Source organism: Microtus pennsylvanicus, chromosome 12 (genome assembly GCF_037038515.1).
Source record: "Microtus pennsylvanicus isolate mMicPen1 chromosome 12, mMicPen1.hap1, whole genome shotgun sequence".
Lineage (NCBI taxonomy): Eukaryota > Metazoa > Chordata > Mammalia > Rodentia > Cricetidae > Microtus > Microtus pennsylvanicus.
In genome coordinates, this window is record NC_134590.1 from 75105306 (window position 1) to 75249484 (window position 144179).

Consider the following 144179-nt stretch of genomic DNA (forward strand, 5'->3'; position numbering starts at 1 on the left):
AGATGAATACCAGGTTGATTTCTTCATATTCTTGGATTTCAGAGTGTGATAGCTTTAATTCTAGTGTCTTAATAGCCAGACTCTGGAAAGTAACCAAGAATATAGACAATAGCTTATAATTATTGGGGATCTACTGGAACATATTGGTCAAAATGTCTAACAGAGGTGATCTATCCCTGATGCTGGGACTTTTATTAGCAAGCTTGTGTTGTTTAGTTTATTTACCCCTGTTCTAGGGTAGTTCCACTAAATTATGTGAATAAACATTTATGCATGATTTTCATGAAACTTCTATACTAAGTGTTTAGAAAGCTTTTTAAAATATGGTTTTAGCGTTAATTATCCCTTGACCTATTCTCTCTTTCACCTTCAGACTCATATTTCCAACCCCATTTAATTCTTCTGGTCCCATTATTTCTTTTATCCCATTAACATCAACATATGCATGTCTACTTTTTAGAAAAACCTCCTCTCACCCATGTATCCTTACTAGTTTCCTTGCCTATATGGGCCTTTCAAATGGTACACACATATCTAAATATTCAAAACTAATATCTTAATGTGTGATAAAGCACTTGACTTCCCGGGTCGTGGGTACCTCAGTTAGTATGATTGTTTTGAGTTTCTTCATCTATTTAGCATTAAATTTTATAATTTAATTTTTTTAACACCTGGACAATATTTCATTGTATAAATGCCTCTCATTTTTAATATCTATTCATTAGTTGATGAACATCTAAGCTATTTCTATTTTATTAATATTGTGAATGAATCAGAAGAGATAATACCACTACAATAGGATATAGATTCCTTTTTATATATGTCCTAGAGTGGTATAGTTGGTCATGTGGCAGACCTTGGTCCAAATTTTTGATAAACGTCACTCATTTCATCATAACTTCGCCACCAGGCATTCAAACTAGAAGGTAATAAGTGAGCTATGAGCATTTAAAACCAGCTTGGAGATACAGAGTTGGTTTCCCTTGATAGTGTAATAGCCGAAAGATTGATCAGATTCCAGGACAAGTCCTCCCCACAAGAATAGTTAGATAACACAAATTAAACTTGATGGATTTACTTAAAACAAAACAAAACAGCAACAGCAGAAAAAGAAGGAGGTGAATGTAATCAAAGTACAATGAGAAAAATCTCAAATAATTACTAAACACACTTTCTCTGCAATGGGGAGGATCTGAATTCCTTTCCTCCGGACTCAGATAACAGCCATGTGAGTGTGCTAGACCACCTGTAGTCCCAAGATACTGAAAGTGCAGAAAGGCCACCCACAAATAAAATTTGTGGGCCAGACTAGATCAAATAGCAAGTTTCAGGTTCAAGAGAAAACTTGCCTCAATATAAAAGTAGTTTATTGAGAAAAGTCACTGATATCTACCTCTGTTCCCATGTGCACTCTTATATGGCTTCACATTCATCCAAATGCACGTTTTCATACACATACAAATACGCATGCACAATTTCAAATATCAAAGAAATTATCATTTTTGTAACATGTGTCATCAAAATTTGAAACTAGGTAAATTAATTCGATGAAGAATACAATGTCCCTGTCCCAAAAACCAAAAAATGCAAATGTCATAGCAAAAATAGAAAAGAAAGTACCTAGATTATATAATATACTATATGCTTATTTGATTTTCCCTAACCCTAGATGCACTATATTTTAATATATGTATGTCTAAACTGCAACATAACGCAATAGTAATATAAATGTTCATAGGTCAAATACACTAAGTACTGATATCTCCAGCCTTTATTTTCATTGATGATTTATACATATATTCTGAATGTAGGGCACCGTCTCCACAAAAATCTTTTCTGTAGTGTCTTTGAAACAACTGCAAGCTTGCATCTAATACTGAATCAGAGAATTATACAAAAATACATTTATAACATTTATAAGTTTATACATAAGCATTACATATATAATTGAATATAAATATAACTTTACTACATTTAAACGGAACAGGAAATTTGAGGCAAATTAAAACAAACACAGCCAGTGAAGCCTGCAAGGGAATAATGAAGTGTTGTAATAGTACAAATTAAAATACAAATATGGGTGATGTTGGCATCGTCTTAAAGAACAAACAGATTTAATGTAATGATATTTCACTTGTATTTTAATAAATAAAGCTTACCTGAAGTTAAGAGTGTAAACAGCCCCACTGGTCAGCCTTACAGTCCAGACAGTGTTGACACACAACTTTAAACCTGGTAGCCACACTAGTTTCCCATAGAAACCAGACAGTAGTGTTGCACACCTTTAATCCCAGCCTTAGAGAAGAATATAAAATGGTAGGAGACATGTCTAGATACAGTCTCATTCTGAGGTTTCCTGGAGGCAGGATCACCATTTTAAGACTGAGGTAGAGGTAAGCGCCAATGGCTGGCTGTTTGCTTTGCTGGTTTTCAGGTTGAGCTCTTATATGTGTCTTTGAGTTTTTAATAATCATGCTACACCCAAATACAGGACATGCACTCAGAGGAGAGCCTAGTTCATCATAGCACTGCTTTGCTCTTGTCACTTTGGGATGGCATACATACAGGAAGTGACTGCAATCCAAAGATCTAAACACAAACAGAAAAACACGGACAGATAATTTCAGCACCTGCCCCTCATTCAAAGGTTAGTTGTAACAGGAAGAGCACACTGCTTGTTGTTCCTGCTGCCCGGCTAGCTTACACACAAAATAGTCACACAGAAATTTTGTATTAATTAAATTATTTAATTAATTAATTAAATAAATTATTGCTTGGCAAATTATCTATAGCCTCTTATTGGATAACTCTCACATCTTGATTTAACCTATTTCTATTAATCTGTATCACCACGTGGCAGTTGCCTACAGGGAAAGATTTGGCATGGCTGTCTCTGGCAGCTCTCTGGTGTCTCCCTGACTGTGCTTTCTTCCTCCCAGAATTTAGCTTTCTCCTCCGCCTACCTAAGTTCTGCCCTCTCAGGCCAAGCAGTTTCTTTATTGATTAACCAATGAAAGCAACACATAAACTGATGCACCTCCTACAGGTCAGTTAGTGTTTTAGCCAGGTCTCACCCATTATTTCTCATTTTGTCTAATTCTTCTCCTTTCACTCATTTTTCAGAGTTAGAAACCAAAGACATGTTCAAAGAAATAGCATGTGCAATAGAAGTGTGCCTGGGAGAGATTTCAGGAAAAATCAACCTTTGGCAAGAGATATGATTTGTAATAAAAGACATTATTTTTTTTAAAACACTGTGCACTTTCAAAGTTGGAAAAATAACCTTGAGCCCTGTAGAAGATGCCAAATTTGTCAAACCATCATTAGAGTATTATGCATCATAAAAATGAGTGAGATAAAGAAGACTATAAACAGATGAAGAAAAATTATCAAGATTGAAACTTTTCCAAAACACGAAAGAAAGAGCACTGAAGGAAGATTCTGAGAAACTGAGGGAGTGTGAAACTCCAAGACAGAGAGTGAGTAACGTTTCATGTAGTCTTTCAGCAGCCAAGTGGAACAACATCTAGGGTTTGTTATTTTCTGAACTCATAAGAAGAGTTAAATCCCCAAACTACAGTAGTTCTTACAATATGTTAGTAATCTTTTCACAATCTAGACTAGCAGGAAGGACATGGTAAAGTGAATTGAAACAAGAAAAACATTCTTTTAACGCCTTTAAGGAGATATAAATGAAACAAATAAAAGTAATATTTTATTTTGCTCTTTGAGAATTACACACACACACACACACACACACACACACACACACATATATTGGATTTTTATCTTATCCAAACCCACTACTCCATCTTCTTCCTCATCGGAACCACTTACACTTCTCCATCTCCAATATAATTCATTATTACTATTGTTACTGTATTTATTCTTAATATTATTAATTATTATACATATGAGTACAATCAATTTTGAACATGTGTATATTTTTTTGAGCCACCAAAGGGGAATGGTCAACTTACCAGCAGCCACATCACTGTAGAATTTGTGAGTCCTTCCACTTTCCATTCTGGATTTTGACAGGATGACCTTGTATGGGCTCATGTGGGTCAGCCACAGTTCTGTGTGTTAATATATATATCAGCCACGCTATATCTAGAGAGCAGCTTTTTACAGTTCATCTTATCATTATTTTGCTCATATATTCTTTGTGTCCACTCTCTTCTACGGAGTTCCAGGACCCTTGTATGACAGAGATAGATATAATGACACATTTGTGGCTGAATTCTCACAGTCACTGACTCTCCTCAGTTTTGGACAATTCTCTGCATTAAGCCCTACCTATAGCAAAGGGAAGATATTCTGAAAAAGGTTGAGATAACTACTAATCTATGGGTCAAGACAGAAGTATTAAAGGGCATATTAGTTAGGGTTCTATAGAGTAACTGAACTAATTATATATACACATGTAATATGTTATATATTAAGTATATCATTAAGGTGGCTTATAGGCAGTAGTCCAACTAGTCTAAGAATGACTTCTGATAGAATGTATAAAATCAAAAAAAAATTCTAGTCCACAAGACTGATTATCTCAGTTACTCTTCAATATATGTAAGAATATTGAAGAAGAAGGTTCTAATACCAGTGAAAGAGTGCTACAAAAGCAGGATACATAAAACTTGTTGTTGAGAATGAGTTCAAGGAGGCAAAAAGCAAAAGCCTTTCTTCCATGTCCTTAATGTTGCCCAGATTTAGGGTGAATCATTTCACCTAAAATGTTCTGGACTTCTGATGGTTTTTCCTAGCTTCTATAACTCCATTAACTAAAAGTCCTTCACAGATGTGTCCGGCTGTTTGTGTCTTCAGTTAATTTCAGAATGTAGTCAAATTGGCAACCATGAACAGCCACTAAAAGTATATTGACAAAATTATTATTTAACAAAAAAATACACATATGTTCTCCTGAAATACCTATTATCTCCTCATCTGTGGGCTGTGAGGAGAATTAGAGCATCATCCATGAAATCCCTCCAATGGAGCAGATCGCAAATTCAATCAGAAGATGGTTGGTTACCTCCATAATCATCATGCCATTTATCTATAAGTATATAAAACTTATCTGAAAAATCGGTATTGGGCTTGTACCATGAAGAATTCAGAGCCTTGTAAGAATATTGATGTTACTCTACTACACCCTTTATAGTACCTTTGAAAATTATGAAAACTATTCAGAAAAGGGTTTAGTGTGTTATTGATTTCCTACATCCAATGCTCGTCGTGCCTCTGGAAATAGGGTCTTATCATTTAGTAACTGTGGGTATACTAGAATGCAATAACCTGTACAGTTTTGTGTGCCTCAGGGAACTCTTTGACAAATAACTCCTTGGAAGTGTTCTGTTCTGCCAATTATATTTTTGTTAAACAACCCATGTGTTCTTAGAGTAGCCTTGCCAAATAGTACAGGATATTCCTGAAAAAAAAAAAATCTCAATTTTATTATTTTACATTTTAATCATCCTAACAACCAGTCCATTGTCATAAGGCTTAGTTTTATATCCTTAATTTTGGTTAACCAAGCCTTTATCCACTGTTCTTCCTTCTGTATATATAAATATTTTACATTTTTACTCAATAATATTTCATTCCTTATATTTTCCTGAAACCTCTATTCTATTATTTCTTCTAATTCACTTTGGTTGCAAGACCATAGATTTCCATACAACCTGTTAAAAATACAGTGTTCATTTTGGATCAACTGTCCTAAATAAGTTTTGATATGGAAAGCTTTTGTATAGGATTGAAACGCATCTCAATGGTAGAAATTACAGTATAACAGAAATTCACAGACAGGCATATGGAAGAGGGCATTACAAAATAAGAGAGGTATGTTGTGGGAGTATGAAAGGGTAAAGGAGGTAATTTAGGGAAAATGGGCACGATAATTTTAACATAGTTTCCATTGCTGGTCTGAGATGTAATGTTTTTCTTTGGTGAACTTCAGCTTATCCCAAACCATTAGGCTAATATTATTCCTGAGAACTATTTTACAGAATTGCCTAGGAAGTCATGAAATTGAAAGTTAAGAGGATAGAAAGCAAGATAGGTCTCGTAGTAATGATTATTTGAATTTTAAAATTGAAGACATTAAAATAAAGTGCCAATATTCTAATGGTAAATTTGGGATATTTCATTTTTTCTCAAATCATTGGCTATTAGAATGTGTCCTAATAGTTTAACCAATGTCAAATGAGAAGAGACAAAATTTTGCTTAATGGGGATCCATTCCATGCTACCAAGCAAAGCATGCAATGTGCATTTGTCTTCTATTGCCATGCTAATTTTAGCACCACAAAGATATTTAGCTCTAAGCTCAAAATAAATTTGATAAGTTCCCCACAGTATTTTAAAATTATATATTTGAGTGAAATCATAAAGCATTTGTCAAAAAGATACTTCTAATGCTTTTTTTAACCTTCCATTTGCTCATTGTGCATGATGAACATAATATGTCTTCTCGACATGGATGATTGATGTTTATAATTCTATTCATAAGGTGTCACTTATTCCAAACATATAAGTTAATATTATAGAAAGTACCTGTTAATAAAATTTATTTTCAGAGTCAGTTCTTAAGGCATAATTCATTAAAGGGGAATATAAGATTTGGATAACAGCCCAAGCTCAATATAACTGAAGATTCAATAACTTTTCACAGTATGTTTCAAAAGTCATTATGATAATTACACCCAAGGGTCATCAGATCACTACCCACTGTTTTCACAAACAATGCCTTGTACTGTATTTGGAAAATAACACAATATAGCCATCACAGCTAATCAATTCCATAATCTAAATATAGTTTGGCATTTTCATATCTTTGTGACTTTGGCTATGTATGGACTTTGTGAACTATTTTTAATCTTACATATCTTTTCCATATTTAATGCAATTTTATTGTTAGAAAATTAATATGTAAAATGTATTTTATTCTTATCTGTTATCAGTTCTTATTTCAAAATTATTGCTTTATTTTAAAAGAAATCCAAAGGTGGCACTTCTGAATACTTGTCTAAAGCATACAGGTTGTTTTTAAAGTAAATGACCAGATTTAGATTCAGATCAGATTTGTAGCTACACTATCCAACCTAATAACTGAAAATATTTCATTGCCACATATGTACTTAAGATCCCAAATTTGTCCAACACTATGTTTGTGGAGAATTTAACACATGCTTGGAACTAAGAATGTTGAAAATATAGTTGAAAGAGTTTTCTCTGGATATAACTGATGGCTATGAGAAGAGGAAGGTAACTTGGGATATTAAATACAGTTTAATAAACTCATTTTTTAAAACTTCAAGGAATAAAGTATTTCTGAACACAATGAAAGAAAAGTTTAAGGTAACTGGGCTATAACTATATGTATTCGTGGCTGAACCAGAATGAAATTGTTTCAAATTACAATTCAATAAAAATGAACAAAAATTGAAACTTTATTCTCATATTTTTGATGATAAAATTAATTTGTTGGTCTCATCTGTGTAATGTGTATCTTCTTAGAATCTACATCACAGCAGTCGAATGTTTATATATATGCATATATATGCATGAGAATCAAATTTTAAAAAACGCTAAATTGATCCTTTATCTGAGGCATTAAGGTATTGTGGGAACATTAAAGAGCTCCCTATGGGTGATTATTCATATACTATGCCATTTGGAGAATAGCAGTGAAGCCTGCTAGTGAGGGAAAGAGTCATCAGTGGTCAGTATCTTAACCACAATCCAAAATTGTAGCTCAGCTACTTGGGAATGGAGCTCAATTAGTGGAGTGATTGACTAGCATGTACCCAGCACAGATTTCTGTCACCAGCATAAAATGCACTTGGGGTGTATTACTCATGTCTGCATTGCCAACACTATGATGTTAGAGACAAGAGGATAAAAGGCTCAAGGTCATCCTTGGAACATAAGGAATTCAAGACATTCATGGGATCCATGAGGCAATGTCCTGAACAACAACACCCTAGCCCATGCCCACTCCCTCTCTATGTTTCAGCAGCTTCAGTGTCCCTTCATTATGTCAGTCAGGAGAAACAGCAATATAGCATAACCATATATATATATATATATATATATATATATATATATATATATATATATATATATGATCTATAAGGTCCCATCTATCCACACCTCTCTCACAGCAGGTGCCTTCCCTTATGTCTACTCCCATTGTTTGCACATATCACTCTTTCTTTGATGATCTCCTTAGAACTAGTATGATAATTCTCACATCAAGATTATAGCCCATTATTTTTTTAAGTAAATTACTTCCAATTTTCTGTACTACCTTATATTTCATTATTCTAGACATGTCTTCACCTTTCTGGATATCACCCAAGCTGTTGTAATGCACTAGATTCCTTAACAATACTCTATTTCTATCATTCTCACAGATAGGGCATCCTGTGCTGATTTGCTTGATGATTTAAATAACATCTGTTTCCCAATTTTACAATAATCTTCATGCCTGCCTGAAAGAGATATCATTTTTGAGAATAAATTAGTACCAGTAAATCAGAAACTGAAGTGAAGGAGATTGAGAGGATAAAGAAAATAAGTTTCATGGATTTTTTCTTTCTTTAAATCTTTAAGAGACAGACAACAAATATTTTCATTAGTATAACATGAATTAAGATGTCATTTAAAAATTTCTATTGCCATTGTTTTATTCAATTTCTTCTTGATCTTCAAATAAATATCAATTTAAAGCAAAAATGACAACCTTTGTGCTGGGTTTCCTTTATTCATTACAATAATCAAAGATATACAATTTAATTTTCTTTTTTTTCTAGATAAACTAAAACATCAGTTTAATTGACCTCATAGTAAATAATTATTTATTTATTATGTATACAATATTCTGTCTGTGTGTATGCCTGCAGGCCAGAAGAGAGCACCAGACCCCATTACAGATGGTTGTGAGCCACCATGTGGATGCTGGGAATTGAACTCAGGATCTTTGGAAGAGCAGGCAATGTTCTTAACCTCTAAGCCATCTCTCCAGCCTCCGACCTCATAGTAAATAATATAAAGCTTATTTAAGGTCCAAGTAGTTAAATATTTTTAAATATTATATTCATTTTAGCTATCTAATTGTCTTTTTTAAAAAATACAGTGATTAGTAAATTTAACTAGTCCACAAACCAAGGTTTGACTCAGTCCATTAGCGCTGCCTATTCATTTGTGGGATTGGGGCTATCTACCGGAGTATGTGCAATGTACCTGTGGCCACACTTCCAAAGAAATTGGCTTTCTTTTTAGGGAAGTGTTGGTTCATGGATGTGAAATGTTTCAACATCATCCCATACTTTAAGTTCTTATTGTTACTTATTTTCAAAAAATAAAGGAAACATTCTATTTGGAAATGCTCATTGTTTTGTATACACTTTTCCACCCATATAAATTATTAATGTTCCAGTAAAAACCAGACAAGGTTTAAGACAATTGAGATATTCACATCAGTTGTCATTTTAATTCTCTTTATGTAAAGAATATATATTACAATATTTTAGTCCTTTGAATTCTGATGGTTGCCTATGTGACATTGCATTCCTATAATTATATTACTTTGTAATCAGAGGCAGAAAGATCATCAGCTTCTATCCATCCAGGATCACCTTGTCCTATCTACTCTCAAGAAGAATTAAACACAAAAGATAACGAAGTTGGGAAGAGAAAAAATGACAAGGGAATAGAGGAGTAAAAGAGGGAGAGAGAGAGAGAAATAAACTGACTTGTTTTTGACTGAAACTAATACTAATTGATTAAATGAGTTAAGCCATTATATAAATGTCAGTTTTTAAATCAGACTTTTGCATCCCTATTAAAACTTGTTTATGTGGCCTATCAGTCATTGATTTTAATTATCTTTTATAGTTAAAGTTTTGTGCACTTTTCTATTTATAAGATGTCATTTCTTTCTTAAATTACTTTTTAGCTATGCAACTTGTCACAATAATGAAGCAAATCTTTTGGGAACATGTGGCCTTGGGGCTCCCATTCCAACTGCTCCATGTACAACACAACTCTTCAGTTGATGCTCAAGGGCCATTGAGGAAGAGGGGGGTGGTAAGAGCCAGAAGAACAGTAAGGTTCCTGTGAGACTGTGCCTCCTACGTGTCAGAAAAGCTTCATCTGTAAAGTCTATGCAACCCTGCCTCTTAAACTAGTCCTGAACAAGGATGATGCAAATAGACATGCTAATATCAACAAAAAAGAAACCTCTCAAGGGTTCAACCCTAGAAAAAAAACATTAGGAAAATGAGGAACACCAAAGAAACACTCTTCCTTGAGGAAGAGTCTCCCAATTAGATATCCAATACAGTGTGATAAACACTAAAATTATGTACATTCAGTAACATTATAAGTACTGAGCAGATTGTGTGTGTGTGTCTGTGTTTGTGTGTGTGTGCAAAAAAGAACATTAATTTGAAAGAGAGCAAGGGAGACTTTATAAGAGGATTTAAACACACAAAAGAAATGGCTTGTATATTAATTTCAAAGACACATAGTTGTTCATATTTATAGCTGTCAACATAGTTTACTGTTTCTTATATTAATATAACCATACAACATTTCTTACTCTTGCAAATTTTAATGCATATTTTGGTAACTATCCTTGAATTATTAGATTTAATAATATTCTTTCATTGTCCCAATATGACTGTCTGCTAATTCACAGAATATCTCAAGAAACTTTGGTTTTTCAAGGATAACATATAGTTGTTAAGTTACAGGTATTTATCTGAAGGTATGAATTTGGCATCTTCATATGCACTTGGTGTAAACAGAGGTGTCCTATGGGGTGGATAGAGGAAGACTTCGATTTGGGGACTCTGCCATCTTAGTAGCTGAGACTGGATTAATATTGCCATGAGCCAGGAATGATTCCAAAAACATGTGACTAGAAACAAATTCTTGAGATTCTGCGCAAAGCGAGTGATTATAAGCTCGCTCTGTGACATGGAGAAAGACAATAGTCACAATGAAAAATTAGAAAAGACTTTATTCCTATAATAGAAATAGCTGAAGAAAAATACGTAAAATCTAAGTGTGAACTCATTAAAGCAACAGAAAATGGGTATCAGTTGTCATTGGTACCATCTTCCACTTACACTGGCAAATGCAGGTTTTAGCTGTTAAGAGTGTTCTCTATACTTGAACATGGATTAAAACTGGAACAATAAATTTGAAGGAGGCTGATTTTGTAGCAGAGATGCCTCCAGGGAACTAGACAAACTATGAATAGAGAGCAGTGGAACAGTGAAATTTGTGGTTATGAAGGCAGAAGTATGAAATGGGAGATTGAACAATGGTGTTCTCAAGTAAATAGTTCAACGAAAATGGTGTTCTCAAGTAAATTGTTCAACAAGAAATACCTTTGCACTCCTTTCGCAAAGAATCAATTATGAGTGTGAAATGTAGGCCGATAAACTTGACGCAGACGAACTGATGAGGTGATCAAAGGAGAGACTATAAATTAATAAATGTAAACACAGCACAGATACTTTTTATGACCTCTCAGATCCAAAGTCACAGAAAGGTCTGAGGATGGGAAGAACAATCTTTAAACTCCAGAGACAAAGCTTGTGCTGAAAGTCTGAGGGGGAGATCCACGTGACCACAGACAATCAAAAAGGATGATGAAAACAAGCTCACCAGATGCCAAGAAAGTATACAACATTTTACTTTATTACTGTTTATTCATACTTACACTTTCGCCCTTTAATTGATTGATAATTTTGCTTTAGCTTCTTCTTGCCTGAATAAACTTTTATGACTATATTTTTAATCTTTAATTACTATATGATATGGTCTATATTGATATTTGTGCCTCATAGAAGCAGAGAAGAGACTAACATGGCTACAGTTAAGTAGTGCCACAGCCTACTGAAACTGAAGGAATTAAGAAATGTATTCCCGGGATTTACGGTTAAGAGGGGGCATTAGAAGCTGCTTCTATAAATTTTCCATAGCATTCATACATTATTGCCTCTTTTTCATTTAATTCTCATCTTTAATTTAGTGATTATTAACACAAATAATTCCAAAATACTAATAATTACATTTTTCCCAGCAAGTACATAGTACCAGCTTATCTGAACACTTTCAGGTGTTCAGCTAGGAATGAAAGCAGTGTTTATGATAAGTTGGAATTAATGTCAAATCACTGCTTCTCTCACTGAACTCGGCTTCTTCCCTGAGTAGCAATGAGGAACATTAGTTCAAGTGAAGACAGCTCCCTAAGAAGATTCATGTAAAATAAACAAAAAGTAATAGAAAAAAAATGGAAAATTGAAGACTGAAGAACACATCAATCCTGACACATGAGGAAACACAAACAAGATGTACCCAAACAGAAATGATGAAACAAGCATTGTACCCTTACAAGTTCTCACCTCATTCCTAGAATCCAGTGCTGAGGAGATGAGAGAAATTCTAGAAGCAGTTACAGAATCCTACTTTTAAAATGGAACCAAGACATCACAGAGAACTTAGTGAAGCTTGAACAAAGTAAACAAATGGATTCATAACCTAGTCAAGAAATTCTGGCAGAGAAAGGAACGCTTGAGATTTGGAGAGAAAATTTAAAAACATGGAGAAAAGTTTAAAAAGAAAATTGACATCCTAAAAAGGAACCAAACAGAAGTATAAGAAATTACAGATTCATTCAGTCAAAAAGATTATAAACTGTAGAAACCATCATCACAGTTAAAACAAAAAGAAAAAGTGAACATCAAAGATAGAAGATAAATTTGAGACAATAGTAAATACATTCAGGGTTGTAGAAAGAAAAGAAGATAGCAAACATTGTAAAAAATTTCCAAGAATATGAAAATCTACAGAGAAGTTGAAACTGAGATAAAGTCACCTACATGATATATTCAGTTATACAAGAAAATTGAGCAAATACTTCTCAATAATAACTTTCCATGCAATTAGGCAAAAGGAAAACAAAAAATAACTATGTAAATAAAAATATTAAAAACTAAAAATTAATCATAGCAGTAGCTGGGAGAAAACAATCATCATGGGCAAAAACAACAAAACCTTGACAGGAGAAATATAGTAGTCCTGTGCATATTATTAAATGGAAATATTATATCAAGAAGATAGAATACATTTTAACATTTATGTACCAAGCTGGAAGCTCACAATTTTTAAAATGAATACTCAAAAGCAAAAAATTCCTGATGTGTCAGGAAACAAAATAGTGGGTGATGTGACTATTATACCCTGATCAGAAAAATATATTTAAAATATCAGATGGTTTTCATGTCAAAAAATAAAAATAAAAACATGACAAAGCACCTCAGATTTCTAGAGGAGTAGAAGATAAGCTCAAATTCAATATATGACAATAAGCAAGCCAAAATAGGGTGAAATTTTATGAAGGAATAGTGACAAAAGAAAAAAATATATATAAATAATCAAAAGATGTTCTATTTGTTCTTTGAACAAATAAGGATTATTGAAAAAACCTCTAATCAAGCTAACAAAAATTCAAAGACAAAAACCACACATTAATAAAATTATAGACGAAAGGGGATTGCTACAACAAATGTCAATGAAATTCAACATAACATTAAGGAATAATTTGAAAATGTTTTTCAAGAGGCTGGAAAGTCCACTAAAAATAAAGAAAGAAAATATAAACTTTCTTAATGAGGCTCATTGCCAGGAATAAGACTGAAGAAGCAATTTAAAAAACTCTCCACAAAGGAAAGTTCTGGATCAGAGGCTATATTGCTTAATTTTATCAAATCTTTAAAGGAGAGGTAATACCAATACTCTTCAAAACTTTTCCACAAAGTAGAAAGGGAAGAGACACTGTTAAACTCATTGCACAATGTCAATATTTCACTAACGCTAAAAGAGTGTATGGATAAAACAAAGACATAATACTTCATGCAAATTTCACTGATAAACATAGATGTAAACTTTCTCAACAAAATACTTACAAACCTAATCCAAGAACACATTAAGAAGATCATGAACCATGAATAATTTCATTCTGTCTCTGGCTCAATAGTTTGACACAACAGACATGAATTAAACAATGCATAAACCTCATAAAGAGGCATATGATTGGAAAATTTCCAATCATTTCAGCTGATGCAGAAAAACACATTGACAATGTTCAACAATGCTTCAGGATAAAAAAAAAAGATCTTAAAGAAACCATGTATGTAAGAAATACAACTCAATAGGATGATAATGATTGTAAGGCAATGTATATCCAGCATTAAATTATGTGAGCAAATAGTTTTCATTAAATTCTGAAAGGAGATTAGAGTGCCCACACTCTCAGTATCATATATTGTTAAATGTAGTACTAAACTCAGCAGAATCAATGAGACAGAACAAAGAAATGAACAGGATAAAACAGGACAGAGAGTAGTAAAATTACCTAGCTTGCAGGCCCTATGAATTATGCTTCTAAACAGAAAAAAACAGATACTTCACTAGATGAGGTATTAGAACTGATAACCACTTTCAGAACAGTCACAAGACATGGTCACATATAAACATAGCTTTTCTGTATATTGATGACTAACCTGTCCAGACAGAAATTAGGAACTATATCCCATTCTCAGTAGTTTTAAGGGTTAGGAAAAACCTAACCAAGCAAGTGACTGAAAAGACTTCTATAATGAAAGCTCTAAAACGTTGAAGAAGAACCCAGAATATGGAAAGATATTCAATATACCTTGATTTTCATAACAAATATAAAATGGTTATGTCAGCAAAAGTAGTCTATGAGATCAATGCAATCCCCACCATAATTGTAACCTTTCTCATATAACCATAAACAAGAAATAAATTATATATAGAAACCCAAAATTGGATTGCCCCTGTAATCCTAAACAGAAAGAGCAATGCTAGTGATATTACAATACCTCACCTTAAATTTTAATACACCACAAAAATGGCAGCTACAACAAGGAGTGGACCATGGTATAGCTTAGAGGATTCAGAAGACAACCCACACCAACTGGTTTTCACATTTTCACAAATAGGCCACAAAGAGACATTTTTGTCTTCAAGTAAACTTAGACTTATATGTCAAGGCCCCTGTTTCAAAGACTCAATATAGTAGCTCAAACTTTGTAATTACTAAAGGAAAATTTTAAAAAAGCAATTCAGAAAATAAGTTATGAAATTACAAATATGATGGCATGAAACTGAAAATCATCTAAATAATAATCAGTCATTACCAGAGAAGAGACAAAACACACACCTTTAGAAAATCATTGCCAACTTTACATACTATATCAGGGCAACATCTAAACTAAAGACAGAACAGCAAAATCTTAACACCAGGCAACAAGTCTTCAACCAATAGTCGATGAGATAATAAGCAGAATAACTAATCCAAACCAGAGAATAAGTGGCCAATGCACTCTTTAAAATTGTTTTCAGTATCCTTAGCCATCAGAAAGAGGCAACTGAAAACTAATTTCAGAGGCTAAGTTATTTCCTAAGAAAGGATGTTACCAACAAAACAAAGTACACTGAATGCTAGGAGAATGTGGGCAAAAAAAAAATGGACCACTAGTGAGAATGTAAGCAGGCACAACCACTACAGAAATTTGAAAGGAAAGACAACTTGAAGACTTAGCTCTACACTTCTTGGGTATGAGCCTAAAGAAATCCTACCACAGAGATACATGCATGTCCATCCTCATTTCTCTAATAACTACAAGGTCTTCAAGAAAGTGTCAGCCTAGATGCTTATCCTCTGATGAATGGATAATGAAAAGTATGAATGATACTTCTACAGAGTGGAATCTTATTCGACTATAAAAAGAAATGAATGTGCAGTATTTATAGCAACATAGGCATAGGAAATGAATACATTAAGCAAATATGTCCCACTTAGATAATAAAAATTGTGTTCCTTAATATAATTAAATACAGTTCCTAAATTTTAACTTGTGTACATTTATACTAGACTTTATTTTGAATTAATTATTTTGTGGTTAGATACTCCAATTTAATTCATATTTTGGTGATAATTTATTATTTTTATGTTGCACAAAAAATTAGAGAAGGTTTACTTCAACTTAATATTGCATTACTTCATATAAAAAAAACAAAATTTCACAAAGGGGTCCCCTTCAGTGTATGATAGTACTAAAATACTTTAATATTTACATATTACATATTTACAGTGTTGTCATTTCAAATAATTTCATATACTCATACCAATTTTGGTCAGAGATCATGTTTCTTCTGACTAACAAACAAGCAAATGGCATTTTATTTGTCAATTTATGGATTCTCAGAGGCACCTTTATGACTGTACCTTAATTACCAGTCTGATGTTTCTCTAAATTAACTGCTTTATGGACCTAGTTAATGATGGGGAAAGTGATGATCAGATAGAAAATACAAAGTTCCATTCATAAAATTCATCTTTGCTTCATGGCAAAGTCATATAGGACAGATGATTCATGCATTAGATAGGCCTTAAAATAAGGTTAAATAAAAAATATAAAGTGAAAAAAGAAAGCCACACATTTGGAATAGAAATACAGCCTATTATTTGCCTTGTCTTTAAGGGTTAGGTTTCACAGTTCAATGCTTGCCTTCGTAACAATAATATTTTTCTTTGGGTATCTTGTGCTATTCTCATAGTGGTCTATATATGGGCATATTTTCAAGTACTTAGTGGAGAAACTAGAGTTGAAGTAACAGTCTAAATAGGAATAACAGCAGATGTTGATTCTTATTGTAGTGTTCTCTAGTGGACCTATCGCTATATATAATAAATATATATTTCAAGACTTTCTGCCAATTGCCTTCCTTCACATTAGATGTCAGATTTCAGTCACTCAAACTACTGAACAGATAGACAGTCACTACAGTCTGGAACACTGTATGCGGATACTTACTTCTATTTACTTGTTATTCAATAAGACAATAATAATGTATACACACTACTCACCACTCTGCTCATTGAGAGTATTTCCCTTCACTCTCGATCATTAATTTGTTTGGTACTTATATATTTGATATATTTCTGAATAAAATCTAAGTTTATTTCGTCTCAGGTTCCCAAAGTCCCAAAGCTGTATGTGTAATCTCTGTACAACAATGGAACAGTGGTAGAAGATGAGAGGAGTCATATGCCTACACTACTCAATGGTGCCTACACAAATTGACTCTAAGAGTTACACATATGAATGAAAGGAGAGGGAGTATTTATTTAAAAGTAATTTACACAGCAGTCTTACTTCTTCTTTTCAGACTGCTTATACATGGGCTGGATATTTATTTTTTTCATGTATTTTTTTTTTACTTTTTATCTTTTAATTTTTTAAAACATTCTTTTATATTGTATACAACAATTTCAGTTCCCCCTCCACTCCCTCTTCCTGCTTCCCCTACTTTCTCCCCTTCCCACTTTCTCTTCACTACTCAGAGAAGGTAAGGCCTTCCATGGGGAGTCAACAAAGTCTGTCACACAATATAGAGGCAAGACCAAGGCCCTCCTCCCTGTATTTAGGTTGAACAAGTTGTTCCTCCATAGGGAATGCACTAAGGATAAATCCTGATCCCAGTCGCCCCACAAACAGCTTAAGCCACAAAACTGTCATTCACATTCAGAGTGCCTATATTGTTCCTATGCAGGTTCCCCAGCTCTCAGTCCCAAGTCAGTGAGCTCTTACTAGCTCAGGTCAACTATTTCTGTGGGTTTCTTCATCATGGTCTTAATCCCTTTGCTCATATTATTGCTTGCCTCTCTCTTTGACTGGACTCTAGGAGTTCAGCTCAGTGTTTAGCAGTAGGCAGAGTGAGAGAAAGGTCTTGTAGCCACCCACAGGAAGACAGACACCTCAGTCGGATCTCCCTGAAACTTTGCTGGTAGGCCAAGACCTTGTGGTGTGCACAAATTAATGGAGATGGATTAATTTAAGATATAGCAGATAGCTAAAAATATGCTTAAGCTATTGGCCAAACAGTATTGCAAATAATATAGTTTCTGAGTGATTATTTTGTGATCTGGAAAGGTAGAAATGAACAAGTGGCATCCAACACAGATTGGTAAACATGGTCTAAATCATTTGGGGTGACCCCTGCCATCCACTTTTCATCTTGATGCTTTTGTACCATTTCGGGGTCAGGAGGGAAGTAGCTGAGACCATGCCCATGGCTCAGGGCTCCCTTCATAGGCGGGCATCACAATCAGGTCTGCTAGGAATATACAGGCAGGAGAGCGTGACAGATTCCCATGGCCATATACAGAGATATTTTCAGGCTTTGCAGTGTGCTATATGGAAGATGTAGCTTTGACTCAGATAGACAGGGTTTATATGCTGCTACCCAGAGTTTAGGTTGTGATGATGGCAGCTCCCACCAGGTTGTCTCAGAGGCAATGAAGAGACCTCTGCTATGTTGGACTTGGTGGAGACAAAAGGCAAAGCAGCCTTGGTGCTAGCCATGCTGCTTAGTATTTTACGAAGCAGTCCTGGTCAGAAAAGGATTACAGATTTACAATAAAGACAGATTCATATTTTTTTAAAAAAAAAGACCTCTAAATGGATCACAGTGTTGGATAAATGTATGTAGGCTTGGGAGAAAGGAATAAAAGACTATAGACACTTGTAAATTCTTTGAATTTTTTGACTCAAAGTAGCTAAGTACACAGAGAGATTTCATTATACAGACTGCTAAGCTAAATCAACAAATATATTTTAAAGGTAGCTTGCTCAAAATTTGGGTCTAAGGATGTGTTGCTTTGGAAAAGAGGTTCTTTTGTCTACAAGGAGCATGAGTATCTGTGGATTCCTTCCAGAATAATGTGGTTTGATGGAACAAAAGACTAACCAAAAAGTTTCCATAAAAACCATCAAGAATATTTCACCCAACCAAAAGCAGAAAACAGTTTGGAGATAACTATGCCTAAATTCCCAAATACTGTTTATAAACGTTTGTGTACATTTAAAGTGGGATATTCTATAGATATGCATACTTTTCATTTGTATAGATCTTGGTCTATTGATTCAAATTTTAAGTCAGTTTTGTTATATGTATATTTATGCTCTTTATTAAGGTATTGTGTTTGTGCAGCTCATTTTAAAATGTAAAGTATAATTTAAAAAATACAGGTTAATAGATAGTCATCTATAATAGTCAAGCTTGTCATCATGTTAGTTAGGTTTTATAGATATAGAGATATATTTCAGATAGCAGTCTTCAAACCATTCAAAGACCTACATAAAATGGCATTTAAAATGTTTTAAGAACTTAGGAATTTTCATGACAATGAGACACATCTGCTCTTGGTAGCACCAATTACTTTAAAAGGATGATAGGGATCAAAGAGACTCCTTTTGAAAGTTTCTTACAATGTACTTCATGTTTACTTATTATTATTTCATTCTGAGGTCTTTGATAGAGTTGAAGAATAGAGAGTTAAAATTATAGTTTTTCTTAGTTATGATAAAAGATAAAGTATATATAAATATTGCAACTGTAAATTCTTGCTTGATACCTGTTTTGTTATATGTAATTTTACTATGTTAAAGTTAAACCTTTCTTTTTATTGAACAGAAAAGGGGATATGGTGTGAGAAGTCCTTCTGTCTCTGTGCTGCTTTTAACGGTTAATGAATAAAACTGTTTCAGCCAGTGGCTTAGCAGAATAGGGCAACGTGGGAGTTCCAAGCAGATAGAGGAGGAGAGAGTCAGTGGAGTGAGAGAGAAGCCTTGTAGCCCCACAAGAGACAGAAGCCTCTGCTGCAGCCTGCCAAAATTTTGCTGGTATGCCACGACCTTGTGGTGATGCAAAGATTAAGGGAGATAGGTTTAGCATGTAAGAGCTGGCTAAAAATTGGCCAAATAGTATTGCAAATAATAATCTGAGTGGTTATTTTTCATGGTCTAAGAAACCTGGAACAAATAAGTGGCTTATTTGATATTAATCTCATTACAGGGGAAGGTAAGTTCAGGCACCTTCTCCACTATTGCTTAGAGTCTTAGCTGGGGTCATCCATGTGGATTCTTAGGAATTTCCCTAGTGACAGGTTTTTGGCTAACCCCATAATGGCTTCCTCTATCAAGAAATCTCTTTCCTTATTCTCCCTGTCTGTCCTTCCCCCACCTTGACCATCAGGTTCCCTCATACTCCCCTCCCCACACCATTCTAGCCTTCACCCCTCCTTACCATTTCCCCAATTTACTCAGGAGATCTTGTTATTTCCCCTTTCCAGGGGAATACATACATACATACATACATACATACATACATACATATATATACTGTCTTAGGGTCCTTTGTGTTACCCATTTTCTCTGGGGTTGTGGATTGTAGTATGGCCTTCCTATGCTTTATGTCTAACATCCACTTATGAGTGAGTAAATGCTGTGTTTGTCTTTCTGTGTCTTTGCTGCCTAATTTAGAATTTTTTTTTCTAGTTTTATCCATTCATGGCAAATTTCAAGGTGTCATTGCTTTTTACAACTGAGTATTACTCCATTGCATAAATGTACCACATTTATTTATTTACTTATTTTACCCATTATTCAGTCGGGTGCATCTAGGTTGTTTTTAGGTTCTGGCTATTATGAATAATGCTGCTTTGCCCAACATAGCTGAATAAATCCCCTTGTGGTATGAGTGTGCATCTACTGGGCATATGTCCAACAGTAGTTTTGCTGGGTCTTGAGGGAGAATGATTCTCAATTTTCTGAGAAACCACCATGCTATTTCTAACAAAAGAAACTTAGCAAAGAAATCATGATTGCAAAATCTACCTACAGCTGAGGTAGAATTCAGCTAGGAGAATTGAAACAGAATCCAAAATTCATGACAATATTTACTAATCTTTCCTCTTGAAACATCTATTTAAGGGTCACCTGAGTCATTAGAAAAGATATTTAAGAATTTAGAAATATACAGACAGTTTCAGGAAGAGATGTGTCAAGAATTGAGATGTAATAAATATTTGGACCAGTGTGCAGGAAGATGCATAGCTGGCTGTTGGAAAGCAGAAACTGAGAATTCTATCTGCTTTTAAAAGACATCCAAAAAAAGGATCTGGAAAAAGGAAAAGACTCATCAGAAAGCTGAATTGGCAATCCCTCTTTCGAAGGGCAGCCAAGTTCATCTGAGTACTGAAAACAAAGAAATACTAATCATAATTATTTAGCTGTGTTGTGGTAGACAGTCTGGCTTTGAGGTAAGAAGTCAATAACAAGTTTTCATACAAGCTTCTTACTTGGGTACTTGTATGGGAGCTCTTTAGTTTCTTCCTGGAATTGTCTTTTTTTAAGAGTTATTCATATTTCTGAATATATCTTTTGTACTTGCCTCAGCTATTCCTAAATAAGAATTATTTTAGTATTGCTTTTCCAATTAGGCGTCACCAGAGCTCTACAACTTGAGGTTTGTGGAAATGAAATTTTATGACAGACATTTACCTGGATTGAACTGTGCAGAGCCCTCGGGCCCAAATGATGCCTTTGGATTCAGCTGTGTTTTTTGCATGTCGTGACAAATATCTCAGAGCATCAAGCATTTTCTGCCTACACCTAACTCTGTGCTAAAGTTCCTAGAGGGGACTTGTTGTTGGTTTCTGAATCAATTAGAGTTGGAATCAGATTGCTAGAATATAAGGGGAGACTATGATTGAAAGCTGAGTAGCAAATTTGGGGAAAAAAATTGCCCGGAGCCATATACTTGACTTTGATATATTAGTAAATGTATTTTTAATTTCCATGAATTAGTTCCAAGAGGTAATAAACCCAAAATCTGTTTGAGAACTAGACATCCAGTCAGGTAGCTGTTCAGTTTACCAGACTACATCTTATTAAATAAATTTTGACAAATTTGAATACACACACACACACACACTATTCAAAAGGTTTTAGGCCTCATATTGCTATAGATGATCTATCTCATGAAAGGAGTTTGCACTTATCTGAGTTAAAAGTTATTTTTTTGTATTTTACTTTGTTTATTAAAATGTGGAAATATTTGGGAATTAAATTTTACTTGTGTTAGTAGGTCCATGTGTAATTATCACTTATTTTTTTATTGAGAAAAGGAAAATAAACAGGTTTCCGCCTCCTCCCAGCCTCCCATTTCCTTCCCCCTCTGCCCCACTCTCCCCCTCCCCCTACTCCTCTCCCTGTTCTTCTACAGTCCAAAGAGCAGTCAGGATTCCCTGCCCTGTGGAAAGTCCAAGGTCTGCCCCCCTCCGTCCATATCTAGGAAGGTGAACATCCAAATTGGCTAGGCTCCCACAAAGCCAGAACATGAAGTAGGATCAAAACCCCTTGTTATTGTCCTTGGCTTCTCCTCAGCCCTCATTGTTCGCCATGTTCAGAGAGTCCGGTTTTATCCCCTGCTTTTTCAGTCACAGTCCAGCTGGCCTTGGTGAGCTCCCAATAGATCAGCCCCACTGTCTCAGTGGGTGGGTGCACCCCTCGTGGTCTCGACTTCCTTGCTCATGTTCTCCCTCCTTCTGCTCCTCATTGGGACCTTGGGAGCTCAGTCCAGTGCTCCAGTGTGGGTCTCTGTCTCTATCTCCCTCCATCACCAGATGAAGGTTCTATGGTGATATGCAAGATATTCGTCAGTATTGCTATAGGATAGGGTCATTTCAGGTTCCCTATCCTCAGCTGCACAAGGAACTAACTGGGGACATCGCCTTGGGATCCTGGGAGCCACTCTAGGTTCAAGTCTCTTGCCAACCCTAAGGTGGCTCCCTTAACTAAGAATTGTGGTTTCGTGCTCCCCTATCCAACCTTCCTTTATCCCAATCATTCTCTTTCCCCAAGTTCCCCCATCCTCCCCTTCTCCCTTTTCTCTCCCCTTCTCCCCTCACCCCCATCTCACCCCACCCCCAAGATCCCAATTTTCTCCCCAGCACTTTTGTCTACTTCCCATAGCCAAGAGGATAACTATATGTTTTTCCTTGGGTTCACCTTCTTACTTAGCTTCTTTAGGTTCACCAATTGTAGAGTCCGTGACTTTAAAAGTTATTTTTTAATAATGCTTTTTGAAATATATTCTAAAACCCATACTTTACCCTACGAGTCATGATGTATGGAAGACAAATACAGGTCTTTACATACCTTGAGAGTGTTCTATGTGTTTGACTATGTATTGCTATAGTCATAGTTTATTCTCTACATTGTGCTATTGAGTGCCAGAACAATAAGAATCCCTGCAATCCAGAGACAAATACCATAGAACCACAGTATAAGAGTACCATACTTCTCAGTCATATTAGGTTAAAACAGAATAGAAGGACTAGGGTGATAGCCCATCAGTTAAGAGCATTGGCTGATTTTCTAAAGGACTTGGATTGACCCCCAGCACACACGTGGCAGCTCTCAACCACCTCTAACTCCAGGTCCAGTTTGTCTGCTACAAATTTTTGGCCTCCACAGGAACAGTGATATATGCTATAAAGATATACATGCAAGCAAAGCATACACACACAAACACATATGATTACTTAATTGATAAAAAGGAAAAAAACCTTTATTTTAAACATAAGCATGAAGATATTTCTCATTTGTGAATGTTTCTTTTGTTTCTTACAGAATCTAGCAGTTGATTGTCTATAACTGATCCTCTGCAGCTCTAAGCTCATTCAGACATACATAACATTTGTATATATAATCACATTTGCATATCTCATTACCCTGTTAGTCTTTTAAAAATAAGGTATTTTACAAGTGAGTATACAGCTGACATCTATACTGTGCTGTTGACATAATTTGGGAGATAAAATCCAAAACTCACAGGAACTTCCCTGCAAATGGCAATCATGATGATTTTAGTACCTGAAATGTGGGTGGAAAAGAAGATGCAGTAGGGCTTTCCACCCAATGTTCCTTGGCAATGTCCGTCTAAGATGGAATGGCCACTTCCCTGATCAACCCAGCAATGCTCAGAAGGAAGGACACTACATTGCAGCTAAGTGTTCCTCTGCCATTGGCCCTAAGAATGCTCTACATTGGAAGATTCTAAATGGTAGAAGGCAACAACAGGACAAGGAAGCTTGATAAGCTTTCTGATCAGATACTGAACCATTGGAGTAAGGAGGATGCAGAAAACTGAGGCCCCAAGCCCCTTATTTGTGAGCTATAGTTTTAACAGATTAAAACTTCAAAACACCAATTCACACATAAAATTTGTCATGAGTTCAAAGTAGTTATCTCTGAGTGTCAATTCTTCAGCACAGAACCCTGTGTGACAGTGCCCAAGAAAGAGACTTAGATTTAAACTCTTCATTATGATGGAAACACTCAAATACCTTGAAAACTATCCCAAGATCATAAAAATCACAAGGCAATTGCAATCATATCTGATGGGATTCAGAATAAGCTTTAGCCCACACTTTTACTGATTCCCATGGAAGCCATCAAACAGGTTTGGATTTAGGGAACATTATTTATGCAGACTATATCACACTATTATCTCCAGTAGAAGAGAATGTAAGTTTTGAAACATATACCTAGTTTACAACATTTTTAACTACCCCCACATAATTCGGAATACTACAGAATTTTATGAAATACTAATAAAGTTGACAATTAAATAAAGTGCTTCTATCTACTGGCATTGTGTATCATTCATTTTAAAAATACCATTCTATTTTTTAAAGTTTATTTTCCAGCACCATGAGTGTAAATGGTTTCTTATTTCCATTGTCCAATTTTGATGTTATTTTAAAAAATTAGGTGTTCATAGGTGTATAAATTAATGTCGGGGACTTTGATTTGATTCCATTTATCCACATGTCTGTTTTTATGCCAATACCAAGCTGCTTTCATTACTATAGCTCTATAGTATAGCTTGAAGTCAGAGATGCCTCCAGAGTTTCCTTTATCATACAGGATTATTTTGGCTATCCCAAGAATTCAAGCTCAAAGTCACAGAAAATATAGCCAATGTATGTATGTATGTATGTATATATATATATATATATATATATATATATATATATATATGATTTCATAGAAAAAAAACTTTACCAACATAAAGAATGGAAAATGTATGTTCTTGGTGCACACTTTTAATCTCAGCTCTTAGGAGGAAGAGGTAGGTGGATCTTTAGTGAGTTTGAGACCAGCATGGTTTACAAAGTGAATTTCAGGATAGTCAGCACTGTTACACAGTGAAACTCTGTCTTGGAAAATCGAAAAGAAAGAAAGAAAGAAAGAAAGAAAGAAAGAAAGAAAGAAAGAAAGAAAGAAAGAAAGAAGGAAGGAAGGAAGGAAGGAAGGAAGGAAGGAAGGAAGGAAGGAAGGAGAAAGGAGTAAAAGAAGGCAAGGAAGGAATAAAAGAGAGGAAGGAAGGAAGGAAGGAAGGAAGGAAAGAAAGAAAGAAAGAAAGAAAGAAAGAAAGAAAGAAAGAAAGAAATAGTGAGGAAGGGAAGAAGAAAGGAAGAAAAAAATACATGTTCTTCTAAAGTGAAACATTCTTTTAGACTATTTTGTTTTTGCTTTTGTTGCTGGGAAAGATTCAGTATATTTGCTTTGCATTCTTTTATTTTCTTTAGAGCTATTGTTTTGTAATTCTCATTCCAAACTTCAGAAACATAAACTACATTTTTCTTGTAATATCATTAAAATTTCATTGTATAGATTAATTTATTAGTTATATACTATGGAAAAGAAATGAATTCATTCATTTCATTAACTCCTTACCAATGTCCACATTATCATTTTGTAGAAATAAAGAAGATATGTTAAAACACTTTTTCTATATCTCTCATAGAGATTTGGATATCATTGGTTTATATGTCTTCAAGCAATACAATTAAGAGATGTAGGATGAGGTGGGCTATAGGCACTAGGAAATTGAAAATGCACGTCTAACACATGTTTATTTGAATCTCATCTAGACAAAACTATCTTATCTTGAGCAAGACTTGCTAAGAAAGTTCAGAAGTATAGTAACAGTATTTGCGGGAGACTAAAATGTGTATAAGTAGTTCAAAAATGAATACATGCATTTTAGGCCTAATAACTAATCTACTGCAGTAGTTTAATGGGGAAATCTATACAAAATCATACAATGCCTAGCAACAACTGAATGTGATCTTTTAAACCATTATAAATCATTTCAACATTTGAATAGTTTTGAATGTCACAGAGAATCTAGTTTTGAAAATGATCTGTTTATTTCTGTTGAAGAAGGTCGCTTGTTGATTTTCCAGGAGCTCAGACTCCCCCAAAACCACACAGAATCTGTATTAATTAAATCACTTTTTGGCCCATTAGCTCTAGCTTCTCATTAGGTAAGTCTAACATATTAATTTAACACATTTATATTAATCTGTGTATTGCCACATGATTGTAGCTTACTGGCAAGTTTCAGCATCTGTCTTGGTGGTCCCTCCATGGCTTCTCGCTGACTCTGCCTCCTTTCTTCTGATATTCCATTTAGTTTTCCTTGCCTAGATCTACTCTACCCTATCACAGGCCTAAGACAATTTCTTTATTAACCAATGGTATTCACAGCATACAGAGGGGAAACCCACATTATCTTCCCTTTTCTGTTTAAATAAAAAGTAAGGTTTTAACTTTTACATAGAAAAATTACATAAAACAAAACAGGTATCAAACAAGAATTACAGCTACAATATTTATATCTACTTTATTTTTTAACATAACTAAAGAAAACTATAACTAAATTCTTCAACTCCATCATAGACTACAGAAGTATATAATATTACCTAAGTAAACAGGAAATGCATTGTAAACAACTTTCAAAACTCTAGAAATGACAGAGACATCTTGCTACCTGAACAGTCACCAAAGTTCTTCTGTACTGTTGGGGCATCCATCTTCAGCCTATGGGCCAATATTATCCAGCAGACTTTTCCAAGAAGCAGGAAATTTCAAAGACAGTTCTGCCTATATTGGCAGTTTGCCAGTCATCACTTGCTGGAGAGAGAGAGAGAGAGAGAGAGAGAGAGAGAGAGAGAGAGAGAGAGAAAGAGAAGATCATATTAATCTAGAAGTTTAGTTTTACTATACCTTGAAGACATGAATGAATCTGGAAATGGTGAGAAAATATCACATTGTTTAGGAGTAGGTGATAGAAACAAATGTAGAATACTGTAATAAATACGAATATATATATATTTTTTTATTTTTAGGTCAGAAGTAGGAAAGATCTTATACCAAGATGTGGCATGTCTCCACAGCAGCAAACAATTTGAATGGATTCCACAAAGTCACTGTTAATGAGAATTCAAGCGATCAAGGGAAAATTGATTATCATAGCACAAACCCAAATCTCTTGTAGTCCTTCACCAATGATGGGATATTGCATCCTGGCCTGCTGCACTTGTTTACAGGGTCCTTCTGACTGCTGTTTTTAAAAAGCAAATAGAAAAAGAAACCTTCCAGATGAGAGTCCAGTTTCATTCGAAGTGAGAAATACTCAACTGAAATAAGAGCAAAGCCAACCAGCATCAAAGACAACAGTTTCAGAATAAAGTAATTAGTGAGATTTTTCTGTTGTTTTAGGTCAGAGGAAACAGTGCTGTGGGTTAAGGCCAAGATGTGAAGTATTAGAGATGAATTGAAGAGGGAATCAAATGGCAAAGACTGTGAAAGACTTAGTTAAGCGATCATGGATTTTAAAATTAATCCATAGGGTTGGAAAGATGGCACAATGGGTAAATTACTTGGCATGCAAACGTGAAAATCTGAGTGTAGATAACCAGAACTGACTTAAAAGCCAAACATTGTGCCATGTATCATTAACGCCAACATACCAGGGTGGATAGAAGCAGATCCTGGAGATCTAGCTGAGAGAAAATAGTCCATGTTCCCAACAAATCCTGTCTCAAAGGGATTAGGTAAAAAGTAATAATAATGATCAATAAGGAAAAGTAAGTAAGTAATTTCCCATAATTTTTACTGATGGCTTTTATGTATGCACACACAGATGAGTGTATACACACACACACACACACACGAGAGAGAAATAAATGAATTAAAAATTATACCTTTAGCATTGTTAGATATTTTCGCTATTTACATTAATTATCCCTATTTTATTAAAATCAGAGGTGTCAAAAATAAGAATTTGTCTTATTTAAGGAGAAAACAGAGTTGGTTGTGAATACGAGGAATGAAAAAATTATCAATGGATTAATTGTGGTATAAAAACAAAATTAGATGTTGTTTAGTGAATGGAAATTAAATAATGTGTGGGAACTTACTAGGAGTTCAGTATTTGGTGGAGTTGCAGTATGTGAAGGTGTGCTACAAAACAAAGAAATTTAATAGAATAGTGTAGTTTCCAAAAGAGTATTCTGGAGGACTGGAATCATTAATGATTAATTCACAAGACACTACCAATAGACTGAGCGATTAAAGCCAGAGTTTGGAGAACAAGAACATCACAGAAAATAAGATGTGGGATTGTGGCATTTGATTTCAGAAAGCCAGTATTCATGAATAGAGCATCAAAGAACTAAGGAAGGTGAGCTCAGCGCTTTGGAGAATGAAGGCAGAGGAACATATGCAGCTTCTACCATCAGACCAGTATACTTCTACAACCAGAGGCATGCCAAGAGTTTCTAAAACAGTTCTGAACCGATATTCCTTTATTGAATGAGCTGATTTGGTTAATATATCTTAAACTCACGCAGTTCCAGAGCTAGGATCAGTTCACATTTCCTGGGAAATCTCAGTGTGAATGCTGTGCAGTCCCTTGTGTGTGACGATAATCAGTTGTGACTAGCTATTGACTGAGTTACTGCTAAGCAGGGGAATATAGGATTGCATAGCCTGGCCCTTGTATCACCCTGAGTTTCCTTTTGCATAAAGTACCATAAATTAATTATGGATGATTAACTAGGCAATCTATTACATGTAATATTAGCAACTCAGTCAAGTTTCCATTTGACTTCAGCTTTAATTTAATATCAAGACCCTGCATTCATTTCATTTCTTCGTGAAACACAAATACATGGAAAGAAATAACTCTAAGCCAAGCTGATGAAGGCATGGAAATTTCTATGAAAGTGTCCTCTACTAAGTATTGATATTGACAGTGTTTGTTTATTCTAATTTTTAATGGTTATGCTACTGAGTACTTTTACTTTATATTTTTATATTATTTGTAAATTGTTTTTTATTTTCTTAAATTGATGATATTGGAAATTTTTATATTAGCTTTGTATGGTAGACCATGTTTTTAATTCCATCACTCAGGAATCAAAGGCAGGCAGATCTTGGTGCATTCTAGGCCTGTCTGGTCTACATAACAAGTTCCAGGACAGCCAGGACTATAGGGAAAGAATCAGTCTCACCACCACTTCCCAACTCCCAAAAGTAGAAAAGAAATTAAATATATTCTTCCATTTAAATAGAAACTTCTAGTCTTTTATTTAATTATTTACTGAATATTTTCTAAATTTTGCTTGCCTTTTGAACTTACTTTTAATACCCATAAATTTCTTAATAGAATGAAAGTTCTCATTTTATGAGCCATTTTCCAATTTTTATTCTTATCTTCCTCTACAGTAACCACCTTTGGCATAACAGAAACTGACAATGTATTCCTGACTTTATAATTTCAGAAGTGCACTGATCATCTGACGTTGCAGATTTGCTTTCTGAAGATGAATGATCTTGCCTGACTTGAAACAGTCTATAAGGAGCTGTGTTTCTAGGAAATAAAATTTTGTTTATATTTGTTAGAAACAAGAGCAATGGGTCAGATCGGTTCATACTAAAATTGTCAGACAACTCCATTTACAGATACACCTTGATATACTCTGTATAAAAAGAACCAAATATCATTCCCAACATCACATGACTGATGATAAGTGTGACAAAATAAGAGAGTTTCAGGAGCAGAAAAGCCATGTTAATGTTTATGGTCTTCACTGTCACTGGAGGTCATGCAGAAGTCCGTGGTGTTACTGATGGCTGTAAAGACCAAGGGATTTTGTAGTGGTATAGATGGCTACAGACTCATAGGTGAGAATGAGAGACATAGAAAACTTCCATCATAACCTCTTTTTCTCACCCTCAGCCCCCAAAAGAAACAGTCTAGACATGAAGCCATTGAAGTGAACCCTTAAAAACTGTGATAGGGATGATGAAATGTAGCTCTTCACAGTTGATGGTTTCTGGCAGGGATGGGGGTGGCGAAGGTCTCAGTTTTCACTAAGGAGCTGGCCACTGGGATTTCTATAATACTTGGACTTGATATATACATCCATATATATGTGCACACACACACACACACACACACACACACACACACACACACACACACACATATATATATATATATATATATATATATACACTTTTTCCTTTTTTCTTTATTTTATGTTGAGGACACAAGAGTAAGGTGGACCTGGGAGGGCTGGGAAATGAGTATAATCAGAGTATATTAGGTAAAATTCTCAAATAATCAGTACAAGTAATATGTTGGGGAATAAAGAAGAAAAGGAAGAAGCACTGGAAGGCAATAGCACAGAATTTGTTGGAGCAGCTTTGGGTTTTAGTTCTCAGATTTTCTTTTCGCAAGGTTACAACCCTGCTGTGGTCACCTTAGCAGAGCACCTGGGCTCAGCAGTTCTAACAACACAAATGGCTGAACATCAGAGATGGCAGTGCCAGTGGTGCTGGCTTCTGAGGCCTCTCTTTTATTTGCAGGACATGATGTCACAGTGTCTTCACTTGCCCTTCCTGTTCAACGTGCCTATGTCCCACTTTCATTTTATAAGAATATTGGCCATATTATGTCAGAGTCCATTCAAAAACTCTCCATTACCTCAATGATCTCCATATTCCTCCTTCCAAAATTCACTCACATTCTGAGAACTGTTAGTTAGGATGGCAACAGAGCGAGCAAGGAGGACTTTGTATAGTAATACCACACTCCAGCCTCAAACACATTAAATAGTGCATCCAAGGTCAAAATAGACTCAATAAATCAGGGCAGCTGTGATTCATGCTGAGCTGTCCTCATCAGCAGAATCCAGTTTTATGATCGAAACTGCCCACCAGTAGAACCTGAATATTCATTAGTAGTATGCTCTGGTAGGATGGCATTATTAAAACATGTTTTCAGCCAAATTTCTATTTCTTTACACATTTTGCACTCTAAAGCAAAACTATGTCCCATTTATTCAAACAGCATGATAAAGCTCGCTAAAAGAACTATAAAACATAGTTAAAAAACTTCCCTAGTACTCATTTTGTGGAAAGGGTTTTTGTGTTGCAATTTCATTTCCATGTATGAAGTACAGGTTTATACATATTTATGGAGCCAGACAGTGATAAATTTCTTTCGAGAAACTAAATTTATATGAAATCAAAATGGTTTACATTTATAGGCATAGTTTATCACTACTAAGCATTGCTTTGATGTTTACTTATCTCTACTGATCAGAGATACATACATTTACTTCCCATGTTTCAGTAGATTGATACAGCCATTTTTCATGGTCCAACCTACCTAAAATTAAGCTTATTGCTGAGGCAGTTCCAAATATACTGGCTTGCCTGAATGTTCCTGTCAACCCTTCCATCAGAGATGAGGCCTGGGTTTTGGTTCCCCTTTCCTTCTGTTCCTTCTGACTTGCTCTTCGTGAAGTCTCATGAAAACTACAATATATTTTTGAATATATTTATCCTGATTTTTTTATTACCGAGATCATTAAACCTTTAAAAACATTAATGAGTATGCTGATTACTTGGGCTACTCTTAATGATAAAAATCAACAATTAAGAATAATTTTTATAGTAACTCATATTCAGAACAGGCCAATATTCAAATATTCAAAATTATATACCAAACCACTTCTGTCTTGAGAAGTATAAAGTAAGGGTTCCTTAAGAGTTACAAGTGCTGGCAAAGAGATAAAGTAAGAAGGAAGATAGTATAAAAAGTGGAGACTACAGTTGAAGTGGAAAGATAAAATGGCTTCTCAACTGCCTTATTCTTTGTGTGGAATGTCTGGATACATGCATTACATTGTATATTTGTGCAAATATAGAAGACAGAGATTGATGTCCGGTGTCCTCAATTGCTCTATTTTTGAGGTGACTCTCTTACTGAATGTGGAACTCATAATTTTTGCTTGATGGATAGTCAGCAAGTTTCTAAGATCTTCCTGTCTCTACATTCCATAGCCCTGAGAATATAGATGTTCATATGTTCTGTCCCACTCAACTTTTAGGGGTACCCCACCCTAGTTCTTAAGGCAACTTACCCATGGATTCATCTTAATACCCCATCAATTTCTTTGATTCTTATTGCTAGTCATTCTGTTTGTTCCCAAAGACTGCATGAACACATGCTGTTTTCCTTTCAGTCTTGAAAGGACGATTAAGAAATTGTGAGCATACACAATTTGTCTCCTGGATCAATTTATTGACTTTCTAGGTTCTAATGGGTGAAATACAATACCATGCATACTTCATAAACATGAGCTTCATAAAGCTGATTTGAGCGGGACCAAATTCTGACCAGAGCATAATTTACAGATTTGGAGGTTTTACCAATAATAGGTACTTCTCCATTTCAAAAAGCTGCATTATTACAATTATGTTCCTGTTGGCTAAATGTAATTCTAATATATACCATAGCAGTTAATGTAGAATGTGATTGGTGTGCAAATAACAGCTCCAAATGATTGTTGTATCACAGAATGTACTATATCCATACCATGATCATTGTCAACAGATTTCGTCCATAGGACATAATAAGACTTTTTACTTTAGTCATCATTAAAAATTATTTATATTTTTATGAAAGTAAAAATGTATATCAATGAACAATCAACAGAAAATTTCTCTGAGTGGTATTAGCATATTCAAAAATCTATTAATTTTTTTTTTAAAAAATGTGTTTAACTATTGTAAATTTTTCTTTGAAACTCAAGTTTTCCTCATTCATACTGTATGTTTTATGAACTTTGGTTGGCTCTTAGCATTTATTTTAAAGTATACATATTCTCACAGTTGGTAAAGGTTACTCTTTTAATTGTTATGGCCTGACCTGACAGGACAGCCCAGAATTGATGGCAAAGATGATTATTTTCACTCACAGTTTAAGGAATATCGCCATTTATGGAAAGAATGTTTGGTAGTAGGACAATTCATGGTGCACACATGTTTAGCTGAACTTTTCATTTTCTTATTTCTGGAGAAAATAGGAAGCAGAGAACAGGCATAAAATAAGTATGGCTAGAAAACCTCAAATTCAAACTCTACCAACCCTCATCATTCAGAAAGACGAGTTCCTAATTGTTCTACCACTGTACAACACAGTGCCACCAGGCGGGACCAAGTGTTCAAACACATAAGCTTTAAGGGAGGCAATTCACATTCAAACCACAACAGAATTGCCATTATTACAATTGTGCATTTTAATACATATTTGGAAAGAAACACTGTAAATATTTACTGATTTGGTAATTCTTAAAGAAATACATAAAACTAATATTTGAAAACACATTCAGTAAAACCAAGTGTAAACTGACAGATTTTAAATTATGTGTTTTGATTATCTTCATAGTCTTTCAGAAAGGAGAACAGAGAAGCATATTTAACTAGAATGGCATGCATATATTAATATGTTTATGTCCATAATTCGACAATATTTCCATCAACGATCTGTTGAGAAAGGTAACAGAGAATGCCTTACTAGCTTAAAAGATACAGATTGCTTTTAAATGGCTCTCAGAGTTCCCCACCTTCTGGTAGTCATGCCCACTTACTTTTTTTCTACTGGTTTGACCTGGTGATTTGTTTCCATTATATAAAACAGAAATTATAAAATGTTAATTCTAAGATTTAGATGATTGTATGTTTTGCCTAAAGGCAAAAAGTATATCCAATTTTGTGGTTTCACAGCATACAATGAAGTAAAATGAACGGCAAAATAGCTCAAGCATAGAGATAGGAGAAATTGGAACATACATACTGCATCGGGCTTCTTATAGTGTTACCAGGGAACTCAGGGTCTTCCTCCTGGGGTTCTCAGCCTCCTTAATAAAATAATTTAAACAGACTGAGGCAAAAGCTCTATGAAAATTTTATTAGAATTTTAAAACAAAACACAAGCTCGAGCAAATGGTAAATCTTGACCAATACAAAGAGTAAGGTGCTGAAGAAGAGGAAAACCATACCTCTTGTAAGCAACAGCATGGCAGAAAAATAGCCATGTGGTGTGGCAGAGAGCTTCAGAGATACAGGAGATGCATATTTAGGCTCCGGGCAGCATCCAGAAGAAATGGCGAGCAAAGAGTGTGTCCTAACAACCTAGAAAAGCATGGTGACTATATGCTAATTGCACAGAGAGCAGGGATTCTGGGAAGGAAAAGCATGCTCTCTCATTGAAGGTATGCTTCCATCTCTTTAGCATACCTTAAGGCAAATTAGGCTTTTTTAGGTGTGGCTACTTTGCCATAAACCTGACTGACCCAACCAAATGAACTCTTATGGGGGTGACATTTTTATACCTCCACTCTCAACAGATTTTAGTTTTTGGAGCAGAAGGAAACAACTTTCCTTAATGGGTTTCCAAATCTACTGTAACAATAACATAAATAAAGTGGCATTATATAATATGGGTTAAATTTAATTAAAACTTTATACAGAAAGTTCCAAAGTGATAACTGAGAACTATATGCCTTGGCAGAGAAGAGTACTTGCTGAGCAGTGTTCAGGTCCCTACACTTCCATACCAAGCCAGGCTTTTGTGCACACCTGTAACCCTAGTAATAAAGACAAACATTCCCTTGGGGTTTGCTGATCTCCAGCCTTGTTGTCAAAAGATTGCAAGCTCCAGGTTCAGGCAGCAAACCCCACTTCAAAAAATGTGCAAAAAAAGATATTGTAGGATATCTGATACTTCCCCTTTCCTCTGTGCATATGTATAACCAAATACACACCTACACTCTCTCTATATCACACACCCAATTATTCTGGAGACCAGCCCAAGAGAGGGAGGAGCAATAATATAAACACAGGGCTCATCACCATAGTGGGAATTCCCACAGAAACAGATGACCTGAGCTAGTGAGGGTTCACTGACTCTGGACTGATAGTGGACAGGCAGAGGGACTGCATAGGACCAAACTAGATCTATTGAATGTGGGGGACAGTTGTGAGGATTGGGCAGTTTATGGGGTCACTGGTTGTGGGACCAGGATTTATCCCTAGTGCTTGAGCTGGTGTCTAGAAGCACATTGTTTTTGGAGGGATACCTTGCTCAGTCTAAATAGAGGGGGTAGGGCCTTGGTTTTGCCTTCAAGTGAAGTGTCAGTTTGTTGACTCCCCATTGGAAGTCTTACCCTTTCTGAGGACTGAATTGGGGTGGAGTGGAGGAAGTGAAGCAGGAGCGGGGGTGGGGGGAGTGGGAATGGAGATTGCTATGTAAAATAAGAAAAAAATGTATTAAATCTTTTTATTAAGTTCTTAATGATTTATTAAATTCTTAATTCTACATTAAAAAAGAGAAAAAAACAAAAAATATTTTCTTTTAAAAAGGAAAGAAATAGTGCTATTAAATTAACTTTACAAAGTCAATATTACCCTGATATCAAAATTGAGTAAGGACTCAACAAAAAATAAAAGCTGAGAGTACTTTCTTAATGTTGAAAATGAAAATATGTCTGCCTTTTATACTCCTACTCAACTTAGTGCTTGTCTAGTGATGCAAAGAGATCAGATAAACAGGAAAAGCTATACAAATATAAAATAGGTCAAAGTATACTGACAGGTGACATGATCTTGTATTAAGAGATCTTAATGAATCCACCAGAAAAGCTGAAACTGGTAATCATCTTGAGTAAAGTAGAAGGAAACAAAATAATCCTACAAAAATCAGAAGCATTCCATTATCTTAACAACAATCTTGTTGAAAAAGAAATCAGTATTAAGTCCCACAACAATACTTTGAAAATAATAAGAAAACACCCACCTAAGAATGAACTTAAGCAAGAAAGTATACATTTTCCATATTTAAGAACTGAAGTAATGAAAATATTGAAGGATACATTAGAAGATAATAGAATTAAAATCAGGAAAATGATCACATTGTCTCAAGTGATATGTGGATCTAATATAACCTTCATCAGATTCTGAAGATATTACAATAAAAGTAAAAAAATTTCTGAAAGTTTTATGGAACCCCCCCAAACCCAGAAGATCAAAATCAATCTTTAACAGAGAGCAGAACTTTGGTCGTGATACGTGACAAATCAAACTGAGTGAAGAGACATCCACAGAATAACAATGGGTAAAACTTTAATTTCAAAGTGACATTTCAAAGAGATATTTTAAAGTGATAGATAAATCAAACAGTAAGTATATTAAAGAAATAATAACTATTTTTTAAAACATGATGTCAAAGTGGCAGTGAAGATATTGACAAAAGGTTTCACGTCCTTAGCCAATAGGAAAATGCAAAAAAATAAAAATAAACTAGTTTGATACTTCATCCCACACAAGACTCAATATCATTAGGCAAAAAAAAAAAAAAAAAATAATATTAAGTGCTCTGAGGATGCAGAGAAACAGGGACCATGGTGGAACTAGGGACACAGAGAGACAAACAGAAATTTACTGGAATAGAAATGAGGAGAGGGCATGGAAATGTACAACATCAACGTGTATATATATATATATATATATATATATATATATATATATATATATATATATATGAATTGTTTCTTGCAAACTCTGTTTTATTTGCAAAAAGTATATTCCAAAACATGATTGAAAATGCCATTCAAACAGAAGGTATGTTTCAAAAAGTTTTGGAAATAGACATGAATTAATAGTCAACAGAAAAAGACTACTTCAACTCAATTAGAAGATATTATTATAGCTACTCAGTTGGCTCATGACTGTTAATGACAGACATTAGGGAGCAATTTGTAATAGCATACATCTTGAAAACTGTGCTAGTGGCATGCATGAATGATTTCACTGAGACGCATTTATTTTCCTTTGTAAGAACTGTAATATAAAATATTTAACTTTGAAAAGTGTAAACAAACAAAACATCTAAAATTTTTGACAGGTTTAAAACAGGAGAAACACTACCTTTTAGCAAACAATTTTTTTCCTCTCCTTACTTTTCTTCCATATAATTTTCTTTCTTGTTGAAAATGTCTTTTCATCAAGAAAATTATATAAGATATTAAGCCATATAAACTAAAGTCTTGCTAATATTTTCATCCATGTTACTTTTCTTTACTGATCAATCTCTCTGTTAAAGAAATCCATAGCAAATAGTAATCTTAAAAATGCAATGGACTCCTGGAAATATTATGAAGTAATTAATATTCTCTGTTTGTATATACCATTCCTAGCAAAAAGACTAATTGGCTAGCAGAAATAGGGGTTTTCAGTGAAGTATATGAAATATTAAATTATGTAGACATAAATCTCATACTTTGAGAAACAAATTCACATCCTGACTCTGAAAGAATACATTGCTATTTACAATATAATTTATGAAATTTTCTTCCTATCAATCATTGGACATGGATTATAGCTGCTCTTTCCCATTTGAGACAGAGTTGAGCCCCACTCTCTTTAACTCCACTGAGTCTCTACTCCCCTGCCAGCCTATTTTCCTCAAAAATGGGTAAATTGACTTAGAAGCAAAGAAAAGATTTGGGTTATTTTCTGCCCATGTTATTTAGTAAGTAATAATCTCTCTGAAACTCATACATTTGAAATTAGGGTAATACTTACAAACTCTGTGGAAGCTAAATGAAACAATGCTTGGGAAAATAGACTTTAAAATACAAAGTGCTCTTTGATGATTTGTAATTACTATTTTAATCAAAGCTACATTGATGTTACTTTAATCAATAACACAGTTTTGTGGCTGCTGCTGTGAATTTTAGCCAGCATTTTATGCACGCTTAACAATCAGTTTACCCCCACCTCAAATGGCATAAAAAATAGAACCTCACCAAAGGAACTTTTAAAATCCACTTTTAAAATTTAAGCTATTTTAGATAACTTAATGATAAAAATATAGATACTATCAAGTAGCATAAAAATATAGACTATCCTGATAATTAGCCAAGAAATATATCATAGCAAATATTTAATGTCACTTACATTTCAATGTGCTCCAGTTAACAGTAATTTAAATATTGTTAATTGCTATGAATTTCTTGCATGTTTAAAAAGGCAAAACAAATATGTGTTTATTAAAAATTATTGTATTTTCCCCAATATCTTCATTTAATAAAATTTTGGCTTTATATTTTTACTTGTTCAACTAACAACAACAACAACAACAAAAAGAAAATATTACTTTTCTTGAAAAAAATCAAAAATAGACCCAAAATTCATGCCAATGGGGGCCGTTAACCTAATAATATGATCATTAAAGATTTGATTTACTTGAGAAATGAAAAATATGTCAGGCACTAAGCAACTTAGGAAGGCACTGCACAAACCGGAAGTAAGCAAAAGGAAAGAGTAAAACAAATTTTCTTTTTCAGTGATTAATGAGTTTATGGGTGTATTATTCTCAATTACCTTTAGTGGAGCTAGAAAATTCACTCAAAACTCTCAAAAACATTTTACCATTATTCAATGAGCACATCAAGATCACAACACATTAGATCAATACATAGAGATATCGATGGCTTACAATAAATTGATTTTTGACAGAAGAACCATGATGGCTATGTGTGTCTCAATACTTAAAAAAATGATGTTTATGATACATTATTGACTATTATGTGGACAATTAAATTTACCTAAAACATAGCACATACATTAGGAAGTCTTGTTTGTTTAAAAATTAGTGAGTCCCTGGCAAACTGTAATGTTTTCAAGCAGAAGGGTCTTGCCTCACTGAAGCAAACAGTGGACAGATTAAGTTGCTGAACACTGAACAATGGGACAACTCTGACAATTTATGATAGTAAAACAGAAATGAATTTGCCTCTTTCATTTACTACTTCCCCATACAAGTTCTATCTGTGGAAAGCAATGCTCTTTGGGAGCCTCTTAGCCATAGCAGATTCTTGGACTCAATCTTGTCAAATTCTTCTGCTGCCCCATTAACTGTGTATGTGTACTCCAAACCCTTCAATATTATTTAAGCAATAATCATGGCATATCCACCTGAAGAAATCATACTCTCTATATCTGTGGGAAAGAATTCTATATTGACTAAGGTTGTACCACAAAAATAAAGATTTTAGTGGCGATCTCAATGTCCAATCAAAATTCCAATTTCTATTTCTCTTCTACTTGTAATTTCTTCTTTCACAGGAATCTTGGTCCATTTGAAGTCATTGGTGAGGGTAGGAATCAACTCCTAAGCAAGAATTACCATTCATATTTGGCCTTTTTCCCACAATTGTATTTTTTCAAAGACACCACAATTGATGAACTTCTCAAGATTTTCAAGCTATTAACTCATATATTCATTGAGATAGCTATGTGTATAATTTCTACAGCCCTAAAAATGCTTCTCAAAATAAGGATTTTGCAGGCAGAATGAAACATTGACTCATGAGAAACAGAATTGAATGCTTGATCCAGGACAAAGCATTATTCTCGCTGCACTCCCCAGTCAGAGCAACTGGATGACCAGGTATATTTTTAATGAGCAATATTTAGAAGGAAAACATTTTACTTTTTTTCTGATCAATGAGACTCAAGAATATTCTATAAACCATGTTGTAATGGAGGAATGAATGTGCAGACACAATTGTTCCTTTGAATAGGATGGACAATGTAGACTCGTTATAATTTGAAAAGCTTACCTTTTTAGTAAAGTAAATGCACACCACCTTAAATTAAGATTACCTTGGGCATTAGCTGTAAAGAGAGAATCAGTTAGTTTTTACTTTTTTTGCTGCAGGGAGTGTTTGTTTGTTGTTTTCTTAGCTCTGAAGATAGGCATTGTCTTCTTTCCAACCATGGAAGACTAGAGTGCATCTTATTGCACTAGCAACCCATTTTGTCTATGTAGAAAGTAAGTATCTCATTGTATCCTTCATCAATTTATCTAACTAGGTGTTACAGTTAACATGCTTTAGCTTCTACGTTAACACTTGGGGTCTCAGCTTATGCTTCTGTATGACGGCGATATGCCCTTCTTTAAATTTCATGGACTTATAGCCTCTGCTGATTCACAATTTCTTCTACACCTGCTCTTAAGCACCGTCATGGCATTGAAGGCAGTTTTGGGCTCTAATGTTGTAAAAGTAAGTTTTAGAGAAACATTATTTCAACTGTTGTGATCTTCTCCCTAGAACACTCATATCTTATTCATAGCAACATCAGGCTGCCTTTGGAGGCAATGGGTGTTTATTGGAATAACTGTTCTAACCTCCTCTGAGAATGTTCCTTTTGTATTCACAACTTGTCTAACTCTTTGGTTAAGGAGTAAAACACTTAATCTAGCTTTTTATATATGTTCTTACTTAGTGCACTCCCAACCACCATAGAGATATTGACTTAATTTCAACATTATTTGTATCAGGGACTGAGAAATCCATAATGAAGGAGAGGGAAAGTGGCCAGTTAAATAAAAAGGAAAAACAACCATTTATCAAGTTTATCTGTTTATCAGTATATTCCCCAGTGCCTCCCTATAGTTATAATAATATCTTCAAAAAATCACTGACCACAAACAAGCAAGAAATATTTGATAGTAATGAAAATGTTTGAAATACTTTTAGAACTACTGAAGTGTGGCAGAGACAAAAAGAGAATAGATGCTACTCAAGAGTGACGGAAGAAGATATGACCTGGGCAGAGTTGTCAAAGATTTCAATTCCTAAAAGACAAAAGAAGACAGAAAATAAACAAAAAGAAAATTTTGTAATGCCCATAAGGTGAAGCATAGCACACTTGTATACAGAGTTATCAATGTGATACCAGTCAAGAGTTCTCACTCCATCCCAGCTCACTCTGAGAATTGGGGTAGATCCACTAAGTGTTACAGGACTCTTGGTTATACAGAGAAGGGAGTATGGAGGCCTGAAAAAACAGGTTGCAGAAATGAATGGTCTTGGAGTCTAGAAGTAACTGCAGAGATGATTTTTCTTCTGCAGTGCAGCACAGTTTTGAAAAGAGAAGAAACAGGTTTTCTATCTGAACTTGATGTTTGAGTTTAGAAGCTGTCTAAAGTGAGATTCCTGTTTGGGGCAGAATCCTCAGACCAGGGAACCACTGACAAGTACATCCCCAGTGAGCCTTGAATGCATTCATCCATTTCTTCCTTTTCTATTAGGAGCTACAGTACTCTTGTTCCACAGACCCACAAGTTTGAATTTATGGGAAGCCAAATGTAAACTAATTTGCTGAATGTGGACATGTAAATATGATTAAAAATAGGATTCTGTCATGTTTGTTCTAGCTTTATGTCTTTTTATAAGCCTAATTATATCTTAAGGACTTGTGACTAGATATTATATTCATATTTCATAATCAGGCTTTTCATATTTCATAATAAAGATAAAATTTAAATACATTGATCCTTTAGGAGATATGAAAATAATGTGTAAATAATAACAGTTTTCATGGACTCAGTTAGCTCAGCAATTAGGTTTGTACTCAAGATAACTGAAAACACAATTTAAACTAGTAAAATGTAGTTTATTCATTCCAGAAATAGCATTGGACTGTTACAAAAAAAAAGATGACTGTTCCTGTACTCCTTGCTTGAAAATACTGTAGTGAGTGTACAGATCTGACTCTTACCTACATTCTTGCCATGTTTTTAGTTACATGAAACAAATTAATGGGAAAAAGTACATTAGGAGATATGAGAGATTATATAGAAGAAAGGGGTCTGTATCTGCATAATGGTGAAATATTTTGCAGTCTTGAGAGTGTATTAGAGCACAGTCCATTGTTATCTGCAAAAAGTGAATACTAACTTATATAATTTAAAAACTATTTAAGAAAACTTGGTAACTCTAAACTCTTTCTGTCTTGGTTTCAGAGGTGTGTTAGGATGCGCTTAAAAATACTAAAAATTCCCAGCAAATAAAAATGCCCATCAGTTCTCACTTAAATGTAGCTAAAATGACTGTTGTTAAAGACACTAAAATCACTGTAACATTTTTAGACATAAAAATTTTTGAGAACATAAAATACTTGTAAGGCAATTGAATCATATTATAAGGTAAATAAATAAGTGGTTATCTTGGGTGTTATAGCCACAAAGATATTATGTAGATGCTAATTACTTTGATCTAGATTTTATGCATTATGTAAATAGATTGAAAAATAACATAATAAATAAAAAATAATATTGTCCCTATTAAATATGAGCTACTATAAGTAGAAAAAATATGGTTCTGAGTTAAAGGTTTTCAATTTGTCTAGCCATTTCAGTATAATTTCTAAAGTTCTTTTTGTGCATTTGGTAATATCATGATGAGAAATAAACATAAAAAATTGGAGCATAGAAGTAAAGAGGGGAGGGAGGAATGCAGACAGTTAGGCAAGGAGGTAGAAGGAAAGGGAAAAAGGAAAGGTAGCTCCCTATGTCCTTCTTTAGAGATGTTAGCCTGTTAAGTTCATATCTTACACTCTCTGCTGATTTAAGTGTTGGGGCTCTGAAACATACACAATTGTCAGAAGGTTTGTACATTGATGATGTATTAAAACTGGTGGCCTTGTTATAGGACTAGTATCTCCTAAAAGATGAGGAAATACTAGAATCCATCTTCTTACTAAGATATGTAAGAACAGAATCATCTGAAAAGTGGAATGCAGCAGTCACAGTGAAAAAAATCAGATGAATATTCTCAAGACACCAACAAAGGTAGTGATGTTCCTAACATCCTCTGCCTTCCCTCTCTTCCCTTCACCCCACCTTCTTTTATATACACATGTAGACTCACACGCACACACGTATCTTGGTCACTAAGAGTGTTGAGTTTAGAGTAAACCATATTATATAAGTTACAAAAGCTTATGTCCTAAATTGTAATCATGGAAGTAAAGCATCCAGGAGGCTTTTATATTATTTTATATTATTTTTTAAAAGATAATCATAGATGTTTGTACAATATACTTATGATTTACTCACTTTCCAAAGAAAACAACTCTGCAATACTAATTAAAGTACACATATATTATAAAGTGGTAAAGGCATGAGGAAGTGAGACAATCAAAATGTGCTCGTACTGTTCAATTCTTCCAAATCTGTGGTGCTAGAACTTAGGTCTTCTCAAGCTGAAAGTTCATGATCTTGAATTTATCATTTCTTCCTGGATACATGATATACTAGAAATATTAGCTCTTAAACTACAACTTAAAGTTCTATATATAGAAACCAGACTGCAGATACTCATTCTGTAAAACTGAAGCAAAAAGAAGCAATGAGGTGAAAAACTAATATATATTATATAAAATATATGCAATATAATTTACATAAACAACTTAAAAACAATTACACACACACATATATATTATATATTTAATTCATGTGTTAATATTTGAATTAGGCTAGGATTGTGTCTTGAGGTATATCAGTATGAATAACAATTGCAATTGTGAAAATGAACAACAGTCTGACTTAGGATGTTTTGTAAAATCTCATGTCTCATCTGGAAATAAAATATTTGTGAAGTGTGGTCAAATAAATTGTTCTCATAAGAATGAAGTACGGTGCTTTTCTGTCACCGGTTACAAGGTCAATGCCAGCTACAACAAAACAAAGTGACATGTTTACAAGCACATTGAAATATATTTCTTGATTTTGGTAAGTCACAAAGAAGCATGGGTACATAGAAACAATTTAGATAATGATGATAACAATCTGAGACAGGAATAAAGGCCTGTCCAGTCATCTTTGTTCTCTAAGTTTCATCTAGACATTTATTTTTAGAAGTCTCGAGGGAAGATCTTTGAAAGAATGATTTTTACCAGTTTAGTGGAACAGGCGAATATGAGAGAATAACCCATTACCTTCATCTCGGTGGTTATAGGCCACATTCAGTGACAATGTGTTGTGTTACTTTCTTGCATTTCTGTGAACAAGTTTCTATTTACCCTACATAATGCATGCACTACAGACCAGAGGATGATTCTATGTACGTCTAGTTTGCTAAGAGTTTATTAAAGCTATTAAATAAAGTGGATAGAGAATTACTTACAGGTTCATGGGTAAATCAAAGGCAAATATATCACTGTGAAGTCAACACCAGCATGGCCAGTAACTTATGAGGGAAGAATCCCTGATGTTCCCTGAAAAATTTACATCAAGTTCCAAGTATAGTATCTTCTCCCCCAGCAATGGTTTGCTGCTTTGTTTTGTTTTGTATTTTTACAGTCTTAAAGAGTACCTTTAGGAATATTGTGACTTTCTCAGCCCTAGTTCTTGTAAGTTTCACCAGTTTGCAAGGATTATGATCATCCCTCTAGGGAATAATGTTTCCATTTGGACAAATATCTATGTAACACTACTCCTCTGCCTTAGTTTCCATCTTCTTTCCATGTCCTTTTCAATGCTGTATCTTGTATTTTGGAGGAGGTGACAAAATATCCAATTATTTGTTTTCCATGTATAGCTGAGCACTGGACTATAACAAAACTCTCCACATCCTAGTTCATAAAGTGCTACTCATTACCGTGAGGAAAATTCTCTTGGATAGCAGTTTGAATGAGAAATGCCACTCAAAGGATAGAGAATTTATTTTTTGTTGTTGTTGTTGAAATTGGAGACAGTCTTTAAGGAAATAAAGAAAGTTTCGAAGATAGAGTTTTAGAGGAAGGAAATCTCTGTGTACGTGCTTGAACAGTCTACAGCACCACCACACTTCCAATGTTCTCTCTCTACATTCTGTGTGTAGTTGGAGATGTGACTGCTTTTTGGAGGTTTAGAAATTGTACTTGCTTATGAACCAGGTTCAGATTTGTTCCAGTTAGATATTAAAGTTCTGCCTCACAATAATAGTATAAAAATGATATAGCTCAATAGTTAGATGCTGACCTATCTTGTGCAGGAACACAGATTCGATCCTTCCTTCCTTCCTTCCTTCCTTCCTTCCTTCCTTCCTTCCTTCCTTCCTTCCTTCCTTCCTTCCTTCCTTCCTTCCTTCCTTCCTCTCTCTCTCTCTCTCTCTCTCTCTCTCTCTCTCTCTCTCTCTCTCTCTCTCCTAAATGACTGATTGATCTCTGGGTTAAAACAGCAGCTGCCTGTTTTCTGGGTCCTAGCTCAGTGCCATCTTGTCTAACATATTTAACTAACATGCTGGGTTATGAGTAAAATCAGTAATTTGCCACAAATATAAATATTTCTTCAGTTCTCTTTTTGAGTTTTGCAAAATTAAAATTTAACATTGCTTTCAGGTTTTGCTTAACATTCAGAATAATTGTATGATTAATTATCTGATCTTTCTATGTGGTTTTGCAATCTTTGGCTTCTTTTTCCCACTGTTAATGTTGTCCCAAGACATTACCTTGATAAGAGGCAGGTTTACGGACTAATTCAACTTTTATTATAATATATTGCTATAACTAATTTATTGTTTGCTTCCTCTTAATTTCTTAATATATATATATATTCTAAATTAAACTTTACTAAAGATATACATAAAGGAATAACAATATTTGATATCTGCTTGTGTATCATCCAAGATTTCAGTCAACTACTGTGGTGCATTGGACAAATTATCTGTAGACAAAGTGAGAGTCCTTACCATGTCTTTAATTACATGAATGAAACTTGGTTAGAGAATATATTCTTGAATCTACAATATTCACCTATCAATGTAATTTATTTATTTTCTGGTCACTTCCTTTTATTTTCCTTCTATTTTCCATTTCATAATATCACAGAGATTTTTTCTTATTATTAAGCAGTTAGATATCAAAAAGTTCTTATTGATTGAGAAAAATAATTTGTGGTTATGTGAAATTTAAAAATTTTAAAATATTCATAATCTGTTTGATGTAAATGAGTCAGAGAAAAATCTAATGCCTACCTTATTACTAAATTATACATGGCAAGTACACAGTGTTAAAGAAAAATACATTTAGAATACTCAAGGAAAGGAAAGGTTGGTAGTGTTAGCAGGTCAGTTGAACCAGGACAAAGTTGAACTGCAAATGGCAGGGAAGCCACTAAAAGCAAACAAGGAGGACCCTGTGTTTGTGTTTATTCCCAAGCATGAAAAAGATTACAACTTGTGGAAGTACCAACCCCAGGTCCAGTGTCAGGTGTGTTTGTAGAGATGTGAGGGTCATCTCACTGTGGAGAGAAGCCACAATCAAAATGTTCTTGTGGAATCCGGTTCTTGGAGAAGGACCACTGATGGGAGAGGACTGGCTGTAGAAAGAACACAGTATGAAGTAGAGCAATCTCATGGATGACCTGAAGCAAACCTCTGCCTGAGACCTCAGCTAGTAAGAGCCATTACAAAAGTAAATGTCACAAAGAATATGACCTGTCAGGGGCACAGGGCCAGGGATGCACCAATGCTCACAGAGAAACAGAATAGGAAAAGACACTTTCCTAAAAAGCCTGTTCAGTGTTTGGAAATAGCCCAGGGATTCTCAGAGCAACAACAAGGAAACTCAAAGTCAGGAGTCCCAGGGCTAATCAGACAGCTTTCCAAGTCTTTTACATGACTTGCTAAGGTGATTTGAATAAGATCCCACATTGTTCCTTGTATTTTTTATTATGAAGTCTTAGGATTTCTTTCTCTGCAATTATGTATACTAAGCCAAGGAAATTTATATGGTTACTCCTCAAACCTAGGTAGATTTTAAATGCTTTCCAAGTTTATTAATGGGAAAGAGTTCAGACAAATTTAGCAGCTTGGCTTCATATAGATAAAGGAAAATCAATACAGTTGTAAATATTATCATCTTAAATCCAAAAGAAATAGAAATTGTATATCATAGGTGGACACTAATAGCTTTATGTCAGACTTGTGATTATAATTAATATGAATTTTATGAAAATGAATTCTTCCCATAAGTAATAATGGATAATAAAATAATATGAAGAATTTTATGTCAGCTACCTTTTTATTGCTATGAAATATACAATTTCCCAAAGTAACTTCAAAAAGAAAAGGTGTATTTTGCTATTGTGGTTCCCTAGGGCAATCCATAATGGCAGAGAGGCATGTCAGCAGGTGCCAGATCAGGAAGCAGAGAGAACACATCTCATCCACACCTAAGTTGTAGAAACAGTGAGAAATGGACATGGGGCAAAGCTCTAAATCCTTAAACAAGACCCCAGTAGTGGACTCCCTTTAGCAAGGCTGCACCTCATGAAGGTTCCCATAACTTCTTCAAAATGCCATAAACTAGGAACCAAGAATATAATATGTGACTCTATGGGGACGGGACATTGCTTACTCAAATCACATCTGAAAGCAAAGGGGATACTTGAAGTTAGAGTAAATAAAATCCCACTTGAGAGTTCTCTAACATGTGCCTGCAGCCACTATCACTTTGTTTGCTACACCATTGGTTTCATTCAAGTGGTGTTGTAGCCATATGTCAAGGGGTTTATCTCTTATAAGTAGATTTTCCAAATGGTTTCATATGTGTTATTTTAGGATGGGGCAGAAAGGGGCAAATTCATAATTCAATCAAATAATGTACTTAGAAAATGAGTAAAGAATGGGGTTTCCAATACAATAAAAACAATCATGTCAAGAAAGCAATCAAAAGGTGAGACTATATTACTAGAGAGTGTGTAAAAATTCTACATAGGAAAATATAATTTATGAGCCCAAAGTTTTATGGAGTTTTGAAAGGCTCTTGAACCTGGGAGAAAATATTGATAAAGTCTTCAGTAGATTATTACTATTATAGCAAATAAGAACCAAAAATCAAGACACAAGGGAACCTGGAAGCCTGATTATAAACTTGCATATGCCAATAACCCATTATTCTTCTAAAAAGCAACTATTTTTTAAAAGTTGAACTACACAAAAAAAATCAAGAGAGTATGTAGTTTATAATGACAATACATAGACATTTGTTTTTATTTGAGAACCAAAAAGAACTAGAATAAATAGATATTAATGCAAGTTTTATTCTTCCTATGTATAGGTGCATGGGAAGCTGCCCTCTCAGATTTGTTTTGATTGTCCAAATCTCTGTGAGTTTGTTTTCCATCTCCAACATGTGGTGGAACTTAAGCTGGCAGATAGACAGTGCTTTATCTGGGGTTGCAGAAAGACAAGAATCATATTCAAGTCTATCTGATTTGTAAGTGACTCCATCTGTGAGTATTAACAGATAATGCAGATGAGTCATGGTAAAAATCTGATAACTCTCAAAGCTTGGAAAATAATATGGAAAAAATGAAGAAGAGTCATGATAAAATCTGATAACTTCTGAAGCTTGGAAAATAATATGGGAAAGAAATAAAGTAAATATGAAGATAATTTAAGGAAACCGGTTCTCACATATGATAAAGAATAAACTGACATGATCAACATAGTTAAGAGGGACTTGTGACTACAGGACAGAATAGTGCTTCCACATAAGTATGTGTTTCATTGAGTACCACATTTCCTTTCAATTGACCCATTCTTTAATAGCCATTTTGACGTTAATTAAAATTCACAACTTTCACATTTGCCTTAAAAGTTTACTGAGAGTAGACGAATGGTTATACTAGATTAAATTGCAAAGAACACTTAAATATCTTAGTTTAATATTTGGATTTTGTAAAATTAGTTTCTTCCCTGTAAAGATATTCACAAACACACACACTATCACCATATGCAAAGGGATGATTGTGGTGTTCCTGATAATTAATGAATCGAGCAATTGCTTCTCATACACATTACATAATCATGTACACTTGAGCACCAATTAGATCTGGATGAAAATAAAACATATAAACCACATAATATAAAATTATATCAATTTTCTTTGCAATAACCTTTTTAATTCTTTATATTATGTCACATACTACAACGAATCTTTCAAAGGTTTCAAGATGCCTTGAAGGCAGATGCTATTATATTTTCACATAGGAGAAAACAGTGGTTTAAAGAGATGAATTGATATGTCCAAGTTCATGCAATCACTGAAATGGGAAATGTGACAACTATTCTGGAAACTCTGAGACAAATATAATATATAGAGACAAATAATTTCAAATCATTCTTTAAGAAGTTTATAAAATAAGAGTGCCATATTCTTTTGAACACATTGGAGAAAAATATCTATTCTATGGTCTAGTGCTACTAAGAATTTCCTTTGAGTCTAATGAGGAGTATTTAATTTTTGTAAAGCTGACTTTTATACATATAACACAAGTGTGTGTTCTGCTGGTAAGGCATTGTGGCTAGAAAGGAAAAAAGGAAGCTTCCAGCTTCCAATACTAGTTGGTTGAATTCAGTTCCACGAAATCTGGGCAAACCTATCTCTAAAACATTAAAGTCTATATTAATGCAAATCAATTATGACTGTCAAATACTCAACCATAAATTGAACATGAATACTAAAACCCCTCCTTGCAAGTTTTAAATTTGTTTGCAGAAGAGGAGAGAAAGAGTCTAAGACAGGTAGTAGATATAGATGCCTACAAGGATATAGTGTCTTCTGTTAACAATAGGGAAATCTTGAATATCAATACATGAAGAGTGTAACATCACAGGAAAGACCTGCATAAACCCAAGCCAGACAAAATACTATCTTGCAGATGGGAGTCTCCCTAAGCAAGGAGCTATTGGCTTCTAGAAAGAGATCAAGTTTTCTCTAAGTGTTACACCAAGTAAGTCAAAACAAATTGTATTTGGAGAGTACAAATTGGTCTTGTTAAGGTTTTTAGAAGGACAAAATTTGGATGGACAGGAAAGAGGGGTGCAGATGGAACCAGCTGGTGCTGAGGGGAGTGATCGTGACCAAATGCATTGTAGGAAAGTCTCAAAGAATTATCAACAGACTTTTAAAGATGTGATAAAACACTACAAATAAGCATTCATTACTATCATTTTAAGATGACAGTTCCGAGAGCTTTTTTGAATAACCAGTTAACTTCCTGAGAGGAAGATCCAGCAAATTTTACACACGTTGTACACAGAAATATGCAAAAATTTAATATTTTTAAATATATTTGTGTGTATACACACACACATATAGTTTAATTTTTACAAATTCATAATTCATTTATTTGAGTTTAAACTTTAAGGACCCTAACATTCTAATTTTTAAAATATTTTCACTAGATGGTATAACTAACATGTCATTAACTTATTTAAATTATATTTATTTATTTATTTTGTTGAAAAATTTCTGCCTCCTCCCCGCTTTCCATTTCCCTCCCCCTCCTCCTACTCCTCTCCCCCTCCCCCCACTAAGTATTATAATCTTTAATTAGATGTGACTGGTAGAAGTTGTAAGTTCAAAATGCTAATGTTGAGCACCACAAGGAAGAGTAGCCAGCTATGTCTGAGGGCTAGGGACTTTGCCATTATGGTGACATCTGCGTTTCTCTCTGATTTTCTGTAGAGTGCTATCCAGAGCGCCAGTTATCTAACTGCATGCCTGATAACTAACTATACTTGAAGAATTGTCACAAAAAATATTTCTCCAGAATTTTTAGTCTGGTTATATAGCTCAACAAAGATAGTTGTTTCTCCAGCCCAGCCCTGGAATTTTAGCAGAGAAGGCAGCTTCCATCTAGGTTTCAGTCCTGGGCATTGAACAGCATTTTCTCCTTGCTTCCCACTGCTCCCATTGCAAAAGCCTTTATACTCTGCTGCTCCTCTTCTGCTTTCTTATGTCTAAATTATTCACATTTTCATTACTTCAACATTCTAGATTCTTATTTTCATGTACAAAATTATTCCTGTAAGAGTTTTCTTTCCATACAAAGTGAGCATGCTCTCATCTTTCATAATTCAAGAAGTGGTCCCTTAGGGAGAAATGCTTGGCCTACACAATGAAGGTTAATTACCTTCTTCCTACAGAACCATTATTCTGTCTCATAACATCCTGAATGTCCTCTACAGCAATTATTAGCTTGGTTAAATTATAAAATAATCTGTTTAGTTGACAGTTGGCCAATGTGTGCAAAAATGCAAGAACAGGCTCCTCAAATAATAGATTCCTACATATACTTACATTTATCTTAGATATATGCTGCATATACACATTTATGTTATAGCTATTTTTGAATATATTTTGGCTAGCCAAACTGCACACTTATGTTTATATTCACATATAACTGTATAGTTCTGATTTTCTGAAGAATTCAGACTAATACTATTGCCATGTTAAAAATTTGGCTGATATTTGAGATTTAAGTAAGGCAAACAGATTTGGCTCAGAACATGAAAGCTTGTGGAGCTGGTACTCTTTTACACAAAGAAGAAAATAAAAAGTAAATATGTATTTTCTTTGTCTCAATATAAAGTAGAAAAGTTTGGGCATCTTTAGAAATTTCATACACTGTGTCGTTCCCATTCTATAAGCAAACTGGGACGGCTGATATTTGAGATTTAAGTAAGGCAAACAGATTTGGCTCAGAACATGAAAGCTTGTGGAGCTGGTACTCTTTTACACAAAGAAGAAAATAAAAAGTAAATATGTATTTTCTTTGTCTCAATATAAAGTAGAAAAGTTTGGGCATCTTTAGAAATTTCATACGCTGTGTCGTTCCCATTCTATAAGCAAACTGGGACGGCAACAAAAGTTGCCTGTGAATCCCCAGTCCTCAGAAACAGCACTGTCAACATTGTATATACTCATACTCAAACAGAAAATGATCTGGCCTCAAACACTGGTTTCCATGGCAAACAGCTTTATTTAATTAGCTTACAAACCCAAAGCACAAACTAATTTACCACAGGAGTAGCAGCTGTCTATCAAGTAAAAATTTAATATAATCTATGAACTGATTTTTAAAGTAATGGAATATTTATTAAATTTATAAAATGAATAGAGGCAGAGCAATGCATATATATTGTATTATTTAAGGAGTGCTAATAATTCTATAATCATTTTAAAGTACTTAAAATACATTTTTAGATGTAAGATAAGGTGACAATGAATTTATAGCAGGGAATTTATCTAGACTCATAGGAAAATATTAAAGTACCAATACTAAACTTTCATTTATCTGTCATCCCTTGTATAGAAGAAGAGAACGATAAACGATTTCAATGTATAAATAAGGATTTAGTTGAAGTTTCTTATGTAATGTGACATGACTGTCAATGCAGAAGCAGAGGACAAAGGATGATTTTCTCCCCAAAAGCTGGAGATGGCACCCAGCTGTTGAGAACCAGTCTTAAGAATCTGCAGCAATGACAGTGGCATCCTAATGGAAGTGTAAGACCAACCTTCAGAGTGAATGTTGGCATCGTATCAGAGTAATTTTTCAGTCGTGTCATTTTTACTCATGTTTTTAAATTAGCTAGTGAACTGTTCACATAGCCTGGCATCTTGTGTGCCACATCAGTTTTTTACTTACTGCGGTGAATTAGATATGTGGACATTTTATTATTCAGTTTTGATGTGGGATTTCTTTCTGTATGATGTGATTACCATTAATGAACAAAGAAAACTTCCTTGGCCTCTTGATAGCGCAAAACAGAGCTAGGAGAGAAAAACTAAGCTGAATGCTGGGAAGAAGAGTGGAGTCAGAGAGAAGCCATGGAGCTGTTGCAGGAGACAGATGTGCTGAAACTTTGTTGGTAGGCCACGATCTCGTGGTGATGCACAGATTAATGAAGATGGGTTAAATTAAGATGTAAGAGTTAGCCAATTAGAAGCTAGAGCTAATGGGCCAAGCAGTGATTTAAATAATATAGTTTTTGTTTGATTATTTTGGGGCTCAGTGGCTGGGAACTAACTAGCGTCCTCCTTCTACTCAGTTTGTCAAGTTGAAGTTATGCATTGGTTAATATTTATCAAGAAGTGAAAAGCAGAATTTTTCTTCCCCATTTTCCAGGCACACATCCCATGCACCTCATTGTAAAGCTCAAGTACATCTCAGGAAAACATTTAGTGACATCTGAAGAACCTATAAAAGGAGGAAACTATGGATGAAGGAGATACAGAGAAGTCAGTAGATATGAGTCTGTCTAATGAGTATGTCATATCATTTGAATTTTAGGGTAATTAGGAGTTATGAGAGTGAAAACAGAGTTTTAGAAAACCTTATGTTGTGTTCACAGCTCCCGTGCCTACCATGCAGGTCTCCTAGCTATGGCTGTCAGTTCTTGGAGGAAGTGCTACAGAAACTCCAGACTGCTGATCCCAGAGCATTGCCTTGCAATGAATGAGCTAAATAAAGAATAGATTACGTCAATAAGTTGGGAATTGTCAGAACAGAAAAATAGTTTACCGTGATTGAGTACTCAGAACCACGTAAAAAGGTGCAAAATATCCAGAGCAGGGAGTTCCTGATAATGTCTTAACCAGTCTCTTTGGGGACACTGCTGATGTGCACCAGATTCTAGTCAGAAGTAGCATCTCAGGACTGAAGAAAAAAATTGCAAAGTAAAACAGATGCCAGGGATCTTCAAAAGAGCAAATAGCTGGCTGAAAGTGCATCCTATATAGCCTTTAGAACATAAGCAGTAGCCCAAGACCTAGTGCATGCATCAGACTGGTGCCCTATAAAGGGAAGATTTGCTGGGACTGAGGTTCAGCTAGTCCAGAATTTCTGAGAAATGACAAACAGCACTAAATTTATGATGGTTTGATGGAGGTATTTCAACTTGGCACTGCCATAAAGGATACTCATATAACCATTTCATTTTCACTTTCAGGAAAGTGGCCATAATATTCGCCAAATTACAAAAGAGAAATAAGAACTCATTATAAAATTGTGCTAGATCATATATACCAGTTGCTGACTTGTGTCCCCTTCTGGGCTCATGGTACTAAGCTATGCCATGGTGCTCAAACTTCCTATTTCTACCTGTCAAGTGTAGGGGTTGTAAATTATTCTACATCTGACTGAGAAATTCACTGCAAACTTTAATATTTTCAAGATATGATGTGCTACAAAGATGTAATTTCACTTTCCATCTACCACATTAAATCTCAGAATTTAAGGGAGTTACATTCTGTTGAAAAACTCTTGCCTGACTATGCCCTAGGCACCAGTGAGACCCTAATATTTTCATATAAAATATTTAGAAAGGTCAGCTGGACTCAGATACTGTTAAGCATGTTTACTTTAAATTGGCATACCTAAATCACCAATTTTGGGTGCTGAGAAGACTCTCCAAGCTACCCTCTGTCCCGTGTGTCCTTCTCCCATGAGAGAGCTTTAGAAACCAAAATATCATTAAAATTCATTCAGAAACCTTTTCATCTTTATAAATTTATTTTATTAGAATGTTTTAGCATATACAAAGAATAAGAATTCAGAGACTCCCCTAGTTACTAGAGAAAAAGATGTATTGTACCTGTACAGCATTTAGATCTCCTAGGTACTTGTCACAATCCAGTCTTTGATTAGGCAAGAACCAAGAACATTCCTGGGTTGTTATTTTCTGACTAATCACAACTATATGAGGATAAAACAAGTATAAACATAAATACATCAAATAGAAGATAATACTGATTTCATAAAAAAAGTAAAACCAGATGTGAAAACACAGATTAACTTCAGCAAAGTGATAGTAGCTCACTTCAATACTCCACTCTCAAGAGTAACAAGTCATAAGGAAAAAAACAAGGAGAGATGCACTGGAGTTAAGAGAGATTATAAAACCCATAATTCATCTATAGAAAATTCCAGCAAACACTAAAGAATATATATTCCTTTTCAGCTGCCCATGGAAAATTATCCAAAATTTACCACATATTAAGATACAAAGCAAGATTCAGAAAATATAAAAAAAACTGAAACAATAAATCTTAACATAATAAAGGTTGTATACATTGTACCTACAGCTAAGATCATTCTGAGTAGAAAAAGGTATTCATATCATTTCCACTAAGATCAGGGACAATAAAAGGGTGATGATTTTCTACTCCTATTTAATATAGTATTTAAAGTTATTGCTAAAGTAACAGGACAAGGAACATAAGCAAAAAGAATTCAAAATGGAAAAGAAAAAATTAAAGTTATTTTTAGATGGTATGATTTTATACAATAGACACTCAAATTCTCCACCAAAATCTGAGTTTATTAATAATTTAGAAAAAGTGTCTCATTGCAAAATTAACACCCAATAGTAAAGCAGTTTCTTATGTACCAATGAAAAACATATTAAAAAAGCAATAAAAGAAACAATTCTGTTTTCTCAGTCACAATAAAAACATTTAAAATACTACAGAAGAAACTGTAGCGAGAAAATGAAAGACTTCCAATGGAAACTGTTTGGGGAACTAAGGAAAGAATTTGAGGAAAACACTAGACAGTGGAAAAACTACTATGATCATGAATGGAAAAAAAAAAAACTACTTACAAATGATCATCTTTTTTTTTTCTTTTTTTAAATGAGAATTTAAAATCATCTTTTTATACATACTAATTCCAATTCCCTCTTCCTCTATCATTCTGCTCCTCACATATCCTTCCCACCCTACCCTCATCCATTCCTAAGAAAGGGTAAGGCCTCCCATGGGGAGTCAACAAATTCTGTCATATCACTTGAGGCAGTACCAAGGCCTTGCCCCTGTATCTAGGCTGAGCAAGGTATCCTTCCATAAGGAATGAGCTCCAAAGAGTCAATTCATGCAAAGGGATAGATCCTGGTTCCACTGCTAGTGGCCCCACAAACTGTCCAAACCATGCAAATGTCACACACATTCAGAAGGCCTATATTGGTCCTTTGATGTTTCCCCAGTTGTTTGTCTAGAGTCAGTGAGTTCCCACTAGCTCAGGTCAATTTTTCTATGGGTTCCCCCATCATGGTCTTGGCCCCTTTGCTTATAATATCACTCTTCCCTTTTTATGTCTGGATTCCAAGAGTTTAGCCTAGTGCTTAGCTGTGGATCTCTGCTTTTGCCTCCATCAGTTACTAGATGAAGTTTCAATGATGACGATTAAGGTCATCTGATTATAGGGAAATGACATTTTAGGTACCCTCTCTACTAATGCCTAGATTCTTAACTGGGGTCATTCTTGTGAATTCCTGGCAATTTTCCTAGTGCCTAGTTTCTCACCAATTCTGTAATGGCTCCCTTATTCAAGGTATCTCTTTCCTTGCTCTTTCTCTTTTCCTTCACCCAACTTGAAATTCTCTATCCCTCATGTTCTTTCTGCTCCCCTTGTCTGCTTCCCACTCCCCTACCACCCTCCTCTGTCCTCCCAAGTTGCCACTTTAAGGAAAAGAGATCTTATCTACTGCCCCTTTGCGGGATCCATGTGTGTCTAATTTAGGAATCTCTTTGTTTCCTGTCTTCTCTGGGGTTGTGGACTCTATGTGAACTTTATGAACTGTCTATGGTTGTTTGCTTTATATAATAATAATCACTATGGGTGAGTACATACCATGTTTCGGTTTCTGTACTGATTAACCTTACTCAGGATTTTTTTTTTCTAGTTCCATCCATTTGCATGCAAATTTTAAGATCTCATTGTTTGTTTGTTTCTTAATACTAAGTAGTACTCCATTGTATGAGTAAACCACATTTTTCTGTATACATTATTCAATTGAGGTGCATCTAGGTTGTTTCCAGCTTCTAACTATTACAAATAATGTTGTTATGAACATATTCAAGTAATTGACTTTGTGGGAAACTGACATATACAAAGTGGCTGTACAAGTTTGCACTCTGACCAGCAGTGAAGGAGTGTTCCCCTTACTCCACATCTTCTTTACTATTAGCTGTGATTGGTGTTTTGATGATAGCCATTCTGACTGGTGTAAGATGGTATCTCAGAGACATTTTGATTTGCATTTCCCTGTTGAGTGAGGATGTTGAGAAGTTCCTTAAATGCCTTTTAGCCATTTGAGGTTCCTCTGTTGAGAATTATCTGTTTAAGTCTGTACCCCATTTTTAAAATTAGATTATTTGATATTTTGATTTATAGTTTCCTGAGTTCTTTGTATATTTAGGAGCTCAGCCCTCTGTCCACTGTGGGGTTGATGAAGATTTTTCCCCATTCTGCAGGCTGCTTTTTTGTCTTGTTGTCCATGTCCTTTGCTTTACAGATGCCGTTTTAGTTTCAGGCGGTCCTATTTATTAATTGTCAATCTCAGTTTCTGTGCTACTAGTGTTATATTTTGGAAGTGGTCTTCTGTGCCAATGCATTCAAGGCTACTTCCCACTTTCTCTTCTATGAGGCTCAGTGTGGTTGGATTTCTGTTGAGGTCTTTGATCTATGTGGACTTGAGTTTTGTGCATGGTGATAGATATAGATCTATTAGCGCTTGTCTACATATCAACATCCAGGTATGCTAGCACTGTTTGTTAAAAATGCTTTCTTTTTGTCATTGTATAATTTTAGTTTCTTTTTCAAATTCAGGTGTTTATAAACGTGTGGATTAATATAAGGGTCTTCGATTAAATTTTATTGGTCTACTCACCCTTCACAATAAACATAAACAGCATTAAATATCATGGGGTAACACTAACGAAACTAGTGAAAGACCTATATTACAAAAACGTTAAGTCTTTAAAGAAAGAAATTGAAGAAGATGTGAGAAAATGGAAAGATCTCCCATGCTCTTTGAAAGGTATCATCAACAGGTAAAAAATAGCAATGTTTCCAAAAGAAATATACAGATTCAATGAAATTCCCTTCAAAATCCCAGCACAATTTTTCACAGACCTGAAAAGAACAATAATCAACTTTATTTGGGAATAAAAAAACAAAACAGAATAGGAAAAACGATTCTGTAAAATAATGGAACTTCTGGAGGCATTATAATTTCTGACTTCAAGCTCTCCTATAGAACTATAGTAATGAGCCGGCCGGTGGTGGCGCATGCCTTTAATCCCAGCACTCGGGAGGCAGAGGTATAGGCAGGTGGATTTCTGTGAGTTCGAGGCCAGCCTGGTCTAGAAGAGCTAGTGCCAGGACAGGCTCCAAAGCTACAGAGAAACTTTGTCTCAAAAAAAAAAAAACTATATTAATGAAAAGAGCTTGTTATTGGCACAAAAACAAATGTTCATCTTACCTAAGCAATGAAGAGATTCAATTCAATGTCACCCAACGTTTCAGGGATATTCTCAGAAACAAAGAAAACAATCTCAAAGTTCATATGGACCATCCTTCCAAAAATAAACATGGAAAGACAAGGCAATCTTAAACTAGTATAATACTACAGGAAGAAGGACCATACCTTATTTTAAATCCTAATTCAGAGTCAGAATTATAATAAATAAAACATGGAACTTGCCCAGAAAGAAACACAAAGATCAATGGAGGAGAACAGATATAAGTCCAACTATGTACCACTCTCTGATTTTAGGCCAAAATGTGAAAAGTGCATAATGGATAAAAGACAATGCTTTCAGCAAATGGAGTTAGGAGAATAAATTTCAACATGAAGGAAATAAAACTAAGCCTTGTTTCTCACACAGCACAAAACTGAAGTTTAAATGTACTATGGATATAATCATAGGATATAATACTATGAAACTGTTATAGGTTAAAGTAGTGAGTACACTTGAATTTAGGAGAATAGGTATGGCCTTTCTATATACAACTTCCATAGAACATCAGTTTTCAAATGGGATATCAAAATCACCTGTGCAATACAGGATATGGTCAATTGAGTAAATAGTCAGTCCACTGAATGGAAGATCATATGTCCAGCTATATCTTTAGTAAAGAAACATTATCTAAATATTCAAAGAACTCAAAAACTAAACGTGGAGAAAAACAATTCAATTTAAAAATAATAGTCTATAGAACTGAACAGAAAATTCTTGGCAGTAAGAAATACAAATGGCTGGTCAAAACAGCGTTCACCATTCTTAGCTTTTGAGAAATGCAGACTAAAAACACTTTATGATGCCATTTCACTTCAAAAAGACAGACAAAGATCAACATAAAGAATCTAAATAAAAACAAATGTCGGAGTTAATGCAGGAAAAGGCAAACCCTATATATTCTTAGAGGAAGTGTGTACTGCTGCAATGACTTTTGAAAGTGGTATGGCAGTTTCACAAAGAATAAAAAAGGAAAAGAAAAAAAGAGATATCTAAATATGACTCAGTTATACTACTGCTGAGCATAAGATCAAAAAACTTATATTCTACTATAGATAAACTTTAATAGCTATGCTCATCCACTATTACTAGGAAATGAAGTCAACCTTGATGAACAGCAGCTGACAAAAGATATGAAAAGTTTTTATAAGTATAATGGAATAATACTCAGCTATAAAAAATAAAGGAGTGAAATTTCCAGTTCAGTGGCTGTATTTGGAAAACAATACAATGGTGAGATCATTCATGCTCAAAAGAAAAACTTTGCATGTAGAGATAGGAAAACTGAGGCCTGAAATAACTATACTTGGAGGGTATAACATCCAGGAAATTGAGGGAATGCTAGGTGGTTTAACTAAAATTACAGATGTAGGGAAAAGCTACATGAAAATCTTCTGTCTTGCAACCAAAGTAAAAATTAAGAAAGGTAATTAGAATCTATATGATGTGAAAGGACAGAAGTGAAATATTCTGAATTAAACACATAAGTAGGTATTGAGTCAAGGTCATAGAGAAGAGCAGTGACTAGAGGGTTGGTTGACTGAAAACCAAGGATGCCTGAAAAAGCAGTGGGAGTTTATGTATTAAGCCTAGACTCATTATGAGCCAAATTGTTCTGAAGCAGTAACTGTGAGGGCTCAGTTGTAGGTGCATCACCTATATCAGTCATCCCTAAACCAAGGTAAAAAAACATCATAGGAGATGAGGCAAAACGAATGTAAGAAATGGATGATACAAAATGATCTTCTAAATGCTGTCTCTTAGACATGACACAGGTGATATACACATCAGCTCACACATCTGTGTTTTCTTGCTCACAATTAAACTAGCCAAAATTGCAGTATGAATTAGGAGGGTATTTTTAAGGCTTCATTAATAGTCCTGAAACTATTGGAATCGGTTGTTGTTGAAGGAAAGAAAGAAGGTCACTTTTGTTCAGAGAAGTGGTCAGTGAAGCATTCTCATACCAAATCACATATGGACAGCATTGATTGGGTTGAAGCCCTGTTGATTATGATATTAATGACATGAAACTGCTAGCATTAGTAACAATAGCACTCATATGAAAGACATAAACTCAAGAAACAGTTTGATGGTCCTCAGTATAATGAACAGGGAAGCAGTGAGGTATGGATAACATCAAAATATATTCTATCCAAGTATAAGATCTGTAAAAGATAAATAATAATTATATATGAAGTTACTAGATTCTTGGATTCTTTCCCAAAATGAATGTAAACATATCTTTTACTATAGACAACATATATAAATAATATCATACAGGAGTTGACTAAGTATAGATATCAAAAATTTGGGTAGATAGTTCTTACAGGAACTAAATCGTGGACATTCAAATTTTAATACTAAGGGAGAAAAATACACTGTCAGAAAACACCTGACTATACTGGAGGTTCAGTCTTTAAAGTGTAAGGTACACTTTTGAAGTCTTAAGAAATTTTGCTGGTATCCCAGTATAAGAATAGAGCTGGAGAGGCTTAGGAAACCTACTCTCTTAAACACCATCAATAAAGTTCACAGCACACACAAAAATTTTATTATGTCAGACCAACACGGAGTTTTGTCACAAAACTGAAATAAATTTCAAATATTTTTAAAAACTGTAAAAAAAAAGAATAGAGCTGGAGTTACATGAAAGTGGTATGTCATCTCACAAAAATGCTTAAAACACAACTCAGTTTCTCTGGGAGAGTAGTATGCGTTTTATCCACTGAATACTCTCTAACCCCTGTTTTGTTATTTCAATTTTGAATAATAAATTTCTTTCTCTTCTCTCTCCCCACTCTCTGTCTTTATCAGTGTTTATATGCTTAGTTTATATGTTATATGTTTAGTGCAAGGTGCATTTACCAAATCTTTTACAGTAATTGTCTATATTTGACCCGAAGTGAAAATGATGTCATGATCAATAGGTGATTCCTTACAAAGCTAGACTGTCTCTTTGGCACTTTACAATTACTCCTCAATTATGAAAATTTTGTTTTGTCTAAGACAAATATCCAAGTCCATCTGTTGTATGTATGGATGTATTCTTTCTGCCTAGATGAAACTTAAGGTAGATTTCTCTAAACTATCATGAGCTTCCCCTCTGAACATTAGTAAATGCAAAATTATGTCAACTTTATATTATGTCAACTCAGCATTGGGCAATGTCTTTACTACAATAATGAACTGAGTGTTGTTTTGAATAGAATTAACATGGAATACATGTAGATTATGTAACTATGTAGAACATTAACTTTAAAAGGAAGCTGTGTTTGCAAATGTAGAGATAAATATTAAAATGCAGGTAATTGTCCTTCTACACTCATTGCTTAGGCATACCTGTAAGGCCAGAGAAAAGACTGCTCTCAGAATGGGATTTCAGAACTTCTTATTCTCCGAGGAGTCAGGGTAGATACCTAGAGTTCGAAATTTCCCATTTGCTTAATTTAATATGTATATAAGTGCAAAATATCACCTTGTCATAATATTCCACATGTAATGAAACACATGTCTATAGTACTTATACTACATACAATTATAAAATAGCTCAGGTTTGCATTGAACTCATAATCATCATTGTTCAGAAAAGACTATTCTTTACAGGACAACTGTACTGCACTGAACTATGCACTTCACTGTTATTTCTGTAACCAAAATTTATGTATAATTTAGTTAATATGAAGCATATGTCTGAACTACTTGGCTGTCTTAGTTATTTCTCAATTGTCATGAGTGGATGCCATTACCAAGTCAATTTATTAAAGAAGGCATTGGATTGGTGTCTTGTTTATAGTCTCAGAGAGTTCATCCATGGCCATCACGGCAGTAAGCATGATGACACACAAAAAAGCATGGTGTTGGTGGAGTATCTGAGAACTTACATATGATCCATAGTCATAAGGTAGACAATAGGCTAAACTGATCTTGACATGGGATTTTGAAACATCAAAGTCTCTCTGAGTGATAGACCTCCCCCAACAAGATTGTACCATCTAATCTTTCCTAAATAATCTAAAAAATGGGGCCCAAGTATTCAAATATATGAGCCTATGAGGAACATTCTCATTGAAAGCACTGCAGTTGCCTGTCCAGTTTTAAGAGCATTGGTGGAGGAAACATGCTCTGAGTCTCTTTGAGAGCAAAGGCATTTGGCAAAGTGATCAAGTTCTTCCATTAAAACACAGGGAGAATGATTGTCAGAATAAAGTAAAACACCTGCCTACCATAATGAGTATATCCTATGAATATTGTTGAAGGTTTTATATAACAATTTTCTGGATACCTCTTAGCACTTCTGCTTTGGAAGGGCACAGGAGAAATTTGTAATTAAATTCAGGAGTTTGCTTCCGTTTAATTTCATAAAAATGAAATGAACTTTTGATGCCATAAAGATTTAAATTTTAACAGAACACAAAAGTTTGCAAAATTCAAGGACAAGTCCTTGTCTATTGCTTGCTTATCACCCTCTTTTAGGTGACACAGGCAGCACACCCTGCCATGTCTCGTCAGTGTTAGTATGGATACACAAGGCATTTGGACAAACATTCCATTCCTCCTCACTGATTTCTATCTTTTAGAGTTATTTGGACAAACCAGCTTTGTTTCTGCTAATCATTGTCTTAGCTGTCTGCAAAGTCCAATCTTGTTCCCATTTCCCTGGCTGTGTTGTACAGTCAATAGGAAGAACTGTTGCTTCCAATAATCCCACTGTTGCTACTCACACAATCTTGTTAGCCTAACCATTTGGTTTCTCTTTTGTTGTTCCTGGAATTCAAACGATAATAGCTCTCACTCAGAGTTTGCTGAGAACACAAATACAATGATTCAGTTTGTGGGAACAAGAACATTAAAGGAAAATTATAAAAACTTCTCACACACATGTGATATGAAAGAGAAAAGAGGAAGAACAGAGGTGAAGCAGGGAGACATAGAGAAGGGTGGTACATAAAGCAGAATTAAGAAAGTATAAAAAATAAGGAAATTATATACTTCAAAAGCTAATATTTCATGATGTTGGAATGGAGGTATTCTGCTTGATTGGGTAAAGACATCCCCAGGAATTATAAAGTATAAACTAAATGTCCCCATATTGGTGTTATTGGACAACTTCACTATGAGTTTTTGGTCATGCAGGTACCAGAAAACCACCAACACAATACAGGTTATTGTAACAGCACTTAGTTAACCCAAAATAATTCAATGTTAAGACCCTATCGTTCAACATCACACAACACTATGGCTGTAAGACATAAATAAATCAAGCTGGAATTGGCCTGCAAGCTTCTTCCGTGCTGGATAGCATTCAAGGTACTTGGAAGCATTTTGAGGATTGATGGAAGAAGAAATACCGGTAGTATTACTCAGCTGTGGATCGATGCACTCTCTATAACCAACTTTCCAAACAGATCTACCATAATGTCAAGGATATGCTATTCACAATCAAATGCTTTCTGATTGAACTGAGGCCTGTTTCATGGGAGGGAATTCATAACTAGTACTATGTACTTTGTCAAAATCCTGTTTCTAGGGAGATAATATGATCTAGTAGGGAAAGTACTACCATTGATCTGACAAATGAACAGAATATGTCCACGAAAGTGCCTATATATCCATACGTTGCTGCTACCCTGTTCTTTGGCTAGTGGCACGTCTTTTTGCTGTGAGTGACAGGTAAAGCAAATACTAGTAATTGGTCAAAGCATGGAAATTAAGTGACAGTTTAGGGCTGAGACCTAAATGGGACATCTGTTTCAACTCCTCATCATGAATAGTCATAGAACTTCATGGAAGAGGGTCTGGAAAGAATATAAGGTGGAAGAACATGCTGGGGTACTGTAGAACACTCCTCTAGGCTCAATGCCTCTGCACGCAAAAGCTTACATGAATTTGTTTGCAATGGCAGGTTTTAAGATAGCAAGAAAATCAGAGGACAAATCTTACAAAGAAATGATTATTATTCAAGGATTTAGAACCTCTTATTATACTTATCTAATCATGGTGCTTTATGTATCAGTTTTGATATCATTTCCTCTAACAATAAGCAAATATTGTTTCAATCCTCTAAAATATAAATTAAAAAATTATGCATTCGGAGGTTGTTAATTTGATATATAAAGTGCTTTTCCATTGACATTATATCTTATTTTGACTAAATCTTATTTTACAAACAAATTACATATAAATTATATTTGTAGTCATAATTCTAAATAGAAATGTTCACATTTCTTTCTCTGTTGGACCTATAAGATACCTTGCTCATAAACATCTCCCGTAGAACATTTTAGTTGCTGATTTGTACTATCATAGTTTTTCCTGGGAAATCACTCACAGATAAATAAGATCATCACTAACAATAATCACACTGTAAACATATACATACATACATATATTTTTTTCCTTTTGATAAAAATTTTGACTTTCCATTCCCATAATCACAGCACTTTCTCATCTTTCTACAAGTACACACTCTTTTATTGTAGTATCATACTATAAGATTTAGTCCTTTCTTAAAATGTGAATGAGTGATAACTTTTCAATTTTATTTTCCACATTATAGTTTCTTATATCACTATTATAACAGTGGCCACATTCATGCCTGCAATTTAACTGTCTGTTTGGGGAAGTACTTCTCTATTTGGAACAATTGGAACAATTTTCACAGCTTTCTGTTTTGATACATGTAGCCAAATGGACACAGAGATATGTTTTCTGTTTTTTATTTTTTTGTGAAAGAATGCTGGTTTTTATAATTACTATACTTTATATGTATATACTATATATAATATGTGTATATTAGATATGCATAACAGCTTTACCACTGAAATGCATAAATCTTTCTTCATGACCATATTTTTTGTTTTGTTTTGGTTTTTACAGACAGGGTTTCTCTTTAGCTTTGTAACCTGTCCTGGAAGTAGCTCTTGTAGACCAGGCTGGCCTTGAACTCATAAAGATCTACCTGCCTCTGCCTCCTGAGTGCTGGAATTAAAGGCATGTGCCATCAGCGCCCGGCTCATGACTGATGGAGGAGGGTCATCTTTCTATCTGTTGTTTCATTGGTTAAGTAATAAAGAAACTGCTTGGTCTCTGATAGGGTAGAATTTAGATAGGCGGAGTAAACAGAACAGAATGCTGGGAGAAAGAAGCTGAGTCAAGGAGTCGCCATGGTTCTCCCACTCCAGACAGACGCAGGTTAAGATCATTCCTGGTAAGCCAGCTCGTGGGCTACACAGATTATAAGAAATGGGCTAGTCCAGGTGCGAGAGCTAGCCGAGAAAAGGCTAGATATAATGGGCCAAGCAGTGTTTAAAAGAATACAGTTTCCATGTAATTATTTCAGGTAAAGCTAGCCTTGCGGGTGGCCGGGTGCCGGAACGTAGCCCACCGCTCCTACTACTACAGAGTGGCACCCAACGTGCTAATGAACTCCACGTAAAACCTGAGAGGGCTTAAAAAGGAGAGAGAGAGAGAGAGAGAGAGAGAGAGAGAGAGAGAGAGAGAGAAAATTTAAGACAGCTTTTTGCTGTTTGTGGGTTGCACGCCTCAAAGAAATTGTCCTGACTCAGCAGCAGGAAAAAACTGGCTGTTTTAAAATGCTGGCTTTCTGGGCTGTGCCGCCATTGCTATCTCTGTCTGGCTCCTGTGGGAGACAGAACTTTTGAATGGAGCATTTGGAGTAATGTGCTACGGCTTGGTTGATGGCAATGTGGACTGCTGTGTGCCTGGAACTGTGTGTGGCCTGTGTGTGGCTCAGGGACACCAAATGGCTCTGAGGCAAGAGCTGCTGGGCTCCACCATGCTGAACTGTGCTGGTAGCAGGTAGGAACTACCGTAATTACCATAAAAACAGCGCAGTTAAGGTTTAGACTGGGCAGGAAACAGGCTGTACCTTATTACCGTATTACCTGTACATGGTGCAACTTAAGTTTTTAAGAACTGCTTAACCTTTTAAGAAATGCTCCTGGATAGTAAAAAAATGTTACAGATTCACAATAAAACAGATTCAGACATAACAGACCTCAATGAGTCACACTGTTGGATGAATGTACGTAGGCTTGAGAGAGAGAAGAAAAAGAATATAGAGAATAAAATTAATGGTTTAAAAAAAAAGGTAAAGTCTTTAAAGAGACAGAGTACAGATAGTTAAGAGATTAAAAGAAATAAAGAAAAATAAGCCACGTAAAAATGGAAAATTCACAGAGAGTCTGGATTATGTACATTGTGTTTTCTTTAAAATTTTTGACTGTGAAGGAGCTAAGTACAGAGAGACATTTCATTATATGGGCTGCCAAGTGGAACCAAAATGGATATCATGAGGGTATGACTTCAGAATTTGGGTCTAAGGATATGATGCTTTGGAAAGGGTCTTCTTTTGTTTTCACAGAGGACCAGACTCTGTGGATTTCTTCTATTCCAATTTGGTATGATAGACCATGACCTCCCGAAAAGTTGCTGTGAACATCTTCAGAAAATTACTTCACTCAACTGCCAACTGAGATGAACCTGACACACAGGTTACACCCTAAACGATTTGATTAACAGCGCCCCCATTCAGCAGGAAACAGTTTGGAGAGAAAAAACTGCGCCCATGTTCCCAAAATATTGTTTATAAATGTTCTTTTACATTTAAAGGGGGTATGATATAGGTATGAATAATTTGCATTGGTATGGATTTTAAGGTCAATTTTGTTATATGTATATGTATTTTTCATCTTGAATAAGGTGTGATTGTGTAGTTCATTTTTAAAATGTAATGTATAATTAGGAAATATAGGTTGTTGATGGATAATCATAAATAATAGTCAAGTTTGTAGTCATGTTACTTAGATTTTCTAGATATATGGAGATATATTTCAGATAGGCATTCTTCATATCTCTCAAAGGCTACAGAATATGGCATTTAAAATATTTTAATAACTTAGGACTTTTCATGACAATGAGACATGTCTGCTCCTGGCGGCACCAATCTACTTCGAGAGGAAGATGGGCATCGAAGAGGATCCTTATGGAGTTTGATAGCCATTTGGGCAAGAAACTGCTCTTGCCTGGACTGTTGCATAAAATGGACACAGAGAACCCGCAGAGAGAGGACTGCTGAACTTGCCTAAAGGTGAGACAGTCTTTTGGGGTTCATGACTCATGAAAGAGTCTGCGAGACATTCTGCAGGACACAGCAGATAGTGACTGAACTGTCTTTGAAATTTCCTGCTTCATGGAAATGTCTGCTGGATACTATGGGCCTGAAGGCTGAAGATGGATGCCCCAACGGTACAGAGGAACTTTGGGTGACTGTACAGGCAGCGAGATATCTGTCATTTCTAGAGCTTTGGATTTCTTGTTTACTTAGGTAATATTATATCCTTCTGGAGTCTTCGATGGAGTTGAAGAATGGATAGGTAGTTATAGTTTTCCATTGTTATGATAAAAGATAAAATAGATATAAATATTGTAACTGTGATTCTTGCTTAATAACTGTTTTGCTATATGTTATTTTACTATGTTAAAGTTAAAGCCTTTCTTTTTTGTTTAAACAGAAAAAGGGGAAATGATGGAGGAGGGTCATCTTTCTATCTGTTGTTTCATTGGTTAAGTAATAAAGAAACTGCTTGGTCTCTGATAAGGTAGAATTTAGATAGGCGGAGTAAACAGAACAGAATGCTGGGAGAAAGAAGCTGAGTCAAGGAGTCGCCATGGTTCTCCCACTCCAGACAGACGCAGGTTAAGATCATTCCTGGTAAGCCAGCTTGTGGGCTACACAGATTAATAGAAATGGGTTAGATCAATATGTAAAAGCTAGCCGTTCAGGCAGCCGGGTGCGGGGACTCAGTCAGCCGCTCCTACTACTACACATGACCATATTTTTACCAGTATCTGTTGCCATCTGTTGCCTTGATGATTATCATTTTGATCAGGATCAGTGGACTCTCCAAGTTATTTTATTTTAAGATTTCCCAAAGGAAATGTTAAGTAATTTTAAAATCTTTTATTAGTCATTTGTTTTCAAGCACTTTACTAATTGAGCCATCTACCGCAAGACCCAGTAAGACTCCTAGGCACAGACTAAAGAGACTCCTAATTCTACTACAGAGGTACTAGCACATCCATGCTTATAGCTGCATTTCTCACAAGAGACTGGAAATCAAGCCATCTTAAATGTCTATCACAGATGAGTGGAAAATGAAAATGCCGGGCATATATTTAATGGAATTTTATTTAGCTGTGGACAAAAATGAATTTCTGAACTTTGGTGGAAAATGTATGGTTCTTAACAGTATTTTGTGGTAATATTTTCTTTGGTATCTAACAAGTAAAGCTTGCCAGAGTGTCAGAGTGCAGAACTAAGCCACTAGATAGTCATAGAGGCCAGACAGTGGTAGTACATATTTTTAATCCTAGCATTCAGGAGGCAGAGGCTGATGGCTCTCTGTGAGTTCAAGGCTACACTGGGCTACATGAAACTGGTCCAATCTAAAAAAATAGACAGAGCCAGGTGGTGATGGATCACACCTTTAATCTCAATACTTGAAAGTCATAGAGATAGGATCTTGTCTATTCAGTCTGAGAATTTGGAGAGGTAAGAACTATAGAGGCTGGCTGCTCTGCTTCTCTGATCTTTCAGCTTTCACCCCTAATACCTGTCTATGGGCATTTATTTAATAAGACTAATTAGGACTGTGTTACAGTGGCATATTTAATGAGATAACCAAAGACAAATATCTCACATGTTTACTGAGGTGCAGAGCACCCACAGTCAAGATTATCTGTCTGTGAGTGAGTACAGGTATGACATATGAAAACAGAAAGAGCGTGAGATGTATAAAAAATGTGGAAAAAATGGCTGGTATGTGTTCGAGTACATGTGGAATATAAGCAGAAAATAAGCTACAAGGTGGCAAAAGGTGACAGAAGAGGGGGAGATAAAAGTTTGAAAAGAACTAGCAAAAACTAATTTTACTTAAGATAAAAATTGTTGGAAATTAAACAATGAAACATAATTCTGTGTATGCTAATTAATTTTTTAAAAATTAATGTCAGAAATCCTCTAAAGCAGTTGTAATCATCTCTATTCTATCAGCCCTGTCACAGGAACCTCTTACCAATCTGTTGATGATTTTTCAGCTGATCATGTTGTGTCTTATGCATGTCTGTGATGAACATTATTATTTAAGGTATTCAGATTATTTGCTAATATTATTACAGATAAACTTTCTCTTTATATGAGTTTGTAGTTTGCATCTACTGCCACTTCTTGTACTAAATATGAAGCCTTTGCTTTTAAATGTTAATGAATGAATAGCTTTAAAACAAAATACATTAGGAGAAGGTTGCAAAATGTTATCAAAGAAAATCTAAACTTCTTTTTACAAAATGTATCTATACATATTTGGTTGTATTTAGGAATTATTACATTTCAGGAATGATGGAGATATATTACTAATCTTAAAATTTTAAATATCCTAGATATATCTGAACTTAATTCCACAATGAAAGTAAAAAGAATAACTCTACCTGTCTTACACATCTATAAGGCTAAATATTTGAGCTTCTTTTAATGGAGAGCTAAAGTCATTACAGACCAAAATGAACTTGTTTGGGGCTATTTTTCATCCCTTTGAAGGAATTCACAACCCACGTCTATGTGATCTAATATCATAACTTTAAGATATGTTCTTAGAATAAAGAAGTTCCACCAATCCTAAAGCTAAGAAAATCATAAGATAGCACCTGAAAATACCAGCAGAATTTTGCTCAGTTTTTCTGTAACCCATATACCTGTTGTCCCTATCAATAAGCTTGGTATACAGGTTGATTTATTACTTTTGCTCTTCTGTGAGAAATAACATTGCATGCAATGACTTCTGTGGTGCATAATAGCATTGGGAAAATCGTGACTCTTTATTTCCAGGCCATGGTGACTCAGAGTCAGATTCAACATAAACTATCCCTTTAAGCCTGAGGAGATGAGATCAGTGATTTTGTATCAACATGCAAAATGCAAAGAAAATAAAACTTTAATTAAGGCATTGCTTTAGAGTCATCTGGAGGGAAGACAGGTAATATTATTAAAACTAAATAAATGTGGAAGATGTATGCTTAAACTTTTCTAATCTTACATACTTTACAAAGAAATTGAATAAGATAATTTCTGCTGTGGGTTAATGCTCTTATACACTGTAAAGATTTTCACTCATGTTGGTTTAATGAAACATTGATTGGCCAGTAGCCAGGCAGGAAATATAGGCAGGATGACTAGACTAAGAATTCTGGGAAGAGGAAAGGCAGAGAGTCTGTTATCAATCAGAAGCAGAGGAAGCAAGATGAGAATACCTTACTAAAAAAGGTACCAAGCCACATAGCTAAACAGAGATAAGAATTTTGGGTTAATTTAAGTTGTAAGAGGTAGTTAGCAGAAAGCATGAACAACATGTCAAACAGATTATAATTAATATAAGCCTCTGTATGTTTATTTAAGACTAAATGACTTCAGGAGCTGACAGGATAGGAACTTTTGTCTAAAAACTTGACTAAATATGGATAGACCAATATACTTTTGGGATTGAAAACTTGCAGGCTGAAGTCACGTATAAATATAAATTTCATTGATGACTAAGGATGTTGAACATTTCCTTAAGTGTCTTTCAGCCACTTTAGATTCCTCTGTTGAGAGTTCTCTGTTTAGGTTTATACTCCACTTTTTTTATTGGATTATTTGTGGGGTTTTTTTTGATGACCAATTTCTTGAGTTCTTTGTATATTTTGAATAACAGACCTCCGTCTGATGTGGGGTTATTGAAGAGTTTTTCCCATTATGACTAAAATTTTGTCTTGTTGACCCTGTCCTTGATTTAGAGTAGCTTTTCAGTTTCAGGAAATGCAAATCAAAAATACTCTAATATTCCATCTTACACCTGTAAGAATGGCCAAGATCAAAAATACTGATGACAACTTATGATAAAGAGATTGTGGGGTAAAGGGAATACTCCTGCATTACAAGCTGGTGGGAATGCAAGCTGGCACCTTTGGATGTCAGTGTGGTGATTTCTCAGAAATTAGGAAACAACCTTCCTCAAGAACCAGTAATATCACTTTTGGGCATATATCCAAAGGATGCTCAATTGTGCCACAAGGACATGTGCTCAACTATGTTCAAAGCAGCATTGTTTGTCATATCCAGAATCTGGAAGCAATCTAAATGCCCCTCTACTGAGGAATGGAGAAGGAAAATGTGTTACATTACACAATGGAGTACTATACAGCAGAAAAATAGCAACTTGAATTTTGCAGGCAAATGGATGGAGCCAGACCCAGAAAGACAATTATCACATGTACTCACTCATAAGTGGTTTTTAAACATAAAGCAAAGAAAACCAGTCTACAAATCACAATCCCAGAGAATTTAGACAACAATGAGGACCGCAAAAGAAATATACATAGATCTAATCTACATGGGAAACAGAAAAAGACAAGATCACCTGAGTAAATAGGAACATAGGGACCTTGGGAGAGGGCTTAGGGGGGAGGGAATCAGAGAAAAATATAGAGTTCAATAAAAATCAATAAATGAAAATGTAAATTTCTTAAAACTATATCAATGCAAACTAGTCAGTGTGAATATATAACTAATTTCTTTAATTCATTACATATAGATTTATGCCTTATGGTGTCAAGGCATAAAAAGAAACTGCCTTTTACAATGTTAATTTTACATTGAACTAACTTCATACTTGTATTCTACTGAATATCTGTGAAAGAGCATGTTGCTTTGTATGTGACTTGCTGTGAAAACTAGCTTAAGAGGACAGAAGGATTTAAACTGGAATAACCAGAAATCTTATAAGCTACTGTAATTTGTGCTTCTAAAGGCATAAGGAAGCTGGGCCTTGCTAGAAATACTTGTCCATATGTTTAATGAATCTCTGTTCCTGCATACCTGAGACAGGAAATCTACTGGGAATAAGTGCTTGTTGCCCAAGAAACCGAAATTCCCTCTTCTCCACATCACTGTATTTTCTTGTCCCTAAATTTCAGTCTCTGTGATTTGTGGTAATGTCTCCTAATTATCATTTTGCTCTTCCACTTACACTGATTAGAAGTAGGAGAGTGTGTTGCATTTGTATATTATATGCACAACAACTAAATTACTACTTCACTACTTACGAAAGCTAGTAAAATACTTTCTTTGCCAAATTCTTTTTTCCTTAAACTTTTATGCCAACAAAAATAATTTTGCTCAGTAGAACACTTTACAAGTAATCTCAATGATGTAGTTAGTTAAGAAAAGTTAGCAGAGACCTAGGTAAGACTAGAAATGGCCAAGTAATTTTCACAGGGTTAGAGTTGAGTGAAAACAGGATAGCCCTCTCAGGGAGAATAGAAGTTGGCAAAAAGATAATCTCTCACTTGCACTACTTAATATGTGGAGGGATGTATTTCCATCAACAAATCTCTGGCGTTGGTGTCTATTGATTGGATACAACACAGCAACACAAAGTTGGCACAGGACTATGTGAAAAGGTTTTGTAAGTTGACCCATGGAGAACTCTTCATTTCCCATTTAGTAGTAACTCTGTATTGTGAGAATGAAAAATGTTGAACCGTGCGGAAGGGACTGCCTAGTCTTGGGCAGTAGAACTATTGCTAATTCATAGAAACTATCTGGAAAAACAGCTCAGGCAAATGACAAAACTGATGGTTCTGTCCCTTTAAGGGTAACTGAGATGCTGGTAGTTCTGAATTTCTAATGATGCACAATAGATATCACATGCAAAACTGGCTTCCATTAAAAAGAAGTCACAATTTAAAGGTCGAGAGACTTGTGGAGTCTCTTGTTTTTGGAACAGAATCAAGTACCAAACTGAGGCCTGGAATGGGTGATAGCAGTAAGCAGCATAATGATGTACCCAAGTAGGTAAGGCAAGCCAGGGAAGCTGACAAGGCTGGTAGCCTTGAAACCTAGATACTGATCTAGATATTTAGATATCTTCTAAAATGGCAACTCCTAGAAATAGTGCGGCCCCTCCTCACCCACAGACTCTAATCTCCACTGTTCCTAACTAGCTGTCCCACCTTGGTGACCTGGAAGACTATATTTCCCTGTGCTGTATAAAGAAAGCTCACAGGATTATGCTAAGTATTAAGTCCAAGATCAGCTATCACGGGTCATAGATCATGATGGGCATGAAAACAGTGAAAGAGAATGAAGCTATGATCATTCTTATGTTCCATTCTACTTTGCAGGTTTTTAGTTACCTACATATAGTTAACCACAGTTCAGAAAACTGAATTGAAAATTATAGCAATAATCATAGATAGCATTTTTTAAAACTTTTTATAGTGGATTGTTATAATTGTTCATTTCACCAGGAAATATTGCTACTAATTTGAGTAGATGATTATGTTCAGCTTATAAATTAACTTTTTCATAAGGTTGTGTGAAGACAGAAGATACTGGATGTATAAGATAAACTACACTCTATAGCCCCCAAACTTCACCGGGACTTTGAAAATGTATCTTGCCAAAGAATATGGAAAAAAAATGTGCCTATAGAGAAGCTTTTAGGATATTGGAGAAGGCAGTGATCAAAGCAGTCATGCATAAATGACTGAATTGATGGCAGGTGTTGGGTGCAAGACTAGAGACTGAGAGAAATTGAACTTTTGATGTGCTACCGGAGGCCACACTACAGTATGGTCTCCAGGATTGAGGGGCAACAAACTCTCCAAAACCATAGTGATGGCTTTGGAAGGACACTTGAATCACTTGGGCATTGTCCACTATATGACAGAAATATGATTTGGAAAGCAGAATTTGGAGGTCCAACATTTATATTCCACATAGTAGTAGAGGCGAGTTGGCAGCATCACACACCAGACCTGATCTTACCATCAATCATGACCAGAACCAAGGCACATCCACATGAGCACTGAGCATCTATGGTCAAGCAATGCCAGTGCTTCCTAAAAGAGCTGGAAATATCCCTATGGCACTGATTTGGAAGGTGACTGCATTTGAGACTTTCTGCTCAGAATACTTTTATCCACCATTCTTTACAGGGGAGAAGCATATTGTCTTTACATCAATTCCTTTCCTTCTCTTTTCCTCTTTTATTTGGTATTTCTCAAAATAATTTTTTTGCGTGTGAGCTCCCATCTTATGTGCATGCTGCTCAGTGAGGAAACATGTTGTGGGACGTTTGCCTCCACATCTTACTTTTTTCTTTCCAGATTTACCTCTAAATGTTGAACCAAGACAGGAGCAGCCTCATGTAACATAGTTGTTGAGTTGTTCCATTTAAGAATCATCTCTTGAAAGCTATTCTCTAGTGAATTCAAAATGTCTGATTTTCTGGACAAGAATACTGGTTACTATTTACTTTTTCACTATTATATTATAAGAGGACAATTTGAAGGATGAGAAACTGTCAAATATTGAGGTGTTCCTTTCAGATTTCCACAGTTACATTGCTTGACGCTTTAGGCTCTGTATAACAGTGTCGCAGTCCACACACCAACATGAATGAGGGCTTTGTTGGGAGAAGACTCAGAATACAAAATGGAACCTTGAAGTGAACCTCAGTCATTTCAACAGTATTCTCTCCTCTGGCCCATGCCATTCTCCACTGGAAACTCTAATTTCTTCTACTCAGTCGTGTACAGTGAGTAAATTTAGTCATTAAAATAGACTGCTTTCTAGTGTCTATGAATATAATAATATACTTTTCCAAAGGCATTTTTATATTTATTCTTACCTAAAAAATGATACCGTGAGATAGATTAGCAAAAAGTATACTTGATTTATAAAAATGCATACATTTTTATGTAGCATTAAAGAAAACATAAATAAATTGAGCCACTATTTTAGGGGAGACAAAAAGTAAAACAATTGTAAATTTATTCCACAATGTTTAATCTATTCACTTTATATAAACTTACAGAAATTATGAATTCAGATCCAAATATGAAAGATCTACAACTGTAGGTGAGGAAAATTAATCAATAAAGAAGGGATAAGGCAGACATGAATAGAATAAGAACATAAAACAGGAAGGAAACAAATAATTTGAGACTCATTATACAGTACAGTAAAGCTGATTTCTCAACGATGACTTAAGATCTCTGAAAACTGACAGAAGTTTACATAGAAGATAGGTTAATGAAGTATCAATGGATTAACAGTTAAATTAAAATATTAAATTAACATGCAATGAAGTCAGATTTTCCTAAAAGAGGGAACTAAAGTGCAGATTTTTTAACGTGACTGTAAGTGTATGTTTGTGCCTGTGTCTGTGTGTGTGCTTTATGTATGTGTTTTTTTTGTGTGTGTAACAGTGTCTGAAAAATGTTGTGGGAAAAAAAATAGAAAACTTTTAAGAAAAAAAATATGACATACAAAAGAAAATATGAATTACAAACCTGGGAAACAATTCAGATTTGCCTCAAATACAAAACATATTGGGAATACTGTGTGAAGATAAAATTAAACCATTGTACACATGGACCTAGAAGTAGGAAGTACGAGTATTGTATCTGCAAGGTAGCACGTAGGATGGTATCTGTCTGAGTGTGGCGTGGGGACTGGAGAAATAAACACTGTCCACCATTAGAGAATGACCAAGTGAGATCTCTATAAAGACTCCACAAAGTTACAACAGCTACACACAAAAATCACTTCCATGAATAGGGAACACAGAGACCCTTACAACATAGAGCAAGGAACAGAAAAAAATATGTAAAATTTAAAATTCTAGCACATAACACACACACATATTTTATAAGAGGAGACTGAAGTGGAGTGAATAGACCCAGTAAACTGGAATGCTTGCCTACCTCAGAGGTAAAATGTGCACACCAGGCCCAGACCGAAGAGGAAGCTCGCTCACAGAAAGGAGGTAGTCACCTTAATCTTCTCTCTGTTCTGGAAAACAGAATACAATCCAGCTAAGGGGCACAGGGAACAGCTCAAGCAGGCTGAATGATGAAAGTCCACCCTGAGATGACAGAAATAAGACTCCAAATCAATTCAGTAGGAGAAGGATGAATTCTTGTACCCTTATAGGCAGTAAACTAGGCTCACATATTCTACTTTAGGGAATTTAAATGTTTTTAATGGGCAATTTTTGTCCTTTTGAAAAGTGCTTTTATGGACAATGATTTTCAACAGAATATTTTTAGCTCAACAAACATAATAATCAACTTATTTGTTATAAGGATACAAGGTATTTATATTGTCATTTTAGGACATTTTCTTGTTCTCCAAATTTTATGACATAAATTGAGAATAAGGGGCTTATAAATTAATTTAAAATTCATGAGTGAGCAAATATATGTCACATTTGATTTTGTGCTATCAAAGAATTAGAGGAAAGCTAGAAACACATGGGGAAAATATAGGAAAGATTTTGCTAATATTTTATATAGTTATGTATATAATAGTCAAGATTTCCTATAAGAAACTGCCTTATCATTATGGAATCAAAACATCCTAAGCCACCTGAAGAAACAGTCAAGGGGGTTATAATCTCAGAAGAAGAATGGTGTTACAGGCCCCCAAAGAGGCAAAGTTCTGAGTTTTGAGCTTCTCTTCAGTGCCCTCTAGATCATTGACTGGGAGATGAGAAAATGTCTACCTGCATCAAGAATAAGAAGCAGTACAGCTATTCATATGAACTCACTGAGGCTGTGACAGAACACACAAAACCTGCACGTATTCAAACCTGACAAAATCCCAGCATGGGGAAGAGGAAGTAGACACAAAGGTCCACCCCAACCAAGAAGCTACTTGCAATTAATAGCTACCAGGAGAGGGAAAATCAGTTTTCTTCACCAGAGAGAAACTGAATGTGTCAACCATACTTCACAGAGCAGGCCTCATGATCAGGAGAAGTTGGCCAAAACAAATCAGAATTTATGCTGTGTATATGCTTATGTGTCTCATTTTTTTGCCATCATTTTCTTTTGTTTTTAAGAGCCAGGAAGAACTTGAATTTGGTTACATATAAGAGGAGTTGGGGAGAGAAATAATGAAATAAAAATACATGGAAGAAAAATTTTAAAATAAAATCAATAATAAAGTTTAAAAGAAGAAAAAAAGAACAGAAAACTGGTGTGGGAGAATTGTCTGTATTCTGTCAATCATATTTTAAATAAACACTGATTGGCCAGGCAAGGATTATAGGTGGGTGCAACCAGACAGGAAGTAGAGGCAGGGTGATGAGAATAGGAGAATGCTAGGAAGGAGGAAGCCCATCTCTTGCACTCCTGCCCAGACTTCCAAGAAGCAACATGTGATCTGCCCCACTGTGAAAGGTACTGAGCCACATGGCTAACATAGATCAGAATAATGGGATAATATAAGTGATAATAGCTAATGAGTAACTTGAGCCAATGGGCCAATCAGTTTATAATCTTATGGAGATATCTGTGTGATTTTCTTTGGGGCTTGTCAGCTATGGGGTACCAGATGGGACAGATACCCTAGCAAGCCAGCCCTCATGTTACAGAAAACTAATCTCCTGTAACCAGTTCTCTGATTCCAGTATTGTATTCAATCAGAAAATACACTTAAGATATGTTCAGTACAATGTTTGTTCAAACAAATAAAATCACTCAAGCTGGTAGCTGGGGCAGACATATCATTGTAAGTTCAAGCATAGTCTTTATAGGAAGTTCCACATGAGGCAAATTTACACAGTAAAACTCTGTCTCAAAAAATATGAAATAAAATAAAACCACCCAGTACTCCCCTGGTGTTTTAAAATGTCCAAAAATACAAGACATATGTGACCAGATTTATTAGCCTGAAAAAATTCTTTATATGCATGGCAACAAATTAGAATATCTAAAGAGAGACAAGTCTTCTGGGATATTATCATGCAAAGAACTATGACATGTTTTAGGAATGAAGAAGTAGACTGATTATTGAGCATTAATGTATCCTTAGAATAAATGGCAAAGATAGAGAAAGTCCCAACAAATGGCACATGGCATATTTATAATTTTTAAGTTGAAAATATCAAAAATAGAAAAGTAAGGACTAGTGGAAGGAAAGTAGAAGGAACACACACGGTGTGGAGCAAGGACAGGGAAGAAAGAGATATGACACAGTGGAAGGATGGATGGGTGCAGAAAGAGAAAGAGAGAGAGAGAGAGAGAGAGAGAGAGAGAGAGAGAGAGAGAGAGAGAGAGAGAGAGAAAGAGAGAGAAGAATGGGAAGGATAAAGTTTTAGGGATGTCATTTTTCAAATCCAGGACCTGTATGTTCAGAGTATGACATACTTTGTAACATTGTTTAAGTTCTATGCCTATGTTTTATTGATGTCAAGCTTGCTATCTATCACATACCACAAATAACATATGGTATTGTGATTGGATTGGAGTTTAAACTTGTGAAAAAGTTCCCTGTAAAACTTGTTCGACTGACATTAAAGAGGTTTATACGTCAAAACAGCTTCATGTAGGCTACTCACTAACCAGAGTGAAATTTAGTTTCACTGGAAACTGTATGTTATTCAGGTTAACAACCAAATCCAAGAGGTAACTATGTTTGTTGCCATCTGGACTACTGATGGAAAAAAATAAAATACACTACTATCAGATCATAATTTTTTTTCTTAGCAATACAGTCTGCACTCAAATAGCAGCATCTTCTCTTCCTAAATAAGGAAACTCACTACTCTTTTCTCACCTCTACATTGATAAACGATTAAGTCTCATTCTTAAAGAAAGTTTCTCTGAGGTTACAGCAACGAATCCACAAATCTGGGTGGTAAAATGTGGAATACCACTACTCCTGGGGAGACACCGGAAGCTTTGCTCCATCACTCCTATAATACATGTGTTCATACTTTTGTCTGTACTTAAGAAAGGATGAAACATATATTAACCTATACAAATTTATTAGGAATGACATCACTGCTATTAATGGATACTTGCTTAATAATGCAGAATTTTAAAACAAAGTGATGAATTAAAAAATATTTAATACAGCTAGTCACAGGTACACTTGCTTGTCATCTAGCATTTAGGAGGCCAAAGCAAGAAAATTTTGAGTTCAAAATATGGACTATGCAGTCCGGAATAAGTAAAAAATTCTGCTCTCTAAAAAGTAGAATAAAATTTTATACTGCATCAATATAAGGATATAAGTTATTTACATATTATAATGAATAGATTTCCTGAAAACATTTTGTAAAAAACAATTTTGTAAGAACAAACCATCCAAGGTCACAAAATTTATTTTGAAACTATGAGGTGAATGTACATGTGAAGACCTACTAAAATAATAACTGAATATCTTACAACATAAATAAGCAACACCCATTTGAGTAGTGAATACATATAAACCATCTCAAGTAATTTTTTTTCTTTATTTTTTTTAGTTGTTGAAAAAAAAATTCCCCCTCCTCCCCATTTACCATTCCCCTCCCCTCCTTCCACACATTGCCCCCTTCCCCCACTTCCCTCCCCCTCTCAACCTCCCCGCACTCCATTCCCCTTCCCTCTCGAGAATGAAGAGCAGTCCAGATTTCCTGCCCTGTGGGAAGTCCATGGTCCTCCCACTTCTATCCAGGTCCAGGAGGGTGAGCATCCAAACAGGCTAGGCTCCCACAAAGCCAGTTCATGTATTAGGATCGAAATCTAGTGCCATTGTCCATGGCTTCTCATCAGCCTTCATTGTCTGCCATGTTCAGAAAGTTCGGTTTCATCCCACGCTTATTCAGTCCCAGTCCCGCTAGCCTTGGTGAGCTCCCAATAGATCAGTTCCAATGTCACAGTGCACCCCTCGTGGTCCTAACTTCCTTTCTCATGTTCTTCCTCCTTCTTCTCCTCATTTGGATCTTAAGAGCTCAGTCCGGTGCTCCTATTTGGGTCTATATCTCTATCTCCTTCCATCGCCAGATGAAGGTTCTAAGATGATATGCAAGATATTCATCAGCATGCCTATAGGATAGGGTCATTTCAGGTTCCCTCTCCTCAGTTGCCCAAGGTACTATCTAGGGACATCTCCCTGGACACCTGGGAGCCCCTCTAGAGTCAAGTCTCATGCCAACCCTAAGGTGGCCCCCTTAATTAGGATATATATTTATCTGCTCCCGTGTCCACCCTTCCTTTATCCCAACCATCCCATTCCCCCAAGCTCCCCCAATCCTCCCCTTCTCACGTTTCTCACCCCAATTCTTCTTAGCCCTATGCCACCTCACCCCCAAGTTCCCAGTTTTTGCCCTTCAATCTTGTCTACTTCCCATATCCAGGAGAATGACTATATGTTTTTCTTTGGGTTCTCCTTCTTATTTAGCTTCTCTAGGATCAAAAATTATATGCTCAATGTCTTTATTTATGGCTAGAAACCAATTATGAGTGAGTACATCACATGTTCATCTTTTTGGGTCTGGGATACCTTACTCAGGATAGTGTTTTCTATTCCCATCCATTTGCATGCAAAATTCGCAAAGTCATTGTTTTTTTACTGCTGAGTAGTACTCTAATATATATATATATATATATATATATATATATATATATATATATATATATATATATATATATATTCCACACTTTCTTCATCCATTCTTCCATTGAAGGGCATCTAGGTTGTTTCCAGATTCTGGATATTACAAATAATGCTGCTATGAACATAGTTGAACAAATGCTTTTGTCATATGATAGGGCATCTCTTGGGTATATTCCCAAGAGTGCTATTTCTGGGTCCTGGGGTAGATTGATCCTGAATTTCCTGAGAAATCACCACACTGATTTCCAAAGTGGTTGCACAAGTTTGCATTCCCACCAGCAATGGATGAGTGTGCCCCTTACTCCACAGCCTCTCCAGCAAAGGCTATCTTTGGTGTTTTCGATTTTAGCCATTCTGACAGGTGTAAGATGGTATCTCAAAGTTGTTTTGATTTGCATTTCCCTGATCGCCAAGGAGGTTGAGCATGACCTTAAGTGTCTTTTGGCCATTTGAATTTCTTCTGTTGAGAATTCTCTGTTGAGTTCAGTGCCCCATTTTTAATTGGGTTAATTAGCATTTTAAAGTCTAGTTTCTTGAGATCTTTATATATTTTGGAGATCAGACCTTTGTCTGTTGCAGGGTTGGTGAAGATCTTCTTCCAGTCAGTGGGTCGCCTTTTTGTCTTAGTGACAGGGTCCTTTGCTTTACAGAAGTTTCTCAGTTTTAGGAGGTCCCATTTATTCAATGTTGTCCTTAATGTCTGTGCTGATGGGGATATACGTAGGAAGTGATCTCCTGTGCCCATATGTTGTAGAGTACTTCCCACTTCCTCTTCTATCAGGTTCAGTGTGTTCAGCCTGATATTGAGGTCTTTAATCCATTTGGACTTGAGTTTTGTGCATGGCGATAGATATGGATCTATTTTTATTCTTCTACAGGTTGACAACAGTTCTGCCATCACCATTTGTTGAAGATGCTTTCTTTCTTCCACTGAATACTTTTAGCTCCTTTATCTGCCCTCCTATACACAAAGGATAAGGAAGCAGAAAGGGAAATTACAGAAGCATCACCTTTCACAATAGCCACAAATAGCATAAAATATCTTGGGGTAACTCTAACCAAGGAAGTGAAGGATCTATTTGACAAGAACTTTTAAATCTTTGAAGAAAGAAATTGAAGAGGATACCAGAAAATGGAAGGATCTCCCTTGCTCTTGAATTGGGAGGATCAACATAGTAAAAATGTCAATTCTACCAAAGGAAATATATAGATTCAATGCAATTCCCATTGAAATTCTTCACAGATCTTGAGAGGACATTAATCAACTTTATATGGAAAAAAAAAATCCCAGGATAGCTAACACAATCCTATACAATAAAGGAACTTCTGGAGGCATTATCAGCCCTGACTTCAAACTCTATTACAGAGCTTCAGTATTGAAAACAGCTTGGTATTGACATAAAAACAGAAAAGTCGATCAATGGAATAGAGTAGAAGACCAGGATTTTAACCCACAAACCTATGAACCCTCAAGTAATTCTTTTATAGTTTTTTTCCTATTGGAAAGGGGAGTTTTAATTACTTAAGTAACCTAACCTGACTGAAGTGGCACATGCATTTTTGGGTCATGCTATTAAAGAACTTGCCTGCTTCTGCTTTCTTTTTTTAAATATACAGAAAATGTGTTAACAAGAGCTTCAAGTATATTAAAAAGAAACCCAGTCAATAAGAATACCTATATCACCTAGAAATGTCATTTTTTACATAGCCCTGACCCTTGATCAATGAGTCCTTCTAGCTGAAAAATCAAGCAACTGAAGTTCAACTCTGGAGTTACTGTTGTTTCGTCTCTGCTTATCTTCCATAGAGTGACCACCTCCAGCTTCCACACATGTGTTAGAGACCTCCAACAGTCACTGACCCAAGCATGCCACAGTCATTCACAGAACCTTGTATATCATCAAATCCCATAAAGTAACTGGATACTCATACTCACTTGTCTCTTGTCTCTTTCTTTATTATATGACCTTAATACTCACTGATTAGTGAGTATTATACATATGTGTGTGTGTCATATGTACATATATATAATTTTTGAGAATTTTATACATGTACTTTGACTATGTTATTTTCACACCGTTCTCTTCTACAGCTACTCCCTGCCCCTCAACTTCTTTCTTCCCTCCTTCTGACATCAATTTCAATTTGTGCTGCCCAAATACACTTGGGAGTGGGACCATCTTTATAATGTTGTACACCTACCATTAATCACACCATTAAAGAAAACTGACTTTCCCTCTCCTTGCAGATATTAACACTACTATTTTTTATCTCAGTTGCTGGTGGGGTTTGGCACTTCTTGCTATTATTTGTTGTCACAACTACTGTGATTTTATATGTCTGCAGACATGCTATATTCTTTCCAGAACGAAATTAATATCTGATTCTTACATGCCCTCATCTGTGAAGATCCATATATACAAGGGTATGGCATGTATACCTCTCATTTAGAGTTGAGCACCCCACAGTTTCTTATTCTGGCTATCTTGATCAAATAAGTTCTCAGTGTTACTTACCATTTATTGCAAGAAGCATCTTCTCTGGAGAGATTAAGAAAGGATCTCATTATTCTATAAGTCATTTCCTTGCTCATTCTAAAATATCCTTTCTGGTTTTACTAAACTTAATTTTGAAAGAATAAAGTACTGTGAGCCACATGAATGTTGCTGGGAACTGAACTCATGTCCTCGAGAAGAGCAGCCAGTGCTCTTAACTGCTAAGATATTCTCCATTTTCCAGATATTTTTATTTAAGTTTCTTTCTTACAGTTCATTGTAATCACCCACATGGCTTAAGAAGGTTTTATCATCACACATTTTTAGCATTCCATGCATGAGGTGTAAACATACACATAAGTAAAACACTTGGACACACACAAACACACACACATACACACACACATAAAACATATATATTTGAATCCCAATTCTAGTTCCAGGAAATAGTTCAATGTGTACAGTATTTGTCAATAAACTTAATGATGTTGGTTGTTGGTTCAATCCTATATATTTGAAGGAGAAAAAGGATTACTACACACACTCCCTTAATAAATGTGAGAAAATTATAACAACTACAGCCTACCCTTCCTTCTCTCGGCCCACTTTCTACATACACCACAATTAATTTTTATAGGATGTTAAACCTGTAATGATCAAGATCTTAGAACAATACAAGAAGGCAGCCTCTAAGCGATATATCTATTAAATATCGGAAACATCATTAGTCTTATTTGACATTAAAGACTAAAACATATACCAGATTTTAAATATTCAGCAAAAGGCAGAAAACTAAAACACTTCACTAATAACTATTTTATTTAACTATATGATTAGAGTGGAAAACCTTTTTGAATACATGTGATATTAGATAATTCTAATGGCTATATTATATGGTAGATATATGATCATATTAAAATTAATTTCATCTGCTTCTTTTCATAATTTGTGAATTTATTCCATGTAGAAATAAAATGCAAGTGTCATAGTTGCCTGGATATTGTTTGAAATGTGATTCCTTTACAGAAAGAAGGCAAATTTTGAAATGGCAAAGAAAGAGTCATTTTGTAACATGATATATTGTTTAATATCTAATAATCCACAAAGTCAGTGGCATATCTTTACCTGACAAATATCATCTGGGGTACATTTAAAAATAGTACTGAGATTGCTATTTGATGGGGACTTGTTTGTTTATTTTTTGTTTTCTGCTAATGAAAATGGATTAGCTACACTTCCATTTCAACCCCTGAAAATGTTTGTTTTCCCAAAGACTATTAAGTACAACTAAATTCAAATAAAATTATAAAGAGCATATAAAATAATGGTTTGCTCTGATGTTGTTTTGAAGAAAGGGCATTATAGCCTATTACTTTGTCTGGAATTCTTAACATAATCTTGAAGTATTCCTTTTCAAAGTGAAAAGAAACCCAATTTCTAGTCCACTTTCTATGGCCTTTAACAGTACACAATAGATTCTCCTTATCAATAGATCTTTGCTTTTTAATATTTCAGTAATGACAATAGAACAGATAATGAAGCATACTGTTCCTGGAAACCAGGTTTGGAGAAAGTAGGTTTTGAAAGTATACCTAGAACTACCTCTGCTGTACCCTTTCATGGAAAAACTCGTTTAGGAAGTAGTCTAGGTCCAGAGGAAATAGATTTGCATGTATGAAAGAGTATTGCTTTTGGAAACACACTGGTGTGCTTGGAGCCTCATTGTAATCTGAGGTCAGTCACAGATGCAGCATTTCCACCATTCTGAGTCAGATCCGACTGCAAGCAGAATGGAAGTCGGCACATTTATGCAGGTGGAAAAGCCACTCTGATTCACTTGCCTTTGCACAAAAATAATAAAATGTCACACCCAAAATTCTAAAAAAGCAAAAGTTTTCTAAATTGTGAATGAGAGACACATATTTTCACTGGTTTCCTCACAATAAGTGTATAAAGACCAATGAAGTGATCCCCAATCTCTCTAACATACAGAACCACAGATTTATAGTGCATTGTAGAATCCCTATAGTTGCTGCAATCGCTTAACTATACCCAACGTCAAGATTGTAGGTGTGGATTCACCCTGACTTTGACTTTCAGAAATCATATTTTTTAGTATGATGATTGCTTCACCATAAAGTAGTTACCTTAACACCCGAAGTTCTATAAAATACCTGACACGATGTGAATTAACATCTTTGTTTGGTGAATAACACATGGAAGATAAAATGGAAGAATTACAATTTTAATATTAGGCTATTCATTTTAAACTTTAGTCTTAGACATTATCTTTGATCACAAAGCTTTAATTGTTTTTTAATATCTTCAAACTTGTCAATCATGAAAGAATTCAGACCCCAGATATTCATCATGAGCTCTCAAAAACCTAAATACCAAGTGTAGTGAGTCCAGAATATTGGGAGTATTTTGGAAAGATGTTGGGAGTTGTGAACCCCCAGATCCTGAATTTCTTGAAAACAACTTGTTTTCTTCTGCTCTGAACAGCATGCACCAGCTCGGATCTCGAGATCCTCAGGAGTTCCTGATTGCAGGAGAGTGGTTTCTGATGAGTTTGGCTGGGGTGTGGCTATCAGTTAAGGATCCCTAAATAAGCTGCCCCTTGACACAATAAAGAAGACATTCCTCTTTCAAGGATGACCCGTGTCTCTGTCTCTATGTGTGTTTGTGTGTTTCAATCTCCAGCCCCTTATCTGGTTCACGAACTGTACGGTGGCACATTAGTGCAGATGGGTGTGGTGCACCACAGAAAGGGATATAATTTTCAGATCTATAAAGAAGCACAAAAACTCAGGATAGCTAAAACAGCTGTAAACAGTAAAAGAGATCTAGTGGTGTCACAGTCCCTGGTTTCAAGTTTTACTATAAAGCTATTGTAACAAAATCAGCAAGACATTGGCACAAAACTAGGCATGCTTATCAATGGAATTGAATTGAAGACCCAGATCTAAATCCTCACATCTTTGAACATCTCGTTTTAATACAGAATATAGAAATACACACTGGAGGGAAGATGGCATTTTCAACAAATAAGGCTAATCTAACTGGTGTCAGCATATAGAAGAATCCAAAATTATCAATGTTTATCACAATTCATAAATTAAATTACAAGTGGATCCAAGATCTTAACATAAAAACAGACATAGCAAACATGATAAAAGAGAAAGTGGGGAATAGCCTTGAACTGTTTGGCATCACAGGAGACAATTTTTGGAACAGAACACTGTGAGCACACGCAGTTTGATTGACAGTTGATAAATCGGACCTCACGAAACAGAGAAGCTTCTTTATGGAAAAGAAAAGTGTCATTTGGAAAAGCAACAGCCTATGGAACAGGAACAGATTTGAGGGATACTACTCAAAATAAATAAAGAACTCGAGAAGCTAAATATCAAGAAAACAAATAACCCAGTTAAAAATGGGACAAAGAGCTAAGCATAATTCCCCAAACAAAACTCAAAATGGCTGAGAAACATTTTTAAAATGTTCAATATCCTTAACCATCAAGGAAATTCAAATTACAACTAGCTCGACAGTTCATTTTACACCAGTCAGAATGTCTAAGATCAACAAAATAAGTGACAGCTCATGACGGTTGGATGTGGAGAAGAAGGAATACTCATGCATTGGTGGTGGGAGTGTAAATGCATCGAGGCACTGTGGGAATCAGTGTGACAGTTCTCTGAAATAGGAAAATCTATCTTAAGATCCAGCAATACCACTCTTGGGCAAATACTCAAAGGATGATTCTTCCTAATACATAGACACTTACTTAATCATGCTTAGTGCTACTCTCTATTTAATATCCAGCAATTAGAAATGGCCTAGATAACCCTTATAAAGTAGACAAATAAAACGTGGTACATTTACACAATGAAGGATAACTTAGCTGATGAAAAAAAATGACATCATGGAATTTTTAGGTAAATGATGAGAGCCAGAATAATCATTCTGAGTGTGGTTTCCCAGATTCAGAAAGAAGAATATGGTATGTATTTGTTTTTATGTTGATATTAGCTATCTTCACATTGCCTTCCAATGATAACCAATAAACAATCTATAGAACCACAGAGGGTAGGTATAGAGCAAGGACTAGAGGGGACACGTAGTCTCATTGGAAAAGGCAAACAGAATATACAGATATGGATGGAAGAAAGGGGACTTGAATGGGAGGATCAACTGGGGAGAAGACAAAATAATGGGTTGGGGTAGGAAATACAGTAAGAATCAGTGAAAATCAGGGGATATTTTAGGAACAGTATGGAAACTTAGTGCACTATACTTACTAAGTGCTATACATATATGATGCCACTCTAAATGAAATTGCCAAACATTGGGGTGGAAACTGATTCCCAACTGGACATCCCTTTTCATTAAACACAGCTTTCTGTACTGGGATTATATTACATCTAATTGAGCATTTGGCCAAAGCACCACAGTAAATCCCAAACAAAACAGGCTGCTGCCAAGACTACAGGTTGCTTTTCATGAACTTACAGTAAGGCCCATTTTTGAAGACAACACCTGCCCAACTTAATTTAAAAATGTATTTTTCAAGTGCGGGACAACACAGGGCCTTCAACCATACATTCAATTGTTGTTGGTACAGAAAATATTTCGCATATTCTCAAAAGAAAAGTATAAACACTAATCAAGTCATACACCCTTTATCTATATGGGTATACTACATGCAAAATGTGCTAGGGCAGTGGTGGCACAACCCTTATTAAAATTACCAACCAATAACTCATTTGATTTGAGGCCCAGTACATGAGTTACACCCCATACCTAAAACAGCTTGAGTAACCAAGAACCTGAGGCTAGATAGCTCAGTAACCTAGGGTAAAACCAAATGATACTTATTTTAAAAAAGGAAAAAAAAAGTATGGTGATTAAAAAAACTTCTAATGATATGCTACTATATTCATAGATCAGTGCCATGTTCAGCTATCAGGCAAGAAGCATCGTCCTGCAGCAGATGGGAACAAATGCAGTGATCCCCAGCCAGGCTTTATGTAGAGAGGAAGAGACCTTGACACACTCAGCCCTTAATGAGATTGTCTCCATTGAAACCTCTGGTCAGATCTCAGGGACCCCTGGGGAAGAAGAGACAAAGAAAGTCTAAGATCCAGAGAGCATGGAAGATACCAAGAAACAAGGCCCTCTGAATCATTATACACAAAGTTAATGTGAACTGAGAGACTGAAGCACATATTCAGTGCCTGAAGAGTTCTGATCCAGATTCTCTGCACACATATCCTAGCTTCCATTTTAGTGATTTTGTGGGATTCCTGATTGTGTAAACCAGTGGGTCTTTGATGTACGAGCCTTCTCTTTGACTCTTTTTCTTCCGTTGGTTTGTCTTTCCCAACTGTAATGTGATAGTTTTTGTTTTACCTTATTATAATTTATTTTGTCATGTTTTTAATTGAATTACTTAATTAGTTAATGAAATATTAGCCAAGAAGGTGTAGGTTAACAAGTAAACACTCAGTTATAACAGCTATAATTGTTAGTTATAAAAGTGGCAAAAGTTGTACCAACAACTCTAACACTGGTCTCATGTTCAGGAGACCATAGGACCATATTATGCGTGTGTGTGTGTGTGTGTGTGTGTGTGTGTGTGTGTGTGTGTGTGTGATTGAGAGAGAGACAGAGAGAGAGGGAGGGAGGGAGGGAGGGAGGGAGGGAGGGAGGGAGGGAGGGATGAAGGGAAGGAGAGAGAAAGAGAGAGAGATTTTATTTTCTTAAAGTTTTGTGGGATTTTTGTTGTTGTACTTTATCTTTTTGGGGGATTGCATGCAAGATATTCTAAGTTTCTCATTGAATTTATACTCATATATATTAATATTTTATTTATATATGCATAACAATATATACGTATATATGATGCCATGGAGCGAATGCCAGAGATAAATGTGTTGAAAGTTTGCTGGTAGGCCATGACCTCGTGGTGATGCACAGATTAATGGAGATGGGTTAAATTAAGATGTAAAAGTTAGCCAGTCAGAAGACAGAGCTAACAGGCTGAGCAATGATTTAATTAATAAAATTTCTGAGTGGATATTTTGGTTCTGGGCAGCTAAGACAAACAAACAACTCTCTCCAACATAGCTGGCTTCTTGCAATGTAAGGTCTACATTCTAATCAGGTTGTTTGTCAAATTGATGCAAGTAAAGAAGAAACTTCAACTGAGTTCTTTCCCAGATCATATTAGCCTGTGATCATGCCCCAGAGAGATTATCTTGATCTAAGATTGATATAAGAGCAGCCACATACATTCTAATTGACATGTGTTACTTGGTATTTTAAGAGGACTTTTAAAATCTAAGAATACTGTTTACTTTTGGAAGTTCCATTTTTTTAATTGTTGGTCTCAGTGTCAGTGCTACTGATGTCATGTTTAGAAAGTTGTCTTCTGTGCCAATGTGTTCAAGGCTACTTCCCATTCTCTATTCTATGAGGTTCAGTGTAACTGTATTTATGTTGAGGTATTTAATTTACATGGACTTGAGTTTTGTGCAGAGTAATAGATATAGATCTATTTGCTTTCTTCTATATGCCGACATTCAATTATGCCACCAACATTTATTGAATATGCTTTTTTTAACATTGTATAATTTTGGATTCTTTGTCTAAAATCAGGTGTTCATAGGTGTATAGGTTTATATCAGGGTCTTTGATATGATTCCATTTCTTCACATGTCTGTTTTTATGCAAAAACAAACTGTTTTATTACTATCACTCATAGTAGACCATGAAATCAGAGGTCATGAAACCGCCAGAAGTTCTTTTATTATACTGAAATTTTGTAGTCTTGGGTTTTATTTGTTTTTCCAAGTGAAGCTGACTATTGTACCTTCAAGGTCGATGAAGAAATTTTGGTAGGGATTACATTGAACCTATAAATCACTTTTGGTAAGATTTTCATTTTTAATATGTTAATCTTACTGATCCATGAGAATGGGAGATCTTCCCATTTTCTGACATCTTCTCCAATTTCTTTCTTAAAAGACTTAAAGTTCTTATCATACAGGTCTTTACTTGTTAGGTTAGAGCTAACCCAAGATATTTTATATTATGTGTGGCTATTGTACAATCTGCTGTTTCTCTGATTTCATTTTCAGTTAATTTATTATTTGTTTATATGAGAGCTACATTTTTTAGTTAATCTTGTATCCAGCCACATTACAAAAAGTGTTTATCAGCTGAAATGCTTCTATAAAGCAAAAGACTCTATTAATAAGACAAAACATGAACACACAGAATAGAAGGTCTTCAGCTACCCTACACCTGACAAAAGGCTGATATCCAAAATATATAGAGAACTGAAGAAATAAGACATCGAAATCCAAATAAACCATTTTTAAAATGGAATATAAATCTAAACAGAGAAATCTCAACAGAAGAATCTCAAATGATCAAGTTACATTTAAAGGAATGTTAAATATCCTTATCCATCAGAGAAATGCAAGTCCAAATGACTCTGATACACCATCTTACACCTTTCAGAATGGCCAGGATTAAAAATACTGAGGACAACCTCTGGTGGAGACATGTGGAAATGGGAAACACTCCTCCACTGCTTTGTGGAATGGAACAGGTACTTTCAAAATTAGTATGGTGGTTTCTCAGCAAATATGGAATCAATCTACCTTAAGAACCATCAGTAACACTCTTGGACATATACTCAAAAGATTCTCAATCATATTATAAGGACACTAGCTCAGCTGTGTTCATGGCAGCATTATTGATAATAGCCAGAACCCGGAAAGAACCTAGATGCCCTCACCTGAAAAATGGATAAAAAAAACATGAGGTATATTTACACAATGGAGTATTACTCAGTAGAAAAAAATCAATGACATGATGCAATTTGCAGGCAAATGGATGAAACTAGAAAAAAAATATCCTGAGTAATGTAATCCAGACCAAGAAAGGCAAATATGTTATACATGGTATGTACTTACGCATAAGTGGATGTTAGCTATAAAATAAAGAATATCCAAGCTACAATTTACAGCCCTAGAGAAGCTAGGTAACAAGGAGATCCCAAAGAGGAACCCATGGATTGTCCTGGGGAGCAGAAATAAATGAGACTTCCTGGGTAAGCTAGGGGCAGGTATTTGGGCAGGGAGATGGTAACATGAGGAATTGGTTTAGGGGTTGGGGTGGGGACAGAGTGGGTAGTAATGACAGTGATATCATTTTGAGATTAGGAAGAAGCCTGGCACCAGAGAAACTCTCAGGAATCCACAAGGACAACCCAAGCTAAGACTCCTAGCAATAGTGGAGAGGGTACTGGCCTTCTTCTTTAATCAGATTGGTAACTATCCTAATTGCTATCAGTGAGCCTTCATTCAGTAACTGATGGAAACAGATGCAAAGATCATCAGTCAAGCATTAGGTTGAACTCAGGATGTCCTGTTGAAGAGAGCAAAGAGAGATTGTATGGTCCAGAGGAATCAAAGGCATGACAGGGGAACCCACAAACACAGCTGACTAGAGCTCCTGATAGCTCGTGGACTCTGGACCTAGAGCTAGGGATCCTGCGTGACTGACTTTGGACATCTGCATGTGAGTGACAATTCTATTGCTTGATCTGTTTGTGGGGTTTTGGGAGCAGGATCAGGACTTGTCCCTGGCACTTGAACTGGCTTTTGGGAACCTATTGTCCATGCTAGAATGCTTCTCCCACCCTTGATGCATGGCAAGGAGTTTGGGCCTGCCTCAACTTGATATGCCATGCTTTGTTGATTCATGGGATGCCTCTGCACCTTTATAAAGGAAAAGTGAGGGGGGGTGAAAGGATGGGTAACAGCGGAGGTGGAGGAGGGGATAGAAGGAGAGGAGGTAGGAAAACTTGTGGTCAGTATGTAAAATAAATGAAACATTTAATCAAAATGTTAATTATGCTGTTCTATAAAAAAATCTAAGAATGCCCCTTTATTGACATCTATAGCACAACTTACAATATTATTGCATCAGTCTAATCTACTAGCATGATCAATAGCCTAGACTCTTCCCTGATAGCCTAGAGTTTATTGTGCAATAACCTGGGCTTGTCCTAAATAGTTGAGCGTTTTGCTAGCGCTACAATAGCTACCAGCCTCTTGGAAATGTTTTAATGATCAGAATTTGAGGATAGCATTGAACATCTTGAAAAAATGAAACCAAGCAAGCACACAAATACTGAGTCAGACCTTACATGTGAAAGTATCTTTGACTGAGAAAAACATGCCCATCATTAATATGAAAGCAATCACATTCAATTTTGGAATGCCACATAACTGCTGTGAGGGAGCCCTTAATGTAGCAAGATGCATTGGAATATCTACTTCTAAAAAAAGTTTAGCCAGTAAAAGAACATATTAGATTAATATTCTGGATATAGTGCTTAAGCTTTGAAGAGATATGAACCTTTGAAACCATTCTCCCAGCAATACATTTGTGATATTTTTCAAATATAAACTGGTTTACTTTACCTTTTGTATTTGAATAAACAAAAAACAGTTTTCATAATAGCTCTTGTTATCCCATCAGCTGCTCTACTTACAGTATATGAGGTTTTTCAGTGCAATGAGTGGTTACTATGGATGGATAGACTTTGAATAATAGTAATATCACATCTTTATATTTGTTTTAAACTAATTGTTTCAGCACTTAATCTACCCTAATATGTGATAACATAATGTCTGTTGTGGCAGTTATATGTTTTTTGTCAAAACTAAGCAATAAATATAGCTTTATAATCATGGGAGCCGTGGTGGCGCACGCCTTTAATCCCAGCACTTGGGAGGCAGATCTCCGTGAGCTCGAGGCCAGCCTGGTCTAAAAGAGCTAGTTCCAAGACAAGAACCAAAAACTACGGAGAAACCCTGTCTCAAAAAATAAATAAATAAAAATAAAAATAAATCATGGGAAATGTTGTTTTACAATAACTCATTTCACTAATTCTAATGACAAACAGGAGGCTCCATGTTAATCCTGCAGGATAAAAAGCACCTTACAGAAATAAATGACCATGCGACAACTCATAATTTGCCTCAATAGAAAGGCCCAGAATCCTCACGTTTGACATTTACCTGGACTGCCTTCCTGCTAACCCCCAAGAATTAGCAATAGTTCTACTGTCCAATGTGACTCTTCTCCATGGTTCCACACTCCCTAACCACAATACAGAGTGATTGCAGCATGAGAAATGAACAATTCTCCACAGGTCATCTTACAACATATTTTCACACAGCCCTGTGCCAACTGAGTGCTGGTGTGTTGGATCTGGTCAACAGACACTAATGCCAGAGATTTGTTGATGGAAATGGGTCCCCACAAGTACTAAGTAGTAGAGCGAGGGCTGTCTTTTTGCTAACTTCTATTCTCCCTGAAAGATCTATGTTGCTTTCACTCAACTCCACCCCTAAGAAGATTTCTTGGCCATTTTAAGACACATCTAAGCCTCCTCCTAACTTTTCTTACCTAACTATGTTATTGGGATTACATTAAAAGTATTCTACTGAGCAAAATTATTTTTGTTGGCACTGTTACTTTGTGATTTATAGTTCTGTTTTGGAAAGAAGAATTGCCAGTAATAAGTGAGTGTCATCTGATGCTCCAAATTGAGTAACTAAGCTAACTCTAAAACAGTGCAAATACATTTATCGAGTGAAATTAAAGATGAGTGTTTACATGTTTTTTTTAAAAAAAATAACAATGCCAGATATTTGGTGAATCTCATTTTAAGTTCAGTTCAAAGATTTAAGGAAAAAGAATTTGACAAAGAAAATATTTTACTGGTTTTAGTCTGGGGTGAAGCAGTAATTTAATTGTTGTACATATAATATACAAATGCAACACACTCTGCTAGTTCTAATCATGAAAGTGGAAAAGCAAAATGGTAATTAGAAGACCTTGCCACAAATCACAGAGACTTGAAATTTAGCGACAAGAAAATGCAATGCTGTGTAGAAGAGGGACTTGGAGTTTCCCGGGCAACAATCCATATCTCAGGTATACAGGTATGAAAATTCATTAGACACTCTGACAAGTATGTCCAACAAGGACCAGCCTCCTCATGCCTTTAGAAGCCCGAACTACAGGAACTTATAATCTTTCTGGACGTTCCCTTATGGACTCACCTGTCTTCTTATGCCAGATTTCACAAGTCAAATACCAACAACATGCTCTTTTCCAGGTTTCCAGGGGACTATAAATATAAAGTTAGCTCAATATAAAATTATCATATTTTAATGGATGTTTTTTAGAATAGGGATCAAGCTGTGCCTTAAATATGAGCACTAATATGGTAATCCTGATTGTGTAGCAACATAAACACCCGAAACGGAATACTTGCATAGAAAAGGAAGTTTTAGCTAGTTTTTAATCTAGAGAGGCCAGAATTGAACAGCCCAATCCTTGGTCTGTGACAAAAATCCTTTGATTACATTGCAAGGAAATAGGTACACACCAGAAAGTATGTGATAGTATAAGTAGTGGATGTAGGAAAAAAACACAAATTTGCCTTACAAGGGTGATAATGGTTCCAACACAAAAAGAGTGCACGTTTTTAGGTTCTTAAACCTTTCCTTAACATTATATTATAATTAAAGGTCCTGGAACATTAAACTTTTGGTGACAAGTCATATTTAAATCAAACCATCATGATAGTGCATATTATAAGGACACTAGCTCAACTGTGTTCATGGCAGCATTATTCATAATAGCCAGAACTTGGAAAGAACCTAGATGCCCCTCAACTTATGTAACAGTACGTGTCTAAGAAAATATTGATGTGAAATAAATCTTTTTTTTTTATTTCTAGACTTCATGTCTTAATATGAGAATAACATAAAGGAAACAGAAAAAAGTTCAAGTAAATCTATTCTTTGAAGACTAATTTTTTACTTAAGCCATAATAGTCAACACACAGTTTACAAATTACCCAGCAATACTAAATTTCAGAAAGTGCATGACCTCAAATTTTCCTCTAATTTGTTGCAAGTCTTACATAATATACTGCTGATGGGGAAGGGAAGCATTTGCCTAGTGTTTTTTAATGAAAGAATTTCCTCCAGATGAGATTCATAACTAGTCTTAAATGTATAATTAGATTAGAACTCATCTTAAAGGTGACCTTGATTTATTTAGCTGATTAGTCAGTAGATACTTTATGGAGTTCAATATTCTCAAGATTGATCAAAAAAGGAAACTTTTAATGTCCTTAATAGGGTCATTAGTGGACTCACTGGATGAAATTAAACTGAAGGACAATCTCAACAAACTTTTTTTTTAGTTCTAATAGCATACCCTTGGGAACATTAATAGCTAGTGTAAATTGGTGTCTATTTCCTTTATCTCATTTTCTTTATCTGACTTAAGTAGATAACAGATGATTACACAAAATATAAATTAGAAGAATTCTTGTTTTCCAAACTTACTCTTTTAAAAGTAAATTCACGGATTTTTAAAAATTGAAGGACAATTTTTTGGAAATTCAATCACATTTTTAAAAAGCTGATACTTTTATTCCATGCTTTTTCAGACCCAGGCCAGCTGGCCTTAGTGGGTTCCCGATAGAACATCCCCATTGTCTCAGTATGTGGGTACACCCCTTGCGGTCCTGAGTTCCTTGCTCGTGCTCTCTCTCCTTCTGCTCCTGATTTGGACCTTGAGATTTCAGTCCGGTGCTCCAATGTGGGTCTCTGTCTCTGTCTCCTTTCATCACCTGATGAAGGTTAATATTCAGGAGGATGCGTATATGTTTGTCTTTGGATTCACCTTCTTATTTAGCTTCTCTAGTTGCTGAACATAGCGGACAATGAGGACTACTGAGAACTCAAGAACAATGGTAATGGGTTTTTGATCCTACTGCACGTACTGGCTTTGGGGGAGCCTAGGCAGTTTGGATGCTCAACTTACTAGACCTGGATGGAGGTGGGTGGTCCTTGGACTTCCCACTGGGCAGGGAACCCTGATTGCTCTTCGAGCTGATGAGGGAGAGGGACTTGATGGGGGAGGGGGAGGGAAATGGGAGGTGGTGGCGGGGAGGAGGCAGAAATCTTTAATAAATAAATAAATTAATTAAAATAAAAAAAAGAAAAAAACAAGAGTAAAAAAAAGCTGATACTTTTATAGACAATAAGAGTTTTTTTTAATGTGGAACTATCACAGCATGTTTTTTTTTTTTTTATTTTTAAACAATTAACCCAAAGAAGGAAATAAAATATTACCTCAAGAATGGTTTAGGATTCTCAAAGTCAGCAGAAAAGGCTGCATCAGCCAAGAGAGAGTTTCTCAAATAGAGAAACATATACATTTTCATGCACTATCATTTCTACTGCCTCACATACTTAGATGTCGTGGAAAGTCCTGTAAAGATAGACCAGGATTGTTGTGTGTCACTTGGACTGTGAGAACATGTAGAAGCATACCATCCTGATCTGATTGTTATTTGAAGACAGACACAAAAAAGAAATTCCACACTAGTTCAGAATTGAGTATAACAAAGGGTTATTTATTTAGTTGTAGACTCACATAGTACAGTCCTCTGCTCAAACAGGGAACAGCCACCAAACCACGCAGCAGGAAGAGAGAGGGAATGTGCACTTTACATTGGCATTTGTAGTATATGAGGCCACGCCCAAGTGGGCAGGTAACTTAAATGCTACTACATGTAGGATTAACCACAGTACCTACCCCTTTTGTTTAAATATGAGTTCTAAGCCTAATACAAAATTCTATACAATAAGAAACAATATCAAGCAAGAAATGTGATAAATGTTTCAATAATTATCCTATCCTAAGGAGTTTAAGTCTTCTTTCTATTATAAATAACTTGGCCAAGTCATGAGAGAAAAGTAACTACAACTATCTAGTCTTCAATCCCATTGAAGACTCAAAAAAAGAATAATATTACTTGAGTAAGCAGGAAGTGCAATCAAGCAACTTCCAAAATGTGCAACAAATGTTAGAGACAACTGGCTACCTGGGTAATCACCCAAAGTCTCATTTGCAACGTTGGAGCAACCAACTTTGGCTAAGGCATAGAGTAACTGACAGATTATTTTCAAAGGCAGGAAAACTATCAAGACTGTCTTAAGCTGTCTTGACAAGATTTGACATTCTTATGTCTTATATTTTGCTTGTCCCCTCTGGACATTGTGCATTTTGTCAGTTGTCAGTGCATGGGCCAGTTTTGGCAATAAGAAAACAATTTCCAAGTGGAGTGTCTTTTTGGTGCCCAACATTCTCTTGGGAATAGATCGGTGCGTCCAGAAGCAATCATGTCTAACATAAGCAAAACTCTAAATTATTTAAATACCATTTTCTACAGCTCTTTGAAGTGGTTGAAGATTAACTATCTATGCAGAATACAATCTCTATGTATCTAAAGGAACATAGTCTAACTATAAGTATAACAAACATGGATGACTATTGACTTATAATTCTTAATACCTATATAACTTAAAGACTAAGAATTCATCTTAGAATATTAAACAATCTTTAAATGACTGTGCAACAAATAAGGTCAATGACCACAAAATATAAACAATGTATAAGAATCTTGATCAGGGGTAGAAATGTATATTGCAATATGATAAATATATCCTAAAATTTTATCAATATACAAAATGTCTGAAGCAGAGGTAGAAGCATGCATGCATACAATATGACAAAATAACTTTGCCTAGGTATACAAATATTGTAGACAAAAATAGAAACACATTCAATATAATTTAAGTTTGTATCAATATACAAGTATCTATACCAGTATAAATTGCCTATAAATAATAGCTCACAATATTCACTCTATTACTCAGTTTTATTATTAGTATGAATAAGCTCACACTAATCTACTATCCCATCCAATTTCCACCTTTATTTCATAGAGATCTTTAAGGCAACATAAATTACCCCCAAACTCCACTCCTATACCAATTATAATCAAGCCCTAAATAGTGTTCTTAACCCTGAGGACAAACTTTGTTGCAAGAGAGGACATCATCTTCTAGAATTACTTCCAGATGTCATGGGGCAATGTTCTTTCTATCAGATCCTGTGAAAGTAAAATGATCGTTAAGTTCCAAGATTACTGTCTGATATAATTGTAAATAGTCTCTTAGTGTTCAGTATGGTTTTTCTGAGGTTCCTATTTGGAATGCCATCCAGAACATTGTAAAAAAAAAGTGCACCATTTCAACTAACTAATTTGTAACCATCTTGAACAGCTGGTACCCAAAACCAGTCTTACAGTAGTGCTATCAGCATCATGACATCATATCAACCAGGAGTTGGAGTTGTTGTGAGGCCTCATCTTCTTCCTGGAAACTTTAAAGATTAGTGCAGGAAAATTCATCGTTCATTGTGGAAAACTTAAACATTATTTATATAGACACACACACACACATATTCAATGAAAGGTATGAGAGAAACTAAAATAGGTATGAAGAAAAGTAATCTTTTCTAAAATCTTTTTCTTTCTGTCCCATACCATGGTTCCTGATATGAGAGAGAAACTCTGAATTTTTATTTTTAACAACATGCTTGGATTTAGAGAAGGACAGAGCCATTGCCCAACTCCAAAGCCAGCTTTGATTTTTAAGTGATTGTGACTATTATTCTAGTTAGTATTCAGAGATTTTTACCCTCAGATGACCTGTTCTCATAAGTGAAAATTATCTTTGCTTAGCGATCCTATTTGCAGGCATCTGAGTCCAGGTTATCTTGACTTTTTAAAGATAAGTATTTTCCTGCAAAGACAAGAACAGACTTTGTGTGCCAGATGAAGATGGATGCTAAAAAGAAATCCCACTCTAGCTCAGAATTGAATATAATAAAAAGTTGTTTATTTAGGGGTAGACTCAGATCACAGTCCTCTTTTCAAACCAGGAAGAGCAACTGAATCCAGCAGCCCAGAATAGAGAGGGAATGTGTTCTTTACATCAGCATTTATAGTATGAGAGGTCACACCCGAGTGCATGAGTAACTTATAGGCTACTGTCTGTAGGATTTCCTACAGCAGTTATTCTTTTGATAAAGAATGATAAATATGCCTTTGCCTATTAATGTAAGAAGCATATTTAATAAAGAGTTGAAAGCAATCTAAAAGCTACAAAATACAATTTAGATAAGAGAGATTTTAGAGACAATAATATTTCATTCTCAAGCCTGGCTTTACATCAGTCCTCTAGGCAGCATACATCACTTTTGGTCATAATGTCCCATGTTTCTTGCTAAATCAAATGCAAACAATGAAGGATATTCATGCATCTCTTGCAGCTAGAATTTACAGCCTGAAAGAACAGCATTTGAATAGATTATGATAAATATGTTGAGAAAGTTGAAGAGCAGTGATTTATATTCTTCCTAAATACAGTATTAAAAAAGAAATATGAAAGCATCAGAAATCTACTAGAACATTAAACATGTTTTTAAATAACATAAAATACAAAACACATATATAAACTATGCATAGTTTATGGAAAATTTCAAGGAGAATAATATGAGGAAATTTAAACAGTTTATTGTTGACATAGCTAAAACTGTAAAGTACCAATGAGAAAACCTGAAGGTCTAAATTAATCAAAAGTTATCCTGATACTATTAATCCAAAATTTGGTTATGTTGATATGCCATTTCTCCCCAAAGTTACCTGTGAATTTCACAGAATTTTTATCCAAATTGTTTAATATTTTTCTGAAAAAGTTGAAATTTGATCCAAAACTTTATATAGAAATGATAAAAAGATAATTTTTGGAAAAATATGTCCAATGTCACAATTGAAACATCAGAGTTAGCCTCATAAACAGAGTACAAGATATAAATTTTTCATCCACTCAGACCTAGGTGGAAAGAAATGAATACCTTAATCTAAGAAATGGTCAAATATTAAGAAAAATCTAGTCATAAAACATCAAGGAAATATGGACACTATTAACAAATATGAAAGAAGAAGAATAATAGAGAAAGTAAAGAAATTCAGGTCAAAACCACATAAAATATTTTCAACAAATCTATTAAAAAAAAAAAACCTTCCCTAACCCCCAAAAAATAAGGTGCTGATGAAGGTATAAGAAGCACAGAGAGCCGGGCAGTGGTGGCGCACGCCTTTAATCCCAGCACTTGGGAGGCAGAAGAAGGCGGATCTCTGTGAGTTCGAGACCAGCCTGGTCTACAAGAGCTAGTTTCAGGACAGGCTCCAAAACCATAGAGAAACCCTGTCTTGAAAAAAAAAAAAGAAGCACAGAGAACACCAAATTTATAGGACAAGAAAAAAATTCCCCATGGTACATAATAATCAAAACACTTCATTTATATAATGAAGAAAGAATATTAAAAGATGGAAGAAAAGGGGGACCAATTCACATACAAAGGCAGACCTATTAGAACAATAAACTGCTTTTCCATGGTGACTCTAAAAAGCTATAAGTTTCACAAACTCTAAGAAAGTAGAAATGCCTGCTCTTACTAATATACCCATCAAAATTTTCAACCACAATAGATGGAAAAAGAAAGAACTCTTGATAAAACCAAATTTAAGTAGAATTTCTATACAAAAAAAATTATACAGAAGGAACTAAAAGGAAAACTCCAAACTAAAGAGGTTAAACTCAAGAAATACATGGAATAAGTAATGTCAGACTAAATCAAAATAATGGAGAAAACCCCATGTAGTAACAAAATAATAGGAGTTAAAAAACACTGGTCATCATTAACTATCCACATCAATAATCTTGATTTCTCCATACAATGACAGACTAATACTATGGTTTCACAAACAGGATTCATCCTTGTACTACATCAAGAAAAGCACCTTAAAATCAAAGACTATACATTACCTCAGGTAAAGGTACAGAAAAAGTTATTCCAAATAAATGGGCATAAAAAAGTAGTAGGAGAAGCCATTTTAATATTTAACAAAATAGACTTCAAATGGAAGCTAATTAGAAGAGATAGGGAAGAACACTACATACTTATTAAAGGAAAAAATCACCAAAAGGATATTACTATGCCAAACAATTATGCAACAAACTTAAAGTCACCTAAGTTTATAAATGAAATATTACTACAAGTAAATATATTGGCTCATACATTGATAGTAGATGAGCTCACACCAGTAGACAGGTTATCCAGACAGAAACAAAACAGAAAAGACTTGGAGTTAATGATATCAAAAAACGAGTGGACCCAGCAGATATTTATGCAGTATATAATATCAAAAAACAATAGGCGATCGTCTCAGCAGCTCATAGAACTTTCTCCAAAATTGACCACATGCTGGGAAATAAAGCAAGTCTCAACAAAAATAAGAAAATTGAAATAATACTCTGCAATCCATCTGACCACAATGAAACAAAGCTCTAATATCACCACCAACAAAAAGTATACAAACATAAAAAAGAACAACTTATTATGAATGAAAAATGGGTCAAACAAAAATTCAGAAGGAAACTTAAACCTTTTAAAATTTAATTAAAACTTAAAAACATAGTATATTCAAACCTATGAGAAACAATAATGATGCATTTAAGATGCAAGTTCATACAGAGAACTAACATAGATCTCATATTAGTTACTTAATGGCATCCTCAAAATCTCTAGATGAAAAAGAATGAATAACAAAATCTCTAGATGTCAAAAAATAATCAAACTCATCGCTGAAATTAATAAGACAAACAAGTACAAAATGCATAGAATAAATTAAATAAAGAATTATTTCTTTGAGAAAATCAATAATATTGATAAACCCTTAGCCAAAGTAATAAAAAAGACAGAGAAGATCCAAAGTAGAGATGAAAAGGGGACCATCACATCAGACACTGAGAAAATTCAGAAATTCGTAGCAACATACCCTAAAAATATGTTCTCCACAAGTTGGAAAACATAAAAGAAAGGAATAAATTTCTTAAATATTTATTTTCTACAAAGATAAATCAAATTTATATAAGGAATTTAAACAGATCCATAACCCGTGGTGAAACATAGTTGTGATTAAACATTTCCCAATTTCACCCCAGCAAATCTCAACCTATCCCATCTCCCACCTATCAACTCCCCAGGCTCATCCATAGCTTTGTAGCAAACCACCTGTTGATGGCTCATTTTCTTCCTCACATCTCTAGCTCACCATACAGATATTCTCTTTCTAAAGTCCCTTCTTCAAAATTAATTACTTTATCCCAGCTGCCAAATTCAACAGATTCTCTGGGAAGCCACAGAACCCTCTAGTCATTGAGAAAAAGTAGAATAACTGCAGATCATCACCTCTCCCTCAGCTCCTTCAGGAGCCACCCCAGTCTTACTCCCAGCTCTGTAGCAAATAATCTGCTGCATCTTGCAGTTCTGTAGCAGATAATCTGCTTACTCACCCTGCCCCCATTAACAGTGTATCGCACAGTTCTATATCTCTAAACTTCCTTCCCTTATTCATTGTTTTATCCCAGGCTCCAGATCCATAATACATTCCCTTCAATCTATAGACTATTCCTTCCAGGAAGCATGTTGCCTAGCTGCAAATATTCATCTCGCTATTTATTCCTCCAAATTCAGTCCTCAAATTCTAATCCCAGATTTGTAGCAGATCACCTGTTCTGGCTTCTCCTCTATGACCTTATTCCCAGGGATTAAGCAGATCTTGATGGTACACCATGTTTCATCCTTCCATTAGACCCCTCCTAAACCATCCCTATTCCTATCAGCTCCCAACACTAAGAAACACATTTTATTTAACAATTCAGGTGGACAAATCTATCAAAATCATGGAAGTATTTCTTTTCAGGTACAACATAATCACTACACTCTGCTAAAAACCAGAGACGACAACATAAACCATTGAATTAAATACACACCCAAGAAAAACAAGGCCAGATATCAGCACTTAGAAAAACAATCTTCCAAAACCAAAATAAACAGATGGGGATGTAAAACACAATACTTTTTAAAAAAAAGATAGAATAAAATGTCTCCACTCGAGTCCAACAACTCAACCACAACAGAGTATTCCAACATAGCTGAAGCCTAAGAAAAAGACTTTAAAGTTACTTAAGGTCATGTTCAACTTCCTAGTTATCAGGGAAATGCAAATCAAAACAACTTTGTGATACCATCTTACACCTGTCAGAATAGCTAAAGTCCAAAACTCCAATGATAACCTATGCTGAAGAGGATGTGGAGGAAGGGGAACACTCATTTATTGATGGTGGGAATGCAAACTTGTGCAAGCACTTTGGAAATAAGTGTGGTGGTTTCTTAAAAAACTGAGAGTCAACCTACCTCAAAATCCAGTACTACCACTCCTGGGAATATACCCAAGAGATGCTGAATCATACTACAAAAGCATATGTTTAAGATGTTCATAGAAGCATTACTTGTAATAGCCAGAACCTGGAAAGAACCTAGATTCCTCTCAATGGAAGAATGAATAAAGAAACTGTGGCACATCTACATATTAGAGTACTACTCATTTTGCATGCAAATGGATGGCAATAGAAAACACTATCTTGAGTGAGATAACCCAGACCCAAAAATATGGAAAGTACTCACTCATTAGTGGATTCTAGACATAAAGAAAAGACATTGAGCCTATAGTTCGTGATCCTAGAGAAGCTAAGTAATAAGGTAAACCCAAAGAAATATATATATAGATCCTCCTGGAAACTGGAAGCAGACCAGATCGCTAGGCAAAAGTTAGGAGCATGGGGTGATGGTGGGGTTGGGGGAAGGGGAGAGGGGGAGAGAAAAGGGAGAAGGGCAGGCTTGGGGAAAGATTGGGGAAGTGGGATGTTTGAAATGTAGGAAGGACATATATGGGAGCAGAAAAGAAGATATCTTTATTTAGAGAGACATTTTGGGGTTGGCAAGAGACTTGGCTCTAGAGGGGATTGTTCCCAGCTACACCCTGGGCAGTAGAGGAGAGGGTGCCTGAACTGGCCTTGTCCCATAGTCAGACTGATGACTATCTTGAATATCACCATAGAAATTTCATCCAGTGATAGATGAAGATAGAGACAGAGACCCACAGTGGAACACTGGTCTGAGTGCCCAAGGTCCAATTGAAGAGCAGAAGGAGGTAGAATATGAGCAAGGAAATCAGGACCATGAGGGGTTGGTCCACCCACTGAGACAGTGTGCCTGATCTAATGGGATCTCACCAAAGCAGGCTGGACTGGGACTGAACAAGCATGAGATCAAACTAGGCCCTCTCAATGTGGTTGACAATTGGGGCAGACTGAGACGCCAATGATAAATTGCACTGGGATGTGCCTCTACTGCATGTACTGGCTTTTTGGGATCCTAGTCTATTTGGATACATATCTTCCTAAGTCTGGATGGAGGGGCGTCTTGGACTTCCCACATGGCAGGGTACCCTGCCCTCCCTTAGGACTGGAGGGGAAGAGGGGAGGGTGGGTTGGGGAGCTGGAGGGAAATGGGAGGAGGGGAGCAAGTGGAAATTTTGAGTGGTATTATTCATAAAGCAATAAAAATAAACAAAAAAGAGTAAGACACTCATAGATTAAAAGAGTAAAGAAAAATAAGCCACATAAAGAAGAAAATACACAGAGAGTCTGGATTATGTATATTATTGTGTTTTCTTTGAGGTTTTTTTTTTTTTTTCTGTGAATGAGCTAACTACAGAGAGACATTTCATTATACAGGCTGCTAAGCTAAACCAACATGTATGTTTTAAAGGTATCTTCACTTCAATATTTGGATCTAAGGATATGTTGCCTTGGAAAAGAGGTTCTGCTTTTGTTTCCACAGATGATAGAAAACTGTGGATTCCTCCCTGGCTTATACAGTTTGATCAAAGAAGACCCCCTGTAGCAATGACCCAGATGATCCAACATCCAGGACAGCTTTAGGACTGCTGGCTGAGGTGGACCTACCACATGGATACCCCATAAAAGTCCTGAATAACAGCACCTCCAAACAGTAAGAAATAGTCTACAGAACAATACCCAAATTTCCTAAATGTTTGTTTATATTCAAAGGGAAATATGCTATAGAGATGAATACTTTACATTTGTATGGATCTTGGTTTATTGATACAAATTTCAGATGAATTTTGTTATATATGTATTTCTACTCTTGATTAAGGTACTGTGTGCAGCTCATTTTAAATGTAATGTATAATAAGAAATACAGTCTAATAGATAGTCATCTATAATAGTCAAGTTTGTAGTCATATTAGATAGGTTGTCTAAATGTACAAAGATATATTTTAAATGTAAATGTATAGGTATTCTTCACATATTTTAAAGACTTAGAGAATATGGCATTTAAAATGTGTTAAGAACATGTCAACAATGAGACATGTCTACTCTTGGCAGTACCAATTACTTCAAGAGGATGAAGGGCATGGACGAGGCTCCTCATGGATTTAGTTAGCCATTTGGGCAAGAAACTGCTCTTGCCAGGACTGACTGATGGTATGCTCTATAAAATGGACATGCAAGACCCACAGAAAAATGTCTGCTGAACTTGCCTAAAGGTAAGACAGTATTTCAGAGTTCCTGCTGCATGAAAGAGTTTGATAGACATTCTGCAGTGTACAGAAGAAAGTCACTGAAAAATTGCCAATAGAGGAGAAACAAGCTTTCAAATTTCGTGCTTCATGGAAATGTCTGCTAAATACTATGCATCTGTAGGCTGAAGATGGATGCTCCAATGTTACAGAAGAACTTTGGGTGACTTTCTAGACAAGATCTCTGTCAATTTTAAGTTTTTGGAAGTTGCTTACCATGTACTTCCTGTTAACTTAGGTAATATTATATCCTTCTGAGATCTTTGGAGTTGAAGAATACATAGTTATAATTATAGTGTTCCTTGATCATGATAAAATATAAAGTAGATATAAATATTGTAACTGTAATTCTTACTTGACACCTGTTTTGTTGTATGTAATTTTCCTATGTTAAAATTAAAACCTTTCATTTTATTTAGACAGAAAAGGAGACATGATGATCCTCTCTGTATGCTATAAATATGTTTTATTACCATTGGTTATAAAAGAAGTTGTTTTGGCCAACGGTTTAGTATAGTAAAGCCAGGCAGGAAGTTCGAACAGAGATATAGAGAGAAAATAAGTGGAGTCAGAGAAATGTCATGTAGCTGTCAAAGGAAAGAGTGTTACCTGTAGGTCACAACCTCGTGATGATTCGCAGATTAATAAAAATAGGTTAATTTTAGATGTAAGATTTAGCTAGAAATATGCATAAGGTATTGGCCAAATAGTATTGTATTTAATATAGTTTCAGTGTGATTATTCATGCTGGGAAACAAATAAGCACTCTCTGATTAAAACCAATATCTGACTTGACTAGGAGACCCATTCCCAAAGATGGAAACCATGAACAACACTCCCTTTGTGACTAACAATCTGAAAGTAAATAACCCTAGGAATTAAAATAAAACCAAATATTCCTATACTGTTCTAAGAAAAGAAAATGGCAACAAAATGACTCACGATGAAATTCTGCTCTATTATAGACCAGTGCCAATGTTCAGGAATCACCAGAAAAGTTTTCCTCCTGTAGCTGATGAAAACAAAGGTAGAGACAAACAGCCAGATGTTATGCAGAGAGTGAGAACCAGAATGCATGGAAAACAACAAGCAAACAAAGATATCTCCTAAAATCTGCTTTGGCGATTTAACACTGCTTTAAAACAAATTTTATGGGTTAAATTCTTTTATTCGTTTTACTACAATTTCCCTTTCCTCCACTCCTCCTATTTCCTCCCCCCACTTCCCCTTTGCCCTTCTCTCTAGTCAACTTCTCTTCCGTTTCTATATAGAAAGGGCAGGGCACTTATATCAGCAAAGCATAGCATATCTAGTTTGGAAGGACAAAGTTCTTCCCCCTTAGTGAGGCTGGACAAGGCAATCCAGTATGAGGAACAGGTTTCTAAAGGCCAGCCAAATGTTAGGTTCAGGCCCTAGTTCCACTTCTAGGAGTCTCACAAGTAGATCAAGCTACACAAAAGTCACACATATGTATAGGGCCTAAGTTATTCCCATGCAGGCTCCCTGGTCAGGTCTAAATATATACCTTTCCTTTTTATAATAAACATATTTAAATGTTAAATATATGTACCTAGTATTTACCTTGCAGAAGAGTGAACACATTTATTTGTGGTGTGTTTGTGTGTGTGTGTGTATGTGTGTGTGTGTAAAAACTAAAACAAAAGAGCATCTAGATGAAGATGATCAAAGCTCATGTGAATTCATGAAGACTGAAGCAGCACAAACACAAGACCTGCATGGGACTGTATCAGTTCCTCAGCATATATATACATACATACATACATATATATATATATATATATATATATATATATATATATATATATATATACACACATGCATTATGGCTTCCAGTTTAGTGTTTTCTTAAGGGATTCCTGAGTGTGCTAACAAGTGAATATCTAAGTCTTAGGCCCTCTCTTGGGCTCTTTTCCTTCTCTTTGTTTTGTCCAGTTTTGACGTGTTATCTTTTGTTTTGTCTTATTATATCTTATCAGAATCCTTTGGAAGCCCCTTTTAGCTAAATCACAGGGAGGTAGTAGATTCTGGATGGAAGAGATTGGATATATGGAGGTGTTGAGTGAAGTGGGGATGGAGGCATTATTGGGGTATATTATGTAAGACTCTAATTTCAAGAAAAAGAACAATACATACATAAAATAATATGAACTGGTACTTTCTCATTTACTGTAAAATGAATAGGATTAAATCACATTTAAAGATATAATTTAAAAAAAAAAACATTTTTCCCAACCAAAAAAACTCCTGCCCAGATGGATTCAATGCAGAGTTACACTAGAATAGCATTAAAGAATTAATTCGAATACTCTTCAAATTATTCAGCAAAACATAAAATGGATCAACATTGCCTAATCCTTTTTAATGAAGTCACCATCATCCAGACACATAAAATATACAAAAACTTAAAAAAGGATGAAAATTATAAGCCAATATCCATTATGAACATACATGGCAAAATTCTCAATAGTATCTGCAAATAAAATTTAAGCACACATCAAAAACACCCACCAGGATCATGTAGACTTTATCTCAGAAATGTAGAGATTTTTCAACATAGGTAAATCAATTAATGTAATCTAACACATTAAACACACTGAAAGAGAAAAACCACATGATCATCACCTCAGGTAGAGAAAAGGCCTTTGACAACATCTAAAATTTCTTCATGATAAAAGTCCTCAGAAGGAACACACCTCAATATAATAAAGATGATTTACAACAAACACACAGCCAACATCTATCTAAGTGGAGAGAAACTTAAAGAATTTCAACAAAACTCAGTAATAAGACAAAGTTGCCCACCCTCTCCATATGCTTTAGTACTACTTAAAATCTTAGCTATACCAATAAGACAATTGAAAAAAGACTGTGATAAGATAATGTATTTTTTTGAAGAGGATATAATTGTAGGCATAAATATCCCTAAACTACTTTCCAAGAAATTTTGCCAACTGGCAAACACTTTCATCAAATAGCAACTTAGAAAATAAACCCACAAAATCCATATTCTTCCCATAAATAAATGGCCAATAGGCTGAGAAAGAAATGAAAGAAACAACGCCTTTCACAGTAGACTCAAAAACTGAGTGAGTATAACAGAGCAGTGAAAGAACTGTATAACAATTTTATGACATCGAAGAAAGAAATTGTTGAAGACATCAGAAGATTGGTATATGTCCCATGCTCATGGATCAATAGGATTAATATACTGAAAATAGCTATGTTACCAAAAGCAACCTATGGATTTGAAGAAATTCCGATCAAATTACAACACAAATCTTCAGAGAAATTGAAATGACAGATTTTAGCTTTATATGGACAAGGAAAAAAAACAGAATAGTCAAAACATTCTTGCGTAATAAAAAAGCTGGAGATATTACCTCTATCTCAAACTGTAATATGGAGTTACAGTAATGAAAACATGGTATTGTAAAACAAACAAACAAAAGAACAAAACTACAAAAAAAAAGAGAGAAAGAAATAGAACCATTAATGGATTGGACCATTGAATTCAAACTGAAGTTCAAGATATAAGTCCACATACCCATAGACACCTATTTGATAGAGAAGCCAGATACATACTACATAAGACAGCATTTTTTTATTTTTTGGTCAAACTAATTGGCTACATGGAAAAGAATGTAAATAGATCCATACCTATCTACTGGCACCAAACTCAACTCTAAATGGATTAAAGACCTTGGCATAATGCCAGACGTCCCTGAATCTGATAGAAGAGAAAAAACAAAGATGCAGTCTTGAACTCATTGATACAGGAAAAGACTTGCTGGCATAAACAGCACAGACATTAATAATAACAATTCACAAATTTGTTTTAGGGAAACTGAGAAGCTACTTTGTGTCAAATAACTCCATCCTTTGCAGAAAGCAACAGCCTACCGAGTGGAAGAAGATCTTTACCAACCACACACGTGATAAATGCTTAACATGTAAAATATTTATAGAACAAAACAAAACTGTGCATAAAGAAGACAAATAAGTCAATTTAAAAATGGGGTACAGAACTAAGGAAACAGTTCAAAAATATGAAACACTTAAATGTTTAAAATTCTTAGTCATTAGAAAAATTCAAATTGCAACTACTTTGAGATTTCATCTTGCACTAATGAAAATGGCCAAAACAAATAAAAAAGAAAAGACAGCTTATATTGGAAAAGATGTGGGTTAAGGGAGTAATCATTGCTGTTGGTAGTGCAAACGTGTAGTAGGAAAAAGTCAGTGTGGGGATTTCTTAAAACAAAAAACTAGATCAAGTTCAATATCCTCCTGTCTCTTTGAACATATACTCAAAGGACACTACATTCTACTACAGAGACAGTCATTTAATTATTTTTGTTTTATTCATAACAGCCAGGAAATGGAAACAGCCTCAATGGGTGGCAAGAGATGAATAGATAGGAATATAAGATTTATTTCCATAGTGGGATATTACACACATGTTAAATTCTGTGTTAAAAATTAAAATCCTGAAATTCTTAGGCAAATGAATGTAGCTAGAAGAAAACATCCTGTGTTAGGAAATTCAGACCTCAAAAGGCATTATATATACTTATATAAATATTTCATATTAAAATTGGGTGTTAGATGTAAACTTAGATAGGAATACTACAATGCTTATAATGACAGAATGTAAGTAAAAGATTAGGGGAGAAGTTTCCCCAAAATATATGTATTTATATTGTATATATTACGCATAATGTATAATAAATATATTATATACAAAATATGTAAAAAAATAGAATGACTTGACAAAACAGGAGATTATGCAATCTTTAGGAAAGTATTGAAAAGCTAATGTATACCAGTCTCTAAAGAAGCACTCTCTGATGCAGAGCAAGGACTTGTAGAAAAACAGAAGCTGGGTACACTGAATACCCCTGTATAGTTTTACTACATGATGATTTTTTTGGTTTTGGTTTTTGTCAAGGCAGGGTTTCTCTGTAGCTTTGAAACCTGTCCCGGAACCAGCTTTTGTAGACCAGACTGGCCTCAAATTCACAGTGATCTGCTTGCTTCCTCCTCCTGAATGCTGATATTAAAGGTATGCACCACCACCACTTGGTTTACATGATGGAACTTACTCATGATTGTCTGTGAGTAGTCTTGCTGTCTTTGTTTTATTTTTAAATTATTGTATCAGTTTAACAAAAAGGAATTTTTTTTAGGTAGCAAGTTAGATATTTGTGGATATTGGTCATTGTGATTGGAAACTACCCCGACAATCAGCAGCTTATAAAACCAAATACTGAATGTTGAACTGTGGTTATTGCCAAAAGAATGGTATATAGTCAAATATACAGGCCTGGGTGAAGATATGACATTGAGAAATGAGTAGATGGGCTTTTTGAAAATTATCTAAATGTTACAATATCTAAGTACCAAATACTATTCCTGAAAAGAAAAATCTAAGAGCATTGTTTCCTCTAAGTAGACTCAATACAAATGAGCCCTTTGTTCCCCTGGACAAAAGCAACCCCTTCAGGAATAGCTGCCTGCCCAAGATATTAGGAAAAAAATATAATGTCTATTTCAAATGGAAATTATAAAATGGTTATTTTGTTCCTTGGTCCTCCACCCTAGAGTGCTTCACTTAAATCGCTAACAAATTCTACTTTCTATACTGTTCTGTGTGTCTTGTCTAGTTCCATTGATGAAGACCACAAAGTCAAGAAAGCTGAGAGTGGATTCCAGCAGCTGTACGATTTGCAGACTAAATTTTATAATTCAAAACACTTTGGAGGAAATTCTTCTTGTCTTTGGAGACAGCAAGAGCTGAAAATGGTGGTACTAGATTGCACAGCTTGGAGTCTAGGTGTGGACTTGGGTGCTTGCTCAACAGATGAGAAGTGTTTTGTTTAAATTTAGTGATTTTTCCATTAACTGTGGCTTGCATTCACAGACAGTGAGCTAGAGAGTCATAGCAATGTATTTATTCCATATATACTTATACTACAATTGCCATCTAATACTATAAAATAGCAAATGAAAAATGAGATTTAAAACAAGAATAAATGAAAGCATTTTGGGGACAATGACTTTTTGTTTTGTTTTGTATTTTGTCTTACAAAAGGAATTGTTTGTATCCAGACAGACACCCTCAAAATTTCTGTGTGTTAGTGTCTTCTTTAGTGTGCGAGCAATGGTACCTCAAAAATCACAAACCTCGGGGATTATAAAATAATAACCAAATGATTTGGTGGAATATTTGCTTTGCTATGCAAATAAAAATACAACAAAAGGGCTTAAATCTGCCAAATGCCTCTGAGAGCAAGCGTGATTCACTATTTGTACCATAGACTTCGAGTGCAGCATCTGTTCGATAAGTAGCTCCAATCTCATAAAAAATTCACTAGCAATGATACTGTTCTCTTTCTAAAGGACTCTGCCAGAGAACTGAATCAACAGAATAACCAAGTGCCTGACATTTTAAGAAAATATTTAAATCAAATAAATTATAATGGTTATTAATACACTTTATATTTAATAAGACTATTAATCTCTCAGGCTCAGTGCAGAAAGGAAATAACTTCAGTTAGGTAATAACATGTAAGAGAGCATTCACATGTCATCTAATTTTATAGCTTTATGGTCCTCAGAATATAAATTTAATTTAAAGATAAGAAACTGTGGCTCACTCTCATTCAATAATTTCTCCAGAAGCACTTCAATGTCACATAGGAAGAAAAATTAAAAAATTAAAAACCATTAAAACAAATCTACCTCCATGCTGAAAATATCCACTCATTATTGTTTTTTTAATGAAGATCAATATTAATCTATCAGGCAATAGGCAAAGAATTCAAATTAAAAAAATCTGCAAGTCATAAAACCTTAAAAATTGCATTCTACTAAATGGACTGTCATTTTATTTCAATATTATCATGTTTGTTTTAATCAAATGAAAATGAAGAATCACTGAGTCTTAAAAAAAATAGTTGCTGTTCACAAATGATTTGGTTTAAAGGAAGTAAAACTAATTTAGTAGTTAAGCTTGCATACAATTACTCATTACTCTTTTATTAGGCATTGTATATGAAACAAATCAAAACTGAAGGTGTCTTTGAGTGGGTATGCAGATGCAAATTACAGCATTCTTGTGATGATGCAATGCACCTGTTTGATTTAAGGAATTCTAGAGGAAAACCAGCACAAAACAAATACTACACTGTTTGAAAGTACCAAGATCAAACTATAGATTAAAATGATAGTTTATGGCAAACACCTTGAGCACTTCTAACAGGAAGAGCCAATACAGCTCATCTCTCAATGAACGTTTTTGTTAAAAATGACTTGTTAGGTTTAACTTCCTATGAAACTGAATAATAAGCCACTTCACCTGTGCAAATTAAAAATCTCATCCTGACTTGGTGTATGAACTGAGCATCATTTCAAGAGGAAGTGCATATCTAAACAGGAATGACCTTGGAAGTGAAAATTAAAATTTCACTGTGTGCTCTGGATGTGACAATACCACTGATTTCCAAGAGTCAGAAAATAAGTGTGATGTCAGCTCCTAAGTTAATGCGTTTTTCCATAGACAGTCAAGTATTAGGAAATAAACCTGATTCGTCCACGGAGTGGCAGAGAAACAATCACCTGACCCTCTTCTCCACCTTTGTTGATAAAAAAGTTTGTGCATCTTTTAGGCCCCTCCTTATTATCTCCGTGGCCCTCTATCTTCATCTGATTCAGCCAGAAAACTCTTTGGTCTACTCCATTGGCTGTCTGGGAGCTATGATACAAGCAAGTCTCCTTCAACTGTAGCTCACTGAGTGGAAAAGAGTCCAGTATTCCCCTCATATCAAGATGTGTTTATAGATAACTTCTTAGCCCAGAAGGTGTTAGACTGGCTTTACATTTGTTTACATAACTGAATGTATACAAAGTGCTCTCTAAAGTCCATGAAAAAGAAATTTAATAAAATTGAACATTAAATAAATGGTTTTAGTTTTGTTTTTAGTATGTTGGAAAATTGTTTTTGTAACCGCAGATGTTTTTGGATATTGGTATATAAAATATATTGAGTCTGAATTTTCTTCAAAATAACTCTTGTAGCTATTGCCTCATTTCGAATAAAATATTCCATGCATAAAACATATTATATATTTAACACACATGGTGGTCTTGTAATTTTCTTTTTATTGGTTTATATATGTTAATAAATAGCATACAAGTATATTGTTAATGGGATACATAGAGTCATGCTATGCTTGAGCTTCTCTTTATCCCTGCATGGTTGGACTATTGAAATAGAACCAAGGAGAGGAGATGGGGAAAGCATGGGCAGGGCCAAAGAAAGATTCCAAGGGGTGGTGAGTACAATGGGAAGGAGCACCCAAGAGGCTGTGTCAGTGGACAACACCTTTATTGAAATGTGGCAAGGGACTTTTTAAATGATTTCTGTTGAGCTCTACATTTTTCTCTGCTCCCCACCGTGCCTCTCCCCTCCCCTTCAACCTTCTCCTAAGTTCCCCATTTTCCCAATTTATTCAGGAGATCCTGTCTTTTTCTACCACCCATGTAGATTAGATCTATGTATGTCTCTCTTAGGGTCCTCATTGTTGTCTAGGATCTCTGTGATTGTGATCTGTGGGATGGTTTTCTTTGCTTTATGTTTAAAAAGCACTTGTGATAATTGTCTTTCTGGGTCTGGGTTACCTCACTCAAAATGATGATTTCTATTTCCATCCACTGTGGCAAGGGACTTTTCTACCCTAGGAAGAATGGCCAGTTAGATTTATTTGGTTCAATGTCATTGGCTGAGGCAAGACTATCTATCTAGGGCACTTCATTTGCATACTCAGGAGCAACAGAAGCCAGGAAAAGAAGCCTTATAAGGTCATATAGGAAGTTCTGCCTGGGATGTTCAGGCAGTCATATAAGCATCAACCTGTGCCAGTAGCTTTGGAGATGTGTAAGCTTATCAGTTCATGTGTACATCAGGGTATATCTGAATCTAGAGAAGCCTAACTGCTGTGTTTACTGGCACAAAGTAGGAGGAGCAGACAAATTCATGCTGCTTTCAAGATGAGAAAGTCCACAAATTTCAGCATGCTTTGATCCCTTCTTCCCTTCAGCAAGTACCACAAAGCCCCCAATTCAATCTGTTTTTTTTTTTTATAAAGAGGAGGTATCAGCATAATCAGAGGTCTCAATTTGTGGGATGGTCTGGTATTAGACCAGGATCTTATTAGAGGCAATATTTGTGTGGGAATTGATTAAGACAGGGAACTAGGTCTAGAAGGGCCCCAGTAATAGGGTGAGGACTAAGGAGGGGAAGAAGCCAAGCAATTAGAGGTTTTGAATAGCAAGGCCTAGAGTTCTAGCAGACCAGTAGGCCCCACCAGAGTTTTGTATATTTTATTCCATTAGCTCAGACTCATTAACATAAAAGCAACATTCTTCCTCCTGTATAACTCAAGTTTCCCATTGTTTAGAAATTATTAAATCTAAGGCATTGATTCTTTTGTAGTAATACTCCCAATAGGGTGGTTATCTGTAGTAGACAGTCAAGTTCCCCAAGTTTATAGTGGTGAATCTGTGGGCTAATCATTACAGAGGTGGAAAACCTGCAAATAATACAAAGGCGAAAGGTTCCTTGAAACCAGAAAGGGCAAAGGAGCTAGCACAGATGGTTTTTAGGAACAGTGATGTTGGAAGAGCACCTGAGATGGGATTTAGAAGAGGGCCCCACAAGGCAAGGGGAAGAATGAGTCAAAAAGCAGGAAATCATGGCACTTTCAAAAAAAATGGGGTTTTGGAGAATTATCTCATAAGGAGACATTTACAGGAACAGCAATAAGCAATGGCCAAGAGAGTGAAGCACAAAAGAAACATTGAGAGACATTATGGTGGGATGTGAGGAGCAGCAAGTCAAAAGCAAAGAGAACATACTGTAACCAGGCTCGAGTGAGCATTTCCTCTTAGTCATGTCTCCTGGTTAAAAATATTTTTTTATATCTGCTTCCATCCATTAATGGTTGAAGGTTCTATGACCAGAATTATGGTAGCCATCAATTTGATTACAGGGGAGGGCAATTTAGGTCTCCTTTCCATTGTTGCCTAGAGTCTTAGCTGGGTGTGGAACAGACACTTAAAAGAAATATCACACTAGCTCAGAATTGAGAAATAGATGGTTATTTATTAGGGGTAAACTCACAAATCAGAATCCTCTGCTGGAATGGAGATCAGAAACTGAAATCAACAACTGGAACAGAGAAAGAGTATAAGAGGCCACGCCCCAGTGGACAGGTAACCACTAGCTGTAAGACTTCTTACAGCGCTTCCCCTTTTTTATTGAAATAAGAGGGGTCTAAACCTAATACAAAATTATATACAATGATAACAAATATATTCAACAATTTTCCTATCCTAACTAGTTTTAATCCTTGTATAATAAATAATTTGACCAAGTCATGAAAGGGAGGTAACCTGCGCCATCCTTGTGGACTCTTGGAAATTTCCCTAGTGTCATGCTTCTCACTAGCCCTTTCATGGTTCCCGCAATCAAGATATTTTTTTCTCTCCCTCAATGTTTTTCCCCACTTCTTGAGCATCCCATTACCTCATGTTCGCCCCCCTCAACCCCTTCTCTCTTCCCGCTCCCTTTCCATACTTCCTATTCCCCCTCCTAAATATCTCAGGTGGGCTTGTCTGTTTCCCCTCCCCAGGAGGACCCATGTGTATCTCGCTTAGGGTTCTTCTTGTTACCTAGCTCCTCTGAGATCATGGATTATAGGATGGTTGTCCTTTGCTTTAGATCTAATATCTACTTATGAGTGATTTCATACCACATTTGCTTCTCTGGATATGGGTTATTTCACTCAGTATTTTTTCTAGTTCAATAGAACTAGCAACTGACAAAAGTTGATACAGAGATATACAGTGAAGAAATGGGTCGAGCTAATGGAGACCAGCCCAAGAGAGGGAGGAACAATAATATGTACAAAGGGGTCAAGACCATCATGGCAATACCCACAGGAGCAGCTTTATTACAGAGCTACAGTAATGAAAATGCCTTGGTATTGGCTTGAAAACAGAGAGGATGACCAATAGAATTGAAGTGAAGACCCGAATATTAATCCACACACCTATGGACACCCATTTTTTGACAAAGAAGCTAAAATTATATAATAGAAAAAAGGAAGCATCTTCAACAAATGCTGCTGGCGTAACTGGATGTCAACATGTAGAAGAATGAAAATTGATCCATATCTATCACCATACACAAAACTCAAGTCCAAATGAATTAAAGACCTCAATATAAATCTGACCACACTGAACCTCATAGAAGAAAAGGTGGGAAATAGCCTTCATTGCATGGCACAGGAGACTACTTCCTAAATTATTAAAATTAAAAAAAAATTGTCAGGAATACCATGTGTAAACTCTCCAGCTGTATGGCTTCAAAATATGTGTTGTCAGGGATTATATTATATGAACAATTGGTTCATCATACTGATTTGTTTATAGTTATTTTCTAAGAATTATAACTTCCAGCTTTCTAGGAAGTTACCTTGTCTGGGGGCAGGAGGAGCTCACAGGCTAATTTTGGGTCTAGCATCCTCCCCTAAAATTGTATCCTGGATGAAATTCTTATATGATGTTTATATTTGGATCTAATAACCATCATCAGCTTGAGAGTACCCAGATAGGAATTATTATTTAGTTATTTTATCAGTAATGTAAGAGTCAATAGCAGTTAACAAAAAGCAGAAGAGCCAAAGGCCCTATGATGGATAATATCTTATTGTTCTTCATAAAGCAGGCCAAGTGTCCAATCTTATTGTAGAATTATTTTAGTTTATGTATCTATATGCTGATAAATCTGAGCCCACTTTTCAAATATACCAATTGGCATGCTAGCCAGCCATTTTGTCCCCTTTTCATGGAGCTTTCTTTTGACTTGATCCTTTTTAGCCTGTTGAGTGGGCAGGGACGATGATGGTCTCTTCTAATTATTATGATATATAGATAAAATATCATCTGGAGAGTTTTCTGTAAGCAACAATTTAAATACCACAGAACATGTTTTAGGATGTTACGTCCCAAAACGATCTGTTTATGAATAATGATGAGGTACTCTCACAGAATTATTTTCTTTCTGTTCTTTTTGAAAGCAATCACAAATTCTTCACACCAAGCCACTGAGTTATCTGTATGTATTTGGGAAAGAAAAACATTTTCATTGGATTTCTCATGTTCAATTTGGTTGTATCCACATGGCTCTCCCTACTGGCTCCTTTTATGCATGACATAATCTGAGTCAATTATATTGGAAAATCTGCCTGGTGATTGAAATACATCAAGTCATAAACATTTGGCTACAAGGACTTTATGACTGCTGTTGTTTTTCAGGGTACTTCTGTGTTTCTGCATTCTACACTGAGAAATCTCCCTGTTCCATTAAATAGTATGCTGCGTGGTCAATTCAGCTATTTTGACTTCTTTATGAATTATACCAGTGAGGATGGCCCATTTATGTGACTGGGATGTGAAATTTCATAAGCAGTAGTTGGAAAGGCTCAAGAATTGGAATTGAGGTTGTGGTATGGTGTAAAAGTCTGGTTGTATTTTGTATGATGTACTGAAATGGTAAGAATTTAGCCCTCTCTGGGTGTAAACCCATTTTATGTCTTGTGATTTTCATCTGAAGATAATATTTCCTGATCCGTATGAAGAAGATTTATATATCAATAGCTAATTTAACAGATTCAAATAGTGTTACTTTATAGCAATCTTAACAAAAGATTCTACTTAATCTCTGTATCTGTCTCTTTCTGTCTCTGTCTCTCTCACACATACATAAACACACTAACATATTTAGTTTGCCTTCTTTTCCAGGTTTTCACTACTTACATATATATCCAAACGTGGTCTGAAAAAAGCTACATCTATACTCATCATGTTTCAGTTTGTTTTGTCACTATTCTCTAAACAATGCAACTTCTACCCATAGGACAGTTATCCTGTTGTAGGCATTATAAATAGTATAATAATAAGATCCTGGCTAATAGCTTAAACAGTAACCTGTAATTTTATTGTTTTAAATATAATAAAAAGTAATAAAATTATGATACAAACCTAAAAATAAAAATGAAGTAATATATGCCATAAAAAAGCAAAACACTTTCTTTAATTTCTTATAAATGAAGGAAAGAGACACAATATAACATAATATATCATTTTGAGCACCTACTTTTCCCTTAAATGAGATAAGTAAGTTTGGATTATAGGAATAGGGACAGAAGCCTGAAAGTCATAGCCACATTCCAGGAGTACAAACTTGCAAGAACTTTCTGAAGGGTAGCAAAGCATCACAGGTCACATTAGAAGCACACAAATTGTCACACTACAAATCAGCTCTCAGTGTTAATCTTTGTACATATTTCTACAAGTGTATTGATCGACATAAAAATTAGAAACACTTATCATTTTAAAATGACAGAAAAGGTATATCAACATATTCAGAGACAGAATTTAACAGGACATTCATATGTGAAATTCTGTGTAAAAAGTAACATTGAGCTAAGTGAAGAAAGTGTTTTGTAATAAAAACAATTGGTGTTTTCGACATCCTTCTAATAAAATAAAACTATGCTAAAATGAATGAACATAGGACAATTCACACTGTCTTATGAGATAGTATGTATTTAATCTTGTTATCATATAGAAAGATCATTTATTGTTATTATATTAATATTTATTAATTATTGTTAGTTATGTGTACATGAGTTCTGGAGCATAAATACCATGTTGTACTTCAAGGTCGGAGAGCAAATGTGTGGAGTCAGTACTTTCATTAAACTTTATATGAGATATAAGGATTGAGCACATGTCACCTAGTTTGTGCAGCAAGTCCCTTTTCCTAATGATCTGTCTTACTGACTCATGATGATTTCTTAAGATTGCCTCCTATTGATAGGGTGGTGGTGGCGCATGCCTTAAATTTTAGCACTCGGGAGGCAGACGTAGGTAGATCTCTGTGATTTTGAAGCAAGCCTGGTCTAGATAAGCTAGTTCTGGGACAGTGAAATCTGTCTTGAAAAACAAACAAAAAAAGAAAAAAGAAAAGCAAAAACAAAACAAAAAAAAAAACCACCAAACAAAGCCAAGCAAACAAAAAGATTGCCTTCCATTTCATTCTTTGTGTGTATTAAATAATTTCTGAGTTAAAATATTTGATCAGAATCCATTTGTTGCAAATTACTTCTCTCTATTAAATGCTCCAAATATTTGACACAGTCCTGAAAATTTTTCAATAGGACTGAATCATTTACAAAAACATTATTTTGTAGAATTAACTAATGCTCTTGAAAACAGAAAGTACTCTAATTTTTCACACATTGGAAGATTGTCACCTAGGTATAGACAGAATGAATGCTTTCACAGGTTAAGGGTTCTCAAGGTTACACACTGAGAAAGCCATGAAAATGAGTTGCAAGAAACCAATAACTCTCCGAATTTAACAATTTGATAGTTTCTCATTGGGACCTTGGGAGCTCAGTCCAGTGCTCCAGTGTGGGTCTCTGTCTCTATCTCCATCCATCACCAGATGAAGGTTCTATGATGATATGCAAGATATTCGTCAGTATTGCTATAGGATAGGGTCATTTCAGGTTCCCTATCCCCAGCTGCCCAAGGAATTAACTGGGGACCTCGGCTTGGGCACCTGGGAGCCATTCTAGGTTCAAATCTCTTGCCAACCCTAAGGTGGCTCCCTTAACTAAGAATTGTGCTTCCGTGCTCCCCTATCCAACCTTCCTTTATCCCAATCCTCCTTTTTCTCCAAGTTCCCCCCTTCCTCCCCTTTTCTATCTTTCCAGCACCAAATTACATAACCATGATGGAAGGAATAAGTCTACACATCCATCTTCTAAGACCGTCTCTTCATGAAGTAGTTATTGAACTCATTGTCAAATATAGAATTTCAGAAAGTTACAGGGACGTTTGAAAATCAACCTGTATTCTGTAATAGTTGTCATTATAGAAGATGAATTTTTCTGATAGGAAGGTACTAAAATAAATTTAAAAGATAATAAATATTTTAGACTCTAGTAAGCTGGAACTGTGGAATGTTCATTTTGCATCCTTATGATAAACTTTTTCTAACACATGCAAAAGTATTATGTTTTTCAGTATATTTATATGCTTAATGTTTACTTCTTTTGAAGACCCTATGCTATGTTGTTCATCCAGTTACCATCTCATAACACAGCCAATTTCCTATTTGAAGTTATTTTTCTTTTATTTATCTTCCTCTAAAAACTTATGGATCCCATGTGAAGTCTTTCCTAAGATCAAATATCAGTTTAATAAATAAATATTTAACCCTAGTTCTGATATCAGAACAAGTTTCCTTTGATGTTCAAATTTAAAGTATTCTTTCAGGAATGAATATCCACTACATCTGATTTGTATTATGTTTAGTTACTTAGCAATAGTTTTAGAAATCATTTACCCAAGTGTCTTCTTCACCACCGTAAACATTACAGATTAATTATTTTAAAAAATAAAATAAATTAATAGTAAATAAAACATGCCTTAAGTCTGAAAGTACATAAAAGCAAATGACTTCCTTTATTATTTGAAGAGTTCATTTATAGTTTGCCACCTACACAATACCGTTTGATGTAAATTTTTATGTAATGATGAGTTTGTAAGAGCAACAGTAAAATAAGCAGATTTTTATAAGCTTAATTTTTCTAAGTCCTATCGATCTTAGTTTTAGACCTATTAACAACACAAATTTACAAAAATTTTCAACTACTTACCCCTCAGTGTTTTGAGGAAAGAATGCAAATATATATATATATATATATATTTATATATATATATTTCGAAGAACCTGAGGCAAGACCATGTGTATTGATCATTTATGAAAGAACATGGCATGCAATGAAGTGTGTAAAGTTATTTCTGTGAAACAGAGAAGAGTTTTACTTTTTTATGAAAATTAAAACAAATGAAAAATCTTTATCACAAAATGAATCTTAAAAGTAATAGGTACTAATTGCATATTACCATTACTGTGTACAGTTAGACATTAACAACTTCAGAAAAATCATAAGAGTTCTAATCAATTTAAGAAGCTCAAATACAAATTGAAATACTATCAACCAATCATAGAACATACTGAGTTATAAAAGGAATATTTATTATTTTCTATGGCCTAGATGTATTGATTTACTTTGCAGTGTTGCAGCCAAAAATTAACAGATTCTTATCTGTTCTGTTTATTGTGTTATGATATTCAGATATTTTTAATTTTCTAAATATTTTGAAGCAGACTATTAAACACAACGCATACACAGAATGAAGCAGATAAGAGTGCTAAAATTGAAATATACTTAAACAAGTAAATATCATTGAACATACAAAAATGTAAGGTTATTATGTAATTATGAGTATATGTTTAGATTTCTTAATATATATTTCTTGTTTTGTGACAAAGATAATTAGTTTGAGTTAAAGCACATTTTTAGCTCTAGAGAGAGTTCAGTAGGAAGACTGTGACAGTGTGGCTAAAAATATTGCAAAGACAGAAGAAGAAGGCAATTTGCAAGTAGGGACTCATTCTGTAGCAAAATTTCAAGGACAAGCAGAACTCATTACAGATATGGGAAGCCATTTAAAACATGCATTTTTTAACCACTTGGTAAATAACACTGGAAAATGCAACATCTCCACTTAATATACCAAATTTTATTTTCAATGGCATAAAATATAGTAAGCACCAGGACACTGAATGCAAGGAGACTTTGGGAAGATAATGATATTCAAGTTAAATATCAGTATCTTATTTAATAGGAAAAAAACAGAGAGGCAACCATTTGAAACCTGGAAGAGGAAAAGAAGTATTGCTGAAATATAAATGTTAAGGAATTTCTATTAATTGCTATAATTAGCAAAATTATCCCCCAGGGGACAGATTTCCCAGGAGTTTCTCCATCTGCCAGATGGCCATTCATTACTCCAATAGAAAACTACTGTTTGAACCTATGGAGATCTGAGAGGCTGGAGTTATAGTCAGTATTACACCCATTCTGAACTTTTAAAAATATGTGTGAGGAAAAGTCTTCTGCTAGAATTTAATCAATTTTTACAGCCTTTTCGGCTGCTAGAATACTCCCTAGTCTCCCCAGTCATGTATTCAGTGCATAAAGATTCCCATAAGGGAGGTCTCTTCTCTTTTGGCACTACTTTTATATTAGATATGATGATTGATTGAGCTTTCATCTTGGTATGACCCGTTTTTTGTTATAAAGAAGTGCTATACTTGACTGCCTGTGGAGTGCTCCCAGCATCTGTGCTCAATAGAAATAGTTGCCAGCATGGTCACAGCTCAGAGCTCCATGGGAAGCTCTTCTGGTAGAAGCAGGTCAGTAGTACCAACACACCTCAGATCAATAATATAGCCAGACTGGGGGCCTGCCTTGCTGATTTCATGAGAGAAGAACCCCCATGAAGACTGTGTGACTCTCTACCATCAGAATGTTTGATTTGTAGTAGTGAAAATTAATCACCAACTCTCAATGCTACATCACTTAATCACTGGGATTCGTAGCCATCCTTCCTACGTGGCAAGCTCCTGACCAAAGAATGACCCATCTTTAAAAAAGAAAAAGGTAGACAAAGCATGATTAACCACATCTACAATTGCCCACCTGCCACCACACACAGATCAATCATGTGCATGGGCACCTATACACAGACATCTCCATACAGATCTACACAATAAAACATGCATAGATAAAATATTGTGATGGATGTGATGATTACCACCTTTTAAAACCTCTGAGCATAAAGTTTCACAATACAGATATGATGTTAAAAATTACAATGAACAAAGTTTTCTTAGAGCAAAATCATTTCATGCCATTTTTTCTTTAAAAAGTGAGAGTACACAAAACCACAAAGGGAGAAAGTGGTGAGCACTTTCAGTACCTCTGACAGCAAGATGCAACCATTGAGCATTCATATTCAAAGTATCATGGTTTTTTTTTAAGATGGCACAGTAATTAGTTAATGGAATATTCAGTCTTCATCCTTGTGATCTTTAATGGACAAAGACCATCTTTTCAGATAATTTTATACATTTGTATATTCATCTGATTTGACTTTTGTCTATGAGATTTTCATATTTTTCCAAGTGACTTGGGTAACTTCCTGAGTTAAGTTTCCATTTTCTGAGAATACCATATATGTTCTACTTTAACATTTTGGTTAATTTTACAAATGTTACAGTACTTTTCATGATATCTGCTCTTATAATATTGATAGATTGTAGAGGTTCAATACTGTGGAACTTCATTAATCAAGGGTACAGTTTATAGGCTTGCAGTATATCTCAGATTTACAAATCTTTTGTCTAATACACACACATTCTCTTGGTTTCATATCATATAAAAACAAAAGAATTAAATCCTGGGGCAGGTGTTGTAGGCCTTCCAGGGTAGATCTGGTGAAAACTGTGACCACGAAGATGGACAATGTATGGACTGTCATGTTGGAGCAGGTCTTGTACACTGCTTTGTACAACACAGAGTTCCACAGTATCACACATGCCTATACACAAACTAGACTGACAATTGAACACTGTCCTCTCTGCTAACTGGTTAAAACATGTTATAAGATCCCCATAAGTCAGTAATTGGAAGAAGTTACATGGCAGTAAGCATAAAGGACTGAGCCACACGCTCTGTATGGAGATTTTTTTCCGAGAGCCTCAATACTCAGTTGTACAACTGCTTTGTTGGGCCATTGAGTGAAGCCTGTTCCTTCAACCATCTTGATCATGACCTCAATTTATTGTTAAAGCTCATGGTTATGTGCCTTTTGCCATGACTCTTATTTGAGGGAATTTGAATTAATTCTATTTAAGATGTTCCCACAAACCTATAAAAGAACAAGCATACACAGATGAACACCTCCTACCGTTACAGGGGTAGGCTTTGGCCTCACTCTCCTAATAAGGCTCACATAAAAAAAACGTGCCATCAGAGTCACTGCTTTTCCATACTTGCAATACTTAATTCCTACACAGCAAATACGTATGTGCATGTGCATACGCATCAGATGGCTCTGAGAGTTAAACTTTTCTGGAAATGTAGCAGGTCTACATGCCTTTGATTATGGCCATCCCTTCACTAAAATGTGGATTCTTTTAAGAAGATTCAGTCCAATCTATTGCTGAATATAATTTGTTTCTTAACTGGATTCTAATTCTCTCTGACCCAATCAAACAGATGTTCCTTCTTTGATCCTGTTGCAAGAAATTTCAGATTCAACTTCTCTGTGGCTATGGCCCAGTCTTGTCAGTTATAGCACCCTAAGGTGCTGCAAATACAAGGACATGCACCCTCTCACATCATCAAAGGAACTCTCTCTCTCTCTCTCTCTCTCTCCCTCTCTCTCTCTGTCTGTCTCCATCTCCCTCTGTCTCTGTCTCTCTCTCTGTATATGTATTGACAGACAGCTTCCAATCTAGTTACTTCCTGAATGCAGCTCAGTTTTGAACCTGATTCAGTTTGTTGTGCTGTATTGGAATGGTACTTCTTAACTGAACTCAACACCGTGGGAAGCAAAGAAAAAAATGAAAACAGCAAGATTTGCTCAAATTAACTTGAAAAGCTCCAAACAGCTGAATAGAGCTTCCTATCCAAGAGAGATGTCTCTGAAGCCCCAGCTGATGTAAAAGACCATAGGATTAGGGTCTTGCAGAAAACCATACAGTGGATGCCTGGATCTCTATTTGCCTGTGCAGTCGGTTTCATATTCTGCCAGTCACCCTAAGTCTCTGAAAAGAAAACCTAAATTTATCTGGATCAGAAAAATATGAAAACCTGGACAGGATGGGAGGGTACTGATGGTTGAAAATGCCTTTCCAACAATATGATAAGCTATTTTTATTTTAAGAAAGAAGGTGAAGCACAGCCTGAGCAAATTTCGGTGTTTAACTACAATATGCTTGCACATCTAGTTAGGCTACAGTTCACAATATTCAGAATCCCCGTAGGAGCACACTAATTACCAAATATAGAGGCTACTTAGACCAAATTAATTTCAAGTCAAGCAAGTCGTGTTCTTCCTTCCCACTCATCTGTTCTTTTTGGGTAACTCAAATTTTCTTCTACCTCATTTAATACATGGAGTCCAAAAAGCAGAGCACAAAACAGTTGCAATTTGGTGAGATTAGGGAATATTTTATCACTGAAAAATTCACCTTTTTAAAGTGCTATAAAGGAATACATTATGTTTCAGAAACATCATTTAGAGGTATATGTGTTTCTTCTTTGGCTGTCTTGACAGAAGGAACCATACTGTTCATGTCTAACATGAATATGGTACATGTACCTAAAATAACACACTATATGTTGAAACAGACTGGAACTCAGAACTTGTTCCACATTTTTTTCATCTTTCTTTTAGTCACTGATAAGTTTGAGTTCTGTTTTCTCACATTAAATCTCAGAGTACAGTGCACACATTTTTATGGTGAGGTCTTTGATGCACTTGGACTTGAGTCTTGTGCAGGGTGATAGATATGGTTCTACTTGGATTCTTCTATATTCTGACATCCAGTTAGACTAGCAAAATTTTGGAAGCTGCTTTTTTTTGTATTGTATTTTTCTGATTTCTTTATCAAAACTCAGGGTATATAGATGTGCGAATTTATGTCTGGATCTTTCATTCAATTCCATTGATTAACCTGTCAGTTTTTATGCTAATACTATGTGGTTTCTATTAATATTTTTCTGTAGGACAGCTTGAAATTTGAGATAGTGATACCTACTGCAGTTCTTTTATTGTACAGGACTGTTTTAGATATCCTGAATTTCTTTTCCATATGAAGTTGGATATTATTATTTAAAAGTGTATAAAGAATAGTGTTGGAATTTTGATGGTGATTACATGAAATCTGCAGATCACTCTTGGCAAAACAGTCCTTTTCATTATGTTAATCCTACTCATTCATGAGCATGGGAAATTTTTCCACATTCTGATATCTTCTTCAATGTCTTCCTTTAAGTCTTGAAGTAATTGTCATAGAAGTGTTTCACTTGCCTGGTGAGAGTTATGCTAAGACATTTTATATTATTTGTGGTTATTGTTTCCCTAATTTCATTTTAACAAATTTTTCTTTTGTATAAAGAGGGCTATTGATTCCTTTAAGATAATTCTATATACAACAAATTTCCTGAAAGTGTTTATTAGCTGTGTGAGTTCCCAGAAAGAATTTATAGGGTTGTTTACCTTTACTATCATATCATCTGTGAATAGTGATACTTTGACTTATTCCTTTACAAATTATATCCTCTGGTCTTTTTTAGTTGTCTTATTGTTCTTCATAGAACTTCAAGAGCTGTATTGAATAAATATAGAGAAAGTGGACAGCCTGGTCTTCTTCCTGAGTCTTTTGAAAGTGTTTTGAATTTCCCTCCATTTTGAAGTGGGAGTGGGGAAAGCCTTGAACTCATTGGCACAGAACTCAACAACAGAGCACCAATAGCACAGGTTAAGATAGACAACTGATAAACAGGACCTCATGGAACAACAAAGATTTGTAAGGGAAAGGATATCGTTAGGAGAACAAAATGGCAGACTACAGAATTGGAAAAGATTTTTACCAACCCCATATTTGACAGGGATAATATCCAAAATATATAGAGAATTCAAGGAATTAGTCATCACTCAAACCCCAATCCAATTAAAATGGAGTACAGATTTAAACAGAGAACTTCAACAACAGAATTTCAAATGACTGAGAAACACTTAAATAAATTTACAGCATCCTTAGTCATTGGGGTAATGCAATCCAAAACACTTCTGAGATTTCATCTTATACATGTTAGAATTTCTAAGGTCAAAAATACAAGAGGGGACTGGTAAACAGGCTGGATGAGACTATCCTCTCGGTCCTCGACTCTGGGTCACATCCCATGTCCCTCCTCAACCCATCACAGGCCCAGCAGCTGGTCTGAAGGTAAGTCTTCTAGGGTAAGACCAGTGAACCCTGCCCCCCAGGGTGGAGTTCAGAGTGATATGAGTAATTGCCCAAGAAACACCATACCAGCAGACGATTAAAAGTCTCAGTCACATGGCAGCATATAGATTAATAGGAATGGGTTGATTCTGAAATAGGAGGTAGTTAATAATCAGCCTGAATAATAGGGCAAAGTTTGTAATTAATATTAAGTTCCTGTATGATTATTTGGAACCTGTGGTTAGAACAAGAAAGCTTTACCTCCATTTACACTTCAGCAATGAATACTCTTTGTTTACCAATAATGTTCACAGTTTGTTACAGCCTTCAACAATATTCATTAAATTATCCTGGTATTTAAATTATGAGAGCAGAATATATGAGTCTGTGTATACACATTTTAACAAAATACATTTGGGCTGTCTTCTTCAGCGGGTTTCTTTTTCAGGTATAAAAGAAAAATATCCTGTTTTCATCACATAACTGTTATTATTTACTACCATGATAAATGTGTTTCATGTTCACATACATTTTCATGACTTTGCTTCCTCTTTTGCTGTATCATATATCATTATTCTGAGAAAACATCTCTCAAATATTGGTTTCCTTAAGTAATATTTAGTCTGATACTAAAATCACACATTTCTATTTTAAGTTGTAATTGTGTATATATCAACTAGAGTGGCAGTAAATGCATTCTCATAAATGTTTTTTAATTAAAAATCCTTTTTAGATTTTAAAGGACTTAACCAAATAAAGTGGAAGTATTTAAGAGAGGCAGAATACACTCTCGCAACTAGAAAACTTTGACATGCTAACACCTAATAACCCAGAGGATTTAGTTGAATAAATATATTTTTATGTAGCATTTCTCATCTACTCTATCAGCATTAGCTCCCTAATGTCAGAGAATCGCCATCATCCGAACCTCTCAGCAACTACTCATTCTTCTTCAGTTTTGGGAAGTTGACTGAAGGTTGACCTAGCTTATAAATGAAACCTGTTTCACAATAGAGTACCAGGACATTGCTGTACAGATTCTGTTGTACAAGGGAGCGTTGGGCTGCTTTTGCCCGGCTCCCAGCCACCCGGCTAGCTTATACCCCAAAATAACAACACACAAATTGTATTCATTTAAACACTGCCTGGCCCATTAGTTCTAACCTCTTATTGGCCAACTCTCACATCTTGATTCAACCCATTTCTAATAATCTGTATGTCACCGCGAGGCCGTGGCTTACCGGGAAAGATTCAGCATGTCTGACCTGGCAGCTTCATGGCGGGCAGCTTTCTCTGACTCTGCTTTCTTCCTCCCAGAATTCTATTCTGTCTTCTCCACCTACCTGAGTTCACCTTATCAACTAGGCCAAGGCAGTCTCTTTATTTGACCAATGAAAGAAGCACATAGAAAGAAGACCCTCCTACACTAAGATTCTAACATGAGGAGAGGTAGAAACTTGGGATTGCTTTAAAGCTTCTACACTTGACTGACAAACATTTCAATCCCAATAATATTGCAAAATAATTTTTCATAAAGAAAACATAAAGATAAATTTCAATCTGTTCGCCTTGAAACTAATAAAAGTATTAATAGAAACCCTGTACCATTATTTATTTTGCAACATTCACTGTACTGTGTACTTGTCATTTCTTCAAATTCCTGAAATTCTAAGTAGTAATTGTAGCCTTGTTTATTGTGAAGTTATTATAGAATATGCAACTCTAACAAAGTATAGGAGAAGAACAGATGGATATCAATTATTGAGAATGATTTCACTTTCCATTAAATGTACTTATGGTAAAGAAAGAAATGTTTTCAAATACATGAATACAATAAGAAGAGTATTTTAAAATATTTATCCATTTAAAAGCAAATGTTCTGTTTTGTTTTATTTCTTTAAACATTATACGTTATGATTTTTATGTCCCCAGATGAAATTTTCTTGTTGAATCTATTCAACAATAAATACTGTTCCTTCTTGTAGACAGCCTATCCCATCACTTTGCTCTACTATTTCACAGATTAATAATGGGCCCAACACCGAGAGTACTTTAGTATTAACTGTAGGAAACAAATTTAGAACAAATGTTAGGCTCAGAATGTTCCCCTATATTTTGTATGTTAATTCTACTCTTTATTTAAAGGTCCACTGATTTAAAAAAATTTTAGGTGATTGGTACCACAAGCAGGCCAACTTTCTATTTACACATTATTATTTACAAATTTTGGCATATATCTTCTTTTCTCCATTTCAATATTTACTTTGCTGTAAACAAAAATTGAGAAACCTGACCTCCTAAACCAGAATATAAATGACTAATGTTGACCTTGTTTCCTCCAGTATAGAAGTCATGATGAAAACTGCTCAATAGAATAGGATAATCAAAACAATTCTGTACAATAAAGAAAACTTCTGGAGGCATCACAATCCCTGACTTCAAACTCTACAGAGCTACAATACTGAAATCAGCCTGGTATTGGCATAGGAAGAGACAAGAGGACTAATGGAACTGAATAGAAGACCCAGATATTAATCCACATACCTTCAAACAGCTGATTTTTGACAAAGAAGTAAAAAATATCAAATGGAAAAAAGAAAGCATATTTAACAACTGGAGCTGGCTTGACTGGATATCAACATGTAGAAGAATCAAAATAGACCCGTATCTATTACCATGCACAAAACTCAAGTCCAAATGGATCAAAGACTTCAATATAAAGCCAAACACACTGAACCTTATAAAAGAAAAAGTGGGAAGTATGAACACATTGACACAGGAGACGACTTCCTAAATATTACCCCAACAGCACAGACACTGAGAGAAACAATTAATAAATAAGACGTCTGGATACTGAAACGCTTCCGTAAAGCAAAGGACATGGTTAACCAGACAAAACGCTGGCCTACAGAATGGAAAAAAGATCTTCACTAACCGCGCATCAGACAGAGGTCTGATCTCCAAAATAAGTAAAGAACTCAAGAAATTGTTCTTCAAAAGAACAAGTAAGCCAATAAAACAAATGGAGTACAGACCTAAACAGAGAACTCTCAACAGAGGAATCTCAAATAGCTGAAAGACACTTAAAGAAATGTTCAGCATCCTTAGTCATCAGAGAAATGCAAATCAAAACAACTCTGAGATTCCATCTTATACCTGTAAGAATGGCCAAGATCAAAAACACTGATGACAACTTATTCTGGAGAGGTTGTGGGGAAAAGGGAACAGTTCTGTATTGCTTATGGGAATGCAAGCTTGGATGTCAGTGTGGTCATTTCTCAGAAAATTAGGAAACAACCTTCCTCAAGACCCATTAATACAACTCTTGGGCATATATCCAAAGATTGCTCAATTGTGCCTAAAGGACATGTGCTTAAACTATGTTCATAGCAGCACTGTTTGTCATAGCCAGAAACAACCTAAATGCCCCTCAACCAAGAAATGGATAAGGAAAATGTGGTTCATTTACACAATGGAGTACTACACAGTAGAAAGAAAATAACATCTTAAATTTTGCCAGAAAATGGACAGAGCTAGAAAACATTAATTTGAGTGAGGTGTTGACTAAGGTTTTCTGTCCTGCCCAGTTCCTGCAATCATTAAGTCCCAAAGAAATCACACAGAGGTCGACATTAGTTGTAAACTGATTAGCCAATTAGCTCAGGTTTCTTATTAACTCATAACTTAGACCATTATTTTTGTCTATGTTAGCCATGTGGCTCGGTACCTTTTTCAGCAAGGCAGTCACATCTTGCTTCTTCTGTGGCTGGGTCAGGATTGCACACTAGTACTTCCTTCTTCCCAGAATTCTCCTGTTCTCCTTTACCCGCCTCTATTTCCTATCTTGTTGTCCTGCCTATACTTTCTGCCTGGCTACTGGCCATTCAGCATTTATTTAAAATATAATTGACAGAATATAGAGCATTGTCCCACACAAGTGAGGTAACTTAGACACAGAAAAACAATTATCATATGTTCTTATGAATAAGGCAAAGAAAACCTGCCCACGTATCACAATCCCAGAGAACTTAGATAACAATGAGGACAGTAAGAGAGACTTACATAGATCTAATCTACATGGGAAATAGAAAAAGACAAGAACTCCTGAGTAAATTGGGAGCCTGAGGAACCTGGGAGAGGATTTAAGAGGGGAGGGGAGAAGCAGGGAGGGAAACAGAGAAAAATGTAAAGCTCAATAAAAATCAATAAAAAGTAAAATAATTAAAAAAATTGTCACCAATCACAGATTCAAGAATTTCTATTTATGACATATACATTGTTTTCTAGAAAGCAACAAGAAAAACTGCAAACTGAACCCTGATTCAAGAACAGAGTGAGTCACATAAACTGTGGTATTCATGAAAAAGGGAGGGTTATTCTCTATGTTTCATCAGAGACACACAGTGTAAACCTGTTACTTGTTCCCAGAAACAGACTTTCATGTGTTGGAATGTGCATTCTGTCTCTGCAAAGTATATAGTGTGCTTACCCTCAATATTCTTATCACAAAATAAAACAACTAATGAAAGTCAAACAGCACTGAGAATGAACAAGCTTAGATCAGTGCACACAACAAGCATTCAATAAATTGTAGTTTTGTTACTCCATGCAAGATAGCTATTTAATTAAAATTACATCTTGTATCATTAAGTTTTCCACAGGTTGAGAGCATAAGTAAGGAGTAGAAAGAGATATTTAAAGGAAATGCACCAACCACATGACAGTGGGGTTTCGAGAGTCTGGGAAATTACACTAATGTCATAGAACAGATAGTTGTAAGTCACAGGCCATGGAATTCAACAGAGGGGTCAATATGAGTTTTATTTTGAATATAAAACTGATTAAAACCAAACTAATTTTTTACATGAATCCTGAGTCTGTAAAGGGATGGGAAGTCTTTGTGCTGAAAGGAATTAGTGACCAGAGTTAGGGTTGAGGAAGGAGGTGTGCAGGCAATCATGTTCAGAAGAATCCCTTAGGCAGTGTGTTCACAGAATGTGGTCCATGTAGAGTAAATAAGATGAAAGAGGGAGAACTTGACAAGACCTGGTGTTTGGCCTCAAATTAGTCTAGAGGAGACAGTACAGAAGATCAGTTACTGGAGGGTGAATCCAGAGATCTCCTTCAAGCACAATCTGTTCATCTCTTCATGCAAGGTCTTTTTTCCTTCCCTATGTTAGCTCAAACTCAAGCCATAAACTTTACTACTCTATGCGGAGAACCATAGTGATTCGCTGTCTGCATCCCAAGAATGTTTTCCCTCCACCCACCTCATTTTTGTTTGTGTTTTAAATGTTATTTCTGTTCATATCTGGGTTTACATATAGGATTTCATAGAACCCTCCCATGGAGCCTCCAGTCAGTTCTGCTTCTTCATTGCTGTTGTATTGCCTAATGTTGTATTGCCTAATGCATTTTCCTCAGGGCTTTTCCAATTAAGCTGAATTATTCTTGGAGCATGGTCATGGCCATACAATTGTAAGCACGAACACTGGCTGAAAATGAACATGTGTTTCCTTTGAATGAATAAATAAGTGAGTGAATTAGTCTTTTTTTTCGTGTATACATACACACTTTTATTAAAATAATTCACTATCTTCCCTCTGTCTGCCCTTGTACAACTTTATTCATCTATTCCATGACTAATTCATAAACTCAGGTCAACTTCATCCTGCTCAACCTCTCTGTCCCATTGGATGCTATTTACCAGCTCTCTCCTCCGAATGTTCTCATGTCTATACATCAACTCTTTATCAGTCTTTCTCGTCTAGATGTCTTCTCTGGTGTTTTTCTCCCTCAAGTGTTTGGATACCAGGTCAGACCTCTTCCTCTGTCATTATGTTCACGTGATTTCACTCATGGTAAAACTTGTCCTCTCGTGTTTCCTGCTCCCACAAACAGCAGGTTTCGTTTGGTCTTTCTTCTGCATGTCTACCAGTTTTAACCCCCTTTGTACATCCCAGAAAGAGTCCCATTCCCCTCCCACCTGGTGGCAAATAGAGGCTTCCTCATACCTCTGTCTCTGTTTTGGCTAGCCTCCAGTTTTGCTTCCAAGCAGTGCCAGAGTGATCTTTCTAGGTGATAAATCTTATCTCGCTGCTGCCCTTCTTAAAACACTTGAATGCTCCCCATTGCCTTGAGGAGAAAATCCAAATCCTTATAAAAATTCTCATTGCAACACAGTGAATCATTTAAGATCAGTACCCATCTACTTTTCTGAATGTCTCTTCCTCCTCTTTATCATCTACACATTCAATGAGGGAAATTTTTCATCATCCTTCAACCACAGCATGATGTCAATGCCTCATGCCTCTTAAATTGAGACAACCTGGAATAACTTTCTTAACTATCTCTGCCAGGAAATACCCAATTTCTTCTTCATACTCTCCATAAAATCAGCACTTCTCTGAAACCTTGTTTTGATACTCCTCCTTCATATTCCCATCCTTCAGACACACCGTGTCCAGGTGAACTTGGTTATGGCTTCTTCCATGTGCTTATAACATTTAATTCACTCTGCTAATTATAACCCCGTCTGGTTGTTTTATGGCTCTATGAAAGCTGTGTTCTTTCTGGGAATGCAAGAACCTAAGCCAGGCATGGCACGGACAGTTAATGTTACCAGCGGAGCAGCAGTGACCTAGCGCATTAGAGCCCATGAGTTGTCTCCTACAACATGGCGTATGGATGGTGTCATCCCGCCAGAAGGGGAAAAAAACAGATCTGATAACTTCTGAACAGTCTCTCTCTGTTGCGACCACAGTTCTGTGAACAAGCTCTGGGAGTGTTGCTTCACAGAGCTGATGTCTTGTTTTCTGGAAGCTACTCTGGGAACCCTGGGAAAAGCAGAAGGAAAAACAGCCTCTGTCTTGCCACATTGTGCATCATTATGAGGGTGACATCTTGATAGCATCAGGGCTCACTATCATTCCCAGGCACCTGTAATTTCAATCTGATTTCAGACTAAATTGTAAGATTATGTCTGTCCTTTTGTCTGTTGCCCTGGGAACAGGTCTGTGGGTAGTTGTTCACGTTGAAGCAGGTAGACTTTCTCAGCCATCTGCATGCTGCTTAGTGAGAGACAGGAACCAGCAGAGGCAGTGAGAGGTGGGCAGGCTCTTGATCCATCTCCCAAATAACAGCCACAGGTTCTCCTCTTGGAGTGGATCTGGCTTCCTGTGTTGGTAATGGTATCCGATTGGTATTAAAATTGGGGACTTTTGTTTTGATCCCAGTTCCGTCACTCAATAGCTGTATTGGTCCTCTGAGCCTCCGTTTCATGTTCTATAAAATGACAGTGACAGTGAGAGTCTCGCAGAACAGCAGAGAGACAAGTAAGGATGAAAGCAACACAGAACAATATATTATAATATTGCTGGGCACATAAACACACAACAGCCCGCAGCTGCTGTAATTATAATTGGCTGCTCAGCGAGGCCCAAAAGATCCAGCAGAAAAAAAGGACATCATGACAGGGTAGCAGGGCAGAGTCGGTGGTGTATTTATGCAGAAGACTGGAGTGTTTAAACTTATCTTTGTGCGATCCAGATGTTCATTCCAGATGTGCGATCCAGATGTGTGATCCAGATGTTTATTCCAGATGTGTGCCCCAGATGTTCGATACAGATGTTCATTTTTCCAGATGTACGATCCAGATGTTCATTCGAGATGTGTGATCCAGATGTTTATGAATTAGTCTTTTAAGTTCACGTCTGATAATACTATTTATAATTAATTCTGTTTTGTTTCCAAAGAAGTTGAGGGGAATGAGCTTAAATGAAAGCAGGTCAGATCTGTAATAAACTTGCCTTGCTCAACATAATGCCAGAGTTTTGCCTGGCACAAAAGTCTCCTTGGTAACTGCATAGCTCTGACTTTCAAATGGACCTCTATCTGAAATTTCTCCCAGATGTTAAGTTGTATTCCTCATTAGGATAGGTGTTCATTACAATCACAGTGTGTCTAGATCCAAGGCAGGAGGAGAGTGGCACTTTTCTGGGTAACAGCTGTGACGATGAACAGATGCTGTTGATTAGCAGTGCGGTGTTGCTGATTCTAAGTAATTGTTATGAGTATTGAAATGTGGCTGAAATGATACGCTTGGCAATATCAATTTCTGTAGTATCTCATTTCTATTCATCACATTTGTAATCCTCATGTTTACTCAGTTCACGGGAATTTTCTTTTTATGACTATTTAGACTTCATTAGTCATCTCTTCTACTAACATACCAAGTCTTGGGTATGTCTGTGGATAAATGGCCATGAAAAAGACCTAGGAAAGGAAACAGGCTTTTAAACTGGAGTACAAGATGGAATTCTTGGCATTCTATAAGTGTACACTCTTGAACTGAAACGGTTCCTAGGGGTAAAACAAGCACATAAGCTTTATGACACTCAACATTCACTTGCTCACTGGGCTAGGAGCTCACAAAGGTGTCGATGCGTAAGGCAAGGTGTGAGATTCAGTCTGTGGGTGAGCCAGAGACAGTGAACCTGTTCAGTTCTTTGTAGTCTAAGTTGAGTCTGCCACCCAACCAATGTGCTCATCATTGTCCTTTCCAATGATGGCGTAGAGATGTATGCGTGCACATACAGAAGGTGACAGTGATGACTTCGTGGAGACGTTCTTTGAGTGGAGACTAATGACAGTACGCTGTGTTTTCAATGAATTTATGAGAAAGTTCATGGAGCTGATATCAGGAATTGCTGCCAGACCCATGGCAAAGCTCCACGCAGAAAGATATGGTAAATATAAGATTCGTGATTGTGTTTTGACTAGTGCCTGCTTCCTCCACATTTATTAAATACATCAGCTACTGGCAGTATTTCATGCCAGGGGAAAGTAAAAATAAGGGGTTTTATAGATTTTGGGTTTTAGATCCTGATGGTATGGGGTTTTTGCTGTTGCTATTTTATAGATTTCTTCAATTTGTAACATGCAATATTAAAGAAAATAACTTCTGTGTGAAGATAAAATATCTTTGTTTATGTATTACAAAAAAGAAATTAACTTATGTTTATAAATTTACACAAGCAAAGTAGTTCTGGAAATATGGAATTTAAAGTTAGATGCAGAGAATTTTTTTAAAAAATCCCTTTTGGAAATGTGAATGCAATAAGGAAAAGCATCAGTTTGCTGGAATAAAACAGGAAAGGAGTTACCTAAAAACCTCAATCAAACTGAAACCAATTCTGAGAGGTATTTTGTTATTTTATTTTGCTCTGCAATAATTACATCATGGTACAATATCCTTCTGGTGCTGAGGTATGTTTGCAGTGTATAAGATGTCAATGCTCATAAATTATCAAAACTTCTGGACCTTACCATGTGGTGTCTGCAATATTTCCATAGCTTGAATTTCATTGCTTAATGAAGAAGTAACAAAACAATATCACTGTGTTCATGCCTCCTCTCCATGCTTGCATCTTTTTGAGCATTAAAAATACTCTGGAATATAGTGGTGATTTAAAAATGGAGAAGCAAGCTCACCAAGATATAATCCACATTGGAGAAGAGATGGCTTCAAAGAATATTTCAAAGTGTTTTTTTTAAGACAAATCATTGTGAACCCCAGTGACAGAAAATGTGTATTAAAATAACTGTTACTTTTCAAACACTTTAGAGAGGATTTTAAGAAATGAAACAGTAGTGTGTTTGAAACATACTCCTTTTAGCTTTGTTGTGTTTAAGTCTATAAAGTTAAATCTTCAAATCTGGGTGGAGAGAGAGAGGTGAACCATACTCTAACTGTGCAGACAACTCAGATGAGGGACAGATTAATCAGTTGAGCAGCATACAGCCACATGCTCACAAAGCCTATCTCTATAAATAAATGCATCTTCTATCTACTAATGTGTAATATATAAGGAAATAATGGGGTAAAGTTAAATTCTGTTGAAAAATTAAAAGTAACTCCCACATTTTCATCACTTAGAATATTCATACCTCTAGAATATAGTCATTTTCAATCACATATTCCTTTATCAAACTCCCACAAAAAGTACCCATTGCTTTATATGACTGAAATCTGAGTATGTTGATAATTTCCATGCCAATTATTTCAGGACATGTAAGAATATATGTGTATAATAGATGCTACACCACCAAGTAGTTAATACACAGCACATTATTGCCATTCACACTCCCTTACCTTTGAAGGTCCCTCAGGAGTCACAATGTATCCAACAATGTTAGGATGAAGGGAAATGCAGTTGAGCCCAGTGATAGACCTACTAACGTGCCCAGCATATCTAGGATGCCACTTGCATATTTAGCCATTTGCTAATTAGATGGTTTGTGATTTTAATTTTATTCATTTTTAATCCCCCACTTGAAAAAAATCACATAGCAATGTGTAGTTTACAACTTCATTCAAATGACTGAGATATTGTGATTACATTGTTATTGCTTCTGAGACACAGTAAACACTACAGATTTCAGTTTTCAATAAGATGCAGGATTTTCTTTTTTCAATCAAGCATAATTACTTAGTACATAGAAAAACAATTCTGTTTCGAAATATCGGATTTTGTTAAAAATTTGAGTGAATGGTTTTGGAAACTCCAGCATTCAAAAATTCATGGAGGCAAAGCTTGGAAATTAAACAGATTATTAAAGTTGCACAAGAATATGCCTAAATTATTCTGTCAACAGGTTTCTGTCCCACCAGGTCCCATAGCCATTTAGTACCAAATAAACACACAAAGTCCTACATTAATTATCAACTGATTGGCCTATTAGCTCAGGGCTTTTATTAACTCTGATAACTTATATTAGTTCATAATTCTTGTCTGTGTTAGCCACATAGCTTGTGACCTTTTTGGTAAGGCAGTCACATCTTGCTTCCTCTCTGTCTGGGTGATCACTGTAGATTGACTCTTTTTTCTTCCCAGGATTCTCCTGTTCTCCTTGCCCCAGCTCTACTTCCTGCCTGGTTGCCCCACCTCTTCTTCCTGCCTAGCTACTGGCAAAGCAGTGTTTATTTAAAATACAAGTGACAGTGTAGAGACCCGTTTCCCACAGCACTCCTCCTTACATAATAATGTGGAATAACTCTCTAGAATCCTGAAATTGGCATTTAAGTTGCACAGACTGAGAACAATTCACTACACACAGAACCTAGATTGGAAATACCATTTTACCTAAAACATTAACAGCATAATCAATCCAGACATGTTAGAGCCGTGATTCTTTCTTAATTTCTGTAAGACATCTGTGTGCATATTAATGTAGTCAATAGTGAAGAATACTAGTCTATGTTTACATGAAATCTGTTCTGCTTGTATTGACAAATTGACTTCAGAAAGTATAAAGCCTGTAAAAGAATACTGTACTTTAATTAGTAATTGGCATAACTTTAAATATTAATGTATTCATTCTTAATATAAACATAAAATTTTTGAACTCTGGATGAAGAGAGAAAGGTAAGCCACATTCTAACCTAGACAGCCCAGATGAGGGGCAGAAAAGTCAGCCTGGGAACATGCAGCCACATGCTCATAAAAGGCATGTTTCTCAAAACAAGGGCATCTTTTATTTATAATTGTGAAATATATAAAGAAATGATTAGGGAGCTGAAGTTAAATTATGGTGAAAAATTAAAAGAAACTCCCATGTTTGCCTTACTGAGAATATTAGTTCTCTAGAAAATTAATAATATCTCAGCACAAAAATCCTCCAAGTATTAGCTTTGAAGTTCTATAACTATTATATATTCCAATCTAACTCTGAATCCTTAAATCATTGGCAACTATAATGACAAAAAAATATCACTTTGCAATGTCACTTAAAAAGTGTTTCCTTGGCGGAACACCGGGTGGCGGAACGCAACGCGGCCGGAACACCGGGCGGCGGAACGCGGCCGGGAACACCGGGCGGCGGAACGCGGCCGGGAACACCGGGCGGCGGAACGCGGCCGGGAACACCGGGCGGCGGAACGTGGCTGGGAACACCGGGCGGCGGAACGCGGCCGGAGGACGCCCAGCGCAGCCGGCGGGGACCCACTGGGACCAGAGAGGCAGCAGAGGACACAGGCTGCTGGCGGCGGGAACCGTCCCAGCAACAGAAGCAGGCTGCAGGGACCACGCGCAACACCAAGAACAGATCGCCCCACTACAATTAAACCACAGAGGTAGGCCTTCGGTTGGGGAGGTCCCTGGCAAAGGAGGAGCCGGGTCCTATTCCTGAAGACCTTTCTGAGGGGTGAGATGGATCTTGGCCCCCGGCAGGAACCAGGAAACAGAGCAAGGGCATTTTGTAAGAGGAGCCCCTGGCCAGCAGGGGAACCTGAACCAGTTTTAAAAGACCCCTTAGATAGCATCGATAGGAGGAGATGGGCAGGCGCCAAGGAAAGAATTCACCCAATAATCTGAAAAACAACATGAAAACACCAGAACCCAACGATCTTACAACATAAGGTCTCCAACAACAAAACACAGAAGAAGTGGAAAAAATTGACTTTATGAAAGCTGTAGAGTCCCTTAAACAACATGTGAAAAATGCCCTTATAGAAATGGATGAGAAGTATAACCAAAAATTTGAAGAAATGAGTAAATACGTACATAATACCCTGGGAAACCAAGAAAGAACGATCAAACAGGTAATGGAAACAGTTCAAGAATTGAAAACTGAAATGGAAGCAAGGAAGAAAACACAAACTGAGAACCAGCTGGATATGGAAAATCTAGGTCAACGAGCAGAGCCTACAGAAACAAGCATAATCAATAGAATACAAGAAATAGAAGAAAGAATCTCAGATTCTGAGGACAACATAGAGAAAATAAACGCTCTGATCAAAGAAAACTGCAAAGCCAACAAATTCTCATCACAAAACATTCAGGAAATATGGGACACAATAAAAAGACCAAATCTAAGAATAATAGGAATAGAAGAAGGAGAAGAGTCACAGCTCAAAGGCCCAGAAAATATTTTGAACAAAATTATGGAAGAAAACTTTCCCAACATAAAGAAAGATATTCCATTGAATATTCAAGAAGCATATAGAACACCAAACAGACTGGATCAAAGGAAAATATCCCCTCGCCATATAATAATCAAAACACAAAATATACAGGTTAAAGAAAGAATACTAAGAGCTGCAAAGGAAAAAGGCCAAGTAACTTATAAAGGTAAACCGATCAGACTTACACCTGATTTCTCTATGGAAACAATGAAAGCCAGAAGGTCCTGGATAGAAGTACTGCAGAAGCTAAGAGACCATGGATGCAAGCCCAGACTACTATACCCAGCCAAGCTTTCGTTCACTATAAATGGAGAAATCAAGACATTCCAGGATAAAAACAAATTTAAACAATACGTAGCCACGAATCCAGCCCTACAGAAAGTAATAGAAGGAAAATCGCAACCCAAGGAATCCAACATTGCCAACACTGCTTACAATAACTCAGGCATCTAGCGACCCTTCACTAGCACAACTCAAAGAAGGGAGACACACAAATTCTACTTCCAAAAACAATAAGAATATCTGCCGTAAACAACCACTGGTCATTAATATCACTTAATATTAATGGTCTCAATTCACCTATAAAAAGGCACAGGCTAAGAGATTGGATACGAAAACAGGATCCAACATTCTGCTGTTTACAAGAAACACATCTCAACCACAAAGACAGGCATCTACTCAGAGTAAAGGGCTGGGAAAAGATCTTTCAAGCAAATGGTCCTAAGAAAAAAGCAGGTGTGGCCATATTAATTTCTAACAAAAGTGACTTCAAACTAAAATCAATCCGAAGAGATCGAGATGGACACTTTATACTCATAACAGGAACAATTGGTCAGGATGAAGTCTCAATCCTGAATATTTACGCCCCTAATATAAAAGCACCCACGTATGTAAAAGAAATATTACTAAAACTCAAGGCAGACATCAAACCACACACACTAGTAGTAGGAGACTTCAATACACCTCTCTCAGCAATGGACAGGTCAATCAGACAGAAACCTAATAGAGAAGTAAGACAACTACTGGAGGTAATGAAGCAAATGGACTTAACAGACATCTATAGAACATTCCACCCAAATAGGAAAGAATATACCTTCTTCTCTGCAGCCCATGGAACCTTCTCGAAAATTGACCACATACTCGGAAACAAAGGAAACCTCCACAGATACAAAAAAATATCAGTGTCCACCTGTGTCTTATCAGATCACCACGGATTAAAGTTAGAATTCAACAACAATCCTACCTCCAGAAAGCCGACAAACTCATGGAAACTGAACAGTCAACTACTGAACCACACCTGGGTCAAGGAAGAAATCAAGAAAGAAATTAAAGTCTTCCTTGAATTTAATGAAAATAAAGGGACAACATACTCAAACCTATGGGACACTATGAAAGCAGTGCTAAGAGGAAAGTTCATAGCACTAAGTGCCCACTTAAAGAAAACAGAGAAAGCATACATCGGAGACTTAACAGCACACCTGAAAGCTTTAGAAAAAAAAGAAGCAGATGCGCCCAGGAGGAGTAGAAGACTGGAAATAATCAAACTGAGGGCGGAAATCAACAAAATAGAAATGCAGAAAACAGTCCAAAGAATCAATGAAACAAAAAGTTGGTTCTTGGAGAAAATCAACAAGATCGACAAACCCCTATCCAAACTAATTAAACGACAGAGAGAGAACACGCAAACAAATAAGATCAGAAATGAAAAGGGGGATATAACCACAGACACAGAGGAAATTCAGAGAGTCATTAGATCTTACTACAAAAGCCTGTATGCCACAAAACTAGAAAATGCAAAAGAAATGGACATTTTTTTAGATAAGTACCACATACCAAAGCTAAACCAAGACCAGGTGAACGATCTAAATAGACCTGTTAGTCGCAAAGAGCTAGAAACCGTTATCAAAAATCTACCTTCCAAAAAAAGCCCAGGACCAGATGGTTTCAATGCAGAATTCTACCAGAACTTCCAAGAAGAGCTAATACCTATACTCCTTAATGTATTTCACAATATAGAAACAGAAGAGTCATTGCCAAATTCCTTTTATGAAGCTACAGTTACCCTGATACCAAAACCACACAAAGACCCAACCAAGAAAGAAAATTACAGGCCGATCTCACTCATGAATATCGATGCAAAAATTCTCAATAAAATACTGGCAAACCGAATCCAAGAACACATCCGAAAAATTATCCATTATGATCAAGTAGGCTTCATTCCTGAGATGCAGGGCTGGTTCAACATACGCAAATCTATCAATGTAATCCACCATATAAATAAACTGAAAGAAAAAAACCATATGATCATTTCATTAGATGCTGAAAAAGCATTTGACAAAATTCAACACCCCTTTATGATAAAAGTCTTGGAGAGATTAGGGATACAAGGGTCATACCTAAATATAATAAAAGCTATTTACAGCAAGCCGTCAGCTAACATTAAATTAAATGGAGAAAAACTCAAAGCCATCCCACTAAAATCAGGAACACGACAAGGCTGTCCACTCTCTCCATACCTCTTCAATATAGTGCTTGAAGTTCTAGCAATAGCAATAAGACAACATAAAGGGATCAAGGGGATTCGTATCGGAAAAGAAGAAGTTAAGCTCTCGTTATTTGCAGATGATATGATAGTATACACAAGCGACCCCAAAAACTCTACCAAAGAACTCCTACAGCTGATAAACAGCTTTAGTAATGTGGCAGGATACAAGATCAACTCCAAAAAATCAGTGGCCTTCCTATACACTAAGGATAAGGAAACAGAGAGGGAAATTAGAGAAGCATCACCTTTCACGATAGCCACAAATAGCATAAAATATCTTGGGGTAACTCTGACCAAGGATGTGAAAGGTCTATTTGACAAGAACTTTAAGTCTTTGAAGAAAGAAATTGAAGAGGACACCAGAAAATGGAAAGATCTTCCTTGCTCCTGGATTGGGAGGATCAACATAGTAAAAATGGCAATTCTACCAAAAGCAATCTATAGATTCAATGCAATCCCCATCAAAGTCCCATCAAAATTCTTCACAGATCTGGAGAAGACAATAATCAACTTTATATGGAAAAACAAAAAACCCAGGATAGCCAAAACAATCTTATACAACAAAGGATCGTCTGGAGGCATTACCATCCCTGACTTCAAACTCTACTACAGAGCTACAGTATTGAAAACAGCTTGGTATTGGCATAAAAACAGAGAAGTCGACCAATGGAATCGAATAGAAGACCCTGACATTAACCCACAAACCTATGAACACCTGATTTTTGATTAAGGTTCTAAAAGGATACAATGGAAAAAAAGAGAGCATCTTCAACAAATTGTGCTGGCAAAACTGGATATCAACCTGTAGAAGAATGAAAATAGATCCATATCTATCACCATGCACAAAACTCAAGTCCAAATGGATTAAAGACCTCAATATCAGTTTGAACACAGTGAACCTGATAGAAGAGAAAGTGGGAAGTACTCTACAACACATTGGCACAGGAGACCACTTCTTACGTATAACCCCACCAGCACAGACATTAAGGACCTCATTGAAT